Here is a 108,518-nt window from a genome sequence, read left to right as displayed (position 1 = left end):
TGCAAAAGACATCTGGTACTTTGTTACAGGGATAGTCTAATGTAGGTTGAGCTAGGTCACTGTTACTCACCAACATTGATTGCCTTTCCTCAAAAATAACTGAAGAGGATGAGAAACATGAGTGACAAATTAGTATGCCTTGTTTGTTTAGATTTTGACAAAGAACATTTGACCTTGCAGTGAATGTAAGAGGAGTGATGCAGGGACATTTTCTTTGCTTCAGTTAGTGACAATATTTTCAAATTTCTGCTCTTGTTTTCAACCTTTCCTGACAAGCTCCCCTTGTTCCTTGCCATTGGGGTCTGTGATCCTTACAATAAGAAAAATAAACTTTTAATGCTAATTAGTCTGTATCATATTACTCTTTAACCAATTATTTGGAAGGGGGAGGAGGGTGGGTGCATGGGCTCAGACCTGAGCTTCTGGTTCAGCAGGAAATAAACATATGCCTGACTTTAATTATATCAGTAGCCTGAATCTCACAGCTCCTTGCTTGGGTGAATAAACTTCCTTCTCAAGTGAATAAACAGTGCAGGTTTGGCTGCTCAAGGTGGTTGGACTGGAAGCAAACTATCTTAAGGCTCAGACTGAGTCAGGGTCTATGTGGCTGCAGGCTGTAGCTCCAGATTGGCAGAAGATTGGGCTGTGAATTCAAGCTCTGAAGGTGTACCAGAAGTGGTTGAGAGATGCTCTGGAGCAGTGCTAACAGTTTTAGGACTGCTGGTAATGAAAAACTGTGTTGCTGGGAGGTCAGTGGAATTTCTCACCTCCTCTTACACCTATACTTTAACTCTGTGTATGCTAAGTGAAAGAGGTCTCTTTAGAGAGGCAAATCGACTGCATTCACAGGCACTAGCCTTTTTGTATTAAGAGACTATTTTCAGTAACAGCAGCTGTTTTAAAGCTTAACATTCTTCATCCCAAAACTATGTGCAGAGGAGCAGCATTAGTCAGATGACGTTTATTTAGGCAGTAATAGTGACCAGACAACCAGATAAAATTTTTATTCTTTCTTCCAGACTGGCATGCTTATGATTAGTTGTAGGTATCCCTTTCTCGTGTTCAAAGGATTAGGAAGCCACAGAGTTTTCCACTGCTCCTTGCCTCATTTTCTGGATCTCCTGATAGGAAAAACAAATGCCTAATAAAACAGAAAATTTGAATTTTAAGTGGGCTGCTTAATATCTGCACAGGAAGAGCTGCAGCAACTGTGTTGACAGTTTTCCTCAGTGAGCACATTACTCATCATCAAAAATTGCGCACACCTCTCTTGCATATCAATAGTGAAAGCAGAATATATTGATTACCACATATCAAGGGATATGGATTTGATGAGGCAAAAGAAATGTCTTCCTTTTGTCCATGAATCAGCTATGAAGAAAACTCTAGGAAGAGACAATCTCAGATTTCCAGTTATGGCATTTCAGCAGTATATTGTGGCCATCATTGTCACAGATGGTGTGACACTGAACTACTGAAAGAGACTGCCTGCAACAAAGTGATTCCTAACTTCATCCTTAAATAAGAATTTAACTATTCTGTTGCTGCTCTGAATCTGTAAGAAGGAAAAACAGTTTTCACAGTTTTTCAGAACCTCTAAGTTTCATTGTGTGTTGAGATGTTATAACTAGCCAGAGAGAAACAGATGAATACAAGAGTGGACAATGCAAGAAGCACAACAGAAAGCTAATTATGATTTAAACAGTGGATCTGAAAGCTAAATAATTTAAAATAATAAGACCCACCCTTTATTTTTAAAGTAACCAAATCATACAAAAATCAGGAAAATCAAGGACAAAATACAGTCAGGCAAGCAACAGCAGGACTTCATGTGTTTCTGAATAATTTTGATGGTGCACTCTATTTATTGGGGAAGATGTTAACTTTTGATCCCTCTTACTATGATTCATTTTTAAATGAATTCTGTTAATATAAAAATCTTCATTTTGTCCTATTGGGTAACACAGACTGTACTTGGAAAAAAAAAAAAAGGAGCACACAGGGTGAATGCGACCTGTAATGAGGCATTTAGAAATGGGGGGGTGGGAAGAGAGGGCAAAGAGAATGGCATTTCCAAATTCAGTTCATAACTAATTGATATTAATTCCTTTAAAGTTTATTGAACTCTAGTTTCCCTTTAATCAACTGAACTCTGTCAATCCCCTCAGTGGGATCAGACATTCAAGGGAGAGTATCTTTTATGAATTTTCTGTGTGTAAACATTAGTGGGAATGGATTGAACATAACAGGACATGTTAACTGAGGTTATGTCCAGTACTGGCTATTTCAAGTTGTAGTATTTTATAACAGGATTTTGTTAATCAGAGGAGCACATATTCTGTGTTAACAGAAATATATATATATAAACCCAATGGAGGTTTATATCTTAAAGTAATATTTTAAAGTTCTAATATCTTAAAGTTCTCTCACATTCCAGTCCTGTTTCTTTCTTGCATATAAAACACAAAGCTAAAGTAAAACTAAGGAATTCTTTTTGGTGAACAAAAGTGAATGTTGGACCCAACTTGTCCATTTAAAAGTTTCAGATTTATTCAAGTATTTGAATGGGGGGAAAAATGGGTTAAAAATAGTTTTCTATTTGCAGAACAACTCCTTAATACAATCAAATCAGCCAGCTCACAACCAGTACCACCACCCTACAACTACTGAGAAGAGAATTACATCTCTGAAATGAGTAGGTAATTTCTCCAAAATCTGAACTACAATCCAGAATCCAAATTGGTACAACAAAATTCCATGTGAAACATTCCTCAGATTTAAGGTCTGGAATTTGTGTGCTGTGTCTTTCTTAAATACAGAATTTCTAGTTCATGCCTTTGATAATGGACTACTGGTTGAATGCCAGATGCTAACCCACACAGCAAAAAAGAGTCATTCAGTCACTGTCTAAAAAGAACACAAAATGTCTTGCTTGCATAGATTCACTCTTCTATGATCAAATGTTCAACATTTTTTCCATTTGAGTTGTTTCCAGTACAGCATATGTGGTGCTTTTCAAATGAAGTTAGGCTTCTTTCTCTCATTTCATTTCATAAACAGATGCTGCAGTATTATGCTTCCCCATGCTTTAGAAAGCCCTGTCCATTAATTTTCAGATTTAGGAGGGATTTCAGACCAAAGAGCAAGGGGGGCAAGAGGCAGTGTAGTAACACATTCCTATGAAGGAAGAGAACATATTTGTTTACCTGAAACACTGGGGGTTGGTTTTTTTCAATTGCTTTTTTGTAAAGTTTGAATGGCATTGGGCGATAAATCTCAGGCATTCCTCTGCTTCTCGACATCTTTATGGCAAGATAACTTAGACTGAATAGTTTGAAAAGACAATGAGTATGAGCTAGTTCAAATCAGAGTGGTTGATGGAGCTCCTCAGTATACCACCAGGGTTGAACTGGAGAAGGTTAAAGAAAACCTGAAACAGTAAAATAGAGCAAACTGGCTAAGGAGTCAAGCTATTTCACAGCCCCCTTTATGGTGAAGGCAGAAATAGCATATGTTTTTCTTGAAAGGGAAAGAGGACTGTAGAATGAGGTGTTATCTCTGTCACTGCTGCTGTAAAGGGGTAGCTGACAAAGCACAGTGTGTGAATGAGGGAAACAGACCAGAAAAGAGAAGAACTGAGGGAATACCAAGGTTCAGAGTTATTTGAACAAACATTTTGGTATGTTCCATTATTCCTAATGCATCAGTTAAATCCACAGACTATGTGTATGTGCAAGTAAACATAATTAGGCTTTATTCTGCTTGCTAGTCGGCGTTTGTTTTTTGACAATCTGACTTGTTTATTTAGGTGTGCCGTTCTGCTTCACTAAAACAAGGTTTTTGTATTGCTTTTACAGAGAGAATTGCCTGTACCTCTAACTCATGCCACATTCACTATTAACATATGTATCCTTCCAGTCACTGAGGCTGATCCCTGTTAGCCTGGGGATGGGTCATGGCACACATAACAAAAATGATTATTCCACAGAGGTGAGTAGGCTAGGCTCACTGAGGTCACTGGCCCAGCTGGTTGAAAGTTGCAGGAATTACATTTAACTTATTTGCAGGCTACTATGCTTTTTCTTCTGCTCCACATATGTGTATGTATTTATCTCAAAAGTCACCAGGGTGAAAGGGAGGCGAGAAACCATCTTTCTCTGTTGGCTGCACTCAATTCCTAGGACATTTCCTCACTTTCAGCCATCATTAGAAGCACCCCAGTAGTACCAGCGTCCCGGGAATGCTGGTGTGCGTGGGAAGGGGTGAGCACAGAGTGTGGGCAGGCCAAAATAATCTCAGCAGTTTGGCGGGGAGGGAATGTGGAGTGGAAAGACCTTGTGTGGGTGTGGCTGGAAAAGCTCAGCAAAGCTGTGGGTTTGGAAGAAAGCCAGCTCCTGGGGTGTGAGAATTACTGGGCCATGTAAAACTAACTTTGGAGGGCAGGGAAAGCTGGAGCATGACACCAGTACTCATGTCATCCCAATGTAGACTAGAGTAAGAGCCCTTCTGTCACAGACCCTGTCCACCACAATTCACCGTGTGCAATATCTGTTTGCGGCTGTTGTTGTTACCTCTACTTCAGTAGCTCTTTGGATTGTCTTTCTTGCTGCCCTCCCTTTACCCTTCCTCTTCTCTGTCCCTCCCCCTGCTTCATTCTCTGATGCTTTTTGCCCAGTTGGTCAACTGATGGTTAGATTCTGTAATTAGTGAGCCTGACACACAGAACTATTGCAATTAATTCCTGTGTCTTTTTAAAAGGTGGGCGCAGTGACAGATTCCCTGTGCTGCTCTTACAGAATAGCTATCATTAATAATGTTCCCTGCATATTTTGGTGGGAGTTCAGCAGAATTCTCTCTTTACTTATTCCAGAAATTTGAGATAGACTTTGTTCTGTCTTGGAGATTTATTGCAAACTACATGGAAGGGCTAGAACCAGTGCTGATCCTTTCCACATGGAATCACTGATGCACAGAGTTCAGAGTATGCCTGCATAAAAGCAGAGATGCTCCGTGAGTTCAAAAATGCCTCTGGGAAGTCAGATTAACTAATCTCAGTTTAATTCTAGAAGCTGCTGCTCAGAATGGATGAGTCAGGGTACAACATATTGCAGAGAAGTCTTTGTGACTACTTTTAAGCAACCTGCTGGTTTAAGAAGCACATCTGTACATGTTGATAAGGGTTATTACATTACTTATTGTTTATCTGCTCTTGAACTAAGAGCCTAATGCTGGCAATTGAGTTTCATTTACCGATGACTGGAGTCCCATAGGAGAAAAATCTAAGGTATCCTGAGACAAATTTCTCAGAATGTTTCTTTACCATGCCAGGAGTCAGCTACAGTCACACTCAACACCCTCTCTCTGCCCTCAGGGCCAGCAGCTGTCTAGCACAGCCTCTTCGGCAAAGCACAGGGCAGAACCACTTTGCCTTGTAAGATTTTAGCTGGCTGCAGAGGGTCAGCTGAGGTGTCATTGCATCCTGGGGCTGAGATGGAACCAGTGACAGTGCATACCTGTCCTGTCTTTCTCCACGCTGCAGAGTTCATCACCAGACCTGGTGTCACACACACGCCTGGACCCAGCCAGGGCTCAGCAGTGGACCTGAGCTGATTCCTGTTCTCTGGCTCCACAGCAGTGATAAACAGCCCAGAGCCTAGGTGCAGCTGCAGCAGTCTGCTTGAGCTCCCTTGTGAACACCCAATACAATGTTTACTTGTGGCCTGGGTTTTGGGTTTTTAACATGTGACAAAAAAATCTCCTTCAGGAAGGGCTGTTGTATTTTACTAATTAAAAATTACTTAAGACCACTAGTCATTTTTATTAGATTCTAACACTAGATAATTACAATATTAACTCCTTGCTAAGAGGGGAGCTGTGCCAGACAACACCTGCAAACAACTTTTCTGAACTCCATTCTTACTCTGGGAGCAGCCCCTCAATCCCCACTGCAGTCCCTGCAAGTTGCCCTTTTCCAGTGATACTTTTACAGCACAGCTGTTGAATAGATCCCAAATCCTGCAGCCATGCTGCAACCTTATTTTGTAGATAGAAACCTCCTCTTACTGTTTGTGAATTTGGTTTAAATTTGGAAGACTTTCATAAACAGTTGCATTGTGGGTTTATTTGTTTGTGAGGTTGTTTTGGGTGTTGTTGCCTTTCTGCAAAGCATTAAGACTGTGGTGGTAAGCAGCATATGACTGCCACAAGTTGTTACCCCTGTAAAGTTTCTCTATTGCCAAACAAGCATAAACATGCTCAAAGGAGGGAAGAAGTGTTCTAGACCCACCTCCTTCCCAAAGGTTTGGAAAAAAGTCCTTGCTTTAAGTTTGGTGGGTCCAATTTGTAACCGGGTAGAAAAGGGAAGGGAAGGAACAGGGAAGACACATGAAGAGTTTTATTACTGCTCGGTTTTCTCTGCTGGCATAACCAGTCTGGAATAGCATAGTCAGATGGGAATCTTCTGGGGCAGTGTGTCAAGCTCAGCAAATCCATCCCAGCAGCAGGCAGCATGGTTTATATTTTGCTACTATATTGCAACAGTTGCTATGTTTAAGTTTTCACTTCTCTCCCAGCTGTTGAATTTTTAAACAAAATCTTTACTGAGCTTAAAAATATGACTCAACTAGTCAGGAACTAGTCAACTGTTAGAAAAATGACCCTCACCCTTGTTTGGCCATTTTCAGGCAGCTTTTTCTTTTTGCAAGAGTTTTAACTTGATGAGTTACTGGATACAGCAAACTTGACAAGATCCTGTGTCTGGCTTAGAATTTGATTACAAATAATAAATTATAGATATATGAACACTGGATAATGAGAGTGTCACTCTCATTTTGGGCTTTGTTTCCAGCTTGCCATTGGACATTACAGTGACATTTTTAAAAACCCCAACCAAACGCAAAGTTTGGATTTTCACATAAGAATTTTAAGGGGCTTTAAGAAATGTCAGTAGGTATTTCAGATTCGTAGTACAGCTGTGAGTGCTGTAAAGGGGCGCTGTGCTTGCTAAAGCCCTCAGACAGTCTTATACCAAGGCAAGAACGTACCAGCAATGGTCTCCCCCCACCCCCTACAGCAGATACACGGTCTCAGAGATGCCAACAAAGTGAATGTAGTGCAATGTATGTCAGGAGTGCAATAAATTTTGATGGGTCCAGAAAGGTGAGCAGGCAATGCACAAGGATCACATGGGAGCAGGGAGATACTCTTCCCCCAAAATATGAATGAGTATAATGAACACAAAATGAACATAATGAAGTGATACATTTAATCTTTCCATTTAATAGGGTTAAGAGATCAAACTCTATCTAGATTTACAAATACTACAAAGAGTGTGTTTGTTGAACTGTGTCTGAAATGCCAATATTATTTGCAAATTTCTTTAACATAATTATTATTCCTAATAATTCATAGCTCTAGAAGCTGCTTCTACACGTGTATACCAAGGGCTATAGGGTACAACAGCTAGTAACTTAACAAAGCTAAATCTTGATGTAATTTCAGACTGAATGAAGGCTGATAAATATTTAGCTTTGCCATTGGAAGTACTGTTATATTTAGTACCCAGTTTCATCCACAATTGGTTTTGGTGTGGTTTTTTTAACAGACTGATTTTCTTCAGATATGCTGTTATAAATGGTCACAAATAAAAGGCTTGTCTTGTCTTCCAATTTATTACTGCCCTGTTTTCAACCTCTTTACCCTCTCCCTTGGTGTCAAAAGGAAAAGAGCATGTTCTTTACAATCCTCATTCTATAAATTTCAGTCTGCTGTCCTGCTATTTTTGTGTCCCTGTGGGTGACCAAATTTATTAGTCATTGAAGCATCACATAATCACACAGGTGGGTGTGGGGGGACGCGCTGACAAGCAATTTAATAAGGACAGGTCAATAACTAACGTCAAATAGCTAAAATACAATTCAAAAGAAACCAAACCACTTAATACTGTTTTTTAACAAGTCCCCACAATCTTTCTATATTTTCTGTTATTTTTAAAATCTTACTGTCTGCTATTCTTCTAAGATAACCTCTAACAAACCTCTTGGAGCTAGCAACTTAATTACATCTTTAGAATTACATACTTTTTAGGAAAGTGGTTCATCAAATATTTAAGTTTTTTGGGAATGACATTTCACAAGGCTAAAAACCAGTGAAGAGGAACAATTTTAGATTTAGATCTACGGTGATTTAATTTCAACATAAGGCAATGTGAATTAAAAGTGACCTTGAATTGACAAATGTGTGCTATGACAAGTTTATTAGCAAATATATTTTAAAAATTAATAGTTGTCAAAGATGGTATGTATAAAAAGAAAACTAAGGATGGCAGAAGTCTGTTGTTAACAGAGTATTACATGCAGTCTTGCTTCAGCCCTGACAGAAAACAGTGACACAAAAATGTATTTTAACAGAATACAGCCACAGATTAGAATAAGGGAAGAACAATATTTAGTAAAAATGAGAAAGCTGGCTTCAGATAGTTCAAAGAAACTAATAAATCCTATTGTGAAGTAAACAGTTTTTAACACTGTAGATGAGAAGAACCTAGAGTTCAGAAAGTTCAGTGGGAAGGCAGTAAGAATAATAGCTGGAATCTGAAGGAACACAAAAAACTTAGGATAGTTTAAGAAAATCTGGCCAATCAGGAAAGATTAAAAGGCCCAGAAGATTACAAATAGGCAAGCACATTATAAGACAAGGAAATTAAGCCAGTTTAAATTCAGTAGCCCAAAGATACTGCAAGGATCTCAGAGTCACAACTCATGCAAAGATCCATGGGAGGAAAAAAGAAAAAGGGAGAAAACAGCTAATCCAAGTTGATGACTCAAATGTTCTTTAAAACATTTTGGGTGTAACTGACATTGCCACACAACAGAACGGGTGGATTGGTCACCAGCCAGTCAATATCTTTCTAATTCTATAAGGTTGTTTTTGTTAGGGCTGTTTAGACTGGAAAAAAGGGGGTTTTTTTCTCAAGTGGTTACCTCAGGTATTAACATTAATTTTATCAGAAGAGTTATAGGAAAGTATGTGAAAAAAAACAACTGACCAAAGACCCCTCACCCCTTGCCAACTAACTGGTCTCTGGCTGGTGCATGCTCACGTTTTAGCAGGAAGCCCTACAAAAGGCAGAAGCAGCAGCAGCAGGACATTTGCCTAATAAATGCTTTCCTTGCTGCTGGACTGCATGTCCTGAGGCTGTGGAGGGAGTAATTTTGGCCAATCCAGACTGGCAGTGTCTGGTGTATGTCAAACTAAGCCACAGCACAAGAGATGCATCTCTTCCTTTCTGAGAGTTTTCTTTACAAGGCTGTTAGTGTGAATTCCTTCTAAGAACCTGAACTAGGCTAATTTTGGTAGCACTAAAATTGATGTATTATTTAATTAGGATCAAGTGTATGTTATGGTAGTACTTTCTCAATTATCTCACCACAGAAAACAGGAATTGCTCAGGAGTGTAAAAATTTCTGTAATCAGGATTTATTGAAGAACTCCCTAATTGCAGTCAACAGTACACCTCCAAAATCACACCCTACAACAAAATCTGCTGCTGCAGTCTTATCCCATGTTGGATTAACTGCAAACAAGAAATGCAGGTAGCCTTCCTCTCTATACAGTTAAATTTTTATTTTTTAGAAATGGATGTAGTTGCAGTAGCGGAATAAGCAATTACAGTATAAAGTTAAACCCAACAGCTTGGGCAGTTGATGTCTTTTATGAAGTCACTGGGCTAATGCCAGTGTTTGGCTCTCCCTGGAAGGAAAACATAAGCCAGGGAACAGTAGTAAGGCTTGTTGATGCTGCAGACACTAATTATTCAGCTATGAAAAACAAAACACAGGAGAGTACTGCTCAAGTCTTGCACTAAATTGCTATTTCTGTTTTATGACTAATTCTTTAGTGTGCGCATTTTCTGTTGCCCCCAACTCATGCAATTAAACTATGCCACTGTTCATGTCTAATTTAAAAAACATATAGCAAAGACAATCAGATTCCTATTCTGGGTCAACACCATGCTGACACAAAGCCAGGAATACACAGTAGCACTGTGCTCTACTACTTATTTGCAGTCAGGAGGGTTCCATCAACCACGAGCTGGACTGACCTGAATAAAGAGAGCCTACAACATATGCATAGGCTTTGCTGGTTTGCAGTCACTAGCACTATTACACCATCCAGTTGGGATGCCTGCTTTATGGAAGACACATGGATGCTTCCTCACTCCTCAGCTGGCCTGTGTGCAAGCTGGTGAATAGCTACAGGGAGGATTTGCCTCGTATTTCACTCACCCTGTTAAAAACCAACACGATGATTTCAAAGAAAAAGATAAAATAGTCTGGTGGATACACATAAATATTTATTATCAGTTTAACTTCATTTTACTAGAAATCTTTAAACAGTTTTTCTCTTTTTTTCTTTTTTTTTTTTTGCCAAAATGTTGTATCTGACACAGTTGCTATTGTCATAGCTTCCCTGCACTGGGAATGCAGAGCTTACACTTAAGATTCCAAAACAATCTATTCAAGATAAAGAGCTTTCAACTTTAGTGCATATGGAGCGATTTAAAGATTGGTAAAAAGAACCCCCTTCCCCCTCCCAAATTAAGAGTCTGTTACAAAGAGATTTCATTACCAAAAAGTGAATATACAAATGCTAAAAAAATGCTGGCTTGAAAAAGTGATTTCAGAATTTACTGTACACATTGTAACAATTTATTATATAAGCTGCTTCTACATGCAAGCAGATCTTACATTTGGTGTAAAACATTTATACACATTCTTTACAATTTGTACATATTTAAATGGCTGTATCAAACAACACCGCGCTATGGAATTTTGGAAGCAAACAACTAAAATTGGGAGGAGAAAAAGACAAGGTTTATAAAAGGTGAACAAAACTCGTGACACTGAGAAGCATCTAGACTTAGGCTTAGTCTTGTTTGATTTGGTTTGGTTTCAGGTTATTCAGGCAGACCCAGATTTTCCTTCTAGCAGAGAAAAGTAACACCAATGCAAAACAGAGTAAGGCAACTATTGAACTGGCAGACTGTACCCGTCACTTAAGAATGGCTTACTGGTAAAATGCCTTTTTTAGTTGTTTATTTTTAAACTAAAATATTTATTTTCTAGGCACATTTCAGAAAAAAAATGCATTTTGGCTTTCCTGCTTGCCTATGGCAAGAAATGAGTTACTGTACTTGGTGCCCATTGTGAACACAGTTGGTGGTGGCTTTTTTGGTTTGATTCTGTGAAAAGCCAAGGCCTCAAATGGTATTTCAGTAGTATGGAAGAGGACACTGAGTCACTTGATAAAAGATGATGATCAAAGAACAGAGTTTGTGTCATAACTAATGATGTTATTCAGTACTTTTGTCACCTTTGAGTTTGCATTAGAAGGCAACAAAAAGTTAACCTGAACCAATAGCACACCATACTACTACACAAAGACCTGAGCTTAGTTGGAATTTGGGGATGTCTACTAGCTGGGGTTAGATGTGGCAGTGTCCCCTCTGCTGAAACAGTACAAACCATCAGAGGGGAAGCTGGCCCTATACAGCACTGAGAAACACCAGTGCCTCATGGCATAACATTACGGGTGTCAAAGTGCTGGCATGGAAAACTGTTTTTCACACTTTCCTGAATGGCTCGTTCCTTGTTTGTACTTTGTCTTCTTACACAGTGCATAGTGAAAAAGTGAGCCTGACATAAGCTCTGAGGTGGTACGCCACAGGATTTAGTCAGAAAAAAAAAGAAGAGAGGGAAGAATGATTTATGTTTACCAGAAGTCATACTGGGAGCAGGATGCCATGGCTGCATATGGAAAGCAAAACTTAAGAACAAAGCATTCATTCAGGAGATTATCACAAACATGTGCCAGAAACATACATGAATATAATTCCTCCTGGTTACTGAATTGCTGGAGAGCTCAGCTGAATATAATGAGTACTAAGTAATTTTCTTAAGTTTGTCTGCTTTCCCACTTTAAAAAAAAGCTACAAATGTGTCACTCTGGTGTTGATCCAGAGTTTTTGGAAGAACGTTTGATAGACAGGTTTTCATGAAGTCCATGGCAACATATCAGTTTGATAATTTAGATCCCTATAACTGACAGCATTACCTAGCTGTTTTTATTTAAATAATGATACAAATGGGAGACCTTTCAAGAGAGGAAAGCCTTATTGTATGATTTAGGCTGATAAAGTAAAATTTTAAATAATACTTTTTTTTACAACTGATTCTTGTTAGTTTGGGGTTTTTGGATTTTTTTTTTTCAATGGCTAACAAGTTTTTATTAACATTGCCCCCATATCAGAAAAGCACTTTGGAGTTCTTCTTTATTGTTGAATACTCCTTATTTTCTACATCACAGGAAAGCGGCTGAGGGCCTGCCTCAGCTTCTGTGCAATCTGAAACAAAGAAACAGGAGACATTTAATATGTAGTCACTTTACACTATGCAGAAATATGACTGCAGGCTAAGAAATTAGGTGTTCCCTCATGTGATGAAAAACTGCAGGCATTACTGCAGGTTTTCTGTATGCAGGACTCTCAAAACATTCCATTATAAAGAATTCTCATATATACACCTTCTGCCTTGTTAATTTGGTACTTTCACTGCTCCAGTTGTACTGCAGAAAGCATTGTGTGCAGGGCTATTATTCTGTCTGTTTTTCAAGCACTGCACTGCACCAGAGAGCTGCAGGAACAAATTTCTGCAGATTTTCCAGGAAACCCACCTCCCTGCTGAAGCAAGACTGAAACATCAGAACAGAGCTCCTGTGCACTCCCTATAGTTCTCATGGTAGCCATGACCCCACGCATGAGCATGTTCTGGGGGAGAGAGGATTGGTACAACAAAACTGGTGAGGCTGCAACCAGAAGGATTGAAATAGACTGGACAAGAGACTGAAAGAAGGCAAGGGGAAATCTAAGCTAACCCCACCAGATGTGTCAAGGAAAGTAAGCAAAGTGACCTGGTAGGGTCCTAAAGTTATCACCCACTAAAGATACCTCTGAAACTCCACTGGCATCTTTTACGGCTGTGAAGGGGCACCAGTTACTTATAAGACTCCTTTTAGTGGTAGAAGTCAGGTTCCAGAACATTCAAACTCAAGTGTTTTACCAGGATATCATGTTAGAAAACTTGTCCTTGGTTTATTTTAAAAAAATCAGAAGGAATACATGCATGAAAACATTGTTAAATGAGATCTACAGCAGTAGGGAGAGTGCTTAGATTTAACATATTTAATGTCACCTGAAATGTTCCTGTCCCTCCTGCCCCACACTTGTATACATCAGGCTTTAAATCACTAAAGTTTCCCTTCTCACTCCCATCCTACGGCAGGAAAGTTTTGTTGAAATGCTTTATTATTCTGTTCAGTGCAGCAGGCCTTGCTTACTGCACATCAGAGAGCTAAAATTCTTTGTAACCCTAGTACCAGCATTGGAGGGGGGGGGCGGGGGGGGGTAAGTCAAGCTATCAACAGCATGGTTTCTGAACAGTGTTTTTTAGTTCTACTAGGTTTGCTGTAACAATCATGTACATAGGACAATATCTATAGGAAATTATTGTCTTAACTCATTGTTCTAGTTTTCAGGCTTTTTTACAATTCCTCTTACAATTTTTTTAACAATTCTTCAAATATCTGCTCTGTGGGAGCATAGATTAAACCCAGTATTTCCTATAAAAGTAGCAGCACAGTACATGCCAAGCAAACAGTGCTGAAGCCCTGTCCCTTACCGTTTCATAGAACTGTGCCTGCTGCTCCAGATAGAGACGAATGACGCTGTTGTAGTCATAGATCCGGTTACTGTGGAAGTGATTCATCTCAGCTGCAGTCAGACCCGGGAGACAAATCATTCAACAGAAGCATTTATAATTAGGAACAGTTTCACTCAGTTCTAGTTAGTTACTCTGCAGCAAGCTCAGTGTCCAGCCCTGCCAGTACGGTGACTGCTCTCATGCTTTCACAACCTGTTCTGCCTGCAGCTCTCAAGTTATTGTGGAACTGTTTGTCAGATAGGTAGGGGTCGATTACACACCAACCTGGACCTTCCTGGACAAAGCCAGGTTCTTGTATTACAATACTCAGGTGCACAAAGATTCAATAAAAGATACAAGCAGGATTTTCTTCTGCTGAGGTAACTGTTCCTTCCTGAAGTGTTTCCAACAGAATTTTGGCTAGGACATTCAGATTTCCAAGAGTATGGATATCAAGTTGTAAGCCACAGCCGTAAGTACTTAGTTCAAAAAAACAACAAGAAAAGATACAACCAGTAGTGTCTGACCCATTCTTGACTTAGGCTGTTTCAACAGATACCTGAGAAACAGCATTATTGAAGCTGTAATACCTTACACCAATTTCTACATTTCAGATCACAGCTTATGGCTGAAAGAAGTTAAATATATTTTGGGATATCAGTGGAGGGAAAAGAATTATTCTACATTGTAAAAGTCATCCTAGAGGTCTCTTCCACAATTACCACACATAAAACACAATCTTCTTGCGTCACTGTGAATAAGAAGAAGGGGGTGGAGAGTTTTCTTGGTTGTTTTTAAAATCAATTTTGTGTGCTGCTCTGACTTCATCACACAATATATCGAGTACTCTTGGCTTTAAATCATCTAAAAATGATGCAACCCCCTCAGCAATGAGTAATCTCATTGAAGTCAGTAACAGGATGCACTTAATGGCTTGATATCCTGCAGGATTCAGCCCTGACTCCTAACTTCCCCATTTTTTCTAGTGCACTGTGCTGCACCTTATAGTTACAACACCTCCAACCTAAAGAGGAAAAAATTCATTCAAAAAACATCCAGGAAATAAAGATCTTATCCAAAGACATGAATCTCAGCTGGGAGATGGATTATGTCTGACTAAACTAAAAGTCAGAAAAACACTTCTGCTCATGATGACCTGCTTCTTGCACCAGGGTCTATGCTTTTAATTTGAGACATTATCACTTCCAAATCAAGGAATCAGTCTGGGGTAGTTGTTTTGGGGTTTTTAAATTGCAGTTTCAAAATATGTGTTTTTTACAATAGCAATGCAAGATTTAAAAAAAAAAAGGGGGGGGGGGGGAGGCAAAATAACTGAAATTTAGAAAAAATTTAGAAAAATCTAAGCAGGTCACAAGAAAGCCCCCACAAACAACCCATGCCCAGGTTTTATTCCTAGTAGCAAAAGATTTTCTTTCAAAGCATGCTGCTTAACAGAAGTCCTTCAGAGGTCTACAACACTGCCATTTAGCTCAAAATTTGGTTTACCTTGTAGTGCATAAGCCATGGTGCTCACACGTTTCACCATGTTCTGTTTGTCTTGTGGCGTTATTTTACTGGTTGCAACTAACTTGTCACTTTCCTTCACTCTTTCTATTGCTCCCTGTAGAAACCAAATGCAGAAATGTTAAAAGAGTAGTCAGCTTAGGGATCTTCACAGTAGTCTAGAATGCCACTAGCTACATTTTGAGTCTGCATTCAGTACACATATGTACACAAAATGATCGATTCTGCCTTCTCACATTTTTATGCAAAGTTTTTTATTTCACTTTAGTGCTTCCAAGAGTCCTTGCAAAAAGTGACTTCAAACACAGGCATGATCAGAGTCATCAACAAATTGAGTTTGGTACAGGCAGTACACAAGTAACACACAAGGATATATACAAAAAAGCACAAATGGATCAAATTTCAAATTACATGTGACCAACATAACTGACATCCAAAAGCCTGTAGAACCTTATTTGCACATTTTACAAGATAAGGCAACATAAAACTGCTTCTCAAGAGACTACAACTCATTGCAAGGTATAGCCATTGATTCAAGAAAATCCTTGAGTCACATAAATAACAAGCATAAAAAGATATGCCTCCCCTACACAATGTATTTGTGTGAAGCAACATGCAAGAGAATCTATTCACATGTCTCTTGGCAGGAGGCTTATGTTTCAAGTTTTAAAAACATTTCTTCTCTTTTTTTCTCTTCTGTTCTTTTTATGGTATTTTCCCCCAATAACTCTGTGGGATGAGGGACTGTAAATGTCCTGAAGAAAGAATACACAAATCTGATATGCTTTTATCTTTGTTGCTCTCTGAAGTATGTATCTATTCTATACATTTAACACTTCAAGTGATCAAAAAACCTTGCATATTAGTGCTCTTGTTTATTCAGAATAATATTATTCTGAATATTTAGTTTCCTGAAATACATTGCAGCAGACACATGACCATAAGGAAAACTTTATGACCAAAAAAAAAGGCATAATATCCAAAACTATACACTGTGGCTTTTGTATTACAGAGAACAAAGTGTGTGGGTTTTGTTGCTGGTATTTTGTTTGTTTGTTTGTTTTTTCTTCCCCCCAGAAATGTTAAGAGTTTAGCTCTGGTCTCTGGTTTTTGATATTAAAGAAACTTCTAGGCAGTGCATGATTATTTATCACATATCAGCAAGCCAGTCATGCAAGTGTACATGAGTTTTCCTACTGTACTTGTATGGTTTTATTATCAACTACCATATAAGCCTCAAATATTACAAATTTACACTACTGCTATTGACCCCACTGGGACATGAAGTCAATCTGAAAAAAATCATGAACTTTCTACTGCTCTACTATAGCAAAAAGTCATGATATTCTTGAGAGAAATTATAGCTTTCCTTCCCTCTAAGTACTTCTTATTTAAAAAATCAACAAACCAGTTTCACAGAAACTTCCAGTGTTTCAGCAGCAGGGACCAGGCTGCTGCACAAATGCAGGGTACCATACCACCACTTTTTCTGCTGTCCCCATTGCCCAGCCCGTGAAAAGAAAGGCTCTTCACATACCTTATGAGCTGCTATGATGTCAGGGAAGCAACCAAGAAATCCCTTATATTCATGATTTGTTTCCATCAAAAAGTGAAGATCTTTCTTTGGCTAATAAACAAAGCATAAGCGTTAGAAAAAGTATCTGTGGCAAAACCACAGAAAAGAAACTATGATGCCAAGAAAGGGCAAAGGGGAAAAAAGGGAAGGAAACAACTGAAAAAACCCAAACCAAAATATTGTTTATGCAAGTTTTTCATATATGAAAAGGCTTTTTAAAAAAATATAAGATTTTTAGAGCAAGGCACTGCACATCATTGTGCAGACACCTCTGTTCTTTGTTTCATTTAACACTAACTCATGAAGTGAGGGGTTTTGCCTTAAGTTTTCACCCAAGAAGAGTTTCCAGTACTCATCACATATACAAATATGTACATGCATAGGTGCATCTCCTTAGTTGTCAATGTGGAAAGATGTTTTAAGAACTTTCAGACTCAACCTTGAGATAAAGAGGATCTGCATTTTGGAGACTTTAAGTGTAACATGCTAAACAATCAATGTATGTCTTAAATACCAATCAAGGTTTATTTAAGCCACATTTTTACTGAAGCAGGCAACCTCATGTCAAGGCAATGGAACAGGTTCGGTACACAGGTATTCCCCCATATAGAGCAACAGCAAAATCTGGATCCCGCAGACATTTGGGGAATGCAGAGGGAAGGCAGAAACTCTGTCCTTGATAAAATATCAATTACTTCTGTATCAGTAATGAAGACAGCTCACAGACATCAGAAAATGAGCACATTTAAAGAGCAAACAATCATTTTAGTATTTTAGAAACCAGAATGTGGTTTCTCTCATCACATTCCCCCTGAGCTGACACAGAGTAGAAAAAAAGATGAAAATGCATTTAAAAGTGTTAATAGCAATTTAATTTAATTGGTCTATAGAACTAGCAGCTATGTTTTAATCAGAGACGGAAAAAGAGAAGTCAGGAGTAATCCAAAGAGGTGATATGTTTGTACACACTATGCCATTGAATTCGTAATACTCCTACCTGATCTGCTACAAGACTGGCAATTTCTTCATAAGTTTTCCCTGCTTCTGTTATTGCTCCGTTGAGATCAGATTCTCCTAGAAGTAAATATCAGTGTTCAAATTACAGTAAGCCAATTGCAACAAGAAACTTGCCTTGATTCAAGGCAAATATATAAAATAGCCTATTTACAATAATAAATACCTAGCCATCCTTTTATGATCAGCAGAAGTAAAAAACTTAAAAAAAAATAAAGGAGGCAAACTGAAGGTATTGTAGAAAATTAATGTTCTACCACAGTACTAGCACTACTTACTTCCACACTTAATAATTTTTTGCATTTAAATACACAGGTATTCCTCCACATGGGGCAACAGGAAGTGTGCCAGGATATAAAGGAAGGAAGAATGAGGAGGGTTACAAAAGATAAAATGACAAAACCAATGTGCTACTAGTCCTGAGCTCTCTGACAGTCCTGGAACATAAATATTCAAAGGTCAGAGAAGCAAAAGGAGGCTCAAGTAAGTTTTTTCCTTGACAACATGACTTTGGATCGCTCAGGGAACTCTTAGATAATATTTTCAAGCTCTGTAAAAATCACTGTTTTTCAGAGTGAGTTTCTGGCTTTCATCCTTGTATGAAACAGATCAAAGGGCCCTACAATCTATGCTTAACAATACAGACATCACCATAAATCCTAAGCTAGACAACACCACAAGCACTCATAACACTGTATTACTAACAGGACAGGCTACTTGGGACAAAGATGGAAACAAGCCTTACATTCTTGTATGTTTCATGCCACTTCACCTTCCCATCCATGTTAGCTTGTCCAAAGCACGTAGTCAACAGTACAGAAAGCAAATTGAGATAGAGAGCAGAAGGCGAAGGTATAGTTCGGAGATATCAAATTTTAGTTTAAGAAAAAAAATAGTTTTCTTCTGCTTTCAGACATGTCTTGATATTAGGCAGTAGTTAGTCTTTTGTGAACTTTTTGATTTTATTCCATAGATGTTCATCAGTGACTTAATTGAAAAATACCATAGATTTCATTAATCATTAACCTAAACATTGAAGCATCTGATTCTACTACAACATATGGTCTAATCGACATTAGAGATTTATTACATAGGATTCCTTCATTTCAGCATGTCCTAATGGAAACAAGGTAATGACTGAATGTTGCTTCAGTTCTATCAATCAATTCCTGCTTTCCCTTAGACTGGTTTCACAAACTCAAAAAGCTGTGAGACAAAGTGACTGATCCTAAGAACTAATAAGTCCAATAACACAAACACTGTTAAACAAATACCTTTTTTTCCTCCTATTTGGACCTGTTAGGATAAAATAAAAATATAACCAACACTAATTCCTATTGTGAGACTCAAGAGGTACACAATTCATAGAATATCTTCACCAACTTGTAAAACAACAAAAAAATTGGAAGGTGATAAATTTTATTATTTCAGGCTTGAGGCTAAATTATATTCAGTATTTCAGCATTCATTTGTCTGCTCAGAAGTAACCTCGAAGTAACTGCTGCTTAGGCAACTGACTCCTAGATTTTGGGATAAAACATGGTGTGGGGCTTCAGAGTCAGAAGCCAGGTTGGTCTAGATGTTGCTGTTTATCTTATAATGTCATAAAAGATGGTAATTTTCCCTATCTGAAAAAAAAAAAAAGAAAAAAAAAAAGAAAAAAAAAAAGAGGAAGAGTATGTATATTTAAGTTCAACAACAGAATCCTCCCCTTCTGTGCCAAGCTCACTCAAGAAACCTTTCTAGATTAGAGCTTCAAAGGATCTAGACAGACACTCCCAACACCAATCGTCTTTTATTCTCAGCATTCTCAGCTTCTGAACCGATGCAAAACTGGGAATTACCTTCTTAACTCAGTCTGTGAAAGCTGAGTTTGGTCCCAGTGAAGGGATACATCAGGATGTCAGGGCTTCTTTAATCAACAGAATAGCAGAAAGCCCCAAATGTTGCAAGCATTTATAACAAAATTATCTTAGCGTTCAGCATGTGTATCCCCTGAGGAAACAGAGGGGGCCTAAAAGCATTGACTGAAGGTAGCTATAAATAAAACAGTTAAAATGGCCAGTAATATTCCACAGATATTTCAACCCTAACACAAGGAGAAACAGACATTTTCATTGATATACAGCTGCATATTATCACAAAGAGATGAAGAAAGACATAAAACTATGAAAAGCCTTTTGGAGATGTTTAATAGAGCATCTCTGAGCAGTTCAACTGCTTAGTAAATACCAGTGATAATCATTTCAGAAGGAATACACCAGACATATTGGGGGAACTAATGCTCCAAGTCTTGACTGGGAGAAATGCAGGGTTTTTTTTCTGTCAAGAAGTATTTTTGTTTTCTTTTCTTTCAAAGCACATTTTAATATAATTCAGTAGGAAAAATCACAAAGTTTGACATACTAGCATCAAATACTTGCAGCAAAGTTTTTCTTGATAAGTACACCTCAAACAGATACATTCAGCACGCAACCAGCTTGTAAAGCAGGATTTGCCTGCTGCTAGCTGACAGGATAGTGAAACTTATATGTAACTGCCTAACAGAATTCCTGAGGGGTGATGTAGGATTAGGAGATCTTACTATGGTTGAATGGCATACCAGTCATTCACATTCCCTTAATATAGGAGAAAGACTCCTCCAGATTTGGTGCCACAAAAGAGAAGCCAAGTTATTTAAGGCTGTGTTAACCTTAGAGTATCCTATGATATGGTAACATGGGCAACACATTGCCAGGCTGCAGGACACTTCCAGGCATATTCTGCTACTGTCCAATACGCATTTTTGGATCAGCATCATGCTTGCAAAGTGTGTATTCTTGGAACCAAATGGACAGTACATAAGCCCATAGCCAAGTTAAATCAGAACCTCTCAGTGTGTCCTTAATAGTTGTAAAGGTACCCTTGCTTCTACAAATACTGGGGACAGATCCCTAACACACACTGGGGCTGGAAACAAATAGATAAGGCTTATTCTTTAGCATGAGGAAAAGAGCTAGAGTTGGATTAACAAGTGGATCTTGCCTGGTGGAGTCTTAAATATTTTAGGCTAGAAATTAGAAGAGAAGACAGTGGACACCACCACACATAAGGTGCTGCAGACAGCAGGCATGAAAGTGGAATGGACAATAGATACATCCCATCCCAGCTGTGCAAATGAACAAATTAGCAGGAAATTCAGTATGTCAGAAGTCAGCTACCAGTAGCTAGAAATGTTTCTGTCATCAAATCAGTCATTGCAATCTTCAGTGGCCTACATGCTTAAACTTTTAGAACACTCATATTGCAAAAAATCCAAAAAACCAACCCAACCAAAACAAACAAAAAAAAAAGGATTAAGAGATTCAGCTCCCAACAGAAACTGAACTGAGTGTCCTTAAGCATGGCTGAATGAGCCATTCCTCCTTACTGATAGTCCAAAAAATCATACATCATACTCAGCCTGTCGACTACTTCTTTGTTGGAAGCCATGTGTCCTCTTTTAAATACTGAGATCCAGAAAGCCGTTCCCCATCAGTTTAAATCCAGGTGCTTACACCTCTTGCAGAGATTCTGCTTAATTTATAGACCTATACTTGGTGGAATGATCAAGTGAATCCATACATGAGCAGCAGGCAGGATAGAGTGAGAGAAGCAGTGATGAAGCCATTTAAAGCCACATCTGCATCATACTTGCTCTCTCTTCTTGGGAAGTCAAATTAAAAAACAAAGAATCCCATATATTATCAATTTGGAAATAATAAGGGTACAAGTTATTGAAAAGAGCAAGATATATGGAATCAAGGCAAAGGCATCTGTAGGAAGGGCACTTTTCTCAACAAGATACAGGTGCAACCAGCTATGACTGGGTAAAGAGCAAAGACAGACATGCTTGCCTTGTTCTCAAACTTTCATGGGATCTGTTTTTTCATACCATTCAAAGATGGTATGAAATCAAATGATCATCAAAGATGGCTGGAAATCAAATCAAAGCTTTCTTTTCTAAGGCTGATCTGCATTTTTGTATCCTAGCTTTATGACATACTGTTTTCCCTTTATCCTGGCAAAAGAATGTGCTAGAGCCCAAGCAATTTTCAGTCCTTTCTCAAGAATTCTTGCTACAGATTTTATCCAGGCAGGATTTACAGTTTTCTAAGCCATGCTAAGAATACATAACCATGCAAATCCCCTACGTCATTCCCACATCCAAAAGTGACTTTTTAGGCAATATGCTATGCTCAGTTCTAACCAAGCAGTCATCCTGTTGAAGTACAGGACATAGATGAGAAGAAACTATGGGGACAATGCCTATTTCCAATACTTCCAGCAAGAGAATTTCAGAGGGTTGCACTTAGTACATCATTTATAAGGCAAAATGTTTTAAGATTATAAAGCAAGAGACAGATGACTAGTCAGAGCAAGTACTGGTCAACTAAAATTTCTAAGATGGAAACATTTCAGGAAGCTTTCATGCTGCAACATTTAAGGTTTTAGAACATAGTAGTTTTGCTATCAAGTCTAGAAAGAAAAATAGCAAAACCCCAAACACCTTTGAAAGGAGAATCCCAGGGAAAACTGACTCAACAGGCACCCTCTGTATATGAGAAAACATTTCCCAGTTGTCTGGAAAACATCAACAGATCTTACCAAAGCTGAATTTTAAATTTGGTCCAAAGACTACATTTTAGGAAAACTTTGAGCAATTGATGCTCTCCTTCTACCTCCCACAGCTTTCATACCTAACATGATGGGCTGCTGAAGGAGAAGCAAAGGTGAAGGACAAGAAAAGGCTACAGTAGCCAACCCTAGAACCCACATAATGGATTACAAAACATTGTAGTAAGTTTTCCATCAATGTGTAGAGTTGCTGTATCATGAAGTCACCCAATAGTTCTGTGACATCTATTTTCAAGGCTGAATTTCCTCTCCTTTCTCTTTGATATCACAAAAATGCTACAGCATGTTTGGACAGGCAGGTCAGTGACCATATTCTATATTAAGAGATCAAACTAAACTCTTCCACCACCACTAACCCACCACAAGATTATACAGTGAGAGAAGACAAGATTGCAGACTAGAACATAAAAACCCCATAACATTCACAGAAGAAAGGGTTTAGTATTTTTTCCATGTTTGAACCATGTTTGACATCTAAACCTCAAAGAGGAAAGAATTAAGATCATCAGAAAAAAGCATGTAGCATGATATAATTAAAATACCTCTTTTTAGGCAAAGTACAAATGAAGCTATAGAAGTACCTTGGTATCCACTAGTGCTGAAGACCAGTGCCAGGCTCTGCAAAGCTTTTCCTATCTTCTGGTATTCCTTGGGTAGTGCTGGAAGTGGGAAAATGATGAGGAAAAAAGGGGAAACAAAAGCAAAAAACCAACAAGGGTGAGACTAAATTTGCAGCATTTCCAAAACTTGATGAAGTAGATGTCAAAAACAACTAGGTTTTACATTTTCTCTAGTGACACATTTATAATCACATTCTTTACCCCCTCCCCTGCTACACATGTTCCAAAACTGGATAAAGCAATTACAATCTGGATTCTTGAAAGGTATAAACAGTTGGGGAAACAGTGTGTGAATGTTATATAAAAAAAAAAATGAAATCTCATTGCATTTCTAGCTCAGTCCTCCTATGCATACAGTGAGATTTTTTTCCCCCTCCTCCTCATGGGGGAAGGAAGAGGGGGAAGTGTTGCAGTGTGATATGGAGAATAGTTAATATTTTAAGAGAGAAGATTATTATATAGACTCATAATACCTAAACTCTCCTCAAATCATGGATTTTATATTTAAAGGCAATAGAAACCAAGATTATCTAAGTATAAAAATTATGCAAGTATCTGAATAATAAAATTGGTTTTTATAATATATTTATTGAACATGCATGCATAAATTGCTTCATCACAATTAAATCAATCAGCTGTGATTTATGAGTGCATTCATTATTAACACTTTGAACAGCACCACTCTAGAGGCCTAAAAAGCAATCTGAAAAGCAAATGCAATTCTTTATATGCTGTCTATGCTAGCAGAAAAAAAAACCCAAGTAGATATGGGTTTTGTTATCAAATATTTGTATTCAGAGGGTACACTGCCCAGGTAAATAGAAAGTTTTTAGCTGCTCTAGCATCCCACAGAATCTGATTTTTACAGAAGAACCCCTTTGTGTGGTATAAAAAAACACCACAAAACCCCCAAATCAACCCCCCACCCAACTGCCTAATTTTATTGATTATCTTTGATCAAGTGCTTCTCCAGAAGTCAGACTGTTGATGATAACTGGCATTTCTTACACAAGGAGTACTGTTTAGAGTACCAGAGTTCTGTACTGATACTGATATTACACTGATACTGAATCTCCAGTAGAAACTTCAGTGAAGATTCTTTGGTTTCTTTTCACATGTATTTAAGAAGTTTCCACTGTCAGTTATTTTAAATCTCACTGAATGGAAGGCATATAGCTATTGCTCAGGAAGTGCCAAACATACTTCCAGTTAGGAGTCAAGTCTGGAGCTGACAGGGAACTTAAAATCAAGAGACTACTGAAATTTTACATGTTCCAGTTTACCAGTGTCTTTTTTTGTATCAGTATGAATGTCTGGAAAATTAAAAGTTGAAATTTTTGATACAATCAAAACTATATTGCTGCATCTATGCTTACTAATTAATAGTTACAAGTATTAGAGGAATAATTCCATATCTAAAGCATTAGTGTTGTAACTTTAGGAAGACTTTAGCAGTTAAAAAAATACTGAATTTCTACTGTAAGCACAAGTCACAGCCAGCCCTTGGTCTGATCACTGCTTCTGTAACTGCAAAGCCATGCTGTTTTTCTAGTCTCATCTGAGGAACATTATTCCTTCCCCTGTTCTCCACTTTCCCCTCAGTATAATTTGCTAGTGAAGCAAGACCTGTATCATGTTAGAGCTCTGTCATGTGTTAGTCTATTTTCGACCAGCAGGAGGGTCAGTGGTGTGTAGAAGGAAACTCTTATTCAAAGTTGGGAAATGTAAATAATTTAAAGTTAACATCATATAGATACTAAAGTCTAATGTAATCACTTCCACAAGAGATGGAGCTTCTACACTTGCCATTCTCTCTGGTCAGCCCCAAATATTCAGCTGAAGTAAGAAGCAAAAACATAACTCAGGAGATACACTTCAAGCTCTGGGGACAATATTTTGGTTTTTTTTTTCCTGTGGGAGTTTAAAGGAGAATAAAAAAAATTAAGGAGATTCAAGGATATTTGTGTGATGGGTCTTTGGTTGCCAGACACTACAGCCTGCCCTGAAGTGTTTCTTATTATGATCCTCAGCTGTAGTACCTGCTTCCTTTCAATAGCTGCCTTGTGGTGGCCACAAACACTGAACACTGCTGTGGACTAGGAAATTAGAGCCCAGGCAGAGTCATAGGGACTTGGTGTGAAGTTCTGCAACCCTAAACATCTGTGGGAAGGAAGAGACAAGATAGGAAAAAAAAAGAATTGGGCTAAAGATTAAGTTAGAATCAAGTTGGTTTTTCTTTTCTTTTTCTCTTACTCTCATTTCATCTTTAAATCACTCCTCCTAGCATGCAAGGATCCTAAATAAGGGGTTAATAAGATGCAATTATTTGAAAATATGATTTCATCAAATAAACGGTCTCTTTTGGCCATGTCACTACAATTTAAATAAATGACCAATATATGAGTACAGGTCCAACAAAGGCTTTATCTGCATTACTAGAATTATTTAAGTATTTTTAAACCTATGGGCAGGGAACAGATATTACTGAGATAAAGAAAAAGCCCCAAACAACCCAACAAAAAGCCCCACATCAAACATACTAACATAAAATTTGCACAGTTTATACACTTAAGACTGAAAACAGCCAGAATGCCATATAATTCCCATGATCATTTTGGAGTTTCTTTAAAGAAAAAAATTGTGCCTTGAATTAAAGAAGAGAGAGAAAAGCACCACAGAAATGACTGCTGAGTTCAGAAGGACACTTACGCCCTGTACACCTCTTCCAGTGCTCTTGTCCCACTGTCAGCAGCTCCTTAACTCCATCATCCATTGCTTTGGTGAATCTACCCACTGCATCACATTTCTGTTCTCTGTGGCATTTTGAAAAAGCAAAACCAAAAAGCAGTTTAATAGATGCATAATGCTAACTTTAAACACAATACTGAAATGTTTAGTAATGTCAACTAAGTCTTAAAAAATATGAAAGATATAAATCAATTTCTTAAAATTTCTGCCATTTCACTAAATTCAGAATTCTCCTATATAGGTACAGACATTATTTGTTCCATTTTTCCTCCTCTGTTAGATTCATAGACACTTGGCACTGGACTAGCACTTTTATTATAGTGTAACTGTAGCAGTGAAATTCATACAACAATGAAAAAATAAAAAGAAAATAACCATGTCAGATATTTTGATAGAAGTCTAACATAGGTGAACAAAAAGTAATATAGCAACTCTCTTAGGGAAATATATATGAATACTTTCATATTATATTGTAAAGACCATTGTGCTGAGTTGCATTATAGGGGGCAAAACCAAAAAAATCTGTGATGCTCCAAAGAGAATTCTGAATTAGTATGTCACTCTGTATTCCTCTTTAAGCATGTTTTCATGCAGCTATCAGAGTTTTCCATTAACACAGCACTCCATACACAGTGATTTGTGAGCCCTACAAAAGGAAACTAAATATGTACTTCATAATTATCCAACAAGATTTATTTTAACTGCATCAGATCTTACAAATGCTCTCAGCCAAAGCCTGCATGAGACAGCTGTCACAGCAAGGGGACACCGAGCGACTCCCCAGAGCCAGGGCAGCAGCTCCAGCTGTGGCCCAACAACCTAAAGGTTCCCACTTCCCCACCAGCACTTCCTTCCTCAGCTGGACATGATACACAGTCATTTGCAAAAAACTAGCACCTGGCCTTTCTAAGAGGCTCTTGTTTTACTACCCTTAGGTCAGAAGCAAAGCATCCTTTAATATTCTGAACTTCATACGATATGGTATCAAGATCACCAAAAATGCTCATGAACCAGTGCAGGACTCTCAAAATATTAGCAAAATTGTTCAGTAAAGAACTTCTTCACACTGAAGAACCCAAGGATTATTGAACAAGTGGGTCTGTCCACTTTGTAAATTGACTAATGGCTTTCAAGACTCACACACACTTATAACAGCATTCCCACACACTACAACACATGGACATCTGAGACGTTACAGCCACTCCTGCAACTGCTTGAAAATACTCCCCAGCACTACCCCAGGCTGCCAGCCCCAACCCAGGAACCCATACCCCTGGTGAGCATTCTCCTTGGGCTGGTGTGCCCTCCCTGCTCAGGCACAAACTGTTTAGCAGACTACATGCTGGGTACTCTCTGCCACGTGTGTGTGTGTGTGTGTGTGTAGTACATTCCCTCTCCTGCACCCTGGGTACAAAAATCCTTCCTCTCATTCACCCCTTCAGCTTTTATGCCACTGGAATATACAGAAACCACATCACTTAAGTGAAGAAGGTTGAAATCCCCATGGTTGGAGTGTAAGTGACCTAAAAATGTGCATGTTTTCCTGCTGGTACAGAACTGCTACCACAAAGTTATTATAGCCACAGTATGCACTGCATCACTTGCATAAAGCCTGTACTGGGTGTAGATACACTAATGCTTTGCTGCTAAAAACACTTCTAGACATTTTATCCAGACACACACACACACACACTCTCAAAACATTATGCAGCTTCTGTGTTCCACAACAGCAGGAAAAGCATGTCTTAGATACTACATCTTTTAAGAAACATTATTTAGCCTAAAGGAGTGAAATAAAGGCTGCATAGTAAACCCAGTCTTTAACTCTGTGAAACCCAAAGGTTTATCACCTACAGAATATACGCTAAAAAGTGCATGTATATTTAATATACACATATATAAAAGAAATATATCCATTTGCACTTTCAGAATGTAATTTCGTAAGTTAAGTCAATTTTCATTTTTAATAGCTTTCCATGGATTAGAGATATTCTAATCATACTATGTGTACATTACATACAACTATTTTACAGAAACGCTGTTCTGCTTATTGGTCCATCTACAATTATCCTAAGATACTTGGTAAGTTTAGCATGTTTTGGAACTGCTGAAAGATTAAAGATCAAAACACACTTCCACAGCAATATAAAACGTAAGTCTATAAGATCTGGCAGTACTCTATCCCATCAACTACTTTTACATAAATTGTTTTAGTATTAGCATTCAGCCACTGAAGTCAAAATTACATCACTCAAGAGTTCCACAAAGTATTACACGGGTTGATACAGAAATTTCATTATTTAAACAATTTTTCAGCTCTGCCTTGATGAATACCTCTTCAAATCAATGAATATATGTGCACACCTAGTATCATAGTTTTGGATTATCTCAGCATCTGTTGCATACCCAGATGAAAAATGCCTACACGCAAAGAAATCACCTTACATTTCTACCATGTCCAAGTCAGGAGCTTCTGGTTCCATTGTAGAAAAGATCATGACTCCTACAGTTTCATCTTTTTCTGCCTTCCGCTTTCCAGTTTTCCACTCCTTAAAAAGAAAAAAAAAAGAAAAGAGAGACACAAAGCTTGACCATCATTCAACTCACCCTTCTTTAACGCTTTAAGGGTGTGCGCTTAAGGAATGAATGAAATGTTTAGGAGAACTGTTAACCAACAGACCACCCCTGAATTAAAACCTTTCATTAAAAAATTAAAGCTTCATAGGAGCCAAGGCTTTTTACAGTTTCCCAAAGTTCTCTCCTTCCTCATTTGTGCACTTTGTTATCTAAATTCTGGGGTCAACAGACCTTTCTTGTGTGTTACTGAAATACAGTGTATGAACAATGATGTTCAGCTGTTTCTGCACACAGGATAAGTCTCATATCAGAAGCTGCTCAACAAGATCATGAAACTATTATGCAATTATCATACCAAGTTCTTAGTGGTCAAAAAAATCCCTATGTATTGCAACATCTGTTCTGTTTATACATCTATAAATAGGAAACTAAGAAGTGGTGACTAGCTGGCAGAATTATAAAACTCCCCACTAACCATCCAACCAGCATTTTGCCAGGACTACTACTTACTACATTATTAAGCCTCTACTTACAGGATCACAGAATAATTATGGTTAAAAGTACCTCAGGATGTTTGTAGTTCAACCTCTGACTCAAAACTGGTCAGCTGTGACCTTAGTCACTGGAGACTTGAATCTTGAAAATGTTTAAGACCAGACTGGATAATTTACTTTTTCAGCAAATTCTATGTGTATTTAGAAGTATGATTATTTTGAGGAGAAAGCAGCAGAGTTTTTCTGGTTTTTTTCTCATCAGTAACAGAGCTGGAGCTCAATCAAGAAGACACCATTATTTACTGAAGCTTTACTTTATTTATTTACTGAAGATATTAAAATCTATTTTAAAAAATCATAATAAAGTGTGTGTGTAAATAAAAAATGGCTGGTTATATCAGGTAAGGCTGCAACATAGTGCTAATTCAACTAATTTCAGTGAAAAACTGTGATTTTGAGGGATGGGGCAGGGGGTTATTTTTAAATATAATACAGGATCAGGCACAACCCAGATCTGCTATGAAGTAGCTTTTGTTAGCAGAGCAGCACCACTTAGAGGACCACAGTGATTAGTAAATCCAGCAGAGACAGAGCAGGGCAACAGCCGAAAGAGTTTTATAGATGTTCCTATTCTGCTGGAGGATGCAAACTGTCCCTTGAAGGACTGGCAAGAAAGTTACTTTGAAGAGCTCAACTCTGTGGGAATGGGATATAGCACTTCCCAGGAGCAATTTTCCGCCTTGTCTCCAGCCCGTCACTACTGCCCACAGGGGGTGGCTACAGAGACAAACTCTTGGTTTGAAGGGGAACTGTGAGGGGACAGCAATTCCTCAATCTCAGTCTGTGTATGAACTTCATTTCCTACCTTCTCATCTCGGAAATTGAGAAATTGCTGGAAAACTTCACTTTCTGAGACAACAGGATGGCGACACATTCTTGTCATCCAAGCTTGCAGCCTCTCCATGCGCATTTTGATAAATTCTTCTTCAAAGCGGCCTGTTACACATTGAACAATAATTGTTACATTTACAGGTTAGCACCTTCAAATTTCTTCTTTTTAATTTAAATTGAAACAACCTGTAATTCATCTGGTGAGTTATTAATATTTAATGACTCAGAATTTACAAGAATCACAGAATCCTGAGTTGGAATGGGCTCACAGAGATCATTGTGTCCAACTTGTAAATAAATGGCCCATTATGCTAACAAATCAAAAGAACCTTAAATTACAGTATTTTGATTACTGATCAGGAGTTCTCCTTTTTTAGATAGCCAGAAAATAATAAAAGCACCTAATACCCACCCATACTTCAAATACATTTTTTTGAAAAAAACTTATAAACTTTTGGATGGAAAAATTTGGTATTCAGATGACCCAAGAGAAAAGCCAGGCACAGGCTTGGAATGCAGGTATTGTTCTGGTACAGCTGAGTAAAGTCTTGGTCAATTTGAGGTTCAAAAACATTGAAGAAAAAGGAACTACAATCCAAGTTGCCATGTACAAGCTAACAAAGCACTGAAATTAAACTGCTCAAAAAATATTTGAAATTGGATTGTTCAAAAATATTTGAATTCACTCAAACAAAAATCACAGATTTTAAAAGCAGTGCCTCCTTTAAACATACTTCTATATAGGAAAACTCAGGGCAAAAAAAGCCCCAATAAATCATATGCATAAACTGGTTAGAATATACACATACATGTAAGAATGTAACTGATTTTTTTGGTAATTAAGATATTTTTAATACAAACTAAATAAGTAACCATTTTTTCTTAAACCAGTAATGCATCATCACTGTATATCCATAAGAACCTTTTAATTTTAGTAGAAATCATTTTCTTGATGGAATCCTTTCTAATTTTAAAAAATACATGACATCAGACTTCTAAAGCATACAGTAAACAGGATTTGAAAGGAAAGAGAGATTCCTGCAGCACCCAACTCTTCTGATTTCCATAGCAGCACAGATAACGAGCCATGAACACATGTACCGTTTCTATATAATTCTACTGCATAGTTACTATGGCAGCAGATCCACAAAGTTGAGATTTTTGTGTTCCAGTTTTGGTTTTTGGTTTTTTTTTGCAAATATGGAAACTAGCAAGACTAGCAGGTAAACTAAAGAACTAATGAAAAATGAACTTTGTGTATGGATATTTGTCCTGGAAATTAGCAAAAAAGAAAAGAAAAAAAAAAATCAAACACTACAGAAGAGACATTCTGTACCCTTCAGTAATCCTTTGTTTCATTTTTAATCTCTACAGAAATCTCCACAGCATTCCTGCAAGGAATGCAGAACAACAGGACAGTAGCAGTTGGAAGTTGGAAGTTACAGGCCCTTAAGCATATAATTACAAGTATATCATCAAAACCAGGATCCTGACAAAGTCGGTCTGGAGTCTTATTCTGTCAAGACCAATTGACAGAAATCCTTTTGTAGACAGTCTTCAGAAAGAAGCCTCCTAAGCACAGTGAAAGATAAGCACTCTTTTTCCAGTTTCTTCATGTTTCAGAAAAAGAGACATGCTTTTTATCTTTTCTTTTCCATGGGGCAATGTATCCTCTCCCACAGATTCCAGAAGACAGAAATTCACAGGCAATGGATTTCGCCAAGATGTGATGCCAGACTCTTGGGTCTTTTAAGATACAGTTACAATGAAATCTAGAGACTCCATCATGTCTTCTGGTTTCCTTTTAGGACACATACACACATTTAAATAAAAATGCTGGTCAATTCTAAACACGAGGCTAAGGGGAAGAAGTCACTTCCTCACTTTTCAGTTTCCTCGGCATTTATCCCAGCAACTTCATCAATGCTGAGCTTTCTTCAAACACAGCAGAGCTGCTGCATTTTGAGTGATGCCCACAGCAATGTGGTTGGCAACATGCCCATGCTTGTATGTTTGGTTTTGGCTGTTTATCTCAAATGCTGTATAATCTTACCAGAAAACATGCAAGTAGAAATGGGCTAAAGTAATGCATTTTCCTCCTATACAGGTGTCCATTCTTTTCTTCACATGTGTTCTAGAACACACTTGTAGAAAGGAAACCAGAGACTACTAAAAATGCATAGGCATTGCCATATTCTGTTGCAATGACTAAAGTTATGTGCATTTAAAGGGCCCGATCCCACTTTTCTCGAAGTCAGAATGAAAGAATTCCACAAGCTTCAGACAGTTTGGTCAAGCTGATCTGACATCAAACCAGAGCACAATGCTACAGGAATGAAAGATGCTTTCTAAATCAAGTGTGAAATCAAGCAAGAGGAGAAACAGCTGCAACATTTCACCTGGAAGCAATAAAACCCCGGTTTGTCAGGGGATGCTCCCTTTCCTCTGGGAACTTTGTGTCAAAGCTCCTACAACATAACATATGTACAATCAAATGCAAAAGAGAAAAACCCAAACGAACCCAAACGAAACCAAACACAATGCATACCCTTCCTCAACCCTCAAGAAAACCCTGTGCAAAAACATTTGCCCAAACAGTCAGCAAATATGGAATATAAGAATCTTTTCTAGCCAATAGTAATTATCATCTCATGTAGTAAATAGAGGATTTGTTTTGCTTTCAATTACCTTTTTTAAATCACTGAACTAGATAATTGAACCTGAGCTTTGAAGTGATTCTCCTAGTACTGATCAGTCATTATCAATCAGTCATAACAACTCATCATAAGTTTTGAGTGGTGAAAGACTGGGGTTTCTGTGACCTAGTCTTTAAAAATAATGAGAAAAACAAACAGTAAGAAATAACTGAACCTTATAAAAAACTGATTTCCTTATTTCCCATTCTGTGAATTCAGAACTGGGAATAATTACCTGTTACTTGCTTGTCTGGAAGAGAAGGGATTGGAATGGCTAATCCAAATTTAACCAGGAGCCGCTCATACAACCAGTCAAAGTGCTTGTATCTGTGGTTGACAGACCTATTAGTGTTCTGTAAGAGAAACACAGCTCTGAATTTGGACAGGCATCTATATATAGTCACATGAAACAAGCATGACCAGAATGGTAACCACATGGAATGAAAATAAAATTTATGATTTAGAGCCTTAATACAAAAGAACTTAAAATTCTAGAAAAAAAGCAAATCCATGGGGGAAAAAAATATGACAACTACGAATTACTCTTACAATGTTCTTACCAAATCACACAAACTTTTATTTATAGGTACAAATGACACACACTTGCAAGACAAAAGATCCTGTTTCAGATACACTTACAGTGCAGGTCAGCTGATACTCAATGTAGCTCTTGAGACCATACATTTTGGAACCTTTTTTGGGATCTGCCACCACACAGTCAAATGTAGAGGTAGGATATACCCACATTGGGCCATAATCACCAATCTGTAAGAAATTGTAAATATTATCTTTAAATATAACATGTTGCACCAGCTGTAAACAAGGAGAAAAATATCTTCTCTTTTCATTTGAGAGTTTCCATTTATTTCAGTGAGAGGCTGAGAGTCTGGAAATAGAGGGGTTTCTCTATTTCTCTATTAAGTGGTGACAGTGACTACAGTTGACTTTTTCTTGTGTATTTTACAATTTTTCCAAAATAACAAAGGAGTGGTGAATTCTAGGGCTGTTTGAACCACATTTCACTCCATCAGCATATATACAGAAGAGTTTGGTTTTTAGATCAGAAAATAGCCTGACCATCAGGACTCAATATTACAAACCTTTACAAATGTAACTCCTACATGTAACTATCTAGATAATGAATAGACAGTGTAATACATTTGCTCTGCACCCCAATCCCAAAAAGGCTTGTGTTCATCATAAGTAATGCAAATACAGCATGGAAAAAACTACTGAAAATAATCCTCATCACAGTTGTGATTTTTATTGTGACAATTCTATTTCTAATTATATGTTCATTATCAGTTTCTTCTGACCCAAATATATATATATAGGAACTTTGAGGATAAAAGTTCAGTGAGGAGTGATTAAAAGTGAGGAGGATTATAGAACCCAACCAACCAACCAAAAAAAGAAAACAACAAAAACCCATACCACTCACAGAAAAAATTTAACAACCCCAACTTACAATTATGGGAATTTTTTCTTTGGGTTTTGCTAGCTGCTTTGCCAAAAGATACTGTTCCATTCCTGGTTTTGCAAATCCAGGAAACCTAACAATAAAATGAAAGGATAAGTTAATTCCAGATTCTCCTTCCTTTGACATATGCAGAATTGCCTTCCATTACAGGAAAAATCCCCTAAGTATTTCTCAAGTATAGAAAAGAACTTATGTGAATTACTGTAACAGTCAACATTTTGCACTGAGAAAAGCAGAAAAGTTTTGGCTACTGACTAGCCAAAAGGTTTTGTGTGTGTTTTGTGTGTGTTTTTTGTGTGTGTCCGTGTGTGTAGAAAGTCCCTTCTCGCGCAGTAAAGAAGCGCTGAGCCGTCCATCACACCAAACATAACAGGAGGACACAAAGTAACATCTATCACTCCTCTGCACCACCCTCTCTGGAAACACCACACACACACATGCTCATGCACCTGAGATTTCAAATTATGAGAATCCAATCATCTGAAAGAATGATAAACAGAAGATCTATCAAGTACTTCTAAACATTAGTTATCTTAAATAATTTATCTACCAATTAAAAGAAAGCCAAACAATCACTATAACATTCTTGAAGTCTTACAAAATGCCCTATAAAAAAACAAATGGTGGTCCTCTTTCTAATTAGGAAGATAATTAGCCATTGAAGTATTGCCAACCTCCTTGCAGGAACATGAGCAGTAAAGTAGGACTTACTCAACGGACAAAAAAATCTTTTAAATAAGGTATTTTTGTGAGTTTACAACAAATAAAAAATGTTGCAGAGGTATTCATGTAACAATGGACATAAAAACCCACTGATGAACAAAATTAACTAGTCATGCAGAGACAGTTGATTTCAGTTATCCAAGGAACCATTATTCTGTAATCCTTTTCCACTCTGCTTTCATCCATTTTCAACCACACACTAGCCCTCAGAGTAACAGCAGTTTTAGAATAAACAAACATTAAGCAGCAACATGAGATAATGCTAGTATATCCCTGACAAAGCTTAACACTACTGTAAGATTTTTATCTATATAATCAAACTTTTTGTGGCTCAAGAATCAACCTGGATGATGCACAAACAGAGCAGAACAGAACTTTTACCCACCAGAAACTCAAATTGCTAAAGAACTCTGGGGCAACATTTCTGATCAGTTTCTACTGTATGGACAAATCATCCACTACCTTTGATTTTCATTAAGAACAAACAGTCAAAGACAGTTAAATTTTAAAGACTTGAGGTTCAGGCATTGTGAAAGTGTCTGTATCTGCCTGTATGACACCTCCAAAAATTATACAGTTTTGTTATGTACTTTCAAGCTTTCAGGGGTCTGTGTCCTCTGATTATGGAGTATGCTGAACTATAAATCCACCTTCTCTTCTGCCCCAAAACTAAAATATTTACTTTGCGTATTTCAAGGATGTTGAATTTACACATCTTGATAAATTCCAATTCTCTTCAATATATATACATTTCCCCTGCATTTTCCATTACTTGTTAAGTGGTAACTTCATAGCAGCTGGACGAGAATTTCCACGTTGGACCCCCCCAGCTTCTGATGTCTCAGTCTCCTTGTAACCAAGGTAAGATGGTGAAGTTGATTTTGGGTCATCCCAGTCATCATCCCAATCATCGTCATCAGCAGCTGCTGAAGTACAGGAGGATCAGGGGATAGGGAGAGGAAAAAGTTATGTAATTTCTTTCCAAAAGCAGAAGCAGGTACTTCAGCACTCACAACTAATCAACCAGGTAAATACATTAAAATCTCTTTCAGCCTTCTATTTTACGATTCCTCCACAATTACCACTATCTCCATCAAATACAACCTGCAAAGCAGTGCACTAGGGATCCACTGAGGGAGAGGGGGGAAAGACTAAATAATATAATATAATATAATAACTAAATATAATATAAAATAATAACTAAATATAACATAACTAAATATAACATAACATAACATAACATAACATAACATAATATAATATAATATAATATAATATAATATAATATAATATAATATAATATAATATAATATAATATAATATAATATCTAAAGAAGAGATGATGGTGTGTTAAGATGAACTTAACTGTGTTCTGTATTCACAGACTCCAAGTTAGCATTCCCCAGTTATGGGTTCTCCCCTTAATTTAGGCTGTTACTACAAAAAGGTAGAGAAGCCTTCTGAAAGGCTAGTCACTTCTTAAAATTAAGGATTTAAGAGACTATTCCTTCAAAGGCCTGAGAGCACAAATTCAAGGGAGTTTAAAAGTTCCAGTGCCTGAGAACAGATCATGTATGCACAAGATTTTGGTCTGTCAGACATCCATAAAAGTTTCAGGTGTCTGTTATTGCAGATCCAATTTTTTAAAAAATCATTTAACATTTAAACCCCCTATTATTTTAGTGTCCAGATTACCCACATGGGAATGTGCTATTAGGAAGCTGTTTTGGTTTTGTTTTTTAAAGCCCCAGTCTATAGTTATGAAAGATTAAATAATTCTTACCTCTACTGTCCACCTACACTAACTTATTTTAAAAAAAGCACATTATTAGCACACCTGGTCCTTGATATGCCTGTGGATGACCAAACGCTGCTGCCGCCTCCCAGTTATTTGAAGCGCTGTTTCTCTGGCCAGCTGCACTTTCAGGTTTTGTTGCCCAGCTGTCAACAGCATTTCCATTATCCCAGTTCCCAGACTTCCCAACGTTCCAGCTGGACCAAGGATCATTGGCAATGTTTGCCTACATTGTATAAAGACAAAAGTAAAGAAGAATTGCTGAAGAAACGAGCAACAACCACATACTTATTTCTTGAAGTCTTTCATCTCCTGCTGGTAAGCAGAGTTTACAATTCAGCACTTCAACTGTTTGATTTAGAAGCAGCTGCCAAATCTTGCATTTCCAGCTACACAACTCTTGCATGCATCAAGCACTTGGAAGAACTGATCAGCTTTCCAGCAAGGCAACACCAATACATAGTAATAAGAGTGCTTCTCCTCAGGGTAATTAAATTATTTGTTGCAACAGTGTTAGGAAGCAATTTCACCTATGGTAATTATTTTACACTGACACCCTAGTAAGTATGGTACTTGTGAACTATTAATTACCTAAAGCCATGGGCTAATTAGCACATTTAAAACCAGAACTCAGAAGTCAAGAACTAGGTTTTGCAAATACTTATTTTATCCAACTCAGATTAGTGGCTTTACTAAAAGCAAGTAATAAATTGACCACCCACACCATCACTGGTGCGGCAGCTAGGGAGTTAAAGCCCAACCTGCTGAGCTTTCCTGTCAGAGGCTAACTCATTCACAGTGAAGATGGGGGAAGCATACAGACATCTGCTAGGGAATGGTCTGGTATCTCCCAGCATAAGCTTGTGGTGAAGGCACTCACACATCCTCGTCTGCTAATGCTGTTGTGGAGGTGGAAACCTCAGTGAAGGAGTGCAGAGCAGACATATCTCTTTACTGCATTTGGCAAGTTCATCTTGCCTTAATAGCTTAGCATCCTGCTCAGCTCCTTGATTTTAACAGTACACTTTGAGAAAGCATTGACTAGTTAAGTGTAGTCTACTCCAGACGCTTAGCGCAGAGACTTGCTGGCAGAAAAAAAAACCTGTGCACATATCGAAACCCACACATCCAAAGTGTAGGAGGAAGAAAGAGAAGAGGAAGGAAAGCAAACAAAGCCGAGATGCCTTGTCTTGCTCAGCAGAGGGAGAAACTGAGTTTTGTAAAATGAAGTCTCAAATCCTACTGATGCTAGTGCATTATTTTTATCATGAAGAAGCATATAAAAGAAGTCCTATTAGACTACAACATTTACATATATCACAAAACATTTGCCAATGCAGAAAATTTAATAAAACTCCCACTAAAAACGAAATCATTATCTGCAAAAATGTTGTGTGTCTTACATATAAAAGGTACAGCTATTCCACATCCCAATTTTCTCCACTAAATATTCTCTCTTGTCATTTTAACTTTGATGTTCTACTTAGGAATAAGAATTCTCCCTTCAGTTTTTCCTCAAATAATCTGACAATCAGATTTCACAGACACTATCAAACCATAGACTCAAAAATAACGCTGTAGCGTAACACCTTTATATATTTAGATTCACAATTCCTTCCAGGATCTGGAAATTAAGATCAAGCACCCAAGCTGGGGAGAAAAATCACCATTCAGAAGACTCGTAAGTGTCAGTAGGTCTCTAGGAATTGACAGAAAGAGACAGATTACATGGACAGCTTTTATAATGGCAGCTAGGGGATTTTTTTTTAAAAATTTTTTTTAATGAAACTGATGCAAGAACACTACTCCCTGGGGGAACAATATTCTTGGATAGCTGCTACCCAGCGCTACTTTGAGCAAATTACAAAGAAATTGCTGGTAGCTTATACCAGTCTGCTCTCTTCCTATCTTCAACTGGTATGAGTTTATGTAAAGAGAAATAAGTACACATGGCTTTAGTCAGAGTTCATTCTTTGCTAAATGAACCCCACAAGGGTGGGGCCCAACCACATGGAAAAGCATGCTTGCTTCTAACCTAACTTGGACACCCAGAAAAGACTAGTTTGCATAATATTAATATACCTATACTTCTGCAATATATGTTTTGCTGATCACTAGCAAATGAAAGACCAGAAGTGTCATGATCACCAAAAGACTGAGTAAAGTTTTCCTCTTTTCTGTAGTAGTTCATGTGAAATCTGGTACATGAGTAAATGGTAAAGAAACCTTAAAATCTGCTGCAAATAAAAAGGAAGGCAATAATATTGACACTACTAAAGAATGACTGCCAAGAGCAATCATCACACTCAAAGACAAATGCTGATATACACGAATGTTGTACAGCAAAGGAAAATGTATTACTTAAATTGTGCTCCCAGATGTCTTATCTCCACGTACCTATATGGAAGAACTCTTCAAATGAGAAAACTTTACTTCTGAGATGTCAAAGAAAACTGGGGGGTAAGCTCTTGCCCCTAGGTGTATCACCTATAGGCTATAAAAGGGGGGGAATATGCTACTCTCCCCTCTGTTCCTTTTAGCCTAAGGGTTCCCATTTGTTTCTGAAGCACTGGGGAAGAGACTGGGAGATGGCTTAGGAATCTATACAAAACAGCTTTCAAAGAGCACTTACAGGACTCTTCAGCTTTCTTGAAATGCTTTCCTACATGCACACATACTGTGGACACTCTTTTAAGTGGCAGTCAACAACCAGTAAATAATGGAGAATCAGGCCTGCCCATCCTTAAGGTCCTAGAGCATCATGGAGGACCAACTAAAGACATAGCAGCTATTAAAAGGGTAATCTCAGCTCCACTGAGCAGTTCTGTGGATCTCAGCAGCTGACAACCTCCATACAAGAAGCTATTTATGTGGTTGAATAAGTCCTAATTAAACCATCAAGTATCTTGCAAGTGATTAAAAGCCATGTTCTTACACCTTTAGTTTTCTATAAATGAAATTGATAATCCTCTGATCTTTCCTTAGTCATCACAAAAAGGTGAAGAGCCCTTGCAAGAAGCTGATATTTAGTCAATATTATTTGATACAGCACACTTAATATCCAAGTATTATCCTAATATCAAGCCTTCTCAAATGTACACAAAAAGAAATGCCACACCACACAATTAAGAAAGTGATCATCCCTCAAATGAAGCATTGCATCTCTTGCTCCCCAAAGTAATATCAAAGAAGTACACTGACATTAAATTCAAGGATAAACTCCTAAAAGGGAGCGGATTTTCCCTTTCATAGACTCTTAGGGACTTGCTCACTTCTACTGTCCTAGGAGAAAAAACAAAAGGCTATGTTGGGAACCAACAACAGAGGGAATGTTGTAAGAGGATTCCACTAAGGGCAGATCCAACCCACTACAGAAACAGATCATTACTGGTGGAGCCTGGGGGATGGGAAGAGAAGCCTAGTACGTTTTTAAAGATCTAATAATAGTTGGATGAGAAAAAATTCCACCACAACAGAAAAATCCTCAGCTTGGAAGGGGAATGTCAGTATCTTTATCAAATGAATCATGAATTAAATAGAAGTGATATATTTGCTATTTTCCAGAGAATCCAAAGCTATAGACAGTAAAGCTAAGATAAGGCACTGAGGTGTCTCTCTGCCCTGGCTAAAAATCTTTATTTGATCTCCTGGCCAACTAATTTGTTTCTGGAAAACTTCTTCCTCATATTAATGCATGCCCCTGACTGACAAATAAACCCATTCTACTGCTGAAGAACAAAAGCTGAAACAAACACAACGTTCAGATGGTAAAACTTAAATTTAGTACCCAGAAAGACCTAGGTTAACTGTGCCATCAAAAATAATGACTACCAACTGTGAGAAATACACCTTGAAATCTACTCAGAGACAGAAGCCATGCTGAAGCAGTGAGTAGCAAAAGTAAGCCTGATGAGACCAAGGGAAGTTCAGGATAGCCAAAGCTGCAATGAGAAGTGTTATGCTCTTGAAGAAGGGTTTAAAAGAGACAGACAGCACAGAGCAATGCCAGAAAACACAAGAAAAGTCAAGGTGACTCAGCTGAATAGCTCACAGGAATGAACATACCTCTCCAGTTTTATAGCTGCCTTAGTTACCTGCATGGAAACAAAGCCTTAAGCATACTCAGACACTAAACTTAAGTTCTTTGGATAACAGTCTCTGATAGATACATTAAAAAAAAACCCAAAAAAACCCCAAACAACTGAGTGAGTATATAGACAGACACCTTAAAAATCAAGTGTTTTTCCTCAGGAAGAAAGATGAAGGGCTAAAAGCTTACTACGCAGCAATCACAAAAACTGCATTCACTGTGCTGTTTAAGACAGAACAAGTGTGAACATTAGCAGATAACTGAAGTTGCTGCCATACCCCCAATATTTTATGGCTAAGCTTTCCTCTTGGTAGATCATTACCTGTGGTCCCAGGACATTTCTTCCACTTCTGAAGGAAAGCCCTCTTTTCTCTGTTTTAGTACAACAGAGATATCCTTAAAGAAATCCTCCATGAAAAGCAAAAGTGGAGATGGGCTAGATTTTAAAGAATAACCAACCTTATGGGCTTAGATACTAGAATGTTCCTGCAGATAAATACTTGAAAGCGACACGACCTCCAGAAGCAGCTGGCAAAGGAAGCTGTAGTAAAGCTGTCCTAGGAACCCATTTGTCCTTCAGCCACTCCTGTCTTCTCACTTCCTTCCAGTGGAAACCATCATCTAACACCTCCACTACGAACCTCACTGCCTCCTTCGTAACTCTGCAGAGGAGCTGAGCTTTGCCTGCTCACAAAAAACATGAAGCCCAGCCACACCCACTGGACACCCCTTGTTTTCAGCAGGAAATAAATCTAAACCACCAGTGGTCAAACTGAAATACTACCATGAAGAGCAGAGCAGTTAGTTTTTCGTTCTTTTCCTGTTTCAAATCCCATTTTCTTACCTGTAAGATTATTTGCAACCAAATTGGACTAGGAGCTGCATTGCTTGTGCACACTGCAGGCACAGGATTTCTGTCTATCCTGATTCAGCTCAAGAGGATCCCTCTTGGAAGCATGGAATGGTGTTTTAGAAAGATATATAACTTAGACTTGAGTAAAGAATATTCAGTGATAGGATGAGGGGAGGGAAAACACATCTACTGTCACCCTGACTGCTTTAAGGAATTTTATTTTTTTTTAATTAAAGTTTGCTTAGTTTCAACTTTCAGACACTAAAAATCCTACATAATTTATTCAATGGAACTCTCTCAGGCTTCTGTTTTTGTTACTCACACCTGCACATGTAAATGGCAATCAAGTCACTTCTTTATATCCTTGTCTTCTCTTAAGCTGATTTCAATTCTTAATGGCTTCTTATTGAAACACAAATGAGAAATTTCAGACAGTTTTCTAAGTAGCAATCACAGCAATGCCAGAAAGAGAAGAAAGACTCCCTGTTCCTCTTTGATGTTGTCTAGTGTCATCTAGACATCCCAGGATCAGGCTACAAAAATTAAACAAGATTTTATTCTTCCTTTTTGGGAAAAGCACTCTACTTTTGTTTGGAAACAGAGGAGAGGGGTTTCCCTAGTTGTTTTTTCTGTATTTTTTTTTTTTATTTTGGGGGGGAGGTTTGTGGGGTTTACTTGTTTTGTTTTGTGAGTTTTTTAAAAGAGTATTACTGGCTTTTTTCAGTTTATCACTTTCAATTACAAATGCCCATGATTCCACTTTAAAAGACATACTCAGTGAACAAAAAAAGAAATCAGGAAGGAAACTACATATGACAGTAAGCCCCCTGCTGTGGTGCAGGGGACTGTGCAACACATGTGTGCCACATGGCACTGTAAGTGTGCAAGTTAGCAGAAATGCTCACAGGAGGGTAGACAATATTGTCACCATTAGCAAGTTAGAACATTCTTTATACTGTCAGTGCCAAACTAGACCACAAGACTACCTCAACGAAATAAGAAGTCAAATGGAAACAAAGGTAGTGCAGAGTCCTGAGGAACAACAACCCCAGGCACCAGTATAGGCTGGGGGCTGACCTGCTGGGAAGCAGCTCTGCAGAGAAGGACCTGGGGCTCCTGGTGGACAGCAAGCTGTCCATGAGCCAGCAGTGGGTACTGGTGGCCAAGAAGGCAAATAGATTGGATGCATTGCCAGCAGGTTGAAGGAGGTGATCCTATCCTGCCCCTCTGCTCAGCCCTGGTGAGGCCTCATCTGGAGAGCTGTGTCCAGTTCTGGGCTCCTCAGCATAAGAGAGAGATGGAGCCCTTGGGTCAAATCTGAAGGAGCGCTACAAAGCTGATTAAGGGACTGGAATATCTCTTATGAGGAAAGACTGAGGGAGTTGAGCCTGTTCAGCCTTGAGAAGAGACAACTGAGGTGACCTCATCAATGTCCATGAGTATCTGAAGAAAAGGTACCAAGAGGATGAGTCCAGACTCTGTTTGGTGGTGCCAAGCAATAGAAGGAGCAACAGACAGAAAAGGAAGGACAACTGAAGGAACAAAGGAAGTTCCACCTGAGCATCAGAAGAACTTCTCTACTGTGTGAGTGACCGTGCACTGGAGTGAGTGGAACAGGTTGCCAGAGAGGTTGTGGAGTTTTCCTCACTGGAGCCAACAACCATCTGGACACAATCCTGTACCATGTGCTCTAGGATGACCCTGCTTGAGTTGAGAGGTCAGACCAAGTGACCACTGTGGTCCCTTCCTGACCCATTCTGCAATTCTGTGAATTGGAAAGGGAAAAAAAGCATACCAACATCATAAATTGTGGAAAACTATTTCAATAGTCAGATTTTGCCTGAAGGTATGGGTGCAGATGCAGGCGAAAAGTGAGCACAGTGTTACACCAGTTTAACAACTTCCTGCCTAAACCTTTGCATTCCACTGGGTCATCCACAGAAAAAGTTCAAGACAACTTTATAATTGGAATTGATAAAATCACTGTCATATGTTCGATGGTTGTTTTTTAATATGTGAATGTGATTCACTTCAAAGCAAGAAAGCCACTGTTTCCAGTACTGTAGAGAAGCCATTGCCTTGACTGAGATGGTGGAGAGGAAAGAGCTGCTTTCAAATCACATGCAGCAGTAGAGGATTTTATATTATTATCTGTAACAGGAACTAGAAGTTACAATTGTAACTCTCATGGTTTACTCCCATGCATATTTTATATGACAATTTAGCATACTGGTTTAACAAGACAAACTGGACCCAGTCAAGTACAAGTGAGTTATGTCTCCTGTGATGACAATTCTGCTTTACTACACACACAGAATCATCAGAGAACAGAAAAACTGTTACAGGAATTTAATAACATGCCTGTCAGAATTTCCACGTAAGTAGAACACCACACTCTTAATAGAAGCACTGTATTTATTTTCTTCAATCTTAGAATTTATTGCTGCTCACAGTAATTCAGGGAAGGGGAGTGGGAGTTACAGCATGCAAATTTAACAATGATAATTTGCTTTTCCGGCACTTCATTAAAAAAAAAAGCCTGAAAGATATGAAGCAAAATTTTGGGAATAGCTTCCTTAGTGTTCTCCTTACGCATGTTCAACAACCTATGTCTGCATTCCAGGTAACTTGAGTTGCCTCAGTTCCTGGACATTAAACTAAGTATTTTCACTAACTACTTATTCATCCTGTCTAGACATAAGTCTCACAGCTTTCGGAAGGGAAAAGGTTTTGCACAAATAAGCATTAATTTATCTTACTTTTCTTCTGTGAGAGAAACTATCCCAAGTGATTTCACTCTTACCACTGGATAAAACAATGCAAACATGAGAGGTTTCTGTTAAATACTTCCTGTGCCTTGCTGCTCTGCCCACAACATAACTGAAGACACAAAGCGTGAATTTGCTAGGTCAACAGGAATCAATGGAAAAGTGTGTAATTCACAGAAATGAGAATTCTCAGGAAACTTATCCCAAACTAAGAAGAACTGTTCAGTCATCTTCATAGAGAACTAGACTTGGCAGTGATTAGTGAATCATTGTCAAGAAAAGGGAACAAAGTCCTTTACAAATGCAACTTACAGTTTGTACAAGAACTATTTTTGTATCTTAAACACGGGGAAGCCACATCTACAGCTCTTAGGTCAATGTAGCTGTGATCCACTTCTACCCTGAAACAGACAGGCAGTACTCCAATTTATTTTCATTTCTACTTTTCCAATACTAGCCTTCTATTCTGCAGAGAGGGGAAAAAAAAAAAAAATAAGGAAAAAAGGCTATACTATAAGGAAGGGAGGAGAAACCATACGAACGAAAATTTATAGTATGCTAAAATTTATAGTATTTCTATCTTATGCTCAAGGCTGCAGGATACACAGACTGTGAAGTGATGGACTACATTATGGCTAGTTGTACATACAGTCTGTTTATGGACCACTAATGAAATTACTGTACAAAGAGTGTTTTAACTTCTCAATAAGAAGAACTAGCTGGGGCCAATATAGCTGTAACAAAATCTAAATAATTCAGATAAACTATTATTAAAAGAGAACTTATGCTTGTTCACAACTTTTAAAGTGTTTTAGGTTAGACAGATGAAAAACTATCACAAGTTGTGGTTCAGAATAGGGGAAGAGAGATCATTGCTGTTAAAACAGCAGCCTCTGAACCTGAAACACAAGCAAAATAAATGCAAATACAGCTGTAACGAGAAAAGCACTAGTCTTGACCCCACAAAAAACCCCAAACCAACCCAGCTGGAGAAGACAACTCAGAATGAATTTTACATTAATGACTATATTTCCATACATACTTAAATTATGAAGGTTCCAAATGCCACCAACACAATAACCTCTTGGTCAACTGCAATAAGAAGCGCAATCTAAAAGTATGAAACAGAATATCCTCTATTGCTACAGCCCCAGGAAGAAACTCAGCATCAAAGAAGTACTATAAGAGAAAAACTTGTGATGCATTTTACATCAAAAATTACAATCTTTTTGTTCAGTGTATTTGTTAGGTTCACTTGATTTAACCTGACAAAATTTATATTAATTTCAGTGCCATCATTACCAGTATTATTCCAATACCAACCGAGTCTACAGGTAACTTACTTTGATGTATACATACACACACACATATATATATATTTATATATATATATGCATCTCTAACAAATAGAAATAGCGTAAGTGCTGATATACTTACTCACTGTTATTTGGCTGTTCCAAATAACAGTCTAAAATTAGCACCTTGCATTGCCCCTGAGAGGAACAGTGGATTCACAGAGAAGAAAGATTACTCATTCCCTCTGCTCTCTATATCCAAGGGCCACCAGGTCAAAACAGGATGAGACTCATACAAAAGCCAAGCCAAGCCACCATCCTTGGCAACTAAGGCTTCCTTAAATTGTATGTTCTTGAATAATTTTTTTAAGCTTTTCAGACATTAAAGCACAAATGTTATGGCCAGATGCAACATTACATTCTCCCATCTGCTTCTTCTAAGTGTGTAGCCACCTTGAGTCAAATTTTTCCCTCATTTTGTGTTTAATTAGCTTCACTGCTTCCTCTGATTGCTTTGATGTCCCCAGCATCTTCTTAGATAGCTCAGCTATAGATAGAGCAGCTGTAAACTTTACCAAGGCAGCCATTGCTGGGACACTAATGATGCAAGGAATGAGCTGAAGAGAGTGAACTGCCAAGGAATTCTCCTTAGGAAGCATCTCTGTGACCCTCTTCTACTTTACATCTGTGGCAAACCCAGGTATGGTACAATATCAAAGTGTTGCTGTAGTTACTGAGTCTTTCTCATGGAGGAAAAGGAAGGAAAATAAACTCCTTATAATTACTGCTTTTTAATTACTTTCCAGGATATTATTTACTGAACAACAACAAAAACCCTCTTAGGAAAATATACAGGGAGCAGAACAGTGTTTGAGTCAATGATGTTTTCTTAACACCAAAAAGTTATTGTTTCCAGAGTAGGAACCCAAAAGTCTCTCGTCTGACTGGAAAGCAAAAAGGGATGGGGGAAGGAGGAGAAGAGTTGTTCAAGTGGGCATTTGTCTTCCTGAGTAATGGTTATGCATGATGGGGTTCTGCTTTCCTGGAGATGGCTGAACACCTGACTGCCCATGGGAAGCAGTGAATGAACTCCTTATATTGCATTGCCTGCATGTGAAGCTTTTGCTTCACCTATTATGCTGTCTTTATCTCCACCCAAGAATTAACCCATGATCACAACACTGCGGTTTAACTGGTCTCCTAAAAATAGAAAATAAAAAGCACCACACTCACATTTTAACTCAGCCAGATCTATTATTTTTAATAAAGCTTGGTACTGAAAGACCACACAAAAACCTGTTTTGTTTTGTTTTTTATATTTACTGTTAGAAGAATGGAAGGAATTCTAAGAATTAAAACATCTTCTTACTTACTGAATTGGGGAGTGGGAACATTGCGCAACTATGTGTATGCTAGAGTGACAATGTTTATAGAAAGCAATTTCTTCAATACAATAGTGGGAAGAAAAAATCCTAAAACATTCTGTTTATTTAGAATTGCTTTTATAAAGATTTCTTGCAATAAACTTGCCACCACTCCATGTTACTGCAAAATATAATTGATACCACCAAATGTCAGCATTTACGAATACTACTATTTCTTACTCAGGCTACCAGACTAATCTATCTACAAACATTTGCATTTCCACTACTGTGCCACCTCCACCATGCATTCCCCTTACATTGACACATAATTTTTCATTTTTCGTAACTCTCCATTGCCTGCATGTGAGTTTTGTTTAAGATTAAAAGCTTTGTGTATTGACTTAGTTGGTCATTAAAGCACTTGAATGGGCCACTTGCTTGCAACTGTGCATCTGAACTCAAATCAAAGGGCCTCAGCAAACTTGTGTTGAAAAACATAAATGTTATTGCAGTCAAATTCAGAGTAATACATCTAGGAAGAAGGGCCATACCTACAAAGCAGGAGATCGTATTCTTACTGAAAGTGGCTCAAAGAGACATGTCAGTATGCAGGGGATGAGTGACTCAGCCTGACCTCCTGATGCAGTATTACTGGAACCAATGCAATCCTTCACTCTATCAGGTGTTTCTACACTGGTGCAGAAACATCAAACCCGTCTGATGCCATGTGATCAATGTACACAGGAGCAATGCACGCGTTTCACAGACATGCCATGAGGTCAAAGTCACTGCAGAAAGCTTGCCTTTTTTTCCTGAGAGCAAGAAAATAGGGTCTTGCACCACACAAACAGAATGGATGGATAGAATTTCTTAATTAAGAAGACAATTAGCCATAGAATTTTTGCAAGGAGAAAATGCCTGCACTAGAGAGCTCTCTATTCTGGGAGAAAGGCCTAAGGGCAAAAAGTGGAAGCCAGAACTGCTTCCAGACTGCTTAGTATACAAATCAAAATTCCATTAGCAATAAGCCACTAGAAAGATCTACCAGATATATGTCAGAAGCTGAGGAAACCAGTCTTCAAATCAAGATCTACAATTTTCTAGAAAATGTATAACCAAATAGCAGCTACTGAACTCAATTAAAGAAAAAAATTACTTGAGAAAATGAAAATAACTTTTGACATAAAATCCTGACCACAGAACAGAATGGCTCCTCCTGTGGAAAAAACCACGAAAACTGAAGACCCAAAGACACTAGCCTGATGAGATCTGCTTCCCCTGCATGGCTTTGACTGCACCCAGGTGCACACTGTCCTCTCTCTTCCTCTCTATGTCAGCAATACATCTTTACCGTAATACACTACCGTACAGTGATTCTCCCAGCTATCTCACACAGCATTTGAAGGATAACTGAGAGGAACAGGACACTTCTAAGAGTAGGGCACTGATGCAAATTTGACAAGCTGTTTCCATGAAGTTACTCTTTTCCAAAATCTATCAAAAACCCTGCAATCTGTATGTATTACAGGGACAGTACACTGTTGATGTTGTGTAAACTACAGTGTAAAGTGACCGTATTTTCAAGGTTTTCACTCCTCTAGAAATGTAACTTCCAAGACTAGATTGTCAGAGTAATTCCCTATTATTTAGAATATAACTGATACCTTTATTTTAACCTTTCCCTCTATGCAGGCAAGACCTTTTTTCTTCTCTTCTCCAAGCACGAACACCTTGTGTTAAGCACAGAACAAGCTCTGACAGATACCTCTATCACCTTTCAAAATATTCTATATATTACATTAGTAAGTAATTCTTCCTAGATCAAATTAAGTTATGTTTCTCCTCTGAGAAACACTACTCTCTGATTTGGTAGCAAGTAGCTTCTGCAAATATTTCAATACAAAATCCTCAAATGCCAAGTCTTGCTAGAAACACTACAGCAGGAAAAAATTGGGGCAAGGGTAACAGCACAGAAGAGAAGGGGTTCCCCATTCTGTGCTCTGTTTTTACTGAGGGAAAACTAACCTATCATCAATACCTTTGGCTCAGTCTAACATGAAAAACTCATGAGGCATTTCAAGAGTTCTTTGTTTAATCTTACGTATTAACCGACTATCAATTAAAAAAAATAAACATTGAGACAGTCACAGTGAGGTTTGGAGTTCTCTAGCAAGAACATGTGATCACAGAAAAACAATCCTGGAATTATCCAGCTGACTACAAGGAAGCCCAAATCAAACACTATATAGTCAATGAACAGCTACATTGACTGTCATACAAAAATGTCCCATGTAGAGTTGTCAAAAGATCTCACTTCACGTCGAAGTCCTGTGGTGCAATTAAGAAGACTAATAACTGATATTTAACTGACCTACAAACCAGGTGTGTCCCCCACAGCTGTCACCATAAGTAAAGCATTTACTTTCCAACACAAAAGACCGTTGCATGCTGCTGTTGGAAAAAAGACAGATTTTGTTCTGTTGACCTATGGACTTTGAAATGTTTAACTTCCTACATGTGGGACATGCACCAGTCTGTAGACCATAATAAAGAGCTTGTGTTTAAGATAACGTGTCCTCAGACATCTAACCTGAAACTAAATACTCGCTGCTTAATGAACTGGTGCACCAGGCAAAAAAAGCTGTGAATAGAGGGACAAAAATATTCTTGCAGCAAACCCAAAGTCAGCCTCTTCTCCAGCTGACAATGCATGAATTTGCTTCATCTTTTTTAATCCAAGAAACTACTCTCACTCAAATTCTGAGAAAGAAATACGTCCATTCACTCTGGCCGCTGATGTAAGGATCACCTAATTGTATCAGACATCAAAAAAGAAAGCTCTGGTTCCTTAATAAGGTTACTAAAACCAGTAGCTTGAAAATAAAATAAATTTGATAGAGTGCACTTACAGAGACTGAAATAGTCACAGACTTATATCACTGCAGAGTGGAAAGAATAAAAATGCTCCAAAGTGTTAAGACTACTAAATTTTCCAGCAGTGACAGTATCTGAGCAGTCACACACATCATTATTACTCAACAAAAGTGTTCCCAATGAAAATACAATTACATTAATTAGTACTTTCATGAAGGTTTACAAATACAATACAGCAAGTAATTATGTCAACAAAACTTTCCATGCCCACAGTGCCCAAAAAACCACAAGACATACCTGATTACTGCTTTTGGCAGCAGAGTTGGTCTGAGGTGTATTTGAGGAAAGAGAATCAAAAAAGGCTTGGTCAGCTAATGAGTTACCGCAGCTAATGCCATCTTTTGAACCTTCGGTTATAATCTGAAATGTAAAAGGTTGAGAAAGATTTTTCATACTTCAATTAACCAAATTATGCTTTATCATATATAATCACCCTAACATTCATATCACTAGACTTTAAGATATTAGCATATAACCTTTTAAAATTCAAATTCAATTGAACTTTTAGCGAGAAACTGACACAAAAGTCTGGAGGATTTACTTCCCCACCAGATGGAACTAGTTTGCCTTACAACTACAACATGCAAGACTGTTATGGCTGTGAACACCTATCTATAAATTCCTTAGGGATTAAACTTTGTTAATATAAGTGTATGGAGACTGGTAACTCAGTGCTCAGAGGATGGATTTAGGACAGTTAGTTTAGAGAGCCGAAAGCTACCAGACCATGAGCTAACAAACTGAAGCAAAAACACAAGGTCATGTGAGCCAGCATGATCCTGCTTTCCCTTCCCCTCCTCCCACCTTTGTTTTTTTTTAATAAACAGAGCACTGGTGAAGGAAGAGAGGCACATGCCCTAAGAAGCTGCAGGAATTACAGCCAAGGTGTCTTCACCCACCTAACCAGCAAACTGCACACATGCAGACACTAGGCCATCCTAGAGTGAATGAGATTCCAGTCTTTGCACTGAGATCCCATTCCATCCCCAAAACAATACCATTGGTCTTTAAACAAAAATCAGAACAACGCACACTGAAGAGACAACAGAGGGTCTCAGTAAGAAGAAAAGTTGAGTAGTCCCTGGATTTGGTAAGCCACATCCTGAGCCCCAGAAATGTGCCTCCATTCCAGACGTATGAGCATGTGGAAAGTGCCACAGCAACTTCAGTGTAAACTTGCATTACTCATTTCACTTCTGTATTTCTATCATCAGACAGAAAAAACCCCAATTACTGGATTATGAGACCCCCAAAACCCAAAGCAGATTCAAAACCACTCATGTTCTGCAGATCAGCAGTATTTACTATAGACAGATTCCTGTTACATTTCTTGGAAAACCACTAAGAAGCTCAGGAGCTTTGGATGGCATGCTCACATTGGTTTCCAAAGCCAGCTACAATGAGATTGTATATCCCAAGCTTTCTATTTGAACATTTCAGTCTGGTCAGCAAAGCAGAGGATGGCCTTTTCAGTAGTTCTGCTTTCTTAGTGCAGAGCAGCAGAGCAGTGTAGTCACTTACCTCAACATAATCTGTTGGAACAAGTCCTCTCTCGCCTTGGCTGTTTTTTCCTTCTAACCAGCCTCCACCAACATCCTAAAAGAAGTAATATAGAAATAATTTTGCTAGATGGATCCCAAAACATGCTTCAAACAGTGCAGCAGGAAGCATTGTCTTGCTATCAAATGTCAAATGCTCAGCAGGAAGCACTGTCTTGCTGTCAATGTTCAAAATACCGTTATGACTGTGAAACTGAACAAACTCGCCCAAAGCTGCTGAGGCAGCAGACACTCATTTAAACACAACACAGACCATGCTGGTTTTACACAGCTATTCTGGACTTTAGATTCTAACAAGCATGAAGGAGAAAAATGCTTGATTTTTTCAGCACTTTTGATCATTTATGAAACCAGAGTCAATTGTCTGGCCACAGACTGTATAAAAACACAGCTATTAGTATGTCTGTTTCAATGAATTAATTTTAATCAATAGACTAGAAAGAAACCAGACTCAAAGAATTAAGCTGTTGGTCATATCTGTAAAATCTCTGGCTCATTTATTGAGGGTGCAAAGATGTGTGATGAATGAGAGCTATCACCCACAGAAATGGTAAGGCTGTTCTCAAGATTAAAAGAGCCACATGCCATGTATGATCTGGACTCTTTCTTCCTGCTTCACATTTCTTTTCAGAGGCAGTCTTATGCTATTAGCTTAGAAAGCACTAACAACAGTTCAGCTCTGATCTCAGTGAGACATCCTGATATTGTTTGGGGTTTTTTAAACACATATTCTACAAGAAAGCTCTGTAGACAGACCTTTGCAGTTAAGCAAAGTTAATTCCAGGACAACATTATCTGGAATAAGCCAGCTCTGCTTTAAATCAAGCAGTTTAGGGAACACTACATGCCAAGCTAGTTCACAGATGGAAATTGGAGACACATATGCTAGACAGTGATTACTGAATTTTAGGTTCTCTTAATTTGCTTTTTAATTGATGTATTTGTTGATTCACAATTTTGTTCCTTCATTTCAAAATTTTATGTAATCCTGCACTTTACAGCCACTCCAATAAGGAGAAGCCTGCTTATATATTCAAGATTTTATGCAGTAAAGATCAAGCACTTAGTGAAATAACAATTTGCGTTTTTATTTTTTCTTACATACCTGAAAGATTAATGCTCAAGAACACAAAAATAATTAGACAGCTCAGATTATATATTCAACTAGCTTGGTTAAACTGCAAGAGCAATGACATCTTGAGCCAGAAGTCATATTTGCACTGCTACACCTGAAAGCAATCATCAGTGGACTAGCATGACTTAAGCTATTGTCATGTGAATTTATCATATCAAAAAAGATCAAGAGCCTTTGTGGCAATTTATCATGGACAAAGTTTTACTTGGTTTTGAGTATACTGCCTTAAGTCACAGATGTCTTGGTCAGTGAGAACTAGCTTAAAAGTAGTGATCCATTGATTTATATTTAGTCTTACTTTTGTAGAATGGCATTAAGCTCTTGAATTCACACGGCACACTATCCAAGAGGGTGCTGGTTCTATTAAATATCTGCTTCAAGTATTTAAGATCAATGGAACTAAAAATTATCAGAATTACACATAACTAGGATCTTCAAAGAATTAAGTTTATTCTGCAAAATCCATGTTTTTTATACAAAAAGATAAATAAGAACTGGTTTCATGATCAGGTGGTTTTTGTTTGTGTTTGTTTCAAAAGGCAAGTCTATTCACTAAGCCATAAAATCGAAGCCACAAAAATCAAAGCAGAATCAACTAATGCCTTGTTACCAAGGGTAAGAATTATATAGGACAATTTAAGTGCACTGAAATTCAAAATCTGGACATCAATCAAATGTCAGTGTTGAAAAGTCCTATTCATTTAACAATGCCCTGATAGCATTATGATAAATTGTCACCACTTCTTCCCTATACCTTGTCCATATTTCCTTAATTATGAAAGGACACAAAAATTCAGTAAAAAATTTTTGTTTTGTTGTGAGATCTTTACCAAACTTGGAATGCTGAAGTCATTTGATTAAGAAACTCAAAACCTAGAAGTGAGCTGGATGTCATATTAAAATACAAGTGGCAAGCACCTGAAAGACTACATACACAAAAAAATGTGCAATATTAGGCACACAAAAATAGACAAGGCATTCAGATGTAAAGGCTATCATGACCATTAGTTCCTTCCTCTTACTTGTCTCTCAGCTCTGTTTAGAGGAAAACAAAGCTGAGCACATTCTTAAGTGTGTGGGCACAGTTTGAAAAGACCCCATTCTCCAAAACATTGCATTTGTTTCCACAAGATTATTAGAAAATTCTTTGTATTCTGTTTTTTCACTAATTCTTCAGGGAAGGGTAACCAGGGCTTTGAGAAGTCACTGGCACCATTTTTGTTCCATCTGCTGGTAGAAGTACGTCAGGAAAGGACACTGAAGCCAGTTCCACCTCAGTTTTCTTACCGGGTTGGTGATTGTGATGATCTCCCCTTCACTGACTGTCAGCTCATTGTTTCCAGGCTCAGCAGCAAAATCATACATAACACGAGCCTGTATGTGGAAAAGAATGTAACAGTGAGGCTTCCAGCTTATGTAGAAGATTTCATTAAGGAAGTATCAGCACAAATTGTCCTTAACTTACAGAAATAGTAAGTGGGGTAAGGCCGAATGCACAAAGAGCAACTCAGCACATAGGAAGCTGACATTTCCTAGATTTGAACTGCAAACTCAACAGTAACAACAACTTTAAAATACAAAAATCTCATGTGGAGCTTGTTGGAGATAATCTACCACAAGGATTTAAGACTGCTTGTTGTCTCTCATGTCCAGAATTATACGTACAACATTTTCCAGGGGAAGAAGGAAAGGTTTCTAACTTTAGCAAACAATTCAATTTTATTTTTTTTTAATACAAGACATATTCCAATTCCAATTTGGGTAAAGGGAAGTAGTTCATAGAGCAAGCAATTCAGAAAAAGCAAAGCAAGTAACTGCAGATATAAGTAAGCACTGCTGTGCATAAAATATAGTATGTAAAATTATGTTTTGAGACTCTATATGGGAAGAACTGTGCAAATGCAGAAACAAGCAGTGAGAGTAGGCTCCTTATATCTGGCATAAGGACAGAGGGAAAAACAAAAGCAACTTGATTTTCAAGTGTTTAGATAAACAAAGGCTTTTGCTGTGCACTGACTCTGCTATTACACTACATAAATAAATGTTTGAAACATTTGGTTTTACTAATAACATCATTCAGTGTACAGCAAGGAGTTCCTTCTTTTACTTGGAGGGTGAGGGGAAGAAAAAAAAAAACTAAACAGCAAGTAATATTTTCTGTCAAAGGAGAAAATAAAATAATTTCTGTTGAAAGATAGCTACGTGATAGGAAAATAAAATACCAAAAGACAGACATTCACCTTTCAGTCTTGCCTGTCTCAAAACTGCAGGTTGTTATGGTCCTCAGCCAGACACAACTTCTTACATAAAACCAGAGGAAAACAGAACTTCCCACCCCCACATTTTAATTTCATGAGTATCATGTGGAAATACTTGGTCAAAAGATACTTTACTTCAGTGTAAATAAAAACAGAGCTGAGAACAAACACACGTTTCAGCTGTTCACCTGACAAATCTAATCCCAAACCATGTGGACAACAAACTAAACACTTGGCCTTCTCCACTAGAGCAGCACAACATTGCAGAAAACCATGTGTCCTAAGCACTCTGAATGCTCCCTTGCATGAAAACTTTTCCCTTTAGAATGGAGGCTTTCAGCACTTTCAGATTATGCCATGCAAAACAGAGATGAAGAGGCAAAAACTGTGTTCAATAATAACACTGACTGCTTTCTTTCCAGCAGCACATCTGGTCTTCATGGAAATATAAGAATAAGCTGCCTTACTTTCATGAAAAATGAACTGAAGAGAAGCAGCACAAGTCTTTTGAAACACAAGAACATTTTAAGCAGGGGTGTAAAAAGCACTACTCTCCAGAGCTCTTCCCTCAGCAATGTGAGGTGTTGAACATGTCCTTTTTACAGCAGGTTACCAAAATTCATCCACTTTCTGCAAGTCAATTGAACAGTACTCAGATGCTGGGCATCAGAATCATGGGAAAAGCAGCTTTCTTAACCAGGGAGTCTTCTTAGTTTTTTTCAAGTAATACACCACAGTATTAAATTCTTGCTTCTATTCACAGGAATGATCACAGTTTACCAGGATGAAGGCAACAGAAAAATTTTATCAGCCTTCAGAAAAACTGGCAAAACATCCCCAGTAATGACCAGACTGGATAGGTAAAATGTATTTCTGTCTAATAAAAGAACAGATGCAAATATGAGATTCTCCAGATACAGCAGTGAAATAAAAGTTACTTAGGGAAAATAAAAAAAGAAGAAAAAAAAAAAAAAAAGGAAGTATTCAGCTTGTAGAGAAGGAAAAAACAAGAGATATATAGAATTTAATAAAGTCATTATGCTGAAGTCCACATATTCACCTGCTCTGGACACCTGTTTCAAAAGTTAGAAGAAGTAGAATGGAAAAAATTACAAACAAACCTTGCTAACTACAGTTTAAGAAATAGAAAAATAAAAAAAAAATGCAATGCTATAGAAATGGATTATTACAGAGCATTAAGAATTTGAGGTACATCTGAAACCTCGTCTGTATATTGACATTTCAAATACATTCCTCATCTTTTCTGCCAGTACTCTCCATTTCACCTGCATTTCTAGGCTCACTTGCCTAGGCTGGAAATAAAAACCTTAAGAACTTCTGGCAAGTAAGCTTTAACACTAGCCTCCTGCTGTTGAGATTTAATGGGGGAAATAGTATAAACTCAACCAATTCCAAAGTAAAACTAAGAGACTAAATGTTTTTGTCCCAATTAATAAGTTTACAGTTAACAATGTAAAACCCCCTAGCCTTTCCCTGGGCAGATCCATCAGCCCCAAACCTATGTAAATTCTGTCAGTTCCAAAACACGATTAAATGGAAAATGGTTTGACTTTCCAGTAAGCTTTTTCCTTCTTACTGGCCATAAATATTGTGTCCAAGTGGCAGACAGAACTTGAAAGACAGACCTTTGCATCTCCTGCAAAATTGCAAATGGACGTGGAAAAAAGCATTTAACAAGAAAAGGATTTTAGCTCCTTGGCACTGTAATACACACACTGAATATTAGAGCTAAGCTTAGGGACACTTTAAATATTCATAAAATGGGAATCTCTGATGAATTCCAGATCATATAATGGACACCATGAAGAAAACTTCTTGAAAACACAGATTTATTTTTTTTTGAAGAAAAAAATGTTACAGTTACTGTTGTGTTTCATATTTACTTCTGATCATATACAAAAGGATCAAACAGTCAAAGAACTACAGGAACTTCAGAAATTAAAATATTTTGTTAGTGGAATAAAGGCCACTGCTTCATTTACTGTATACTGCAAACATGCAAAACAAGAAAGAACCATTAACAAATCTATTAGCTATAAGAAAATTCATTTCTTCTACTGGCTGCATGTATACCTCCCCTCTCCCACCACCACCTATGCTCCAAGATACAAATGGTTCTGGATTCTGGAGTTGTTTTGTTGGTTCCTCTGAGAAAAAAACCCTGCTAACTCAGAAAGCTCTAACTGCTTTCACTCACCAGAGAGCAGACCTGGTTGTTGCACTGCAAGTTACTGCCTCCCTTTGCTCAGGTGGTAACAGACAATCTCCACTGGGAGCTTGGAACACATCCTGACATTCATCTCATGCTCCCTCATGTGAGGAAAGGCTGGCACGGATTAAGCAGAACCCTGCCACTGCACATGCCAGGAGGGAGAGAGCCTCCTGATCCCCAGCATCTCTGCACCTCTGCCATATATTGCAGTTTCTTCAGAATGAGAGGGAGAAACTCTCATTGTAAATGAACAGTTTTGTCTACAAGTGCAAGATGGGGGAAACCAGTAAAAGTTAAAGGAAAATTAGCTTTTCAGCAGTATGGATACAGAAATTTAGACTGTAATAAAGAGAAGAGAAATAAAAAGGAAACTGGCAATTCTCAGTGTTACATCAGCATTCTTTGGAGCTGGTTCTACTTGCTGTTGTTACACAAGTGGACTGTAGTTTCTCAATTTACTGATTAATTTACAGATTAGGCTTACTACAGTGTGAAGCCTCCCAACATTGAGAAGTTCTAAGCATTGCCACCAATAATTATTTCAGTCTTTTTAGAACTATGATAGAATCATCCCTAGGAATAAAACACCAAAGAGTCCCCAGATTGAAAAGCAGTATCTAGATTAGTGAAAGTATTATTCCTCTGCAGGCCTGGAGCAGACTTAGTTTTCCTCCATTACTTCTGCCTGAGTTAAGTACTTATCTCTTCTTTCCATAATATTAAAAACCAAAAGGAAAAAAAAATTCAACAACAAAAAACCAAGAGCACGTGCCAGCTTATTTCTGAAAGCAAATGTAAGATTATGCAACTTTCCCTGTCAGTGTTAAGGCTCCTCCACCTAAATGAAGTGGGAAGGAAGTCATCTAGCAAAAGTTATTAAATAAATTTCCAATGAAAGGTTACACTGTTGCTTCACTAAGGTACTAGATAAATATCCAAGATCTCTGTAGACATCCTAATCGACTGGCTCCTGGTGCCTGCCTTGAAAGAGGCATCTTGAATGAGGGGATAAAAGAACAGAAATACCTACTTCTAATGAGAAGAATCTTTCTGCCTTTTCCAAGATGTTTCACTCATGGCTAGGCTCAGATGGAAAAGCACCTTACCCCGAAACGGAGCAATCCTGATGTGCACAGGACCACATTTGCCTGCACTGCAGTTCAGCTGCAGCAGGGTCGCTCTGTCATGGAGGAGAACAGTGAAAGCCCCTGTGTATTCCCCACCAGCCATAAGCAGACAGGCTAACAGCTAATGCACATAACTTCTGCTCAGAGCAGCTTTTACAACAGCTTCCCTGCCTAAGCCTTCCTTGAGACAAATAATCAACGACCCACTGACTACTGGCTTTTCATTAAGTTCTCATTTCTGAAGCAAAATGTTTTTGCAATACTGAACTTCCTAACTGCAATGCAACAGTTCTGCATCCAAGTATGCTTTATAGCACAAAAATTGGAGAAGCCCCTAAATATTTGACACACCTTTGAAAATACTTTCTCTATGCACAGGACTTCATTTGCATTAGAGATCTAGTGTTCTGCCACAGAGTCATCTGTTCCAACCATGTGTTACAATTTAGGAAACTTGTACCACAACTGCTTTTCTTGGTCAGCTGGCAGTGGCAGATAGTAAAAAGGAAATACGCATAGAAGTTTCATAGCATGAAATTCCCGTAACTGCACACATTTCACAGTTAGCCCTTCAGCAGTTCAGTGCTTCAGCCACCCTGCACTGCTTTTGTCATGAGACATAGATTCACAGGCTTAATTTGCCTGGTGCCACTGTCAGAAATACAACTGCTGTATCACAGCACCAAGAAGGCAGCACCTAATGCTGGTGGCAGCAATTCCCATATTCACAGAAAGAGGATCAAATTCTGGATTTCTCTTTTGGGAAGTATACAAGGCAGGTAACAGCAGGTTTCTCTGAAACCTGTATCCACTGGAGGAGGAGGAACCATAATTTGGGAAGTGTGGCAAAATACCAAAAATAAAATTAAGAGAAAATTTTAAATATGGAAAAGTTAATCACTAGCTTTAGTTCTAAACAAGTCAAGTCCATATTTTAAATGGCTGTGTCAGTAAGAAAACTTGAACTTTTCTTATAGGACAGCAGCCTAAGCTTTTAGCTGGGATGAACAACGAAGTGCTTTTGGTCACCTCAAGTAACTCCAGTAACACATCTGGTATGAATAAACTTCAGAACAGTTTGCTACAAAAACTGCTTCAGTTAGTACAAATATTCTTCATTAGGTCTAGTAAGAATAAGCCTTTGAAATCTGCTGTGAAATACTGATGAGCAGTATGTTGATTACACATGGAAGCACAGAAGAGGATAATGTATTTATTTCTTCCCAGACTTTATTAGCTGACTTCTAAAAGATTTTTGGATGTGGGTTCGGTTTTTGTTTTTTAATACATTCTTTGTGAGTTTCTTTCATTAGTTTGGGTTTTTTTTTTCAGAATTACTTTTTCCCACATATATTGTTTTTAGAAATAAAATACTCATTCTAAAGGGCAGTTCTAAGAGAACAAAACAGAAATAGCATAACTGGGATACAGGTTGGGATCTCAAAATTAAGAGAAATTGAGAAAGCAGGAAGAAAATAATAAAGACAAAAACCTAGCTGTAAATACATCAGTTCAGAAATTTGCAATGCCTTTTGATTACCCAAAAGAATGATTCAAAATTAAACATTTAATCTAAAAAGTGACAATACTCTTCCACACAAAAGGCAATTAACTTAAAACTAGTTTTGTATTTTCTTTTCTGTACCAATGGTTCACAGCAATTTGCCCTTTGATTACTGTCTGTAAAAAACTACTGGTTTTTAGGTATTTTACTGATTAGGACAAATGCAAGACATCTGATTTATTGCTGTCCTCACTGCACCAATGAAGCTCCAGGGAAAACACATGGTAGGCATGGATCTACGTGACAGCATAGCCATTGTTTTGCCTCAGCACTCACAAACAGACTACTAAAGTTGCCATGTTTTAATCAAAGTATCTTTGAAAAAACTCTCCACAGATCAAAACACATACTAAGTCCCACAGTGCATATTATAGGGAATACTGCAAGAAGTTTAAAAGGGCTGGTGTCCAAAATGTTGAGAAAAACAGTAAGAATACAGGAATACAGACAGGAGCCCTTCATGTATTTCCTACTTCAGAGGACTGAGGACACCAGCTTTCTTCCAACAGTGGCTAACATTTAGGTAGATTTAATCATTTCCCTACCCTTTATCCTGAAATCTAAGCTTGCTCAAAAGCTAAGTACCCCAAGTCTGAAGAAGTTTTCACTGCATCATCTGCAACACTGAATCACAGAATCCTAGATGGTGTGGGTCTGGGTTAGACGGACCTTAAAGATCATCTTGGTTTAACAACCGTGACAGGGACAGGGACATCTTTCACTAGACCAGGTTGCTCAAAGCCCCATCCAGCCTGGCCTTGAAAATATAAAAAACATTTCTACTACTAATAAAGGAAACATCTGAGGTTATCATTTGACACAATAAAAACAAACAAACGAACAAACAAAAAACAAAACAAAAAAACCCCCACAAACCTTTTCATTTTAGTCCATCTACCAAACTCTATCAGACTGCAAGTGTCCACTTGGATAGCCTATGCAGAAATATCAAGTGGTGCTTCAAGTGCTATGACTCAGCCTGGAGAGGCAGCCTCTGTCCTGCCTATGGTAAAGAAATGCCTACATGTTCCTCTCACAGGCTTTCCTAAGAGACGAGAAACTAACAAAAAATAGACAACAGAAGCATTAGAGGACACAAGGGACACTGTCTTCTAAGACAGACTCCCACGGGAACAGTACCTTAGGAATTCAAGAGATTATACATTATACTAGCAACTGCCAGTAAAGTGATAAAGTTTTATTATTATGAAGAGGAGACACCATTGTTTATATTTTTAACTAATATGGAGAAACTGGTGAAAACGTATATTCCTTGTATTGTGCTAGGCATCACTTCTTGTGTATGTGCTCAACATCTGCCTAGAAAACTACCTTGAAGAAACTAGAACATTTTATACTATGATTTTAATAAACAATAAGCACAAAATAAAATTCACTTTTTTAATTAAAACCTCCCTTTAGTATACATTTCTTTTCAATACAATTTTGTTTTGCTTTCAGCAACACCAGAATTAAAGCAAACTCATTCAAAAAGTGCAACTAAGTTCACTAAAGAACTCCATTTCTGAATTAAGAGAGGTCACAATAATCAGGTATCATTACTCCAAATTCCCTCACCAGCTGTAACTGCTGGATCCTCACATTACTCTACAAATTCACATTAAAAGTATCTCTTGACCCACTGGCTCATTTTCCTCTGAGAAATTTTTCAACTCTAAAATAAGTTCACTATCCTGCAGCTGATCATTTGAAGTCAACAGTACTGACTATAAGCATATTAGAACCAAATTAAACACAGACAAAAATCCAAGAAATATGGACCTGCATAATTTCTTCTTGCTAGTAAAATATGCTTGCAGACAGATGCAGAACTCAGAAGCCACATCTGCCTACAATATTCCAGGCAGGTATTCAACTAAGTATTTACACTGGATTAAAATGTATATCTCACATTGGAATTGATAACAAAACATGAAGAGTTTCCAAAAAGTACAAAACACAAAGTCTAAAGACTTTGTAGGGTAAGGGACAGGAAGGAAATAGTCAATTCCCACCAACATGCATGTGGTTTAAACTACTGACACTTCTAGAATTAGAATGAAAGTCTAATAAGCTTGAAACCATGCACCTTGAAACCATTTCTGTATGATTTTGTATAAGAAAGAAGTGCCTAGGCAGGTTTTCAAGTGTTAAAGAATCTTGGAAATGTTTCCTGCAGTAATAAAGATAACAGCTTGCTAGCCTCTTCAGCCACTTGGGCTTTCTTTAGTAAGATCAGATTAACTTTTCAGATCTACCACACCGGACTTCACAGTCTTGCTAAAAAACATTTCTTGGTCATGAAAGACCACCTGAATTCAGTTCAAGTTAGTCCCACTCTTTTTTTTTTACATATATTATTTTTGATTCACAGAACACAAGCTTCTTTACAGCTGTCTACCTGTAAGCAATCATCATCACACCCCAAAGCCCACTGGAATGTGCTCCTGGCCAGCATTACAGGCAGAATGCACACCAGGAACTTCCATTCAAGTTAATTCCTGCACAAGAAGCCTCTTGTTCAACTCAAGCACCTGTGAGTAAAAGTCATGGATGCAGAATGAGGTCCAAAATGGTTATACGACTAAGATCTCTTAAAAGTGTTAGAGTAAAACAGATCTTAAAATCTTAAGGTATTAAAACAAATTACAGCTTCTTTCCATGCAGTTATAAGCCAGGTGGGTAGATAACCATACCACAGAGCATGAAAAAAGCGAAGAGACTGCAATGTTTTCCAGATTTACAGCAGTGCTTAAAAATGTTAAGTCTGAGAATTATCCATAAGCAGTTCAGTGGTTTAAAAAAGCAGCATATTTTCAGAATAACTATCATGAACTATTAAAACAGGTGCTTAGTTACATTTTGGTGTGCTCATACTGACTTATTTATGGGGTACTGTCAGACCCAAGAACAGCATCTCCATGCACCCAAGCAATACTGAAGCAAGGGAAATTCAGTTGCAGAAATACGTTCAAGACACCCATGTGATTTAGAAATATTTCCAAATACTGACTCAGATACTCCCCTGAATCACATCTGAGCTTTCAGTTGGGTTAAGCACCTGAATTTTTTTTTTCTTGTTTTAAACATTAAAGCTAGTTATCGGTTCAAACTGTACTGCAAAACTTCTAGCAGGAGTGAACTTCTAGTGTGAGCAAGGAGCTCCAGTGGTATCAGACCTTTTTCAGAATCAATTTACTGCACCGCTCTAAGCACCCAGCCTTCCCTATGTTTTCCTTTTTGAATACCAACCTTTTCCAGATCCTCAGATAAACTGGGGACTCAACAATTTCAAATTTGAGAACATTAATACCAGTTTCACCACGACTACAGCAAGTAATAACTGTAGCAAGTATGGCACGGGTTTGTATTTACAGATGTCAGGCAGGATATGTTTTTCTCAAGTATGATTAAAATCTCTGCTTAGATTAATCATTACTGTGTCTCTGAAATTAAACTGCAACAGTTGCAACTGTTTGCTGAACCAATATTTAATGATGTGTTTCAGAAGCCTGCTGTGCCAAGTCCCCTGATGTCTGCCTGAAACTTTAAGGCCACCACTGTTGCACCCTCACAGTTCTGTCCCCAAAGAACAAAGCCAGTAAGATGTGAAGGTTTCAGAAAAAGCCAGCAGCATTCACCAGAAAAATCACCACATTGTGACCTGCTCATTAAGACAGCTTGTAGTCACACAATAGTGCTGTCTCTATGAGAGCAGAGATTAGAAAAAATTAGTAATTATCCTAATAATTGGAGAGGCACAAAGTTTCGCTAAGGTTATCTAGTGAACTTCAAGCCCTTTCAGACTCAGCACACTATTATACATTGTGTATCTCAATGTGCCACATGCACAGGCCACTCTAGACGCAAATGAATACCTGGCAAAGCAAACTAAGTGCATGTTAAAATGATGCTACTTCAAATAAAACTTCATCTGTAAAATACAGAACGGAATAGCTGTACTACTCTGAAGGCCCAAACACTGGTAAATATTAAAAGGAAAACACGTGCTCAATAGCATGCTCACTGAAACCAGCTGGGAAGGAATCTGAAATGCAGCAGGATGAGTTCTCCACATGGAATTCTCCTAAATTCTCTTGGTTGGTTACTTGAGTAACCAACATTAATCAACATACTAATGTTTTGTTATCCTCTTAGTTCTTATTAGAAACACTGCTTTGTGAAAGCCTGTGTTTACTTTTATTTTATGAACACAAGTGTGGAAACTGTTACACCAATATAAATGCATTACAGTTTTATCAGATGAAGCTTCTTTACTCTAGAAATGGGCAAGATTCACATTTTTGGGGTTCTAAAGTATCCAAGCCCACAGCTATTTTAAGCTTTTCTATTGGCAGTGCAGAAAAGCACAAGACCCTTTAAGGTTACAAACTTTATTTCATGATAAATGACAGCTCAAATACGCAAAGCTCAGTCATTAGATCTGGCCAGAGAACACTCAGCACTTGACCTGGACATTAATGACCTGCAATTTAATGCAATGTGCACACTAGCAGTGTAGGCATATCTCACTTTAAGACAAAGAGTTAAAAAATGAAGAAAAATAATGTCTGGACAGATGCATTTAATAAAAAAAACAAAAGATACAATGAACGACAGAACTGGATTAAGTCATGCAATATTTAAATTTGACAGAACACCTCACAGATTTTTCTTGAACCAGCAACCTTTACAGTGACAGAAAGCATCAAAGAAGACTGAAAAGTTAGAACTTCTGCTTACTTATGAATTACTAGAAAATTTGGCGGTTTGACAGAATGTGACTGAGCTGTCAATAAAAAAAATGGTAATTCAACAACCTTCACAGAAACTTCCAAGACTGTGGTCTAGTTATTTGCAGTAAGGAAGATGCTTAATTTTGTATTACACAAGCAATCATTTTCAGATTGAAAAGAAGAAAAATATAGGGCTATTAAGGAAGGAAATTACACTACTGCTGAAAGAAATGTGCTGTAACTAGGTAAGCACTAATTACATTATATTACCATATGTAATTGCAGTATTCAGTTAGAGAATTAAATCTTAACCCCCCCCCCCCAAAAAAAAAGAACGAGTGCAGTGGAGGAAATAAAACATTTAAGCTTCACTCCTAAATCTGATGAAGCTATAAGGTGAAGCACCTCATCAGTCATCGCCTTACTGCTGCAGAAAGATGAATTGTATAGGCTCTTCAGGCAATACTAGAATTTAAATAAGAACTAGAAAAAACAATAAATGTAATAGTCTTATATCAATTGCCTTTCTTCTGGAAACGACTTACATAATCATCATAGAGAAAAAAAAAAAACAAACCCAGAAGGGGTACAGAAGGGAGGTACAGTTTAAAGCTATTCCAAGAGAATTTTTATAGCTGTTCTTGCAAATTAGCCATTTTGTTCTATCAACCAGGAAAGCAAACACTGCTTGAACTGAGATGACAACTTATTTTTGCTCTGAACATTGAGAACTGCAGTCTCAGAAGGCTGAGAAAAGCAAAGCATGTCCAAAACCTACTGTGTTTAAACAGAGATACCATATGAATACACAAAATAAAAGCACAACAGTTCCCTTGCCAAGGACAAGCAGATGGCAAGTCAGAGCAGAAGTCAGTAACTCAATGACAAGTCATAAGAAATAAGACTCAACCAGTTCTTCAACAGTCCCCAGTTTTTCACAAGAGTGGGACTGAACTATTTCACTGGGCAAGTCCCACAAACCCCACGCCAGACACGGCTGCCTCTCCCCAGAAGCAGCTGTTTTGCTTGGACTCCCCAGAGACCTCCCACAAGCTGCACTGCCCACCTTCTCACCACCCCCTCCTCCTTCCAGCCACCTATTTTGCACATTGGAAACCCCTCCTGTACAGTGGCTTCCTTTAAAGGGCAGGGCCTGGGGGAAGAGCTGCTCCTAAATACAGGAGGGAAATAGAGCTTTTACCCACAAAAACCATGTTCACACAGAGAGTTGCTGGTTTGACTTTAGCCAGCACACTTCTGTGAGCACACACCCTGCTACCAGCAGGGCCCAGGACGGCTCTTGTGCCCTTCATACCATGCCATGTCCTGGACATCTCCTCACAACTACACAACAGCTGGACCAGGCAGCGTAACAGCTCCCTACAGGAAGAGCTGTTCCTTGTGCCCTTCTCCCCTTACTGTGGGGTCTCTGAGAACTATCTGTCAAAGTTAAATGAGTAACTCTCATTGTAAATTTATTATTATTATTATTATTATTATTATTATTATTATTATTACTATTAATTTTTATTGTTGACAGAGGTTTCTTGTTCATATCAAAGATAAAGACTGTTTTGGAAAGAAAGTGATAAGGCTCAGAGTTTAAATTAAATTTTCTAGTAAGCAATATGCTTTTTTCCCCTCTCTTCACTAGCGCTTGAATTTTGCTTATTGGACTACTACAAGATTGCTCTGTTGTTTGAACTTTCTGTTACTTGGGAAGCTCTTTTTCAATCATAAACTGCTGAGAAAGCAGGAATACAACTAAAGAAAATAAAAGCACAAGCTCTGATTTTCAGCCCTCAGAGAAGTGTAAAGTGAATTTTGATGAAATTGTTATTGTGAAACATACTTTGAAATAGAAGAGATTTAGCTTTAAATGCTGAACACTGCAGTAGCTATTTCCTTAAAATAATTCTAGGTATCTAAATGCTCATCTGTCCCATTGCAGGGCTGGTTGAAACAAACCACTCCCACTATTTTACAGTCTATTCTCTATTACCTGCTTTTAAAATGTTTTGCAAGACTGCTTGCAACACCATCAATGTTACAATTGCTTGTAAATTTAATACAGGAAGGAACCCACATATCTGAAAAGGCAAAATTCTCAAATGATTTTTACCTTGGTGATCTCTGTAAACTCTGAAATTTGTTAGATGCCCTAATGAAATAAGGAGAAGTTTATTTAATATCTACAAACTCTTTTAGGAGTTTTTTCAAGACCTGAAAATCTGAGGAGGAAGATAATTCAGTGCACAATCCTGAAAGAGTACAGTAAAATAAACCTTTTTATGAAGCTACGGTTAACTGTAAAGCCTTATTGCTGAAATAATACCAATATACAGAGAAATTCTACCAGGGTGAAAACCTGAAACTCTGAATCTATAAACCAGATGTAGCTTATGATATCTGATACCAGACTTCCTTCTCTTTGGCTGCTGTAATCATGTTTTTAAATGATGACCTCTGGTAATGAGTCTCTGATGACTCAATGCCTAGGTGCTCAAAATAACTTTGAAAAACTGAGTCAGAGGAATCATTACTCAAGCACAGCATCACACAGAATCCCACCAGCTCTCCAGCTTTCCAGCATAGAAATGAGAAGGCTTGAACTGGTAATTGCTGCAATTTAACATAAACCATGTATCACTGAACCTTTAAAAGACCATAAGGCTGGACAGAAAGAACAGAAAACTTCTGTCTTCATAAAATACGTGAATCAGTTCTCATGCTCATCCTAACATCTCACTCCTCCAATAGGTCAGGAATCTGTGGTTAATCTGCATTTTCAGCTTCAGAAAACAAACCACCAAACCTAAATAATCTAAAAAGCCCCAGGACGTATCACCATATCTACTTAATATTAGCCTAAAAAACCCAAACAACATTTCACATAAAATCAAAATTGTTACCTCACCTAATTAATTTTATTACATCACTTTCTACATATATAGATCAGCTGTGATCTCATGTTTTATATTATGACTTGTTTTGCTGAATTTAAATAATGGAACATGTTGAATGGATTATGATGTGATCTGCATAGTAGATCTCACAACTCACAGATGTGTTAAGATTTACACTGAATCTTAATCTATTAACTGAATCTTCCCTTAAAATAAGATTGACGAGAGGAGTCTACTTCCAAAGTTAGGACAATGTAGAATGTAGATTAACAGAACACAAAATCTGGGTGTTTTGGAGGGTTTAGCACAGAGGGGTGTTTCACTTCCCAGCTGCAAATCAGAACAAAGAACTGTTTTCTGAACAATTCATGATGCAAACATACAGATTAGTGATGGTATAAAGGAAAATGTGTGACTTCTTTGGGAAGTATACTGCTGAGAGAAACAGAGAATGAAAAAGAAAGATGAAAGGAAGGATACACACTTAAGGATAATAACCTTTAAGAATAATGTGTTGTTACCTTTCCATACCTGAAATTTTCCTATGTAAATCATGACCTTCCCTCACCACAACTACAAGAACCATGCTGAATTCAACTATACCTGGCCAGTGACATTCCTAAGAGGAAATCCAACATGATCAGATGGACAAGAAAGCTTTGAATGGCATTTCCTTATTTTAGAAGTACTGTTAAGTTTTGTCTTATTTAAAGAACAGAATATTTAGTCTAAGATTTCATCTCAAGGGATTTCCTCCCACAAAAAAGGGCCTAGTCCTAAAAACAGAACCACATAAATGAGTCCTCAAAGCAGCCAAACCATTGAACAACCATTGAACATAATGGTGGGAAACAAGTGTCCCTAGAGTTACAAAGAAAAAAACTGTTGGCATCGACAGCAAGAGGGGCCTAACTTCATGAAGCTTATCAACAGCTGCCTTATGAAATACTTCTCTTGGGAAAGCAATGTCACCAACATCAATGATGCTATACCAATAAATCAGCTCCTAGTTTCAACTTCTAAATGAAAACTCTCAACACATGTTAGCAGCACAGGTTCCAGAAGAAGAACTGTCTTGCTTATAGCCTATCCAGTTCTCTCAACAACATCACTTCCTTTGGAAATCAGAGCTTAACAAATGGCAAAACATCAGCCTTTTCAAGAAAAGGACTTGCCTACATTTTAAAATAATAAATATGTTTAAAAATAGGCTAAGGTAGGGAGAATGTTGTTTAAAAGCCAGCATATTGCTTCCTGACATTTCTAGCTCTCTCTATTCAATGAAGCTCAAAAACAAAAGAAAGGACATGAGTAGTAAAGCTGAGACTTGGCAAACTCTAGAGGGGAAAGAATAGAAAAGGCCCAAGAAATCACAGAGGAACAAACAGAAGAATGACAATCTCATCTTTTGTTTTTGAAAGCAACTATGACAGAAACACATTTACCAAACTGCATCTTCCTTGTGACCCAAGTTTTGAAAACTTTTTAGGCTTAGGCACTTTCTGCCATCATTTGTGACAGTTAAAAATAAGGAATTCGTAAGGTTAACTCTGTTTCTCATGGAAGCATTCAAAATAAAAGTATCTAGCTCAAATTATCGGCTCTTAAATGCGAACATGAAATTGCTTTACCTCTGAAGTTAGGTTCAGTTAAATGACTGTGAAACTCTAAAAGTCTCCTAAACAATCTTCTTTTTTTCTTATTTTGATAGGGTTTAACATTTGTTTCAGTTTTTAGAGCACATAACCTTGAGCAAACCACAAAATCCACTGCCAAGCTACAGTAAACATCTAAGCCAAAAGAACTGACTCCAGAAGCCTCAGATCCTCCATTTCCCATCTGTATTTCCACCCTTCTCCATGAAAGTCTCCCCCTCCCAACTATACCACCCCACCTAACCTTCTCTATCAGCTCTGAGCAAACTTTCAACTACTGCAACTGCCTAGAACTGGAGAAATGACCCCGCTGTTTCCATTCAGTGAATATTTTTGCTATTTCAGCAACTTACCATAGCTAAAACCAGGCCTGACAAGTGTTGTAGTAGACTCCTGGGATGTACATAGAGCATGGGATGAGGAGAAAGAAAGCAGAACTAGCCACTACTAGTTTAGCTCACAATATCAGACTCAGCCTCCACAGCCTTCAGGGTGCTTAAGGCCTACAGCCCCTCCGACCTATTCCTACAAAAGACTCCCTACCAAGTTGCCAGCTAACAAATATGCTACAAAAGCATCAGTAAAGGTTTCTTGGTATGAAAACAGTAGTGCTTTCCTCTAAAAGCCTTTATTATTTCAATAAGAAATGCATTGATTTTGAATGGTACAGAGAAGAGACAGCATATTACACAACTGTATACCACCTTTTCATGCTGGAAAACAAGGAATTTAATAGCTGTGGTTTATCAAAGTGGGAGCAAGAAAACTGCCCAAGGATTACAAGCTAGATATGGAAGAAACCCCTGTTTGCATCCTCCATCCTCACAAAATCTAACACCTTGATTCAAGCATTTGTAAATCTTGTAGAGAAAATGATAAAGCTGAAAACAGAAGCTGGGCAAGTTCAGATTCAAAAGAAAGAAGCATCAACAGCGAAAGAATTGATGGTTTAAAAAAAACCAAACAAATGAAAAGACAGACTGGATTTTCTATCATTGAAAGCATTCAAATCAAGACTGAATTTGCACCCAGCCTTCTTTGGAAAGTATATTCTAGTTTAAACAGGAATCAATTCAGGAAGAGCTAACAGCCCATGCAGCACAGGCCAGGCCAGACTGTCAGTCACCCTTATGAGCTATATAGGATTTGATACCATTAAAGTTCAAAAAACTCATTCTCCAGACAACTACTTGCAGCTTAGTTTTGTTAACATTTCACATTTAATATTTGTAAAATACAAATGCACCTTGCATATTTCTTTTAAAAATTAGGCAATTTTGGAAGCAGCACAAGCAGAAGGTGAGAAATTTGTTTACAAATTTAAAAAACAAAATTTACTTTCCAAATGAAATGGTGGCTGGTTAGTTGGCCGACCTCCTAAAAACTGTTTATTCAGCCAGTTACTCCCTTACACTGCTCAAAAAAACCCAATGTATCCTTTACTATAGCTGACATTTGCACAATGTGAACAAAATAAAATCCAAAACAGGGCAGTTTGCAGAGAGGGACCCATCTCCTGGGTAGATTTCACAAAAAATAATCTTCTCTTCAGTACTGCTCACAGTTACCAGCATAACAAAATAATAGCAATAAAATACCAACTCTTTCCTGACTACTACTGACTAATTTTAGCCTTCAAGTGAAAGTACATTACCATATCTTGCAATTTGTAGAATGAAAAAAAAAAGACACCACCTGATTTCAAGCTGGTCTAGATTAGGAAATCAGAAATTATACGCCCTTCCTTCTGGAACCATAATGTCTCCAAAAATATTTAAAGAAAAGCAAAGTGAAAGTTTCCTAGTGTATAATAATAAATAAATGAATAAAATGGATGATGTGTTCGGCACAGAGCACAGGATCCCATGAGGATGCTGCACCTCAAATTGAGCAGAGAAACAGTAAACTGGTTTAGTACAGTATCTGCCTAACATACTGTGTATTATGTAGTATATACACACCAGAAGTAATTTTCTTGCTACCTACAATAGTTAGATTGATTGAAAAATATTCATACACACATCCCATGAATTACTGGAACCCACCAATGTTAAAACCAAGTTTATCAACAATATTCTAAAAGCTCAATAGAAACATAAATTTCACTATATTGACTGTATTGACTGTATTCCTAAACTGCCCAAGTGATTTTGAAACCTAAAATCAAGTTCTTGGTGCTTTGGAAAAAGTTTATTCTAACATGAGCCACCATCAGCTTACGTGGTTACAGAGACAGCTACTTACACGTTAAATATGACACGTTCAAGACGTGGAATATTTTCAGCAATGAGAAGTGCAACACGAATAGTGCGCTGTATGAGAACCGCCTCAGTAAAAGGAAGTTTTTTTAACTGCTGGCCAAGCTAATGGAATCAGGTGACTCAAAGTAATACTTCAAATACCAAAAAAGTCTTCCTGAGATACTTAGATAAATCGCAGATGAGTTGCTGGTGCATGTTAACTCACACCTACACAAGCAGAGATGCTTTCATCAACCAATATAGTAAACAAATATTATTTATTTAGAAAGAGGCCACTTTCAGCTAGGATGGGCTAATTTTGACAGTTGCATTAGCAGCAGATACTGTTGAAGAACTGAACAAAACAATTTAACTTCCTGTCTTTTTTTTTTAATATATTTTTCTATTTTTTTTTTTGTCTTGTGTAAAATCAGAGCTCACTACTAAGAGGTCGCACAGGGCGGATTCTGGGCTCCCACCAGAGACACTACACAGCCACCCCCGGATGCCACTGAGGGGGGTCAGCATCAGCTGCCCTCACGCGCCGGGGCGAAGGGGGCCGAGCGGGCCGGGCCCGCCGGTGGCCGAGGCCTCTCCCACCGCCCCGCCGCTCCCCGGGCTCGGTGGAAGCGGGGCAAGGGGCGCCCGGGCAGCAGGAGCAGCACCCGCGGCCTCCGGCGGCTCTTCGACCCTACGGTCGCTCCGCCGAGGAGTGGGGACGGAGGGGCACAAACACAGCACAAAAACAACTTTCCCCGGGCCGGGAGCCGCCGCTGCCCCGCCGAGCCCCGAGCAGGGGCCGGGCAGCGGCGCCGAGGCCCGAGCGCGGCGCTCCCTCCGCTTCCCCCTCCCTCCGTCCCTCCCGCGGCCGGCGGCGAGAGGCAGGGTCCGGGCAGGGACCGGCTCCCCCGACCCCGGGCACGCAGCCCGTCTGCCCGCGCCCCCCGCCCGCCCGGCCGGGCCCGCTGGCGCAGAGGGCGCCCCGGCGCCGCCTCCCGACCCCCTTGGGGCCGCTCACCTTGGTGGCCATGGCGCTGCCGGCGCGGGCTGCGCTGCCGCTCTGCCCTCCCTCTCTCCCTCCCTCTCTCCGTGCCGCGGCTGCTCGGTCGGTCGGTCGCTGTGTCCGGCCCGCCCGCCGCCGCCGCTGGGCCGCGCAGGCGGCTCCTCCTCAGCGTCCCCGGCCGCCGCCGCCTCCTGGGGGCCGCCGTGCGGCTCGGCAGCCAAGCGCCGGCGCTGGGCAGACGGGAGCTGATGTGGCCGCCCCGCGATGCCCCCGCCTCGGCAGCCCTTTCCGCTGGCTCGGCTCGGCACCCGGGGGCAGTGGCGGGGCTGTCTGCCCGCAGCCTTGCCGTCAGGGCCGGGGGAGGGACGCGCCCGCTGCGCTGCGGTGATCCCCGGGAGAGCCGCCCCGACCCGTCCCGGGGGCGATGGGGGCGGACGGACGGACCTTGCCCACCCCCCGTGCCTCAAGGGCTTTGCTTTGGAGTCAGAGTTTGGCCTCAAAGTCTCGCTCGCGTCGGGGAGAGAGCCTGCAGGAAGGCGTGATGTGCCCCTCGGGAGCCTTTGAACGGAAATTTCAAAGCAGCCATGCAGCAATGAAAGCAATTTTTCCTCGGCCGGGCTCCATCCACGGCTGTCAGGGCGGTGTACGTCGTCCCTGGCCTGTTTTGGCCGGGTCTTGGTGTACCGCAGTTATCAGCAGCTGTAAAAAGCACAAAGGAGCCGCTCGAGGTCGGTAGCATTCCTGTTGGGCACTCTATGACCATCTCATAAAAGCTACCTGCGACCCCACTTGACTTCCAGCCTGCAGGAGAGATGAGATGGGAGGCTAAAACAAAGGGAATTTGAAAATACAGTGGCAGTGATCATGCAAGGTACTGCTTTGATTTTTCCTTTCTGTAGAAGGAAATACACAGTGTAATTGTCAGGGATGCCAGGGAGAGCCCCAGGAGGTAGGCAGACTATAGGGAAACTAAAAAGAACTTTACATCTGAATTTCACTGCCCATAAAATTGCAAGCTCTTTTTTTTCTGCAGTTGGTATAGTTTCTCATTGAGAGCTTTATCCAAAGATAAAAATATGCTCACAGGTTTGGCTAGGTTTTTTACATTGGAAAAAATTTTCCTAGTTGGACCTGTGAAATAGTTTCCATGGAAAGTGAGGATAAGGAAATAAGAGGAAGCTGGCTGTTCATTTGCCACTACTTTTTGAGTGATTGAACTGATTAATTTCAGAAGTTTTCAAACTAATTTCTTCTGTTTTTAACTTTTTCAGAATTCAATTAAATAGAACATTTCCAACTTCCTACTCTGTAAGACCAGTACCTAAAGTGAAACTTTAGGTGTGGCTCACAAGGGACGTTGTAGGACACGACCTTTAAGCTGAAGTATTGTATTTAGCAACAGTTTTGCCATGTGGTCCATCAACAGACTGGCACCTCAACTACTTTACAAGCAAAACTCCTTGAAGCTGGCTTCATTTCTGTACTGAGATACCCTGTTCTTCCACCTTCTCAGCAGCAATCTTTCCAACATGGCATGTTTTGATCCAATCCTCTAGTGAACAGCTTATAAAAGGGGGAGAGGTATGAAACCCAGAGACCTAGCACTGTCTCCTTTAGGGATCCCCAGCTGATAGGTCTGTGAAGCACACTCTGTCCTTTCTCCAGATGCTGCTTTGCTATGTGAAATATAATAAACTTGTGGCTTTAGCATAAGCTTGAGTCTGTGTCATTCTTTACCTGTGGTCAGCACAACTGCCAGTAAAGTTTAATGTGCAGCTGCTACCCAGTGTGCTTTAGCAGAGCTCTGCTTGCCATCTGGGGAATGAAGAACACAGTCATGATTTGTTCAGCCTCTCTGTGTGCTTAAAGCCTCCACAGTTTTCCACTGTAAGCTACTCATGAAAATAAGTCTTATTTGACAAGTTTGAGGGATGAAGGAAATATTACCATTTCTTTGAGAGAGAATATTCTGAGAAAAAAATGTATGGGATCTTTCCAATGCTATTTGCAATTAATTGCTGTTAATTCTCGTCTCCGTGAAGATATTCTTAGGAATCACTTTGGATTGCAAATTAACATATCTCTTATTAGCAGTAAGCTTTATTATTTCTTAACACAGAAGGCCAAATAACCACAAATTTCTAATGAAATCACCCAGAATTTCCCAAACTTCCAAAATTAGTTACTTTTCTGCTATCAAGCTGTGTCCTAGTTAATTAGGACTGCTGTTTGCTTACCATTAGACATAAAAGAAATCTCAGTGGCTTCAGTGGGGGTTGTTTACATATCTAAGCATTTGGTAGTTTTGAAGTGCAGTGCTCTGTGAGGAGCTTACCAGCTTTCAAACACAGTTGACTCATTATTCGTTTTGTACTAAAGCCCCAATGTATGCTATAATAAATATCTCAACCTCAGAAAAAAAACAATCAGTAACAGAAGAAAATCCCTTACCCAGCACATAAGTGACTTCTCTAAGATTTCTACTCGGTCTGTATTTTTGCAGCTAGCTGGTCTGCAGTGGTTCCCAGGAACTCAGAGTTCATGGAGAAGCGATCTTCTGCAGAGCCTCATCAAATGAAAAGCTCCTGCCAACAGTGCTATGCAGATTTTTTTAATTAAAGATGGACTCTGAGAAGGGACATGGAGAACATTTGCTGAATATGTTCTCTGCTCAGCAAGGCCTGATTGGAGCTTCAAGCTCACGGGAAGTCAGTGACCTTGTATGTTCTGACTTATGCAAACTTGATAGGGAATGATAAAGAAAGAGTGTTCTTCAGATAACCTTCAAACTGAAAACCATCTGGAGAAAGAAGTACATTTTGTATTTGTAAGTTACTGTCTTCTGGAGCTCCTTGAGGTGTTGCACATTGGATTTGTTGAGCCTGTGCTATACCTGAGCAGTACCTGGGTGATGCACTGCAGTGACTGAAGTGGCCTTGAGGTGTTTGTCACAGCTGTGAGGGCATTTTGAACCACAATTATCACTAATGGCAACAACTTTGCAAATGGAGCAGGCTGTCAAACACGTTTTTGCGAAGTCTTTGCAGGAGGCATACAGAGACTACATTGTCGTGGGTCTTTATTTTCAAAGGTGTTTTATAAAGTAAGAAGTGATTGAATTTTTTTCTTGGTTGAAAACCTAACAATGTGGTGTGCACGATAACATCAGTTCCACACTAAATGCTTTTAGCTCAAGATTTCTGACTACATTAATCAGGAAAACCTAACAATGAGTAGGGAGCATGTACAAAAACATTCCAACTCTTTCTTATTCCTTTAATTATCATGTTTACCTTAGTCACCTGATACACACCTCTTGTTTTAAAAAGGGATAGAGATTTTTCACATTTTCAAAGCCTTAAAATTAGCTGTGCAAACAATTACTTGGTTTATGAATTAAAAAGAGAAGAACTGTATTCTTCATCTTCAGAAGTTGTATCTTCACCCACTTCTCCTGAAGAGGTTCCTTGGGCTTCATGTTTCCTCTCAGCTCAGCAGCAGTTTCTCTTTCAGAATTGTGTTAACACCATTTCTTCAGTGTTTCTGAGAAGTTTGCCAGATAGCAATATAAAATATTGCTTCTTCCTATCTTTTGTCCCTTTCCCTCCCCCAGATTTGGACAGAAAATGATAGGAGCTGCCACATGCATGAAACCAGCGTTATCTGCACAGAGCAGGAAGGGAGCAGCTGCTGAATCCCATTTGTGCATCACTCTGTTCAGCAATGTCCAGTGGCATCACTCGCAAATGTATCTGAAAAATGCATTTAATAAAATGTGTTTGAGGGAAAAAAGGACTAATATTTTCCTCTCTTTTATGCTGGAAGCTTTTGGACACAAAGGACATGAAATCTTGAATCATATGGCATTTGCAAGAAAGAATGATTTTACCTCTCATTTACCCAGAATTGTGTGTGTCAGTTTAAAATGATGCTCAAGAGATTACAGACACACTTTCCAATCTTACTCTGCACCTGTGCTGGAAGATCACTTTCAAAACAGTGAGGCAGCCAGTGCTGAAATACTCCTGGATTTTATGTCCAGACTTTCCTGGAAAAGCTGCTTTAGAAAATTGCACCCAAATTCCTGTGAGTTTTCAGTCTCTGGATTTCTCTCTGAATAAGCAGTTCTGAGAAAAACTCTGCTTCATGCATTTGATTGTGAATTAAGGATTTTATCTTCTTAGAGCTGATAATTCAACACCATTATTATCTGAACTGTGGCATATAAAAAGGGCCCTTTTCAAGGTAAGATCTGTTTTATATAATTCCATTTCTAATAAACACACAGCCAAGACTGGTTTTGTGCCGTGCATGAATATGCTGTTTTCTTTCCACCATGGGAAAAGTCCAATGCTATGCCAAATTCTTTACTCTCAGGGTGATTGGGGTGTTTTTATCACATCTTTGTGAAGCTAACAGTTTGAAGTCGTAGTGGACTCCCTAGACTTAATTTTCTGTTAAAAATATATAAAAACATCTGTGTTCCAGTGTTCCAGAGACAAGATGTTGTTGCAATCTGCTTTCAGACATGGTCAATTTTTTGAAAGCACTTTTTTTTTTTCTTTTTTTTTTTTTCTTTTTTTTGTGAAGTTGATTGCTGAGGTCATGTTTTGGTGCAACTTTGATCCCACTCAAGGGAGAGGGAGATGTGTGGATTAAATACCTAGTGAAGATCCTTATGGATGAGCACCATGGCTGCAACAGATTGGAGCTTGCTTGGTCATGATGATCTATGCTTTCTTTAGATAACAGTGGAGGGAATCAGGTTTTGTCTCCCTTTCTTCCTTATCTGTAACCAATGTTTTGAGAAATTCTGGGGTTTTTTTCCTTACTTTTCAGCAGAATAATTGGTGATATGTTTTAGCAGTAATAATCAGTAATTTTTAGCAAGATAAGCTTTGAAAGAAATTATACAAAAATCATCCTTTCTTGTGCAAGGGATAAAACATTTCTCAAAACACCTAACACTAATAAAATTCTTATTTTTTCCCTTTTGAGCTGTACACTGTTTGGTATTATAGATGCTTACATTTGAGATAGGATACTTGTACCTGCATATATGTCATGCACTTCAAATGGTTTGCATTTAGATTTTTTCTTCATACTTTATGTTCATTTGTGTTTCAATGCAAGGGCTGCTGAGATCAATAGGTTTTGAACTCAGCTTTCCTGAAAAATAGAATACAGTTTAGTAAAAAGTATGTTTTAAAAGGGATATTTCCATTTTTCTTCTTCCTAGCTTTAGTAAAAAGTGACATACCATTAGCACTATTGATTCTTACTACTGCCCCTTTCCATCTGAGTGTTGACTGCCTGTGGCTTATTTCCATTTTTCCTGTTATGGTGGAAAGTCTGTGCCTGCTGCTGTGCCTTCACATCTCAGGGGACTGCAGTTTCAACAAGCAAAGCAACAGGAGTGTGATCCACTACATATTCACCCGAATGTACAAGTACATAAATGATGAGGTCCTGTCAACTTTAATAATCTTTTTCTACTTAAAATTACAGACAAATTGTCTTCCAACACACAAGATAGCTTTAGATTGTGCTAAAGATGTAATTGATTATTCTCTGCTGGCATGTTTAGATGAAGGTCCAGCTGTTTGTCCACACTGAGTAGCTCAGTGAGAAGAAAGCTACAGAAGGCTGCAGGACAAACGTGGTCTGAATCCTTCTGTGCTGGTCTCTGACTTTCTTTGGAGAGGAGCAGTGGCACACTATGGATCTGCCATTGTAGCACCAGGCTGCAGTTTTTTGAGGCAGCTTAATGAAAGTAAGATCAAATCTCTGGGCATATATCTATGGGCATTTTTATCTAAATTCAAAGGACAGTCAGGATCAAAACTTTGTAAGGCATGCTTTGCTTTGCATTGTGATAGTAAGCAACCAAAGTTGCAGACCCTGTGGATAAATGCTCTGTCATGAGTATATGCTTTTAAATGTAAATAAACTAATTTGTGTGCTCTCTTTATAAAACCAAGAACTATCATTTCACCTGACCAGCATGGATTTTGAATGTATTGTATCCCTGGTTTACTGTTTGCTCCCTGGTGTGCACAGCGTTCACTCACAATTTTTCCCCATGACACAGACAGATGTTTTGGAGCAATACAATTCTGATTTTTCAAATAGTTTGTGATTTTTCATTTCTAGCAGTTTGTTACTTCATTACATTTTTTCTGTTTTCATCATGGAAATTTTGGGCATTTGGGGGTCTCTAGCTGAGTGTTTCCACATACAAGGAATTCAGTCTTGTAGCATTTGTATTATTCATATTATGAGAACACCAAAAGACTAAACCAGGCCTTAATGTCCTTTACCCCACAATTATTATTTTGAATCACTGATCCCTTTAGAAATAATTGACAGTGAGATTATCTCAAGGGAAGAAGCTGCTGATCAGCAGCTCCCCTGCATTCATAAACCCATCTTTAAAGAACACAGGTCAAGGTGATGAGAAATGATTCAAAGCAAATGCAAAGCAATATTAATTTCCACTAGCTGTTTTTTCTAGTAGGGTTAGGGTGTCCTGCAGCTGAAGAAAGAGCTGTGAAGCCTCTTTCTAGTGTGTATATATTTCTCACTTGTGTCAACCCATGTTAGATCTCCAGTGCAGAACCTGTCTTCTAGCCCAGACAAGCCCAAGAGGGGTTAAAATAAAGGGAGAAAGAAGCTTTCATAAATTTCATTATACTATAAGTAGATGTAGTTTTTTCATAAGTTTACCCTGTCTTGAGGGAGGATCTTGGAATCTTAAAGTCCCTTTGACCCTACGTTTGTGATTTGTTCCTGCGCATTGCAGCCAATAAAGATCATACTATGCCAGTACAGAGCTAATAATGTACAATAGAAGAAAAAGGAAAGCCTATGACTAGATGATGGACTACAAAAGAGGCTTTGTAGGCTGCATATCTTGCATTGCTGCTGAGCAAATTATGTGACTGTGGGCAGGTCAGAAAATTTCAAGCATCTATGGTTTTTTTTTTGTAAGACTGCCTCATATTAGGTTTTGAAGAAAAGCATTTTTCTTCGGTTGCAGGGTACAAGACCATTCATTAGCAGGAGTATTAAATAGTTGGCAGTTCCAAGATACTTTATAAAATTAAGTATTCAAACCTTTTTTTAAAAATCCAGTATTACTAGCAAAACCAATGAGCCTACTCAAGCATTTAATTTATTACCAGTGTTAAAATAAAAACGATGCCTTAGGGATTTAAGTGCTTCACTTCTTTCTGCATGTGGGATGTTCACACTAGCTGACACTTCTTTTCTCCAAATTATCAGAAACAACCCTAGGGATAGCTCTAGCTACCCAGGAAAGGCAGATGTCAAAAACCCTACAAATACTTCTTGGAAATCTGACCCTTACACTGAGGTCAAAGACAGAAGACAGAGGGGAGCCAATTCAGCTTCTGCCTTTTTCAGAGTACAGACTTTCTTAATTTTTTTGATAGAGGGTAAAATTTGGAGCTTGCTATGATGAGCTTATCTAAGCTCTAAACACATTCTGTAAATTGAGAGTTCCCCTTTAAGTTTACAGAGTATTCTTGTTCAAACTGTTTAAACTGAAGGGGAATATAGCAAATGCAGCACCACTCAGTCATGTGTCCTGTTTGTGATTAATCACACAAAGCAAATTTTTTCAGATGCTAAGCTCTACCCCTTTTTGTGTTTTTTTTAAATAAAAAAGACTGAACACAGCTGCTCTTGACATTGAAACCAGTCACAGAACAAATAAAAAAGCACTATACAAACAAAGTAACAGCTAAGATTTAGAAATTACTGCAGTGAGCTTACCTAAGAGATGCTGAGAACAAAACCTGCTATATAATGAATTACCTTTTTCGCATTTTCTTGAGCCAAACCTGTGCATTTTTTCAGCATATCACATCATTCAGTTTGTCTCTGGTGATGTGTTTACCCAAAAGGTGTTCTTTATCAGTGGGTTGCTGGTGTTTCCTGTCATTGCTACATCAGTCCAAGGTGTTTAGAGGAATAAAAAATTGGTGCTACAGACAATGTCACAAAATTAATTAAATTAAAAACGGACTTGTTAAAATTATGACAACAAATGGAAGATGAAATATTACTGTAATATGATATTTAAAAAACCCAAACACACATAAAACCCCTTAAGTACTGCAGTGAGTCATGAAACCTAGTATTTTTAGTTCTCTGTCATGAATCTTCTATTTCCAAGCTTGGTTTTCCACCATAAAGGATCCACCCTGCATCTGTGTGAGATAGGACTGGTGGCCATCCACTCTTCAATCATGACCTTTCTATATGAAGGACTGCTCCTACACCAAACAATTTTCCCACATTTCTAAATAGTTGACCTGTGTGTCAGGTTTCCTAACCACCTCCTTTTTTGCCTTGCAAGGCAAATTCAAAGCTTTAATTCCACATCAGATCCAGAGATTTATTTTCCCTGGAATTTTTAATGGCAACAAAATTGAAGAGGTTCCTAGCACTTTTTGAGGCCCACAGTGTCTCTGCAGAGAAGCGAGCCCTGGGCACTTGCAGACCACCATCAATGAGACAGTTGCAACACAGGTAAAAATGCGGACCTTACCTCATCCTGGTCCCTACAGGTGGTCCCTAACCTGCCAAGAAGTTTTTCCCAGCCCACAGAAACTCAATTTGAATGCATCCTCCAGGCCACTTCTCTCGTGTCTAACCTCTTCACTGTTTTCCCTAGCAATCCCCAAACGAACCCTGCTGAGCTTCTGCTTTGACCCCAGCTGGCAACAAACATTTGTTGGTTGTTTTTTTTTTTCCTCAGGCTACAGCTGCTCAGCAGCTTCCTTGCACAAAAGCAGTTCTGACTGCAGACTTCTCCTCAAGGACAGATTACTTAAACTCTCTAGCCTCTCAGTCACATGATTTGGAGAAGGATGGGGACAGGCAAGGTGGAATTTCTGCAGAAAGACTGTTCACCTGGAGCTAAGAGGTGCTCCCTAACACAGGCAAACCTATTCATGTGTATCCTATGCCAAGTGAGATAGCCAGATATGCTAATTTTAAACAAAAAGGACTGTTCCTTTAATTCAGCCATTGGAATATTCTGATCTGATCCAGCATGGATATCTGTCAGCCATGTAGATGCCATTATTTCATTCATATGGGCTGACTGCCTGAAAACATCTCTGTAGCTGAATCTACAGTGGTGTCTCCTGCAGCAATTGCTGCGGGCTCACTGTCCTCAGCCAAATGCCTCTGGCTGTGTTACAGCCTTGGATTTTATATTCTGAGTAATTTTCTCTCATTTGTTTTTTTGTAAGATGTTGAGTCTCTCTTAGGATTTTTTTTCTGAAGGGAACTCCTCTTATGTTTAATTAGAAAGCATGTGAGAAGAGACACTTCAGGTCGTTTTCTACTGAGTTCCTCTGACACCATCCTTCCTTCAGGTATCCCCATTAACTGGCAGTTTTCACTTCAAGTTCCTTTCCAGTATAACTGAGCCTGATAGCTGTTATTCCAACCAGTTGGCTTCTGGGAAATGAATGCCAACAGACAGTTCAGAGTAACCTAATAGCATTTATTATTCCTCCTACCTGCTTAGCAAAGTCCAGATGTCACAATGTCAAAATAATTGAAATGTTACCTTCCTCAGGAGAAGTTAAACCAGCAGATTTTGCTGTGGGCTTTCAGTGATCCAGTCAAATGAGGAGAGGGGGTGGAGTCTTGTTTTAAAGCATTGGTAGATGAATTGCTGAGCAATGAAAATCTCTGTTGGCTCAGTGACAGCCTGAATCAGCAAAGAGCTGGGGCCTGGCAGAGATGATGCTGCCACTGCTGCTGCTGCACTTTGCTCTAAGGCTCATTCTCTGCCACCAGTGGCAGAAGTGTGTGGGGAAAGGCCCTGGCTGTTCTAGGGGCTGAAGGTCATTTTAATTAAAAGCTGAATGTGTAATATCTTTTCTCTGTCAGCTTTCTGTTCTTGTATCATTATTTGGCCATTCTTTCTCTCAAGAAGAAAATTGTCTCCACTGATAAAGGATGTCAGAGTGTATTCCTATTTAAATCAAATGAGCATCTTATTTGTCAAGCAAGATAAGAGCAACTCATAATTTCGCTTTGTAATCCTCATGGCAGAACAGCTCCTGGGGTTCCCCATAACTTCAGCAGAAGTGCTCCCAGCAACAGCCACTGATACCACTTTCTGATACCACATGGTCACAAAATCTCTGGAAGTGGCACACTACTGTTGCTCTGAATATCTGTCTGTGCAGAAGATGCCTGTTCTAATGCCAACACAACAGACCCAAATGTCTACAGTACTCCTAGGATCACCAGAAATCCCAGCAATTTGCTGGTCTTCTGTGACTGCATTGGAAGGCTAAAGGCAGTCACTGACATTGGTAAACCATGAGGTTTTTCTCTGGCTCCTCTTTGGCCTGGGAACATCTCCAGGCACACTGGATTTCCTAGGGCATACACTTATTTACTGGCTTCTACAGTGTACTCAACTTATGATAGCAGAGATCCTGAGCAGGAAAACCCAGCAACAAGCTTGGGTTTAGACAAGGGGTAGGATAAAATTCTTGAGTAATCTTAGAGTTTTGCAAGAGTTTGGGTGAAACTGCTCCTATCTTAGATGTTTCCTTGCTCAACCTACTGCACTCTGACTACCAGAAACTCCTCTAGAAAATACCAACTAATGAAGACCTTAGCTGAAGAGGTGGAATGAGATTTTAAATTTAGTGGTGAAGGAATAAGTGAGATTTGTCTAGTCAGTAATCTGAACAGTTTGAAACACAAAACTTAGCTGGGTGCTTATTCTATAGGTCTTGATAGGGTAATTATCTTGAAAGTTATGGTGTATAAAGACATGCAGAGGCCTTTTGGACTGGGTGGAGATTCTGGATTCAGCAATTTAGACTTCAGATTTATGAACTGATGGATACAACTGACAGGAACAAAGTATGGAAATGAGCAACATGATTTAGGGCTTCTCAAGACTGAGACTGACAAAACTTTAATTGGCAAAGTGAATATGTGTCCTTCAAAACGTCCTAGGCTAGAAAGCCAAAAAGAAATACATACTAACAGCTATGCTTCCACAATAATTCAGAACTGCTGTTTGAAATATTGTATATCTATTTTCAAACATATAGAGTTCAGTAGATAAGAGCGTACTTACCAAAGCCTATGCAAAAATCTAGAAAATTATTTTGTAAAGTTATCCTCCTTTGAAATAAATTTAAAAGGAATAAATTTACAATAAATTAAAAAGGAATACATTTATATTAAATTACAAAGGAATGCTAATTGTCACATTTTTATTACAAAACTTGGCTTGGATAAACTACCACATGAAATAACTTAAAATAGCTTTTTAGTCATTTCTTTGGTGATCTGTGCTTTGAGACCTGCATAATTGAGTAGGAAAAAACTAAAAAGCTGACACATAATTTGTTTTAACTAAGACAAGTTCCATAAATTTGCAAAGCAAATTTTTAGAAGATGCTAAGATTCTGAGGTTTTGGGGGGGGTTGGGATATTTTCTTTGTTTTGGGGATTTTTCGGGGAAGAAGTTTAAAAATATTGACACTAAATTCTGTTAAATGAACAGTGATATCTGATTTTTTCTGTAAGAAAATGTCTTTGCTTGTAAGATTTTGGAGACTTCTCAGCTTCAAATCCCTTATACACCGAGAATTTCCTCATCACATTCTTCCAGAATACATTCTTAGCTGAAGTTTTTGAATCTGTGAGTACTGTTGCTGGATTTAAATTTTCAAAAGCTAGTCCACTGATAGAAATGGACAGGAAAGCTTATTATGCAGCTACTTATATATAGGGGAAAACATACTGGAGCAATAAAGGAAATCTTAATATTTGGGCTACTGAGATAAACAGGGTAATGATAATATTTAGCATAAATGTGGAGGAAGTCAGAGTTCAGAAACAAGGAGGTAGTATCTATTTTGGTAACAGATAAGCCACAGCCCAATGGGAAAGGAAGAAAATGCCGATTCTTTACTATAAAACTTTGTATTTTGTCTTTCTTGAACAATGTACTTACACTCCCATAGCATAGCATTTCCTTTTACATGGTCCAAAAGCAGGATGGGATGGGGGATGAGGCTTCAGAAGATAGGAAGAAAGGCTGTATAACACCAATTTTAAGCAGAGGAAAATGGAGGAAGCAGCTAATTATAGTCTTTTCAGTAGGAGGAAACCACTTGGAAGAGTCTTGGCCCTTCGGGAGAGACTGGGAAGCGAGGTAGCTGTCAGGATGGCTTTAGAGCAAATGGTCCCAGCAGACAAAGAGCATCTGTCTAGGCAAGGAAAGGAGGTCACATTTAAAAGCAAGCTATCTAGGGTAGAGACAAAGACTGATCCTAATCTCTTGGATATGTTAAACCTGTTTTAAGTAGAGTTTATCATTGGTTTGTTTGGGGATGGGGGTGCTAACAGCATGTTACCCACTTCTTTTTCAACATGACCTGTTTACCTCATCTGGCAGAGACAACATGGAAAATGTTTTCTGTCAAAGGGAAACAAACAAACAAAGAAACAAACAAACTCCTACCAGGAAAAATGGTAATTTATGTCAGAAACAGATATTTTCTGAATGGATTTTGGTTAAGTTTTTTAGTAACATATTTCGAAGAAGAATAAATATTTAAATATTATCATGATGCTTGATCTGAGAGAAATTCTGCAGGAGGCCAGGTGGGAGCACAGCTCAGAGGCAGTAACTGGGCTTTGACCCAGAATATTTCACACCTGGGAGGAAGTCTCCTGTTTGGGATTTCAGAGAGAGCATTATCAAAGCTACTGAATATCACAACAGAAGATGTGAAGCTTAATAGGTTCATCCTGTCATTTCACTAGCTTTCTGCAGTGTCTTTCTTCTCAAGCTGCTAAGGTATTTTAGCTTGCACTGCTCATTAAGAAAATGAAATATTAATGTTTCCTAGTAGTTAGCTCAGGTGCAGAGAAGTTATGTACAAGCTTTTGTAACCTTTGCTCAGGTCGGTGATTGCTCACTCACATGCCTTAGCCAGAGCAGTCAGTGGGACTGCTCATGTGTTTTCCATGGTCATCACCATGAGTAAGGATGATACTACCCAGCCCAAGTGCCTGGTACACGAGGTTGCATGGGAAGTATGTGGAAAAGCTGGCAGAATTCTCCTGATTCCAGTACCTCTGCTGATCAAATAGGCAAAAGTTCAATGGTACTAAAGTAGGAAGTTCTCTATTGCAGTAAAATCAAATTGCAAGTGGTAACCCATGAATACAAAGGAAGGAAGAGGGGACCTGTGGACAAGCATGGCCTAGAAGTATAGACTCTGTGTAGGGAGACAAAATTTAGTCCACAAAGTCCTTTCAGTGACATTAGTCGTTTTATTGGGTGGAGGAGCTGTTCCCACAAACTGCTCTGTGCTATCCTACAGCCAGAGCAAGACTTCTAGGGGCAGAGGTCAATGGACCAGGAGAAAAGGGATCTTATTTTTAATGAGTTAAAATGTAGGTGGATGGAGTCTATCTCCAAAAAATGTTCTTGATTTTGACCTCATTAACCAAATCTTTGAAGTAAACAAAGCCTAATGCACAGTATTAATTATGTCATATTTTATTATAATATTGGATTAATATATCTCCCAAAGAAAAAGTTTCTATAGGACTTCATATTCTCAGGGACTGTGGAACTTGTAAGTGGGAGGAAAATACTGTAAAAGTGACCAACAGATTAGAGAGTGGTTTAGCCACCAAGTCGTAGCTATCTCACCAAGTGCCCTCTATCAGCTCCACTCTTCCAGCCATTTCTTTGGACTCACGGCAGATAATTTTTCCCCACAAAAGATGATGCCCCCAGACCAGATCTGCTCCTCTCATGACACTTGAAATGCTAGAGCAGGTGCTGGCACGGGAGGCAGCAGCTTTTTATCCAGGGCCATCTCTAAGAGGGAGAATTAGAGGAGGGCACAGTCAGCACAGCATGCTAATTTCCATTTTTCCTGTTCTGAAGTGCAATGGGTGTTTTTAAGTTTATGGTAATGATTTCTTGAGGAAGCTTCTAAAACTCAGATCCTTTTTTGACCTATGCCAGATCAAAACAAAGCAATATTATTTGCAGGATAAATCCTAATCATTCATTAATAAAACTTTCTGCTACGTTCCAAATCCTTTTGGCTTTGCCTCAGCTGACGGAATGTGTACATTTGGATTTATAAAAGCAGAGATTGTTTTTGGCTACAGGAAACTTCTTTTAGCACTTAAATAGCAAATCAAGACAACATTTTACATTGTCTCAAATTTCAGGAAATTGTAAACAGCTTCTTTTTTTTTTTCCCTCATTCTCTTTTCAGCTTTTCATAATAGCATAAATAAAGCTAAAGTGTTTGCTGGTTGGTTTGTTGTTTTTTTTTTTTTTTTTTAATGGAGACTTTACAGCCTGGTGAGCAAGGGAATTCTTGAATTAACTCCATTCAGCAATCTACTGGCACTGACACTGCTCAAACACCACATTCTGCTCAAGTCTACACTCTTCACATTGCCTCTTAAAACTAGACATTATGTGTTCCTTTCTGTAGCCCAAGAGCCCCTGCACAGATTTATCTCTATACTGGGAATCCTCACAGAGTTTTAGTCCCACCAAAGCTGACAGACACCCCTTTACTGACGGTAGACAAGCTTTGGATCAAGCCTTATGTTGAGCCACAAGTCAGAGATGTGGCTGGGCAGACAGATTAACCTCTTTTCGTGGAAGGGAGTGTGACTCAGTACAATGAGCAGGCAGTTGTTGCCTGCCAACAGCCAGGGCTGTCCTCCTATAAAATTTAAATTGATTGCCCCTTAGACCCACCAGATTTGGAAAAGGCTGCAGAATCAGGTTGTTGCTGTCCGTGTATTCTCCTACAAGGCAATCTGGGAGGTGAAGAGGACTAAGTCTTGTGTTTCCTGATTCTTACAGTTCCTAAAACAACGTGTAGCAGCAGTGATTTGTCAAGTTTTCATGCAGTTCCCCCTCATTGCCCTCCTCACCCAGTCCTTGCCGGGGGGAGAGCTGGCTTGCTGCAGCAACAGCAGTTCTGCCCAGACAACAAACTTCTGTGAGCAATGAGGTCATGGAAACTCGTGACATCCAAACCCTCGTCTCCAGCAATGCTGATGCCTGCAAGGTGCCGGCCCTCACTACAATTACACTGGTGTCTGTCTGTCCGTCCGTTCTCTTGGAGCACAGGAGCGCTGTTTATGCAGGGACAGGTAGTTTTGCTTGCTGTGCTAGCTTGTCTCTGCTTCTTTGCTTTTTTGATAACTGATTTTTGAAGGTACTTACTGCATCACAAGATAGCCTATTTTACAGAATACCCAAAAAATATCACAGAGAGCTATTGAGTATGTACACACAGCTACCCAGACTTACCTGGTTAAAACTCCAAATGCACTTCAAAAATTCTGGAATGTGTTGAGATTTCTCAGGTGTTTTGTTCAAATACTATATTTTAAGATAGATACACCATTCTGTAATCACAGAAATATGACTGAATCCATACTTAAGTTATTTTTGTTAGTTTTGATGGGTCTACAACAATGTTATATTTGATCACAAGTCTCCAAACCCAAAATCTGAATGTCTTTCCATCAGTGCTTTGCAGTGACAAAGAAGGGAGAAATCTCTCGTGGTTTTTTTCCAGTCACTGCTACCTTTATAACTTCATTTCACCGCAGCACAAATTACTTTTCTTTTGAAGGTAGCATGTATAATTATCATTTGTGGAGCACCTATCTGGGCTCAGACATGTAATAGAGCTGTGCTCTTAAATTTTGACATATCATTATTTAATCCTAACCTTACAATTAAACTCTATCTGTGTGCTCTGTGTTGCTGGCCCACTGCCTTTCTGCTTTAGAACAGCCCCTGATCTGTGCCAGTGAGCTTGTTGTCGAGGTCACTTCCCCTGTGGCCAGCATCTCCTCACCTGAGGGCTCACACCCAGAAAAACACTCAGTGATTCATCATTGCAGCCTGAAAAGACTGAATTATCCACTCAGGGATTCCTAAACCATGAATTTGCTGCACTTTCATCACGTGCTCTGCTCTGGATTATAGGCAACTTCCTTCTCCCAGCTCTTTAAGCCTGATGGCTCATCAGGTGTTTAATCCCCTCTGCTGCTCATTATTTATGTACACATCCTCCCCAGATAGGGCTGCACTCTGTGTGTGTGTGTGTGTGTGTGTGCACACAAGCGTGCTCGAATGACTCGCTGGCCAGATTTCTTCATAAAGTGAATCACTCTCTTCTGCCAAATCAGTCCTCCACCCATCAGCAAACAGAGCCTATTCACGCTGTTCTGATGCAATAACCACAAATAAGGACCATGTGATAAGAGGTTCAGGAAGAGCTTGAAAAACACAGCGACAAGATCGTGTCTCTGCGAAGCAGCCTGTACTGGAGCAAGGCAAAGGCAGAGAGCTGGTGTCCCGTACACGTGTTAGTGCTGAACTTCATCCTCAAAACAATGTTGGCTCTCCCCTGTTTTTTTCTCTAAATTCCTTGTGCTCTCACCCCTACACACAGACTTGCTGAAGAAAATAACCCATTGAACACAAGTAAATCCAGAACTGGCTCTGTATAAGTTACCTGTGTGGAATACCTGACTACTTTTTACAGCATAGTATAAAATCTCCAAACAAGCTCAGCTTATGTGCAGTCATTAAATGAGAAATTTTTCAGAAGAATCTGAAAATTCAGAGCACAGGAATCTTGGAAAAGCCAGCCTCTGATAGCTGCTATGATGCCTGTCACAAACATTTTGGAGGAAGCAGCAATTACTATATACAGTATTTTTATATTTACATAATTTATATAATTTAGATTATAATTAGATTTACAACAGAAGAAATAGATTTAACACATATCCTTGGGCAAGATACATTTTTTTTCTGTTAGATCATGTAGCAACTATCAAGGCTGCATCCTGTAGAGGCAGTAAGAACATAAACCAACACAAATTTTGAATTTCACTCTAATGACCTACATACCTTTAATCAACCTTCACTGCTTTATCTGTATGCATCTGCTTCAGATTGGATTTATGCATAATTACAAAACAATTTACAAAAAGACCTTCAAAGAACTTCATAGTATCTTAGCATACTTAAGTATCTCAGAATCATCCTGACTAGCAAATGGCATAATTAGACCCAAACAGGAGTGAAGTTCAGGATGTTTGATAAAGTATCTCTTTTTCACAAGCCTCTGGAGGAAATTCAGTGTCAGATGCATCCTGAGAAGATGGATGGTATCCTGCAATTTAGGAGGCCTCTATCCTACAAAAAAGGCATTTCCCTTTCCTACCTTCTCCGCTCACCAGAATGGTATTGCTTAGTTAGGGAAAAAGAATTGAGAGAGAAGGGGTTATTTTTTGAACAATATCATGTTAAATTTAGGTTAATCTCCTTGCCTGCCTTAGGGCGATATGCCAGAGGGATCAGGAACTGTTATCACCACATTGCTACAGAGAGGGCAAAACATGCTGTGGTGACAGATGGGTTCAGTCTGAGGCAATTTTTATTTTGCCATCCTCTGGCAGAACAGTGGACATTCCCTTGCACTGTGTGTAATGGACTGGCTCACCCTTTCCCCAAACAAATTGGGCAGAAACAAGGGCTGCTGTACTGAAGTAAGTCCTCTTGTTTCATTAGGAGCGCTCTGAAACCACTTCATGCTGAATCCAGGAACAATCCTCTTTGCTGTCCCACTCTGCTTCTGTCTACAAAAGAGAACACCATGGGGATTAACATACATCATCTCATACACCTTTTAGTTCCTGTACCCTTCTGCCCTGTGTGCCAAGCTGCTCATTGGAGGCTGAATTTCCTGAAAACTACTTGCCACATTACATTGTAACTAGAAGGCATTCTTGCACGTTATACAGAATTCCCTGTCAAGCCACATGCCCAAATTTCAAGAGTTCAGAGTAGTTCAAGCAGTTCAACATCCTGAAAATGTACTATTAATATTGCAAATTGTGTTACTTGAGAAAGAAGTGCCATATCTCCTCTGTAGTAAATCTTTCCACCACTTGCTATGTCTACTAGAGTTTGGCTGTAATTACTAAATTCATTATTATAAGCAGATGATTATGATTATTGATGTGTAAATGGATCATACACCTTAAGAGTTAGATTTCCTTTTCAACTGATGAACTGACTTTTTTGTTTGTTTGTTTGTTTAAGATACTAGAATTAGATTCTTAGATATTTTAAGCCCTAAGAAGAATGATGCTAGGAAGCATTTTCAGCTTTTTCCAAAGGCATACGGCCACGCTGATGCTGATGTGAATTTCTTGGGATTCTATATACTGGTTATTATGTTTTGTGTTTGAAATGACATCATTTTTCTGATCTTGACTTTCTCTCTTCTGAGTTCTCAGATTTCCTCAGATTTTATACTCTTTTACACACTTTAAAAAAATTTTCCCATTATCATGTAGAGTACAGATTACAGTGAAAACACTCCAGATAGAGCAATACAAGATCTGAAAAAACCTATCCAGTTGCACAGAAGGCCAGCTGGAAAGAAGCAGCTGACTTACTGGAAAACCAGCTGTATGTGAGCTTGAGATGGATCACCCAGGGGACAAGAATTTCCATCTTGGATGCAAGGGAACAAAAGCAATTTGGGATAAAAGTTAGAGTATATACTGTCTGTACATTGGAGTCCCTTTAAATAGATAACAAAAGTATCAGCATATGAGGTAATAGATATTGACACAATTAAATACATCCTAAGAATTGTAAGTTTCCTGGTTTTGTTTAACCAAAACGTGTCATAATTTATTTGGACTAGAACTCTAGTAATTGATGATTTTAATCAAATGCACACAGCTGGACCAATCTCCTTTCAGAACAATATTTTCCATTTGCCTCACATTAGTCACTTTTGGGAAAGATCAGCTTTCTGGGACTTCAGACCATTTGTTCCAGGGTCATCTCTTACTGACACTGGGTCTGTTTAGACAGAGGCTTTTTGACACAAATATTGCATAAAGTATAAATATAGCAGTGACTGTCAGCTCCGTGACAGAGTTCTGCTAAACAAAGCCAGGAAACAGTCAAAAGCATCTTGGAATAAAAAGGCAGGAGGTCAATGAAGGTGGCCTTTTAGTCACCTCATATTGGCAGGACCAGGAATGCAACAAATCCAGCTTTATTTAATTCAAGCATCATAATATCCTCTAACAAGTTCACTAGATTTATATAAGGCCTATATGAAAATTGTAAAGCAGTTAAGTTTTTAAATTTTATATACACATTAAACGACACTGTAAGATAATTATTTCTAATAGTGCCATTCAATGCATTTTAAGGTCTCTTGTTCTTTCCATGAGCAGCTCCCTCAAGGAGAGGATAGATTTCATTTGTGAAAGTTCCAGTCTGGACTGAAATCTGGCATGAAACCGTCCAGATTCATAATTCAAACCATCTGGATTCATAACATTAATAATATTGGTCAAAAGTATGCAGTGCTTTCAGAAGAGCTGTTTTCATCTAACGAGCCAACCCTGTAACACATTTTTTTCTGCGCTCGTCATGCCACAAGCGGTGGCCGAGGACAGCGCCCAGAACTCGGGCGTCAAGGGGATCTTGGTGCTTCTTGGGTTCCTCAAAACTCCCTAAATTCTGGAGGCTGGAGGAGCACCCTGCCAGCCATCTGCAGGTGCACACGAGCCCTCCGTGCCCGGGCAGGAGCCCCAGGGAAAGCCGTGGCGGCACAGCCGGAGCTGTCCCCTCCTGCCCGGCCGTGCCAGCCTTGGGGCCACGCTCCTCCGGGCCGCACAAAGCAGCCGCAGTGCAGGAGAGGCTCTGGCTCTCCAGTTTATGGCAGGAGCCATAAACACTGGACCCCTTCTCAGCACAGGAGCGGACAGACGAGGTTGTGTTCGGTCGCGCACAAGCGAGCATTTATTCGCTCCTCTGCAGGCTGCCTCCCCGGCCGGCGCCCGCCTCTCGGCTTCCCGTCTCCTCCAGCAGGAGAGAAAACACGGGAGCAGAAGCCAAGGACTCGTGAGCTCCAGTTCGGCTGCTGCTATTGACTCATTGTTTGGCCTTACTTAATCATTTAACCTCCCTGTCCCTACTTCCCTCCCTGGAAAAGGACAAGGCAGCTGGGTTTGCCTGGGCAGGATGGCTCTCCCCAGGGAACAAACGGGATTTTCTATTTCGGAGAGCAGAGGCATCAGCTCTGTCCCTGGGACAGCCAGCCCGCAGCCGGGGACGGAGCAAAGTGCAAGGGGCAGAGTCATCGAGGTGTGCTGCTGCTAATCTTTAACCCCCGAGAGCCATTTTCCTGAGCTCCAGCAGTGCAATCCCTGCAGCTGCTGTGTGTTGTATTCTCTGTCCTTGTGACAAAGGAAATCATGGAAATTACCTCTGCTTACCAACAGTGCCATCCCCTCTGCTCAGAGATGCTGGCTGCCACATTCCCCTTGGAAAGAGGGCACAGAAAGGGCTGCAGGTAGGACTAACAGGCTAAGCCTTGGGCACAGACAGACATTTGAAGGAAGGGAATTGATCTCCCTTGGAAAGTACCCACATGTCCTTGCTAACAGTGACGGACCTTGTAGACACCAGCCATGACACCAACAAACCTGCTGCAAGAGAGGCAAGCAGCGCTGCCCAAATGGCTGAACCAATACAGCATGAAGATTTTGTCAGTGTGTTGTTACCTGGAGAATTTCCTCCTAGCAAAATTTTAAATTCCTGTGACCTTTGGTCAGGGTTATTCACTGCCACAAGTCTTGCACGCAATGTGACTAGCAGTGTAACATCATGGTTTATTATTATTAACAACTATGAATAATCACTTCTCTTTCTTTGCCCCTAATTTCTAGATTTTAAAATTCTGGTATGGTGGCATTTCTTTGTCAGCCATAAAAAAAATCCCCCAAGACTAAAGGTTGTCATTTATCATATGGCTTCAGGAGCTGAAGCTTAACAGAGCAACACAATGGCTTCTGACAAAAGCCAGAAAGCTGCCAACATAGGCACTTGCCAATGTTAACAGATAAAAGAGATAGGAAGATCTTTCAAAGCACCAGGGAAGATGTTGGAATGCTCTTTAACTGAAAGGTGTCTTTCTACATTTATTCAGCCAGGATGAAGGCAGAAGAGGGAGCTGTGCAGTTCTGGCCAACACAGCTACTCTAAGCAAAGCTTGAATACTTGCCAGGGCACCAGCTGGCTGGCTGCTTTATAATTCCTATTGCTCTTGCAAGGATGCAGCACTGAAGTGCCCAGCAAGGGGAGACTTGGGCATGTGTGCACCCCACAGATCCCACGCTCGCAGGGCACCATCTGTAGGCAGGTGCAGTGATGGGCTCCCATCCACCAGGCAAGGACTGGACTGGGGGCTTGCTCTGGGGAGGAAATGCAGTTGGAGTGTGCCAGGAGACTTGACTTCCTTTTTCCTTTCCAGAAGAGGTCAGAAGGAGTAAGTCATTTAGCCATGGAAGGCACACCTCAACTCCCTGCTCCAACACAGCCTTACTCAAATGCTTCACAGCAAGTCTTCAAAATAATTTAAGCACCTTAAGCTTAAAGTCTGCTAATAAGCAGACTTATTTAAGTGCCTGCACTCCTACAAAACCTGCCAGAGCAGGTAGCAGGTGCCCACTATCTTTGCAGAGCTGGTCATTACTGGGTAGATGTGCTGGTGTAGAATCAAAGGTACGAGCAGTCCATCTCCAGGACTTGAAGGGAGGTTGTAGAAGAGCCCAGCCATACCCATCACCTCAGCCCACGGCCACAGGCAGGTGGAGCACGGCTCAGGTGCAGCGTGCTATGAGCAGCTGCCAGCACATATCCTGGGCAAGAGCAGGACACGTGCAAGGTGTTCAGATGTGACAGTGACAGGTCCTGAAGCAGCACCTCAGACAACAGTAACAGCCCCATACTGATGGATAAATATCCCAAGGAAGCTGTCAGGGAGTTGCCATGGGGGAAGCCTTCTACATAGCATAGAATCCTTTACTAGGTCTTGTAAGGTCCCAGGTTTTGCCAGCCCTTGGGGAGGTTCCTATGGTACATCAGTTCCTGCCCCAGTGAGGGACTGTGGTGCCGTCTGCTGACAGAGATTTTGTCCCTCAGCTCCTCCCAGGCCTCTTTTTGTAGAAGGAATGATCTGGTCCCAGATAATGTTTCAGATCTCTCACCTTGGCAAACAAAAGCCAAAGTGTGCTGCTTTGACTAATAATTCACAAGAAGAGATAACTCACTGTCTCAGAAGGAGGGTTTGGGCAAGCTGTTCTTCAGAGGCTATACTGCATCCACACTAATAGGTTTGTGTGCATTAAACCCCACTAATTATATATGACAAATTATACTCTGTAATACCCCATAAATTCATATACTCATATCAACTACATGGATAATAATGTGAAAAAACCTGCAACCTGCAATATGAATGTTGTCCAGCCTCATGCGGAAGGGCATTCTGCTTCACAGTGGGTTTGCAATCTGTTAGGACTCAGGTTGGCTCTGAAGTGCTAGTTACTTAATTGAGTTTAACATTTGGGAAGGCAGGAACTGCAGCAGGAGACGACAGCACAAAGTTTGGCAGAAAGGAAAATGAAACTCCAGGCTCAAAAATAAAGTAAGGATGGGATATACTAATGATCTTCCTTGTTAATCTGAAGTTCTCTCTTGCAAATATACCCTGAGAAGACTCAACCCTTTTCAGCATCTACTGCTTGTCACCTAGAGAAGGTGGAATCCAAGACTTTCACCATTAGATAAATAAGCATGGCTTTTTTGCTGTCTTTTATAAGAACCCAAAGGGAGTTTGAAACAATTCCCCAGGCATGCACTACTGAATATGGCAAAGTGATAGGGAAAAAAGGTAACAAATCAGTCCTGGTAAAAATAAGGCTGTTTCAGAGCACAAGGTTTTAGGTGCTTTGCTAAGGGAATACCTGCACAGACACTTGATTGAACTTCACATTCCCTAACTTGGGAAAAAATGGTTGTATTGCATGGTTAGTGCCATACACAACCTAAACCACTGCCTTCTGCTGAGGATACATTGGGAACACTCATTTATTCTGCTTCTCTTCACCAAGAAAATTACTTGTTCAAACAAAACTATTTGGTTCACTGGGTAGTGATGGAATTAGTCCAGCTGGGTATCTGTGCAGCAGAATGCACCCCTTTTTTTAAAAAATGCACTGCAAAAAAACTGGCAAGTGTCATGCAGAAAGGATATGAAAACACCGATTTTTTGCTTTTTAAAAATTGCTTTGAGATCAACAAGGCAAGCAACCACAAGGCAGCCAAACCCTTCTTGCCCCAGTTTCTTGCTGCCCTGGGAGGAAAGCCTGAGTATTTCTCCCAGAGCCTCCCAACACTGGTGGTCAGCCTCCCGTGCCCTCCTGATTACAAGGTCTTATTTCACTACAAGGAGGCACCAGAGGAGAGGGAAGGAAAAGCATGGGCATAATTAAAGCTTCCTGGAATTCAACTACATTAGTGGAACCCCTGTGGATGTACAGACATGTACTCTAAGAGCAAATAACACATCAGAGGCTGAGCACAGGGCTTGGGTGACAGATACCGGCTGTTGCCACCACTGCACAAATATCAGAGGGCCAGAAGCCAAAATGACATTTGCACTGCTTGTAGACCCTAATTAACACTGCAGCTTTCCCATGCAGGCACTGTGAGAGTGCCATGCAAAAAGGCCTCTGTCATGTTTAGCTGAAAGATGCTCTGTGGAGACATTAATGTATATTCTCTCAGTCTCTGTGGAAGAGGGCTTTCTACATTGCTACATTTAAATGCCTGCATGGTTAAAGCTCTGCAGCTGCCCAGAAGGAGGTACCCCAGTTCAGCTCCAGTGATTTAACTGGAGGCAAGTCCTGGAGAAAGTGGTTTCTGGAGACAGCCCAGGGAGTCCTGAGCTTTGCTCTGAAGAGGAATGATCTGCAAGGAGTGCTGCTCTGCAGAACTGGCCCTGCATCCGTCTCTACGTGCAAGCAAATCGCAGCAAACCTAAATTCACTGATGACCTCGTACCAGACAAGCAATGTACCTGCTTGCTGTGCCTCAGAAGGCAAAGGAGAAAACAAACCAAACAACAACAAAATATTTAATATGGAGGTCTAAAGTAAGAAAACAAAGTGTTTGAAAAATTATTTTTGGGGAGGAAACAAGTACTGACTAAGCCAGGAAAACCACTACCACATGTATGACAAATTCCAAGATCTTCCAAGTGGGAATAAAAAGCAGTGGAAATTTCTAGGGAAACACAAAGCCATATTTATATTTGTCTTTTTGAATGAAAAAAGGACACCACCATCCTGAATGTTATGAAATGGCTAAAAGTCATCAGGTTTCATATCCTGGGCCTGCACTTCCTCTGAGAGATTATTTTCTCACTTTTCTCATGGCAGGACATAGTGCAGCTTCCTTCTGGCTCCTGCAATCAAATGTAACTGGACTAAACAGATCAGTGACCTGTCCACTGCTCTGGTTCTATGTTAGATGTGTAATTAAGCCTGAAGAAGAGGCAAAGTTTAAATTTATAACTTGAAGTAACACATAGTTCTACTTCTGAAACTTGCTCTGACTTTCTATTTTATTAATTGTAGAAAGACATCTCTAAAGGATTAAAAGAACCCTGAATAATAAGAAAATAAAGAAACCAACCAGCTCCAGGAACCTTTTAATGTAAAACCGGTCCTGATTGAATTAATCTAAATGATTTATTAGGACACTACAGATGCCACCTCTTCTGTTCCCAAGGAATAAAATGAAATAAATAATTTTATTTAATTTATTTATTTTTATAATGTCATAACTTCAAATTAATTTCATTTTGAATAGATTTGATCTACTAGTGGATTTTTAGGGAACAAAATTGTGATGTTAGTCAAAAGTTTTCTACAGAACAGTGTTTACTTTTACATTAACACTAGTGAAAAGGAGCAATAAAAACTACTCTTTTCCTAAAGTTTGCTGAGATTACTTATAGAGGTTCATCATAGTTTTCTAGATTTTTTCAATAAGAAAGAAGTTATTAATTTCAGTAAGCTAATTTGTATAGAGCAAATGCTTCAGAATGAAATAAAACTCAGTGAACTGTTGGTATCTTTTCTTGTTCATTTGGGCATTGGGAGAGCAGTTGCAAGCCAAGCAGATACAGCTGGTCCTCATTCCCTTGTGTCTATTGCATGCATGCAATGCACCTTTGGCTGACTGTAATCAAACCCCTCCTCTCTTTGCAATCTATTGGCTTATCAAAATAACCCAAACAATCAAAAAACCCCAACTAACCAAAAAAAAAACCCACACCCCAACAGCAAACCAACTAACTAACCAACCAACCAACCAAACCACTCCACCTACAACCTGGAAAATAGCCATTCAAATTTCAATATGATTTAATAATAGGCTGAAAATAACATATATCTACCCTTCAAAGGTGTATGATTTTAGCCAACATGACTGTATCTGAATCATCTTGAAATATGGGTTGAAAGGACAAAAGAAGGTGCAGAAGCAAGGCTGTGTTATGGATACAGACCCATGCACCGTGTTGAAATGCAGATCACAGAAAATACTGTCTTACACACTCCTAGAAAAAAGCAATAAGGATTGAGAAAGCTCATTAATAACAAGGGTAGCTACAGCACAGGCACATGTTCACCTCTGGATAACCACAAAGGTAACGAAGGAGTCATAGTTACTGGGATAGTTGAAAACTGGCTGTCCACATTGGGGATAGTGCTAGACTGCAAGGGAAAGAAGCTGGAAGGACATTTGTCTTCCCTTTCCTATTTTGCATCCAGTAAGGACAGCCCTACCACTGGGACAACACCATTTAATTCCTGCTTACCAAGTCTCTCGGCATACACGTCTGCCAGACATTGGCAAATACACTTGATCTCTGCCAACAATGAGACAGCCTCGTTCAGGCCACAGCCCAAATATCAGAAGTCAGAATATTTCCTCCTCTCTTCCAACTCCATGTGCTTAAAAAGGGACTGGCTTAGATTCTGGCTTGCACAGTCACTGCTTTGAACTACCCTGGCAGCACTAAGAGGCTCTAAGGCTGATGTCATTGCAAGGTCTCCACGCTGGAGAGTAAATCTCCAGTGGCACCATGACTGTGCAGCATCTGCATCACATTCCTCTTGGATGAGGTAGCGTGGATCCTCACACTCTGCCGGCTCTTTCCTGCAGCACTGGATTCCTGCAAATATTCGCAGATAAACCTGAGCTGCAGCAATTTGTAGGACACCAACTTGCTACTCAGAGCATCAGGAGAGCTCACAGCTGTCACTGGTTGAGGCAGCAGAGGGAGTAAAGCAATTTTGCATTCTCCCCCCAGAGCTTTACTATCCCACCTATGACCAATAAGTAGGATCCATAAATAAGAATTCCATAAAACCTGTTTCAGGTATGCCTCCAGCAAGTGCTTCTGTTATGCCTTGGAGAGACAGCTGGGAGAGGAAAGACATGATTTCAACACCCTGGCATGTCTGAATTCTGTGCAACTCTTGGGAATCTGAAGGACAGATTTATAATGAAGCAAACAAAGCTGCACCAAGATCTTCTGAACCTGGACTGCAATCTGTCCACACAGATTCTGGGAGAGCAGGAAAAGGTTTCAGCTCGGTACAGAATCACATGGCTTGGCAGACACTGCAGAAACGTTGCCTGGAAAAGTCTGGCAGAGCCAGAGGTTCTCAGTTCAGTTCCTAGACTGAAAATGACTGCTCTTCCTTCTGCTAGTGACTGATAACATCTTTATGGCAATAAAACAATTTTTTTCTTACTGAGGCAACAAATTAAAAACCAAATTATAAATTTCGGCTTCTGTTAAGTCTACTACAGCAGCAACAGCAGCAGCAAACAAGAACAGCTCATTTTTTAATGGACTACTAACAGGAAGTTCAAAAATTGCAGGTGGTCTGAGAAACAGACTTTGGAAACCATTATTTTAGCTAGCATTAGTTCCCTGTAGAGCATCTAACACATGGTCAAAGTTACCACAAGCTTTTGTTCAGCAGCATACCATAGGAAACACGTTCTACTTTAGAAATGCAATGCCATTTTGCATTATATACTAATTAACAATATAGTATTTACTTAATTTATCAATTTGTTTCTTTGTAAGTATAATATAATAAAGTAAACTTCAACTGAAGTGCAAGATTGTCACATTTTCCCTCCTCCATTCAGCATCCCTGAATGGAGGCAGTTTAATGCCTGATGACAACTCAGGAACTCTGCTGACTGTAACCTGCCATGACTATCAATATCAGATCATGTTTATCTACACAAAAGTAGAGCTATTACAATGTGTACTACAATTAGATGTAGGTACATGTGTACATATGCAAGTAGCAAATTTATATAGTAAAGATCTGTGTGAAAAATACTTGATCCCAAACAAGTCTATAACGTGCTATAACATACACTTAAAGCACATCACATATTACGCATATTAATCCAGCATCTTGGAGCACCTGGGGACTGCAGAACATGGTGACCTTGAACTCCAGAATTCTCATGTTCAAAATCACTGGTACATGTCTTCACTGAAGTAAGCAAATTTAAGCAAATACAATTCCTCTCTGGAGGGGAGGGAGGGAGCAAGAAACCACATTTTACGTATGAGGAAACAGAAGATTATGAGAAATTGCTTTTCTGTCTGGGAACTATCTTTGTATTGTAACACAACATTAGTTCCCAAAATGAACTCAACCAGTTTGTAGAACATTTGGTACAGTAAACATGATGACAATAAACAACTTGCTTGAGATCACACAAAGCAAGTCAGCCATCCAGCTTCCTGAGTCCTACGACTCAGTCACGAAGCGCAGATTTGCACGGCACACTTGCTCCAGATGACTGGCTCTGCTGACTGAACACCAAGATTAATTAGCCTGTGATTACTGTGCCTTGAATGGTTCCCAATCTTGCAAAAAAGAAAAAAATAAACCCTTAGTGCTACTGCCTTGTATTCAAAAGAGGGCTTTCATCTCAGCAACAGACAACTTGTAAAAATCATGAGGTTTGAATATGTGTGAAGCATCAAGTTTTCATAGCAACGACTATTATAATTTTGAGTTTCCTACTTTTTTTTGTTTCCAATTCTCTATGTAATTGATAGCTTCAGCAAAGTGGCCAGTTCAGAGCTCTGCTATTTCCAGGCCAGTGATGATTTTACAGGATTTTTGAGGACTGTTCTTCATCTCTGCTTGCTGAGACGCCAGGCTTTTCAGAAGTTTTCTGCTGAGGGCTGAGCTGAACCAGAACCCGACATGCATTCTAGGTTCTACCAGACTTTCATTCCTCTCTCTTCCTCTACAACTATCTCATCAAGCCATTTGTAAATAATTGAATTTGCTTTGGAAAAGACTGAACTGTTGGAAGTGCAGTTGCCTGTTTAGGTCAGGAGGTACATGTACCCAAAATTTCTTGCCCTACACACCTCTCATCTGCTCCTTAGAGCTCCCTTTCGAATCCTCTGAACACCCTTAGAGCACTGGATGAACCACGAGGCACACGCTACCTGCCAGTGAAAAGTAACCCTTCTGGCCCTACACAGCCTCTCATCAAACAGAGAACATCAGCAATGCTGCTTAATTCCAGTCCTCTGATAAATAAATAAATGCAGCAAAAAATGTCTCATATAAGCAGGCTGCATTTCAAGTATGAGAGAGAAGGGAGCTAAGAACCTCTGAAGTGACCAGTCTGCATCCTCAGCCTTCTGCTGGGGCACCTGAGACCCAGGATATTTCCCCACAGGTGGACTCAGCACTTACTGCAGCATTACTGGGGACCACTGGTGCTCCCCATGACTGAGAAAGGAGCCTGAAGGACTAAATGAACACTGCAAATCCACAAGTACCTTGCAAATGGTGGATGGCTTGAAATTACACATTATGTTCCATTTGGTTAGGCATTTGTTATTCACGCTATTTTCTCTGGGGTGAGAGCAGGGGATGTGCTGCTTTTAAGGTCCTTTCCACAGAGAAATCAGGAGGCAGCTGCTGGAGCATAAAATTTGTTTACTCTGTGCTGAGCAAGCAGAATATGCATGTAAAAAGCAAAGCACAGACTCCATATATCCAAATGATTTCAGCACAACACATCCTAAAGTGCAGAACTACGTACAAATAACCTTACTTGGACTTAAACCAGGTAATAGTTCATGCCTGTAGAAATACATGTTTCTTCTTCTATCCCTTTCCTTCTCCCCTTCTCCTTCCCCATCATGTCTCCCAACAGACCTTCATTTATGAATTATCTGTGTTGTACCAAAACCTTATCAGAACTGTATTATGAAGACAAGTTTTCTTTCAAGAGAATTATACCAGTTGTATGAGGAATTTTGGATGAAATGGCATCAACAGACTGCCACAACCAGCATCCACTGAAATTATTATCTTCCATTATCAGCCACTAAAATGATTATCTTCCATTACCTTCCTCATGCTTTCAGGTAAGATAATAGGATCTAAGTACTTGTTCAGATTTTCTTCACTTTTATTGTATCTTAGGAAAAAATGTCAAAATAAAATCAAATCCAATAAGATGTCCATTGAAGACCTTTACAAGCAGAATTAATAAAGCCTCCCTAAACAACTACAGTTTCTTATTTTTACAGAGCAGCCCCAAGTGTCCCATGGAAACAGTGCAGAACATGGCTCAAGCAAGCAGAGCTGGTAGAAGTTCCCCAGTAAAGATTTGGGGCTCAGAGTCTCAGATTTGGTTTTCTATGGGGTTGCTGCTGGTCCAGTGAGAGGTGGGAGAAGGGGAATGTGGATGGTCAGAGAGCTGGAGCATCACCAGAGGAAACCAGCAGCACCTTTGCCCAAGGAGAACTCGGGTGCCAGTGCCAAGGAAAGCGCTGCCTGACCAACATGCCCCCAAGAGCCATGACAAGGGATAATGGGAACCAGTCACCTTGTGGGAGATTTAATTTAGACTCTAAGAAAATATAATTTAATTGAGACCCTAAGAAAACATGTCTAATGAATTCAGGCTGCTGCAGCAACAGAAGGCGAGAGCCTGGAGAGTCTCCCTCATTAAACATGAAATAACCACAAACAGTTCAGATGTAACTCAGACAGGTATTGTATGTCTTGGGACATAAGGACAGACTACAAGCCTTCAGGGTCCCTTCCAGCAATAACTTTTCTCAGTAACTATTTTCTGAATTTGATCTGGGGTTTAACACTCAACCCATATATTTTGTTTTCTGGGAGATACAGCCTACTGCAGTACTAACATCTGTTGGATGACTTGATTGGGCCACACACCTCTAATTTAGTTTCCTCACAGTGAAAATGGGAGTAGGGAACATAAAACATCCTTAAAAACCATTTTTCACTTCCTTTTAGAGCTAAACTTTCCATTCCCAGAGCCTAGAACATGGGTTAAATTAGAAAAAATGACACCAATTTCAAGACTGAGAGGCTTCAAGCAGAAAAAAAGTCCCCAGCTAATTTCCTGAAAGACACAAGACATTCTTACTTTCTTGGAAATTGTAAGAGACAAATAAGAACTCCAAATCCCAGAATTTACTGAAGGCAACATTAAAGCAGCAAACAAGAGAGGATAACAAAATGTAATCTATTTGCTGGGTCACACACTCATCTAACTCTCATCACTGCAGAGCACCACTGATTCCATAATTTAAAAATTGAACCCTGCATCGATGCAAACCTCTTTACTTAATTGTTCTTTTAAAACATTAACCTGAGGCAATGGTGACTCAAAGCTTGGCGGATAATGCAATAAAGAGATCAAATGAAAAGGGATTTTTTTTTTCTACTTGTTAATCTTATTTAAATCTTAGCTGATCAAAGCCCTGGATGATGAAGTTTTGTATAATACCATATGTAATAGCTTCCAACTTCTGTTACAGGCAATGGGTAAAACTATCAACTGCTTAGCCAATTTTGCAGCATTACAGGTAGATAGGAAAAGACTTCCAGATGATCCTGACTGCAGACAAAATTGGGAAAGTGAGGTCCTTTTCTTCCTCCTGGGAATTATTACAAAACTTTCCTATTCACACCGTTTTGCTAATTTTGTCTACACATCATATCCTAAAAAAAAGCAGTTATTTTCCTTTGATGGATAAATATATTAATTTCCAATGAAACTCCCATTTCAAGAACAAAGTGTTCACAACATAAAGACATAGAGACCACAGCTTTGCACAGGTGGCATATGTGAAGTCACACTTTACAGTGGTTTTTCTTCAGTTTCACTAAAAGCTACACTACACTCTCCCCATATTATTTTAAGGGGGCACAATTATTGCATGGAAACTTTCCTTTTTAAGAAAACAGCAGCTATGAATTATACTTTATATATAGAATATATAGAATTATTATATGATTTATATATAATATAAATATGTAATATATATAAATATATAAATTAATGGAGAAATATGCATATAAAGATGACTGGATAATATATTTGTCTATAGCACAGATCCCTTCTGCAAATACGTATTTTCACAGGAAAAGAAGCAGTAAATTTTCTGGAGGACTGAAATGGCACATCATTGAACACAACTGCACCAAAACAAGCAGTTATTCTGGAAGAAAAATGGAAAAAACAACATCAGTTTTTATAATCCAGTAGGTTTTAAATGCTACAATTAAACAGGGTTGTTGCTGTTCCTGTTACCTACTAGATCTAGATGCTAAATCCTATATCCCTGACATTATTTAATGTAAAATGAGGAACACTGAACAATGATGAAGAAAAAAAATACATCTGAAAGCAACAGATTTGCTTTAATAATGGGTGAATCATTTTTCTTTTTGTATGTGCCTGTTCACTCAAGTGTTAAGTATTTTCTGAATTATAGAACACATAACCTAGCTTCAGCCCTTCTGGAAAGACAGGTACTAAATAATTTACTGGTTGAGCCGTCCACCAAGCCACTTACACAAAGTAATCTGCAATCTTGAAGCTTTCAGCAGACTTTCAAACGAGCTCAAAGAATTACTTTAGATGAAACTCAGGAACACAGGGGAGCTGCAAAAGTATACTGAAAGAAGGGCTACTCCATGGCTTCTATTATTTGAACAGGAAAACAAAATCAGGTTCAGCATTACATGTGTGTGGATAAAAGTCCATGCTACAGTGGACTTGCATGTAAAGAAAGTCAAAGCATGGAACAGACTATTTAAATTGAGCAGATTATTTAGAAGAGTCTTGAAAGGAGAAAGCCTGAGCTTGAGGGTGTGGATCCTCCTAAAAACCTTGAAACTACCATAGAAGGATAACACAAGCTGTTGTATGGGGGGTGGAGATGGGCTTCTGTCAGTGTGCTGAGGGAAGGGCTGCTAAGGGAGCCTGAGGCAGGATGAAGACAAGCATCCCTGTGAAGTTCAGCAAAAGCCAATGTTCAACAGCAGCCGGAGCACAAAAAAACCCTGAAGCAATCTTGGAGCATACTCATGTGTGTGTGTATCTATATCTACACATACATTAACATTACAAGGCTGTGGGAGATGGTCATGCTGCTGTGGCAAGAGAATCATAGAAAATACAAGTCTTGGGAAGGAAACCAATACCCTTGAAATGGAAAGGGTGAGGCAATGTATTTTTCCATCACCTAGCTCAGAGCCAAAATCAGTGTCTTTTCAATTTAGAAAGCAAATGCAAACACAAAAATGAGTAGTGATGGCAAGTGACAGTTAAGTGTAAGTAATAAAGGTGAGTGTGGCCAAACAAAGGCCTCCTTCAAAAATCCTAGAATGTAGAGCAGTTCATTTCCCACGTCAATTGGATGCACTTTTTCATTTATGAAATGTATTTCATTGACAAACCCAATACAATCTTCTTATTCCCTAGTCTTTGAAATTCATGCAACCATGAGGAAACCTTTTTCAGGTCATTCATCATCAGAAAAAAATTTCAATGTACCTACTCACTTGATCATAGATATAACTGCATCTTTGTTATTCCTGTGTTCATTGAGGAAACTAAAAAAGACAAGTAGGGAAAAAACCTGCACATACAAAGTCCTGTCTCAAACAGAAGACATGACACTTGAGGCCCTGAAGAAGGCTACAGACCTCACTAGTTTCCACTCTAAAAACTGAACATTTGAAACTCCATAGCTGATCCCTCCTTGAAAGAGCTGCAACTAGAAATGGAAAGAGAAACACAGCTAAATGTTCCATTAGATTGAAGTTCCTCGTAGGACATCTTGTTCTAGAACCAAATCAGAAAAACAGAGCAGAATCAAGAAACTAGAATAAATGAAGTGCAGGAGAAACCAGAGGTAAGTATGATACTCAAGTAGCAGCAAAAAGCCTGGAAAGATTTCCTGTTCCTTGTTTGGGGCAGAACTGTAGCCAATTGCATTGCCTGTTAGAAAAAGATTTAACACTGCCTGAATCTGTGAGGACAGAAAAAGCATCTCATATCTACATGATGATAGTGTCTTGGGACAACACCAGGCTTTGTGAAATCAGCTAAACACCTTATCAAGGCACCAAACCTGGATATTTGTTTGACTTCTGATCTGGGTTATACATTATCGAATATTGAAAAGCTGTTTTTAAAAAAAAAAATCAGACAGACTTTCTACACTCAGAAATAGTACACTGAGCTTTTAATCTATCTTGCTCATAAAATATGGCTCATTTAATAACAAGAGCCTGCATGTCAAGAATACTGTTACATGAACACAGTTATTTGCCATTTATGTAACTCCTGAAATGATAAAACCAAAATAAATGATAAAAATGATAAAAAAATTAACGATGTGGGACTGCCTGATCTAGGTCAGAGATTTTGGCCGCTGAGCTATATTTTTCTTTTGGAAATTCCACTTCTTATCTAAACTTACCAGCACTCCCAAGTCAAATATCCAGAATTGTGATTTCACATGAAGACATGCAATGTGGTTATATTTCTAAATTACTTACAAATTGTAAAATTAATCTTAATAACTAATCATGTCACACTGCATATCCTTTAATACCTATTAGGGCTCAAACATTTTAGTTATATAAAACTGCCTAATTATAACCCTGGGGAACCATTTGGAAAGATTTATTTTTATATTTTTTTCCCTGAGAAATAAGCAAAAGGTAGCTTCAGGAAAAATCAAGAAATTGATGCGTTTTGAGACTGATTACTTACAATGTGCTTTGGTACATAATTCTCAGTATGAACAAATCGCTTCAATGCAGATGTTCAAGCATGGATAACATCAACAGCATGCTGGGTCAAGAGCTAGTCTCTAGACTAAGACAAAAGTACTAACAAGTTGAAATTATTAGGCCTGCACATGTGCTTAATTTGCACACAGTCCCTGTGAATCACGTACCAGGCTGCATGCAGCATTCCCCACCCACTTTCCTTTAATGAAAAGGCAATACATCTGTCACTGAACTGGTGCTATTAACAACTCGTTGCTGTGTACCTCAGTGGGAAGACACTGAATTAAAGACTTTGAGGCTACCTCTTCACACTCACATTGCTTTCCCACAAGCTGTAGTGTGACCACAGACAAACACAAGTTTGTGTGAACTCGATGCTGCTCGAATGAGACTAGATAAAATCCAACATGCTGCACCATGTTTCTGTTTTCTCTAATGCAATCCAATATTCTTTCCTTACAGTCAGTGGGAGAAATGCACCTCTTAAAGACTTTTTAGGTATGTAATCCAATCAGTGCTCCTTAATTATCCTTGACATATGTGTCAGAAAAATTCTGTAGGATGCTACAGTCATTACAGCCAGCAGAAGCATGTAGGAAGAAAATACACAACCCTAAGTCTTAAAACATGAATCCATTCCTTAGGCGTCAGGATCACTAATTATTATGTCAAGGATGTAAGATCAGAACAACTGCCTATTGAGCAGAGAGCAGAGGCACAAAACTTGCTGTAATTCAGCAACAACATAAATAGCTGAAATAATATACACTTTAAACTCTTCAAATATACTTGCATAAATTAAAACAAAGTAGAAGCTATCTCCTTATAATAGGAGATATAATAATTCATGTTAAGGCTCGCTGACTAACCAAACTGTTATGTACCAGAAAAGAGGCCACAAGATTTCTAGACAACAGGTTGTTAGAGTGAATAGGCAGCTTACAGAGGAATATGATGCTACTGAAAGCTCATCGTTGAAATGCATGTGTTAGTCTTGGATTTGACAAATTTCCAGGAGCATTTTTTGGACACATTGCTCAAGTAAGAATTATTGTTTATATTTTAAAGAAAAACAACCTATGAATTCATAAAAGCTGATTTTGACATATACTAGGTTCTTGAGGTTTTGCTTTTGGTTTGTTTCCATTCTTTTTTTTTTTTTCAGGTAAGAAAGAGCACAATTTCAGCAGTATGAATCAGAGGAACAATACAAGTCAGCTGGAAAATCAATCTATGGTTATATCTGCTTTCAGAACCAGTGAGTTTAATATGCATAGATTTTTGCAGCAAGACATTTGATGCTGTTCACCTCATGTCCACACTGTACTTGTTTTGAGGACAGAAACTCTGGATCAGCTCCAGTCTGGTCCTTTGAGAATTTGGATTGCATCAGGTATGCTGCTGGAACTTACCGTCTGGTTTATTTTCTATTTAAAAGAAATCTAATTTGTTTCACAAGACAACTCCATGGAATGTGTCCAAGTGCTAAGCAGAGGTAATAAGAAAAAAAATTTCCAAAATACATTAAAATACTTCTGTGGCTACCTACTGAACCAAAGGTCAGAACAAACTCAGTCCCAGGCATTTATATCCAGAACATTCTCATTAAATCTTCTTGCTCCTTCCTCACCCATATATTCCTTTCCTGTAACATATTTTAGGCTGTCAATGCAAATTTTTTAGGGTTATTTTTTTCAGTCTGGTTTCCTACATATATAGGCCAGTATGTGGAATCCAGAGCAAACCATCTCATATCAACTGCATGAATCTATTGCTATTGTGAAGTCTTGTGGCAGAAGTAATAAAAATAACATTCTGACTTTTCCCCCCTGATTTGTGTAAACTGTTTTTAGTAGTCCTGACTTATCCCATCAGAAGTTTACTAAATAATTGAAATACCAATGTACAATGTGCTACAGAACATTCATTTACAGATGGAAGAAAATTTTACATCTTTCACATAAGAGAAAAAAATATTCAAGAGTAAGACAAGAATATTAGAAACAGCCGCTACACACGTAATTATGGAAAAAAGCATTTAACTTTGTTTTCTTCTTCACCCATAACTGTAGCA

At 39.0% G+C, this 108,518-nt stretch overlaps 1 protein-coding gene across 5 annotated transcripts; it reads right to left on the bottom strand.

The window, feature by feature from the left end:
- Positions 1 to 10,334: 10,334 nt before the first annotated feature.
- Positions 10,335 to 72,478, bottom strand: SNX9 (sorting nexin 9). 5 transcript variants are annotated; one of them, XM_086868390.1, is made up of 18 exons: positions 72,287 to 72,478; positions 53,837 to 53,923; positions 51,377 to 51,451; positions 50,093 to 50,215; positions 36,594 to 36,777; positions 35,529 to 35,682; positions 34,022 to 34,106; positions 33,193 to 33,318; positions 32,789 to 32,906; positions 29,832 to 29,962; positions 28,341 to 28,444; positions 25,857 to 25,960; positions 23,109 to 23,186; positions 17,855 to 17,931; positions 16,819 to 16,908; positions 15,264 to 15,378; positions 13,737 to 13,828; positions 10,335 to 12,403 (listed from the first exon to the last, which is right to left on the bottom strand). In XM_086868390.1, exons 1-18 carry the CDS (start codon positions 72,296 to 72,298, stop codon positions 12,356 to 12,358), a joined length of 1,803 nt encoding a protein of 600 aa, XP_086724516.1. In that variant the 5' UTR covers positions 72,299 to 72,478; the 3' UTR covers positions 10,335 to 12,355. The 5 variants fall into 5 exon arrangements, with proteins under 5 accessions (XP_086724516.1, XP_086724524.1, XP_086724545.1 ...); XM_086868398.1 differs by having other exon boundaries at positions 35,529 to 35,679; positions 72,287 to 72,464; XM_086868419.1 differs by lacking the exon at positions 72,287 to 72,478 and adding an exon at positions 71,273 to 71,349.
- Between the last annotated feature and the right edge of the window lie 36,040 nt (positions 72,479 to 108,518).

The sequence above is a fragment of the Cyanistes caeruleus genome, chromosome 2, assembly GCF_971803275.1.
Source record: "Cyanistes caeruleus chromosome 2, bCyaCae1.hap1.1, whole genome shotgun sequence".
NCBI lineage: Eukaryota > Metazoa > Chordata > Aves > Passeriformes > Paridae > Cyanistes > Cyanistes caeruleus.
Note: the sequence above shows the minus strand (reverse complement) of the source record. Positions and strands in the feature narration are given on the sequence as shown.

Bases quoted from the DNA above. Each gene is read 5' to 3' on its own strand.
- SNX9 (XM_086868390.1), bottom strand. The intron at 34,107-35,528 runs GTAATGGAAAAT...TTTTATTGTTAG, and splicing joins ATGAAGTTACCACTTAACAA to GTTTCCTGGATTTGCAAAAC. The intron at 17,932-23,108 runs GTACTTCTATAG...ATTTACTTCTAG, and splicing joins CAGCACTAGTGGATACCAAG to GAGAATCTGATCTCAACGGA.